General features: G+C 55.6%; 5 protein-coding genes across 17 annotated transcripts; 3 read left to right on the forward strand and 2 right to left on the reverse strand.

Annotated features, from left to right (window-relative positions):
- Positions 1–4,828: 4,828 nt before the first annotated feature.
- Positions 4,829–15,342, forward strand: MEPCE (methylphosphate capping enzyme). The gene is made up of 4 exons (XM_053266391.1): positions 4,829–6,739; positions 10,270–10,488; positions 12,169–12,295; positions 13,987–15,342. The coding sequence occupies exons 1-4, from the start codon at positions 5,198–5,200 to the stop codon at positions 14,037–14,039; spliced, it is 1,941 nt and encodes a 646-aa protein (XP_053122366.1). The 5' UTR covers positions 4,829–5,197; the 3' UTR covers positions 14,040–15,342.
- Positions 15,343–15,646: 304 nt separating this feature from the next.
- Positions 15,647–20,433, reverse strand: PPP1R35 (protein phosphatase 1 regulatory subunit 35). 2 transcript variants are annotated; one of them, XM_053266414.1, is made up of 5 exons: positions 20,022–20,433; positions 19,366–19,609; positions 18,727–19,054; positions 16,470–16,600; positions 15,647–15,957 (listed from the first exon to the last, which is right to left on the reverse strand). In XM_053266414.1, exons 2-5 carry the CDS (start codon positions 19,561–19,563, stop codon positions 15,787–15,789), a joined length of 828 nt encoding a protein of 275 aa, XP_053122389.1. In that variant the 5' UTR covers positions 19,564–19,609; positions 20,022–20,433; the 3' UTR covers positions 15,647–15,786. The 2 variants fall into 2 exon arrangements, with proteins under 2 accessions (XP_053122389.1, XP_053122388.1); XM_053266413.1 differs by having other exon boundaries at positions 15,647–15,960.
- A 51-nt stretch (positions 20,434–20,484) lies between these two features.
- EPHB4 (EPH receptor B4) lies at positions 20,485–78,591 on the forward strand. Of its 12 annotated transcripts, XM_053266385.1 has the most exons (20): positions 20,485–20,646; positions 22,154–22,224; positions 29,695–29,812; positions 32,097–32,334; positions 36,424–36,548; positions 52,025–52,095; positions 54,458–55,139; positions 59,396–59,551; positions 59,684–60,013; positions 61,669–61,793; positions 64,116–64,272; positions 65,235–65,337; positions 66,158–66,228; positions 66,451–66,564; positions 69,870–70,117; positions 71,715–71,930; positions 72,587–72,736; positions 73,781–73,974; positions 75,448–75,603; positions 76,020–78,591. In XM_053266385.1, exons 5-20 carry the CDS (start codon positions 36,497–36,499, stop codon positions 76,141–76,143), a joined length of 2,949 nt encoding a protein of 982 aa, XP_053122360.1. In that variant the 5' UTR covers positions 20,485–20,646; positions 22,154–22,224; positions 29,695–29,812; positions 32,097–32,334; positions 36,424–36,496; the 3' UTR covers positions 76,144–78,591. The 12 variants fall into 12 exon arrangements, with proteins under 12 accessions (XP_053122360.1, XP_053122354.1, XP_053122357.1 ...); XM_053266379.1 differs by lacking the exon at positions 36,424–36,548; XM_053266382.1 differs by lacking the exons at positions 22,154–22,224; positions 36,424–36,548 and adding an exon at positions 26,034–26,156.
- A 5,843-nt stretch (positions 78,592–84,434) lies between these two features.
- LOC128331638 (C-type natriuretic peptide 2-like) lies at positions 84,435–91,100 on the reverse strand. Its single transcript, XM_053265265.1, has 3 exons — positions 90,736–91,100; positions 89,701–89,996; positions 84,435–84,754 (listed from the first exon to the last, which is right to left on the reverse strand). The coding sequence occupies exons 1-2, from the start codon at positions 90,811–90,813 to the stop codon at positions 89,703–89,705; spliced, it is 372 nt and encodes a 123-aa protein (XP_053121240.1). The 5' UTR covers positions 90,814–91,100; the 3' UTR covers positions 84,435–84,754; positions 89,701–89,702.
- Positions 91,101–103,253: 12,153 nt separating this feature from the next.
- FXR2 (FMR1 autosomal homolog 2) lies at positions 103,254–132,556 on the forward strand. The gene is made up of 17 exons (XM_053262909.1): positions 103,254–103,653; positions 110,610–110,662; positions 120,504–120,597; positions 120,699–120,770; positions 122,623–122,771; positions 123,117–123,210; positions 124,202–124,318; positions 124,818–124,988; positions 125,436–125,514; positions 126,300–126,409; positions 127,410–127,496; positions 127,835–128,045; positions 128,229–128,429; positions 129,456–129,656; positions 130,667–130,762; positions 130,909–131,015; positions 131,445–132,556. The coding sequence occupies exons 1-17, from the start codon at positions 103,603–103,605 to the stop codon at positions 131,586–131,588; spliced, it is 2,037 nt and encodes a 678-aa protein (XP_053118884.1). The 5' UTR covers positions 103,254–103,602; the 3' UTR covers positions 131,589–132,556.
- The last annotated feature ends 4,090 nt before the right edge of the window (positions 132,557–136,646 follow it).

Here is a 136,646-nt window from a genome sequence, read left to right on the forward strand (position 1 = left end):
TCGCTGGAGGTACTGTGCTGGGGGTGGATAGGGCCAGTTACTCTCCCCCTGCTAAATAAAGAGAATCACCACGGTAAAAGGTGCCTCTTTGCCCAGTTAGCAGGGGTATTATTTTCTACTAGTAACTTTAAGCCCGTTATATTAACGGGCGCTAGTAGACCTCTATTGCGTCCCACATAGTCCCTGCTTTGCTCCCTGCCCGCATGGTCCCCGCTTTGCTCCCCTTTCGGCCGCTTTTCCCGGGCCAGAAACCATGGCTGGCCGGGGAAAAGCGGCCGCACCGCGTCCTTGCCCGCACCGCATCCTCTGGCCCTCCTCTGGGCGAGGCCGCGGCTTTGCCGCCGCCTCGCCCGCACCGCGTCCTCTGGCCCACTCTCCCTCCCTCCCTTTGCCCCACACTCTTGCCTCTCTTCCCCTCCCTCTCACCCCACTCTCTTGCCCTCCCTCCCCCTCCCACCCCTCTCTCTCCCCCTCCCCTCCCTGTCAGCCTCCTGCCCCAGTCCCTCCTGCCCTCCCCCACCCCTCTCCCTCTTGCCCTTCCCCCTCCCCCCTGCCCCACTCCCTCTTGCCCTTCCCCCTCCCCCACTCCCTCTTGCCTTCCCCCTCCCCCCTGCCCCACTCCCTCTTGCCTTTCCCCCTCCCCCGACCCACTCCCTCTTGCCCTTCCACCTCCCCCACTTGCCCCTCCCCCTCCCTCACTCTCTCTTGCCCCTCCCCCCTCCTCCTGCCCCACTCCTCTTAAGGCCGTTATATTAATTGGCTCGCTCTTTGGGGCTGGCTGTTCCCTTCTCTCTCCTGCCCCACTCTCCCTCCATCCCTTCTGCCCCACACTCTTGCCTCTCTTCCCCTCCCTCCCCCTCCCACCCCTCTCTCTCCCCCTCCCCTCCCTCTCAGCCTCCTGCCCCAGTCCCTCCTGCCCTCCTACTCCCTCTTGCCCTTCCCTTCCCCCTGCCCCACTCCCTCTTGCCCTTCCCCCTCCCCCTCTTGCCCTTCCCCTCCCCTGACCCACTCCCTCTTGCCCCACCCCTCCCCTACTCCCTCTTGCCCCTCCCCATTCCCTCTTGCCCCACCCCCACTCCCTCTTGCCCCTCCCCTCCCCCACTCTCTCTTGCCCCTCCCCCTCCCTCTTGCCCTTCCCCCTCTCCCCGGCCCCACTCCCTCTTGCCCTTTCCCCTCCCCCCTGCCCAGTAGAGTCGTGCGCTCCGGGCCCCACCACCGCCATTCCTCCTCCCGCCGCCGCCAGCCTCCGTGCCGCCACCAACCGCCCCGGCTGGGCCAGGGCCCCCGCCACCGCCGGCCTCCCCTTTCTGGGCTGGACTGGCTGCCACCGCCTGTAGCCTCCGCAGCCAGGCCCGCCGCCACCTCTGTCCCCCTGCCCCAGTCTCCGGCCGGGCCTCCCCGGCCTGGCCGGGCCCTTTGCTGCCGGCCTCCGCCGGCCTTCGCGGCCGGGCCGGGCCCTTTGCCGCCAGCCTCCGTGGCCGGGCCGGGCCCTTTGCCGCCAGCCTCCGCGCCGCTGCCGGCCTTCGCGGCCGGGCCAGGCCCTTCGCCGCCGGCCTCCGCGGCCGGGCCCTTCGTAGTCAACATGGCGGCCGGTGTCTGCATCCGAGTCTCTCTCGGCGTGTTCTGCGCATGCGCACCATGCATGCGCAGAACACCCGAAAAAGACATGGATGCAGATACCAAGCATTTTATTATATAGGATCATGCAAGGCTGGACTTGGAATGGAGCTTGCCAAGATGCCTGGAACCAGCTGTTAGAGGAGGGTTCTGCTCTTGAAAGATGAGGACATGATAAGAAAAAGAGGGCCTCTAGGCATGTGGAGAGTGTCTTTGCCTCAGCAACGCTTCCAACATTTAAAATCAGGACTCCTGTTTCTGGGGCAGAGGATTTATCACAGAATCATAGCAGTTTAATGCTGGAAGGAACCTTGGAGGATTTAGCTTCTGAAAAGACCTGAGGCTGAGCTCCGGAAGCCCATTTATTTATTTGTGTATGTAAAGTAGCCATTTATTTATTAGCCTACTTTCCAGTGGGCTTATGAGATCACCCAGCATTCCGTGTGTGTGTGTGTGTCCATCAATGTGTGTGTTTCCCTCCACCCCATCAACAATATGAACCAAATCGGGTACAATTGTAGAGACACCTCAACGGCATAGTTTGTGATAATGTCATCCACTCCAATGGTAAAGGTTTGAGGTACAAGTAGGCTAACTTGTGAATTGCCTATCCAATTTGAACCAAATTTGCTACTGTAGGGGACACACAGGGGTGCTTCAATGGTGTAGTTTGTGATGATGTCATCCACCCCGATTCAAGATGGTGGATGCATAAATGTTTACGCAACTTAGTCGGCTAAGTTGTGAACCACCTAACTGATTTGAACCAAATTTGCTACAGCTGTAGGGACACATAGGGACGGCTCAAGTGCGTAGTTTGTAATGATGTCATCTGCTCTGATTCAAGATGGTGGACACATGAACATTTGAGGTGCAAGTGGGAACCAATTTGGACCAAATTTGGTACAGTTGTAGGGACACCTGAAATGCATCATTTGTGATGATGTCATCTACCCCAATTCAACTTGGCGGATGCATGAATGTTTGAGGCACAAGTAGGCTAAGTTGTGAACTGCCAACTGATTTGGATCAAATTTAGTCTAGTTGTAGAGATAGTGAAAGGAAAGTAGACATAAGATTTGTTCTCAGGAGAACAATTTGTTTTTTAACCATGTCCTGCAGATATTGGTGGAAGGAAGGAGGCCCCTTTTTAGGGGAAGGCAATGGGGCAGAAGCTTCAGAACTTAGATATTGGAGGGACCACATCAAACCAAATACTCAACAGAAGATAGATTGGCATAGGATGCAGGAGAGAGAAGGGGAGCCTCAAATGAACACTCACCCCCTGGGCTTCTCCGAGGCTTAAGGGTTTGTATGGAAGGTATTTCACAGAGAGAGAACACTTTGCTCAGATCCATATATCCTCCTACTCAACAGGCTAGTTGATCACCTGAAGTGGGACAAAATTGTGGGTGTCTCTTGTCTATGTAACTTTATTGACAGTGCAGCAACATAAACATCTCTTGGTTGCATCTGGTCTTGTCTATGGTACAATAGATAATGGAGGGGGTGAAGTCAGGGACATGCTGCTGCCACCCTAGCTGAAGGGCACTAGTCTGCCTGATCTTAATTAACAGTGAGGTGAAATAACCAAAGAGGGTAGAAAGGATCAGGGATGCACATTCCTGCTCCTAGCCAAAGGAGCAGGTCTGGCAGCCTCCTGTTTGCGAGCAGTGCCATGGCAAACAGTTTGGAAAGTGCCCTGCACATGCTCAGGGTATCCAATACTCTCTGCCTAACTTATGCCATTATCAATTTGATGCGACTTTCAGTGCTATGAGGGATTCTTTGGTGGAGATGTCTCTTGAAAATGACTGAATGGGGCAGTGGGAGCTTCTTGGGAGAGCCTGAGCAGCCAGGGCGGCCTGCCTTTGAACAGACCAGAGATCATGAGGATTGCCATGACCTCCGCACTGAGCAGGAGGTTGGAGCAGGAGACCCCCAAGGCCCTTTCCAGGTCTAAAATTCTAGGCATTATCAGGACAAGGGAGCCCACTGCTTCTCAAGGAAGAGAGCCAGGCCTACCGGAGAGTTGACTCTCTCTTATGAACCTTAAGGCTGCATCTCTATGCATACTTACTAGGGAGTACGCCCTATTGAATTAACCAGTGCTTGCTTCAAAGTAAACAGGCACAGGCTTGTGCTGCATACACTATAAAGGCAGAGCCCGGAAGCCTGCAATATTTGATCTCTCGATCTCTCTCCCCCACAGGAGATAAAGGAGCTGATGCAGGGCAGAGGAGAGACGTTTCCTTTTACTCCAGGGGTTCCCAGCCTTGGGTGCCCTGCTGTCTTTGGAATACCACGCCCAAGCCTAGAGATGATGGGTGTTGTAGCCCAGCAGCAACACGTGTAGACCCTAGCTGTGAACCCCCTAGTTTATGCAGCTGATGCACCTGCGTGTTTGGTCTTCCAACGGTCGGGCGGAGAAAGTGTTTCTTCTGCGCATGCGGAAAGCTCTGAGGCAAAAGCACCTCGAAAACTACGACTCCCAACATGCTTTGCGCACAGCGGGCCTAGAAAGAGAAGTGAAGTCAGGTGATCCCTGACAACAGTCCATGTTGGGAACCTTTTAAAAAAATGTTGTTTACTTCTTTCTTTCTTTTTTGCATTTTCACTCAAGGCAGAATTTACTGATTCCCCAGCACTCAATTTATACGGCCTAAGGATAAATCGCTTTAGCCCTTTTCGAACCTGGCCTGTTTCTGCTCTGCAAGAATCCGGGAGGCTCGTTTAGGAGACTAGCTCAATGCCTGGAAAAAACAATGGCTAGCTTTTAGAAACATATTTTCCGACCGTGTCAGTTTGCGTTCTACGATGACTTCTTACTAGTTATTCCTGTCAAGAAAAATTGAGTCCACTTGATCGATTTTGCCGCTGTGAAGGACCAAGCAATAACACTGTCACCGGCGTCTGAGAAGGACTAACCTATAGCAACGAGGACCCTCACGCACCCTCCGGAGAAAATGAGTTCCGATCGCTGAGCTTTGATTGGTTATAGTCGTTCTAAGCCGTCTCATGAATTGGCTAAAATAGATGTCAGGAGGCGGGAAGAAGAAGGAGGCGGTGGCTTCTCAGGTTTCCTTTTGAGAAGTCTATGATTGGTTCTATATCCACGCAAGTGGCGGCAATACTGCATCCTGATTGGGCTCTGCCGAGAGGAGGAGGCCGGCCGTTCTCCGAACCCGCCCTCTCCATATATAAGCCCTCGTTGAAGGGGCACTTGCAATCGCGGGAAAGCAAGAGGCGCGAAGCGTTCTTCGTCCGGCTTCCCGGGGAGCTGCGCATGCGTCAGGAGCGTCGCTGCTTTCTTGAGGAATGGCTGGGCGCCTGCGTTCTGGAAACTTGTTTCGAGAGCGGCGCACTGCGGCTGCGCGCTGCGGAGCTGCTGGGCCTGCGCAGTACTGAGGAGCCGTACGGCGCACGCGTAGGAGGAGCCAAGTGAGAGGCGGGGGGAGGAGGAGGAGAGATCTCGTTCTTCCGTCGGTTCCTCGCGCTCGGTCTGAGGAGGAGCCGCTCGGAGCGGCTGGCAGGCGGGGAAGGAGGCCCAGCCCGGCCCCACCCCGGGCCCCGGCGGCCCATGCAAGGGATGCTGGAGATGGCCGCGGACCAGGAGGCCTTCCTCGTGCCGGCGCCGCCGCCCCCCAAGCCGCCGCCCAGGGGCGGAGCCGCGGCCGGCGGAGGGAACGCCCCCCGGGGGGGGCAGCAGCAGCTGCGCCAGGGGGACGCCGCGCCGGCGGGGGGCAGCCAGGGGGGCACGCCCCCCCTGGAGCCGCTGGGGCCCCCCCAGGCCAACCACGAGCGGGGCGGCAGCCGGCCCGCCAAGGAGCCGGAGGGGCAGCAGCCGCCAGAGGAGGGCGGCGGCCTGGCGGAGCTGCAGCGGCCTCGCAACGGATTCCAGCCCCAACAGAAGCCCCCCGGCGGGGGCGGGGGAAAGAGGCGCAGCAGCTGCAACGTCGGCGGGGGCTTCAAGCACCCGGCCTTCAAGCGGCGCCGCCGGGTCAACTCCGAGTGCGACCCGGTGCTGCCTTCCGAGTTCCTGCTGGGGGGCAACATCTTCGACCCCCTCAACCTCAACAGCCTCCTGGACGAAGAGGTCAACCAGGCCCTCAACGCTGAGACCCCCAAGTCGTCGCCGCTGCCGGCCAAGGGCCGCGACCCCGTGGAGATCCTCATCCCCAAGGACATCACTGACCCCTTGAGCCTCAACAACGCCCAGGAAGATCCTCCAGTGCTGGCGTCCCCCGTCAAGGCTGGGCGCAAGCGGCACCGCCACCGGGGCGCCCAGCGCGGGGCAGCTGGCGTGGAGGGGGGCGGCAAGGCTGCTCCTCCTCGCAAGGCGGGCCAGAAGACCTGCAACGGGGCCACCCCGCAGCCCTATGAACTCAACACTGCCATCAACTGCCGGGACGAGGTGGTGTCCCCGCTGCTGCCGGGGAGCGGGGAGCTGCATCAGAGCCAGCAAGCTTCGGGTTGCACCACCCCCTCTTGCACTTCAGTGGCTTCTTCGGCAGGGGGTGGGAGCCGCCACCACCGCAAGCGGCGCAGGACTTGTAGCAAATCAGAGGGGTTGGCGGCAGCAGCCGCCAGGCATCAAGGGGCCGCTGCGTTGAGTGAGCAGCCTTGTAGGAGCAGCCCGGAGAGGGGGCGGAGCATGCCCCGGTGCCGACACCCGCAGACGGCTTCTTCCCAGCAGCCCCGACGACAAGCACAGCACAAATTTCAGTACGGCAACTACTGCAAGTACTACGGCTACCGCAACCCCAACTGCGAGGACTCACGGCTGCGGGTCATGAAGCCGGAGTGGTTCGAGGGCAAAGAAGTGCTGGATGTTGGTTGCAACGTGGGGCACCTCACGTTGAGCGTGGCCAAGAAGTGGGGGCCCACCAGGATGGTCGGGGTGGACATTGATGGGGCTCTCATCCACTCAGCCCGTCAGAACATCCGGCACTACCTTTCCGAGGAGATCCAGCAGCAGCAGCATGACAGCGGAGGCACTAGTCTTGCCAAGAAGACCTTCCCCGCCTCCTTCATGGCCAGCCGGGGGCCCATCGCAGCACCACGGGTGCCCCAGGATGGGGTGGATGTGACGGTCTTCCCCAACAACGTGATCTTTATCAAGGTAAGGCAAGCAGAGAGCCGTTGGGAGGCGAGGGTTGCACCAGGCTGGCTACCTGGCCAGCTCCAACTTGAGAAGTGGAAACTGGCACTGTCCACTCCTGGATGCATCCATCTGCTGGCTTGGGTGGGAGTGGATTGCTTCCGGACAAAGGTCTACGTGAGAGCAGGAAGGGCTGGCATAAGAAACATCTACACTCACTAACTGGAAACTGGCCTGACACCAGCTGCGCAGTCAGAGCTCCTTTCCTGATCCCTGCTGAGGATTCTTTAGGCTCTTTGCAGGACTACAACTCCCAGCATCCCTCAGTTGCATAAAAAACGGGCTTTTAAAAAGCTGCAAGGGAAGCGCCTGGTGGTCAACATGTGTAGACATGCCCCAGTTGCAGGTGGTGGGGTGGGAAACATGGCAGGGCTTGGCTGGGAAAGAGCTTCCTGCCATGGCTGCCTCGGATTGGACAACCCTCAGGATTGGGGAGGAGCTTGCGAGGTGTGCAGCTCCAATGCTGCTTCTGATTGACCATCTTTGGCTGGGTGAGTGACATGATGTGTTATGATTGGCCTGCTTTCGGTGGGAGGAGGAGCTTGGCATGAATGACAGCCACTGCTTGCTTCTTCCTCCAAAGAGAGAGAGGTGGCTGCTGGGCAAGAGCAGTTCATGCACGTGGGGTTTCTAGGCGACTGCTGTGGGCCCAGACATCCAGGTGCGCCGGAGAATGTGGGAAAGGGCCATGCTGCAGAAAGGCTGGTTCAGGCCTGGACTTGGCCAGTTCTCTTTGGATTTAGGAGCCAGACAGGGGGCACGCCAAAAACTGCCAGACATGGTGATAGACACTGAAGGCCATACAGGCTGTTCTTTATTTCCTTTACATGTAACGTGGAACAGAAGCAGGGCTTCCTGAGACACACAAGTCATTGGGCTATCACAGAGGCTTCTGGAAGAACCTTCCCTGGCCTCATTGGTGTTTCCTTGATGGAACTCCCAACACACTTGGGGTCCTAGAACCTCTTTCCTGTACTTGCAACCTGCTTGTTAGGAAGAATTGGCCTTCTGTCTGGATTGGTTGCCTGCAAGTTGTGTTCTGAACATGCACTGTGGTTTAGGGCTCTAATTCTCCCCCTAGTTTGCTTGCTGGTTGGTTGGTTGGTTGGTTTCCAGTCACAGTCTCTGCTTGCTACAAGCAGCTCTGGTTACCCTGGCCTGGCTACTCTCTTTCCAGGGGCAAAGGTGAGCTGCTGCCGACTGTGCTGTTCTGGGAAGGTGTCCCTTGAAATGTGTTGTGTGGCTATTGGCTCAAGGAATTTCTTGAGGATTAGGGGCTTCGTTGACTATAGAGGATGGCTGTGAAGGAAACCTCTGCCCCAGGGAAGCAGCTTGCCGGGTGTGGCCAGGAGTGTGGCAGTCATCTCTTTGCTCCTTGCTCCTCTGGTGCTGTGGCGAGTGTTATAATGGAGGAGGGTTTGGTGTAGGCCATGTGTTCTGCATACCCTTGGCATTTCTGATCTTAACGCTGAGAAAGACCCATCTGTCTGAGACTTTGGAGGGCTGCTGCAGTCAAAGCATAGGGTGCTGGGCCCAGCATGCGACCCTGGCTAAGGCAAGCGTGAAGCACTGGCACTAGAAGGTGCTCTCCCAGCAGCCTTGGTGCTTGGGGGTGCCCCCAGGATGCTTCAAAGGAGATGTGGGGAGTATCTGCCCAGATTCAGAGCATATGCATCCTCTTCCTCGCAAGGGCAAGAGGTGCAGAAGGTGGCAGGGATGGTGCAGGTGCAGCCAAGGAGAGGCCTCCCTGAAGAAGAAGGGTGAGAAGGAAGCTGCTGGAGGTCTCATGAGTAGCTTGGCCGAATGGAGAAGCAGGAGTGGAAGGTCCAGAGCAGGGGGCATTGCGCAGAGCAGAGGGAAAGGGTTCCCAGGCATCACATGCGAGTTTCCTGAATCCGTCTGTGCTGCTTTGTGACCTGCCCTGAACCCCAGGGATGTGGTGGGCTACAGCCGAGACCAAGGACTCGTGGCATTCCTAGCACTGGAGCGGCCAGTGTCCCTGGCAGCAGTGCAGGCCACCTGGCTCTCCCCGGCCCAGCCAAGGTATCCTGGGCTCAGTGAGCCTTGGGCTCCATCAGATGTGTCGTCAAGGCCTCTCCACAGCCCACCAGAGGTCCTTGGACTTGGAAGTCTAGGGCTCCTGGGGAGGCAGAGTGCCTGAAACCCAAGCTTGCTGCTTTGCTTGTTTTGGAGACAGGCCGTGGAGGCTCATGTTGCCTTTTGCTTGGAGCGAGAAGCGTCGTCCGTCCATCTCGGCCCTTGGGCAGTCCTGCGGCTTGCAGCAGAGGGTGTGTGGGCTGGAATCAGGCAAAATGGGCTTGTGGGCTGGCAGGCGTGCGAGGCTTCTGCAGAGCTGGCCTCTCCCCTTGAGTGCCAAGCCGAGGCTTATGGCTTCCAGGGTGTGCTGAGGAACAACAGGCTCCTCCTTCAGTGCTTGTCAGCGTGGATCAGGGCCCCCACAGAGCTGTGAGTGCAGACAGGCTTCTCCTTCCACCTCCTCTTCGATTTCTCCGAGTCACGTGTAACAGAATGCGGGGAGTGGGCAGCTCAGGGGCTTGCAGTGGCTCGCTGTCCACTCTGGGGAAATGCTTTGGGTTCCTCTGTTCCAGCACCCCCGCCAGGTCTAGGTATGTGTGCAGGGAGGTGCTCAGCTCAGCTCCGTGGGATGGGGCTGCAGCTCTGCGTGCTGAAGGTGCCAGGCTCAATACCCTGGCTTTCCCGAGAGCTCCTCCTCTCAGCAAGCACTGATGTCAAGGCCCAGCCGTTTTCCTGCCCCACTTCCCATTCTGTAGATAGGAGGGTGGTCCACACACCTCCCCTTGCTTGGCAGACGTTGGCTCCTGCGAGTGTCCTGGGAAAGGCTGGCCCTGGGGCAGGGGCTGGCTTCCGGGTGGCCTAGTGGGGTTTTGGAAAGAGCAGAGTGGGCAGTCTCTCAGCTGCGGAGTAGGCACCGAGGTGAGGAGAGGGTCTCCCCCTCGCCCCGAGCGTGTGTGGTCCTCATTCCACTCGGATGTAAAGCCAGCCTTGTAGCTGACCACACTGGCCCTTCAGAGAGGCTGCCTCCCCCAGACCTTGAGGATGATTTCTTCCCAGCCGGCTCCCCTGCCTTGTGCCGTTGGCCTTGACTCTTGCTAGCACCGCGTGTGACCTTCCAAACCGTTGGAGCGGGGTGGCCAGGCGGCAACCCTCTTCTCTCAGCCTTGTAAGAGGGAGTCTGGGTTTCTGCGGTGCTCCGCGGGAGACTTGTGAGACTCGGGGTGGGGGAGGCGGGCTGTGCTTCACTCATTGAGCCATGAATGTCTGAGAGTCTGTGGTAGGTTTGCCCCACCTACAGTTGTGGGGATGGCACTGGGTTTCAGGAGGAAGAAGCGAGCCGGGCCCAGTGGCTTCTGGGGGCGCAGAAAGAGGCTGCATGCTGGGCCTGTCGCTTTCTGAGAGCAGAGTGCCTCTGCAGGCTGGCCTGATGGGCTCCCCTCCTCTTCTCCCTGCAGGGCAACTACGTGCTGGAGCGGGATGAGCTGCTGGATGCTCAGCAGCCCGAATACGACGTGATCCTCTGCCTCAGCCTCACCAAGTGGGTGCACCTCAACTGGGGCGATGAGGGGCTCCGGCGGATGTTCAAGCGCTTCTACCGGCACCTGCGGCCCGGCGGCATCCTGGTCCTCGAGCCCCAGGCCTGGTCGTCCTATGGGAAGAGGAAGAACCTGACGGTGAGGCAGCGGTGGGCCACCTTGCTGAAGCTAAGCAGGCGTTGGTGTGGTCGGCAGTGTTCCCTCTCAGGCGTGCACGCACTCACAAGTTTTTGATGTCCGCTCAGTCAGTTCTCGATCCCGCACCGGTTGAATCAGGGAGGCCCCACTCTGAATGCCCGTGTGCACACACTTCCGTGATACTGCCACCCAGAAGAAAACTCATCCCGCACAGAGATGAGAAAAATGAGAGGCCACTGGATGGGGGACCCACCTGTGCCACCTTTAGGGTGGGGCCATCACTCCGTGGGCAAGGGTCTGCAGCAGTCCTCTCTTGAAATAGCTGTTGCCCTCGGTAGCTGGGGAATGCTAGGGGTGTTACTCTCACAGTGCATTTCCAGATCTTTTAGAAGTAGAGGAGGGATTCTTTCCCAAAGAAGAATGCAAGCAAATGAAACGCACAAGTTGATCCTTTCCGAGAAAAACACCGTTGTAGTTTGCCATCTTGAGTCCCCTTTTGCAAACCTCTTGCTTGGCATTTAACTTCCAGTGGACTCTGCAGCAGACACGCTGACGTCTATAGAACTTTTCCTGTCAGTCCAAGTAACAGTTGTCAAGCTCGACTCATTCATCTGTAGACCAAGCAACATATACACACACACACAACTGGTTCTTAACAGCAGAGAGAGCATCTGCTTTGCCAGCAGAAGGTCCCAGATTTGTTCCCTGGCAGCATCTCCAGATAGGGCTGGGAAAGACTCTTTCTCTGGAGAAGCTGCTGCCCGTCAAGAGCAGACAATCCTGAGCTAGCATGGGCCAAGGGTCCGGCTCTGCATCGGGCAGCTTCCTGTGTTCCTTTCCCTGACTGGCTGCTGTGCCATCCGTGCCACCCTGCTGCAGTGTTGGGTGCCTGTTTTGAGGCTGTGAGTGAGGGAGAGGCAGTGAACCTCGCCCTCCTTGGAATCCCCCACCCCATTGCTCAGGGCAGCCCTGAGTCTGCCGCCTGGAAGGAGAAGTCCCGACCAGCCTGGGCTCAGCCTCTGCCCACCAGCACAGCGCAGGCCAAAGTGGCTTCTTGGCATGTTGGAGGGCCCTAGAGAGGGGAAGGGGCTCGCCAGGGCGGCTTGGTGCGCCCAGGACCCTCCTGAAGACCGGTTGCCACAAGCGGCAGGCTGGGCTAGCAGGATCCATTGCCCTGATGGGGCCTTGGGCTGGTGGTGGTTTTCTACCCCGTACTTGGCTTCATGCTGTATTGCTAAATTGGCCTTGGGGCTGGGGTTCTCCACCTTGTAGCCACCAGTGTCCCCAACCCCATGGCCTTTGGCCATTCACCTTTAGCCATTGTGGCTGGGGAGGATGGCACTTGTAGTTCCCCACTGTCTGGGGACCCCTGCCGTAGGGGGAAGGGGCTTGAGTCTGGCATTTCCACATCCTAATCCCCGAGGGGAGGGGCTGGTTGTGATTTGCAGGAAGGGGAGTGTGAAGGGCCTCATTCTGCATATGCGTGGGCTTCCCAGACCCTTCCAGGCCTAGAGGATGAGTCCTGGGCCTCTGGGTGCCTTCCACTTAAGCCCCAGAGGTTGTGGGGACATCCCCCCCCCACATCACACACACGTGTGTCACAACTGGTGTGTATTGAAGGTGAGGCTACCTTGCAGGGGACAGCTGGCGTTGGGTCTTATTATTTTCTCCTTCCCTCAGGAAACTATATGCAGAAATTACCACCGGATCAAGCTGAAACCAGACCAGTTTCCCTCGTATCTGACTTCGCCGGAAGTTGGCTTCTCCAGTTATGAATTGGTGGCTACGCCCAGGAACACATCAAAAGGTGAGTAGGGTGGGCAGGGCAGGGCTGGCCCCTCTGGCGTCCGAAACCTGTGCTGGTCTCCCCCCAAACCTGGTTTCAAAGAGCAGTCCAAACGTGCTCTGCTCTTTGCTGATTTTTGAGGGAGGCTCCAAATAGCTGGTGTGACTCCTTGCCATGAGCTTTTGAGACATTGGTAGCTGGAAAAACCAGCCCACTGCCAGCCCTCGCCCTTCTCAGGGTAGCTGGCTTCTCTCGCCACAGCAGCTCTTCATGTGGGAATTGACAGCAAAAGATGCCACCAACCATTTGTGCTTGGAATCCCTGGAATGTGTCTCTCCTTGGCACAGAGCTCCCCGTCAAGCACATCTTCCAGCCAGTGGCAGTTTCATCCCAACTGGCCTTCCAACTGTCAGACTCGCCTGCCCATCTGCCTGTGGAATCCCCACTACTCTTACTGCTGCCTCTGCTGCATTCAGTATATTGCATTAAAAAACCCCAGCACAGTATAACTTTATACCTCACCACTTGGGTCCCCAGATGTTGTGGGAGTACAAGTGAGAAGAGCCCTGCCTTGCCACAAATACAACTTCTCAGTGTCATTCTACCACAAACGCAACCCATTTTGCCACAGCTGGCAATCAAAAATACACAATAGTGGCAGAACTAACAGTATAGCAGGAGAGAGAAAATCCGAAGCCAGATTCCTGTCTAGGCCCTATCAACAACACCAGGAGCCTGTTGAGTTCGTAACGCTGCCTGTGGCCGCTAGCCCAAGCTGCAGAACGGCAGATTCAGTCAAGAGTAGTCCAGTCAAGACATAAGCGATGGAACCAAGAGCAGCCCATGCCGTGGGAGGCGGTGGGACAGAGTTCCCCACCCTCGAGTGACCTCTCCCTGAGGCCAAAACTGAGCCAAGATACAAGCCAGGGTCTGAGTTGCAGGGGTTGGGCAGGATGGGATCCAAATGGAGCCTGACCCTACACCTCACGGCGTTCTTCCCACCTTGAACCGCAGGGCAGCCGCTCAGTGAAAGAGATCTGCCCAAGGGATCCTCTGTTCAGTCCCTGGCAGCATCCCCAGGCAGGGCAGGGGGAGTCCTGTCTGAAACAACCCTGGAGGGCTGCTGCCAGTCAGGGAAGGCAGCACTTGAGCCAGCTGGACCAGCAGCCTGACATGGTGGAAGGTGGTGGCCGCCGCCTGGGGATTCAGTCCATCGGTGGAAACCCACTGGCTTCCAGTCAGAGGCGCTCTTGGGCAAGGGCAGTAGAGCCTCCTCCTCCTCCTCCTCCATGGGGGCACTGACCTGGGCAGCAGTGTATAATGCAGCCCATAATGCCAGTATAGCCATTATTCCAGGCCATTGGGGGTGGGGGGATGGTCCCCCCCCACACACACACAGCCTTGAAACACTTGGGCTGGAGGCCTTGAGGGCAGGAAGCTGGTGGCCAGGCCCAATCCTCCCTGCTGGCGACCATGGGCCCTTGGCCGCTGGCGCCACTGCCTTGCACCAGGCTTGCCTCTCGGTAGCTGCTGTGAGTGGAGAACGGGGTCCACTGCAGCTCACTCCAGCTGGCGGGCCGGATCACAGGTGAGGAGGAGGAGAGGAGGCCTCCCTCGGCTAGCGGTCCCTCTGTGCGGCTCCTCCTGCAGCCGGGCATCCTCCCTCTAACGTACGTGTGTCTCTCCCCCCCCCCCCCCGCCTTCCTGTGCAGGATTCCAGCGCCCCATCTATCTCTTCCACAAGGCCCAGCTCAGCGCGCACTGAGGACCTTCTGCTCTGGCTGAAGCACCAGCTGGGGGCCTCCCCGTCTCTCCTCTCTGATCCGCCACGGCCGCTTGCTGGGGCTGCTGTACCTCTCTCCGGATGGATGTTGGACACTTGGAGAGGGAAAGGAGCCTCTTTCCCACCCACCCCCGGACGGGCTGGAGCAAGCCAGAACTGGCCGCCTGGGGGGTTTCTGCCGCCCGGCCTTGACTCGCAACTGCCTTTGCTTGTCCTCAGCCAAAGGTGCCCAGAGACGGCAGTGGAGAGCAGCACGCCTGGAGCAGCTCTTGAGGACCTTGGAGAGACTGCTGGGGGGAGGGAGGGGGGAGCAGGGGGGTGGGGGGTCGGGTCCCTCTTGGTCAGTGGCAGCTGGTCTAAGGAGGTGGGCTTAAGGAAGGGGCAGCAGCCCAGAGCAAGAGCCAGCCCAAAAGAGCTCAGCTCCTTCTGCCTTGCAGGGTGGCTACATTCCCAGCAGACCCTGCCCCAAATCAGAAAAGGGGAAGGAAGTGTGGGCTGTAACAGGGGGAGGGGGGAGAAGACCCCATTCTAGGTGGGTGGCTAATGGGGGCGGCGGCAGAGAGAAGCCATTTTAGGAGGGCAGTTCTCCCTGGAGTCATACTGGCTGGCAACTTCCTGCCCCCCCCCTTCCTCATGCAAAGATGAGCACTCTGTCTTGTGGCTTCCCAATAAGATGTTTTGAGTAGGAGGGGCTGTTTCTGGCTCGTGGGGGTAAATGTAGCTGCCGAGTGCTTGGTGAGGCACATTTTGGGCTGGGGGGGGGAGGAGGAGGAAGAGGAAGCAGGGGGAGAGACCTGGGCCTTGCCCGTGGCCCAGCAGCTGAAGGGGGAGGCACCGCCCTTGCCTTTCCTGATCTTAGCAGCAGCCGCTGCCAGGGACTCTGGCTCCCGCCCCCCCCGCCAAAGGGCGTGTGCAGTCCTGACCCAGCAGAACAAATGCCCATCCGCCCCCCCCCCCCAAAAAAAAACTGGCCAGTTTTTCTGACCATCCCACTACTGGAACTTTAGCGTGGACATGCCTGTTGGGCGGGGGGGGGGGAGAGCCCGGGCCAGCCTCTGTCCCTAGGGAGGGCCACCTGCCCAGAGCAGGGCCTGCTCCTCTTCCACGATGGAGCAACACCCACTGCCAGCCCCCACCTGCCGCCTGTGCTCCTTGCTCCACCTCCGAGATGGCTGCAGAGAGGCGCCTGCTCCCCCACCCCCTGGGAGATCCTGTTTGGTCTGGAGTTTTATCTTTGAAAAGATGTTGATTCTCTCTATAAATAAAGGCCACAGATTATTACCAACTGCTGTCTCCGTATGCAGGAAAGGCCAGGCTGGCTAGCAGGTGGTAGATCCCAGAGCAAACTGTTTGGGCTGTGACCCTGAGCACAGCTTGCCCCACTTGATTTGGGGGTGTGTGTGTGGACATGTGGAATTAGCTGTTACCAGGCAGCCCCTTCTGCATTTCCGGGGTGTGTGAAGAAAAGTGACCCCCCCCCCGAACTGGGAGGCTACTCTTGCTCAAACACCCAACACACACTCACTGCCAGCATTCCTGTTAATCGTTTTGCCAGCGGGGAGAAGGAGCGAAAAGAAGCACCACCCAAATGCTTGCCTTGGTTACCTTTATAAAAACATCTCGGGAGAAGAGTCCCCTCCGAATAAATAGCCGCCCCTCCCCGCAAGGGCAGTGTGAGTCCCGTTTCCTCTGGGTGGAGTCCAAGAGCAGCCCAGGCCCGCCCGCCCCCTTAGCTATCCCACTGTTGCAGCTTCCGGTACATCAGGAAGGTGGCAGCTGGGTCCCGGGCCCGAGGCTGCAGCTTCAGTGGAGGCAGCCCTTCGACCTCGAGGAAGGGGGTCTCTGTGAACAGCTCCTGCGGGTCATAGAAGGCCAGGAGGTCTGGTCCTGCAGGGTCCGGCTGCTGCCAGAGAAGAGGGAAGAGCAGGGGGGTTACCAGGGAGGCCCCGGCTAGCTCCTGCCTCGCATTCCAGGGGGTTTTCCTTCTCCCTCCCCACACAAGTACTCCCTGTGAGTCAAACTGGGGAATTCCCAGCACCCACTAGAGAGGTGCACGGACCAGTTGGGAGGCTTTTTTTTACAGACATTCAAAGGTCCAGCAGTTTGGCCGGTTTGACAGTGGGCGGGGGGTGTGTGTGTTTTTTTACCTTTAAGGAGCGTTTCCTCCCCCACCGATCCACTAGTCCCGTGCACATCCCCAGCACCCACAGCCACATGTGAAAGCCCCTGCTGTGAGCAACACGTGGTGCCCTGCCTAGCTGCGCCACCACCCTAGGCCACGGGAATGTTGTTTCTAGCAGGAAGAGACCCCAGTGGCGGCCCCTGCCCGCTACTCCCAGACTGTGCACGGGAGAAGTAAGCATCGCCCTCTCCGCCAGGCTGGCGGGGGGTCCGTCCGTCCGTGCAGTTCACCTTCCTGGCTTCAGGACGGGACCGCACAAGCACGAGCTTCTCCTGCACGGCCGAGTTGAGCAGCTCATCTTCTGGCACCTCGAGGCTGACGAGCCCTTGGTAGAGTTGCTGGTCCCGAGGGATGTTCATACCTGTGAGGACCGAGAACTAGTTGGGGCCCCCTCAGAGGCAGCAGCCAGCTGAGGCCGGGGTCCCCGCCGGGTGCTTCTTGAGTGCAACTCCCAGGGAGGCTGGGGATCACGGGAGCCGGAGCCCAGCGACATCTGGGGACTCGGGGTTGGGACCCTTGCTCCATCTAGCCTAGCACAGCAGGCAGCAGCAGAGGTCTTGTTTCCCAGGCTGGCTACCTGAGCTCCTTGGACACATGGCCAAAGTTTCAGAGCGAGCCCAAGACAGAGGCAGGACCTGAACCCAGTACCTCCTAAGACGGGGGTGGGCAAACCTGGCCCTCTAGCTGTTGTTGACTACAACTCTGGGGATGATGGGAGCTGTAGTTCAACAACAACTGGAGTGCCAAGCAAGTTTGCCCACCCCTGTCCTAAGAGCCAACTCTAGCCACTGGACAACGCTGCTGCTTAGGTTGTTAAAAATATCCAAAGAGCTGCCTAAGCCACATGAAGCCTATTTAGTCCAACATCCAGTTTCCAGCAGCAGTCTGTCAGCAGCTTTGAGACAGCCTATCAGTAGCACAAGGAACAGCCTTCTCCTACTGCTGCTCTCCTCAACATCTGGTATATGGAGGTAGACTGCTTCTGAATCAGGATGTTCCATATAGCCATCCTGGCCAAGAATCATTGCTAGGCCTTCCATGCTCCACAAAACTGGCTTAGCCTCTTGTAAAGGGGGTGAGGAGAGCTGGCCTTGCAGAAGCAAGCATGAATGATCCTCTTCGCTAAGCATAGTCTGCCCTGGTTTGTTTTTGGGTGGATGACTACATGTGAATGCGGTCTACCGTGAGATAGTGTATTCCCCTTAAGGCAGGGGTGGGGAACCTTGGCACTCTAGCTGTTCTTGAACTACAACTCCCACCATCCCCAGCTAATTGTGACTGGGGATGATGGGAGTTGTAGTTCAACAACAGCTGGAGTGCCAAGGTTCCCCACCCCTGCCTTAAGGGATGGGGCTGTAGTTCAGTGGAAGAACATTTGCTTTGCAAGCAGGTCCCAAGTTCACACCGGCCTGAAACCTTGGAAAGTTGCTGCCAGTCAGTGTAGGCAGTACTGAGCTAGCTGGACCAAGGGCCTGACTCAGTATAAGGCAGCTTCCTGTTCCTATAGCTATCAAAGCTACTGGGCCCCCCGCCATGTCCCATGGCAACACATATAGGAGTTCTCAAGTTGGGATACCGTGGACAGCCAGGAAAACAAACCAATGGATCCTAGAACAAATCCATCCAGAATTTTCCCTTGAGGCACAAATGACCAGGCTCAAACTATCATACTTTGGACACATTATGTGAAAATCCAGCTGCCTTGAGAAGTCCATAATGCTGGGGAAAGCGGAAGGCAAGAGAAGAAGAGGACGGCCAGCAACAGCGTGGATGGACTCGATGGCGACAGCCATGAATGCACCACGGAGAGACCTTCAAGGCCAAGTGGGAGACAGATCAGCCTGGAGAGAATCTCTCCACGTGGTCGCTCAGAGTCAACACCGACTTGACGGCACTTAATAAATCAATCGGTCAGTCAAGCTCAGGTCCCTTGATGTTGTTGGAATTCAGCTCCCACTTCTCCTTCTATTGCAGAAGAAAGGGTTATTGAGACCTTTTTAACTGTTCCATTATTTTTAGAATTTGGAGGAGTAAAAGTTATTTAAGAGAACACCTTCTTCTTCCTGAACCCCACCACCTATGAGGATTATCAGGGAAGTCCAGTTGTGGTTGCCACCGGCTGGGTTGGTAGCAACTCAAAACCGAGCCTTTTCTAGGGTTGCCCTGGGACTTTGGAGCACGCTTCCTAAGAAAACAAGAGCCCCGCCTGCTCTGGACGTTTTAAAGAAAAATCTGAAAACGTACCTGTTTAATCAGGCTTTTAATTTATAGTTTTGAAGTTTAAATTTTAGAGTTGATTTAAATTGTTTTAATTGTGTTTTAGATGGTGAGCTGCCTAGAGCTCTGCATATGGGATGGTATAGAAGTGTGCTCAGTAGATAAAAGGAGTCATTCTTTCCCTAAACCCTCTCGTCTAGGAAGGAGTGATGGGCTGGAAGTGGTGGGGGGGGACACCTTCCCACCTACCCCACTCAGGCTCCAACTCACCCTCGCCCACACGGGCTTCCACCACGCAGCGGGCCACAAAAGAGCGTTGGACGAGGTCTTCTGCCGCTTGCCGGGCATTGAAGCCTTCCGCCCGCAAAGCTTGCACCTCTGCCCCCAAAGCTAGAGTGCTGTGGGGAACGGGGGCAGCCAGCGTGCTGGGGGGCTGTTGCCATGCATCTGCTGCAGCACCCCCAGTGGGCTCTCCCTTCGGGGGGCCAGTGAAGTGGGGAGGGCCGCCAGAGACGCCCGGGGCTTCCTTCGCTCGCTCAGGGCGCTCTCGGCTGCTCTCTTGGACGGTGTCAGACTTGGAGCCCAGCTTGAAGCGAACCTGGGAGGAGGCAAAGGGGCAGATTTTGAGGCAGGAAGAGGCAGTCCTTCAGGTTCTCACCCAAGTCTGCTTGAAAAAACCACCCCTTCGAACGGGGGCCTTTCCCCACTCGGCCCCAGAAGGGTAAGGGGCTGGTTGCAGGGTGAGAGGGAGGCAGGCACTCTGCAGCTCATATACTCTGGAGCAGAGTCTTGGCAGCTTGGTGCTCACCAGGGCTCAGACTAGTGGGTGGGGGACATGTTGGCAGCCACAGGCTGTGTCCCCAGCAAGAGAAGCACGGCTCCCCTCCTCAAACCGCAACGCACACCTACTTGTCTGCAAGGGATTTTCCCCTGCTGGGGCCGCCGAAGGATCCCTCCTCCTCCTCCTCCTCTTGCTGCTGCTGCACTGTCCCGTTCAGGGGTGAGCATCACTTGGGGGTCTGGGACCAGGCGCTGGGACTGTGGAAGCGGCATGGGGGCGGCAGCAGGGAGGCTGTCTCTCTCGTCGCCACAGGGGGTGGCAGCCATGATCCCTGGGCGGTGGGGGAAACTGGAGCAGCCCCCCCCCCCCGACCTGCAAAGAAGAAGGGTGCAGGTCAGGCAGCAATGCAGACTTCCCACCCTCACCACCAGAGAGCGCCATTTCTCAGACACAAGCCAGGCGTCTCTGCTCCCGATTCCAGCTCCAGCTGTTTTTGGACTACAGCTCCCATCACCCCCTGCCTTGTCCTAACTGAATCCCAAGCTGTCTTTGCTGCTGCCTCCACCCCCACTCCTTATTTTTTGGTCGAAAGGGGCGAAGGAAGAGGGAGAAAAGCTCCCAGCTAGAGGAACTCGTCCAGCACCTGCCTCGCCCGCGCTACACTGGGCAACTTCCTCTCCCAGGCCGGGCTCCAGGTCCCGTCCTCTCCGTCCGGGGACAGTTTCCAGCCCCTGCCCTCCCCTCCCCTCCCCTGTCTGCCTTGGCTCGGTCCCCCGCTCGGCACCTGGCGTCTCCGGCTCCTCCGCGTCTCCCTCCACTAAGCCCGCCGAGTCTTGAGTTGCTGCTGCTGCTGCTGGGGACTTGCAGGAGCGGGTTGGGACGGTTACAAGGAAGGGAACGCGCAGCCTCGTCTTCAATTCAAGATGGCACCGGTGTGAAAGTGCCCTATCTCCAACCATGGAACGCGGAAAAACGCTATAGAGCTACGCACCCTCGTACTCCTGACCAACATTTCCGGTTGACTGTGGCTTTCCAATCTAACTCAAATAATTAGGGAGTGGGTGGGCCTTCACCATAGAGGTGGGCGAGGTCTAGAGCGGCGCAGTGTGCGCCTCGTCTAGAGAACCGCTGCCAATAGCGGCTTTCCGATTTGTACCGGAAGTTTTGACTGTGTGCTCCGCTCGCTCTCTCTCTAGGTTTCCATTCCTAACTTGTTACGCTGGAGACGGCAAAAGGCTCTCCGACTTAGTCTCGTTTTAAAACCAAGATGGCGACCAATCTGGAAACGGCCTATAGTGATTGGAAAGCTAGGCGGGGAGAAGCCTCGTTTTAGGCCCAATATGGTGGCGTGAGAAGGAAAGCTGCGCCTGCGCGTTAGACTCTTTCTGAACTCAAGATGGTGGTCCAAAGTACGTTTTGTCGCAGGTTCGAAACTCGCCCCCCTCCTGAAGATTATGGTTAATAATATTGCTAATATTAATTAGTAGCTGTGTTTATTTGACTACCATCTATTTAATTCATCGGGAACTTCGATTTTGGAAATGCGATTATTAATAATTATAATATTGATGGTATTTTAAATTGGGGCAGCCAACCTGAGGCTTTCGAGCTGTTGTTGGACTACAACTCCTATCACCCAACAACAGCTAGAGAGCCTCAGGTTGGCCACATACATCTCTTCTTGCTCCACTCAGTAAAAGTTTACCAATTTGACTTCAGCCCTCATTCAAGAGATGGGAGTTGGAGAAATTTTAAAATGGGTGTTTTTAAATATTATTATTATTACTACTACAGGCATTTGAAGGCCTCACAATAAACGGCACACTTAAAACAGAGCGAAAGGCAATGCCAAAAAAGCCTGAGCCAGACCACTGCCTTTGACAGATGCAGCAGGACCCCACATTCTGGCTCTGTGCAACCCTGTGGGGCACCACATGCAGGCCCAGAGATGTAAAGGGGCCTGCGAAGGACTGTGTATCTGCTCTGAAGACACAGGCTGGACTCAGCACTGCTTGCATGTAGAAGGTTCCAAGTCCCCTCCCTGGCAGCATCTCCAAGATAGGGCTGAGGGAGACTCCCGCCTGCAACCTTGGAGAAGCCGCTGCCAGTCCGGGTAGACAATACTGAGCTAGATGGACCAAGGGTCTGACTTGGTAGACGGCAGCTGCCTATGTTCCTATGTTCAGGTAGGGTGGTGCAATGGAGAGGAGGGCAGGGCTCCTGCTGCTTTAACTGATGCACAGAAGAAGAAACTTCAGCAGGTGCAGCTTGTCTTGCAAGGGAAAGACCCAAAGACCTGAAAGCCCTGTAGAAAACCGACCACCAGTACTAAACTGGATATAGGAGAGTGAAATGTTAATTTGACAGGGACGTTTCCGTGGAGAATTGAACCTGCTGATGCTTTACACTTTATGTACTGGTGTGGCATTTTTATTTTATTTTTGCTTTTTAAAATTTTTATTGGTTTTTACAATATCTTAACAATCCTGTTACATCTAATTAAGTAAATATTGACTTCCCGCTAACCAATCTGCGCGATTCATTAACTATACAAGTCAACCATTGCTATAGTAATTCAAAACATATATCCTACACATTGCGAACTCGGTTTTACTCTATCCAACCTGCTATTATTACTAAATTTCAAACCCTGCTGAAAGGTCCATATTAGAAAAATAGTTCTTTAAGTATAGCAAGAATGGTTTCCGATCTTCTTAAAAACATTCCAAGTTTTCATCTCTTAACAGTACTGTAAGTTTTGCCATCTCAGCATATTCCAAAATTTTTATCAGCCAATCTTCTTTTGAGGGCATTTCCTTGTCCTTCCATTTCTGCGCATATACTATTCTGGCCGCTGTGGTTGCAGGTGTGGCATTGTTTTAATATACAATATTCATTATTTGCTTTGAAATATAGGGCAACGCTTCCCAGCCTCTTCCTTTACTTGGACCCTGGCATCGTCATCGAAAGCTTTTGCAGACCACCATGTAAGAAAGCTGTTTTGGACATTTTTAACAAAGCATATGGCTGATGGGAGTCGAACTTATATTTCAAGGGGTATTAAAAACACAGCTATTTCTAATAATTTCTTATGCTCACTCCCCAACATATTGTGCTCCTCACAATGCACTTATCTGCAGTAGGTCTACCAGTGGGGGAAAAGAACACTTACCTCATGATTCTATTATTTTTATTATTATCGGGTTGGGAGGTTTGGCTTTTTTAAAGCCAAACTTTGGGTTACGGCCCATTTGACCCACGAGTATACCCCTTAGGTTCTGGCAACCTAGCCCACCCCGCCCCTGACAAGCCACCTGCAGTACCCTCGCAGACTACAGGCTGGGAACCATTATATTGTGTGCTGAAGTGCGCTTACTACGCAGTTGAAATTAATAAGTTCTATAAGCTATGTATGTTAATGGGAGATAAAGGATGAGAGTTTTGGTGGGCCCAAAGATACATGTGGCAGATAGGACTGAACTGGTTAAGTTGGAGGACATTTCTTGGCACATCCTGAACCCCCCAACGGGGAGTGGGGAAGAAGCAGAGAGAGAAATAACTCTGGGCCAAGTATGTGTCCAACAGATGATAAGTTGAGGTGGGGGCTGTCACCTTGACATCTTTTCATAAAAACAACTTTTGGACTTGAAAACAAATTTGGGATACTGGGAGGGGGTGAAATGATGCCATTTTGGACCAATCAGCAGAGCACACCTATATGCTATTTGGATGACTTAGGCTATTAAAAAGGTCCTTATTCTTGTCCAAGGGTTAGGTTAGGGAAAGACCTCTTGCCTACAAAATGCTGCTTGAGTGAAGAAAGCATCCAACTCTCCAGCAAGGAAGGACTCTGACTTTTGCTCTGTGCTTGTGGGAGGCAGTGAGAAGTGGTGGGAAAGATGAGCTTCAAATAGTGAATTGGATAAGTTCATTGGTAGTTTAAGGCAGCTGAAGGGTGTTTGTGCAAATAGATGTTGGGACTCTAGATTCCTGTTTGTGGGTTGATTTGTGTACATCAAGCGGGTGGGGGGGAGGAAGATCCTGGTGTCAGACTTTTGTGTTTGAGCTCTTTCTGTGGACAAATACACAAAGCATACTGTCTGTGGTTTTACTTTCCCGTCTTAGGTGAAAGATCCCAAGTACCCAGGTCAGAGTCCCTGGGTTTGGAGTTACCAGGTCTCCTTAAGTCTCCTTCCCCCTTGTCATTAACTTGACAGTAAGGGGTGGGGGGGAGGGAGGTCCTGCCCCTTCCATAAGTAGGGTCCCCTTTAAGTCTCCTTCCATCCCTCCATCCATTACTGCCCAGACAAATTCAGCTGCCGCCCATGCTGAAGGCATCTTCAAGCTGCAGCCCTGGAAAGTCCCATCACCATCAGGAAGGAGACTTTCAAGAAACCATGGGGGTGGGGGTGGGGGGGCTGCTAGGTCAGGACTCAAGCTCTCTCGGTCATCTGGCCCCTAGACAGGAGCTTGCTGGTGGTCTCCCAGAGACCCCGGGGGTCAGCCCTCCTGCTCTCTGCAGCTGGCCGGAGAGTCCTGTCTCCGAGGCCCCCCGCCTGCCCTCACATGCACGGCTTGCTCTCTCAGCTGCTGCCAGAAATAGGGGAAGCCAGCTGGGTGACGGGGGCTCCGCACGCCGCTATAATTTCCGACAGTCAGCAAAATCTATTATTTTGTTGCTTTATGATATGTTTTCTCCGTCTCTGCTCAGGAAATTCCTCCAGTCGCTGCCAGGCATTCATCTGCCATGGGGTATTGTTTGGTCACCAACTGCAGCGGAAGGCATGAAGGGAGGCGAGAGGGCGAATCTGTTTGTTCAGTGGGGCTGGGGTGGCTCTTTGGATGGAGACGCAGCGCCCTCTGCGAGGAGGACTCAGCGGCTGCTGGTTATTCATGCAGCAAATGCCACCCCCCCACCCCACCCCCCACAAAGTGGCCTCCTCCTCGCAAGCGGCCTCACACCCAGTCAGACCCTTGGTCCATCTAGCTCAGGATTGCCTACTTTGACTGGCGGTGCCTACCACAAGACCAGCTCTTGCCTCCAAATATAATGAAATAATATGAATTCCTCCTTGATCTGTTTGGGTTACGAACTGAGGAAGCTGCCATATACTGAGTCAGACCCTTGGTCTATCTAGCTCCGTATTGTCAACCCAGACTGGCAGCGGCTTCTCCAAGGTTGCAAGCCGGAATCTCGCTCAGCCCTGTCTTGGAGATGCTGCCAGGGAGGGAACTGGGAACCTCCTAGATGCTCTTCCCAGAGTGGCTCCATCCCCTGAGGGGAATCTCTTCCAGTGCTGCTCACACTTCTAGTTCCCATTCATATGCAACCAGGGTGGACCCTGCTTAGCTCAGGGGACGAGTCCTGCTGGCTGCCACAAGACCAGCTCTCCTCTCCGTTCTGAAAGTTCTGCTGCATTCTGGAGTCTTCTCCCCCTCAGCCCCTGTTTGCTCCACCTCCCATGGGAAGAGTTCCTGCGTGATCACGTGGTCAGCTTTCTGCTCTCTCAGCCTTCATGTCACAGATGAGTATGTGTTATTGCCAGGACTTAATCTGTACCTGGGCTTTGCCCTGGAAGCTGATCTTGACATCAGGAGTGGAGCCTCCAAAAAAGCATTTTTTAAAAAGTCAGAGAGTGCAGTAGTTAGAGAGGTGGTAGCAAATGCAGTGTTTGAGCAGTCTTGTGGGGGTGGATAACATAGGGTTGCCATATCTGGGTGGCCTGATTTGCAAATTATGCAGCAACTAATTTGCATCTTATTTATTTATTTATTTATTTGGCAGATTTGTATACTTTCCCCTCCTCCTCCTGCCCTCCCATGTGATCGGATCCAGAGTAAAATCTGGGCAGCACATTTGAAATCCGTGCATATCCAGGTGGAATCTAGCAGCCGGGTGGAGTAGCCAAAATCTAGGGGCTACCCTAAGTTCCGGGGGACTCGGCAGCCCTAGGCTAACACACTTATTGATTTTTCCAGCCGCCTTTCTAGGCCAAGGGCACTGGTGCAGCCCATGGTATCAGGGAGCCTGAGTGAGGTGCCAAATGTGCCTTGCCCCCCAACCTTGTGGGGCCAGCCCCCTTTCGAAACAGACCCTTGCAGCCTTTGCAAGTGGGGGGCTGGGGGGGGGCTGGGAAGAGCCTCCTCTCCTTGTGCTGCTGGCAAGGGGTGCGGGGAGAGGCCCTCCAGGCTCCTTGCAGACGTTGCCAGGGTCAGATCCGGCGTCCCAAGGAGCTGCTCTGAGGCTGGCGGTGGGGGCATGACCTTGCCGCCCTGCTGGCGCCCCAGCCACCTGCCTCCTGACTGCCTCGCCTCACGAAAGAACCGCCCCGAAAGGCTAACCTGGATGGCCGTGGGAAATGCCTGTGCTCCTTCCAAGGGGCCGTGGGAATGCTGTGGGCAACTCCGAGCCTTCCTGCCGCCGCTTGGGAGGGCAGCCCTGCATTTCCATGACCCAGAGGACCCCTGGGAAGGGTGGGGCCTGTCGATGTACCGAGCTCATGGCCAGGCATGGCCTCCAAAGGCAGGGATGTGCTGGTGCTTGTGCGGCTCTCTGCCTTCCTCCCGCTGTGTCTGGTGGGCCCTGAGAAGAAGGAGAAGGGCCTTCCATAGTGGGAAGAGATAGACCCCCCCCCGGAGCCCCCCAAGGCTTTCCCTCGAAGCATGGCCTGTTTTTATGTCATCCAAGGGAGGGGTGCCCTTTGGCAGCCTGAGGCTTCTTCTCCCCTTCCCTCCAGTCTGGCACAGGAGGAGTGAGGCCAGTGGTCCCGCTCATCACTTCCTTCTCTCTGCACAGCTTGTGTTTTGTTCTGGGCGGCAGCATCAAGGCCGTGTGTGCGGACACATGCATTCCGAGTGGGGCCTTCCTGATTCAGCCTGAGCGGGATCTGAAATGAACTGAGTGGACATCCAAAAACCCGTGAGTGTGCACACGTGCGCATGCCTTGGAGGGAACAGAGAGTGAGACGTGCTCCTTCTGGCCCCTGCCAGACTCCACAGGGCCTCTCCAAAGAAGTGGGGCCCATTTGGCTGAGCCCAGGGAGGGATCTGCTGTCCAGGATTCAGTGCGGGGAACTCCTCTGTTTGGAGAAGTGCACCAAGTCTGGCGTGCTGTGGGGCTGGGAGGAGGGTTGTGTCTTTGGGGGTCTCCTCTAGGATTGGCAGTGATGACCATAGAAGGAAAGGAGGAGAGGAGAGCTGGTCTTGTGGCAGCCAGCAGGACTTGTCCCCTTAGCTAAGCAGGGTCCATCCTGGTTGCATATGAATGGGAGACCAGAAGTGTGAGCAGCACTGTCAGATCTTCCCCTCCGGGGATGGAGCCGCCACTCTGGGAAGAGCAGAAGGTTCCAGGTTCCCTTCCTAGCTTCTCCAAGATCAGGCTGAGAGAGATTCCTGCCTGCAGCCTTAGAGAAGCTGCTGCCAGCCTGGGAAGACAATACTGAGCTAGATGGACCAAGCGTCTGGCTCAGTATATGGCAGCTTCCTCTGTTCCTATTTCCTGACCGGAGTCCTCTCCCTCCTCCCTCTCTGGGCTTCCCAAGAGAAAGGAGAGAACAAAAGACTTTTCCGCTTAGGAAAAAATGTAGTGGTGCAGAGGGGGTTAAAGTGGGCTGAGGGTGGGGGGAGTCTGGAAGCCTGGGCCTTGCGGCAAGGGGAGTGTGGGTGGTTTTTTTTGGGGGGGGAGGCAGTGGGGAAGAGTGCAGGAAACCAATGGGGGGGAAGTTGGCGATGGCTGATCTCTCCAGGGGTCTCCCGGAGAGTTGTGTTGTGTGCAGAGGGAGAGGGGCCTCTCGTGCCCTCCAGAAAAGAGGGGCCAGGAGTCCGGGGTTCTGTGAGAGGGGAGTGGCGAGGAATGAAGGAGGATTCCTTGGGAGGGGAGCAGGCTGCAGCAATAAGCGTGGTGGGCGGGAGGGGGGGAGACAGGATTGCAGCGCCCCAAGAGGGGGATGTCAGATTTAGGAAGACACGTAGACAGGAGCGGGGAAGGGGGGAGCGCGGTCTGGCGTTGCTGGACCCCATTGTGCTGAAGAAGAGATGCCCCTCTTCACAAAGGCGGGAGTTGTGTGGCGGCGGGGGGGGAGGAGGGGAGGGCTTGGCTGGTTTGGCTTAGCAGCCCAGTAGGGCGCCCCCTTCCTCCTTTCTCCCCACCCCTACTTGCCAGCTCCTGGGGATTTTAACGATGGCTGCCCGTGGAGGAGAGATGAATGGAGATATTCAAAACACACCGAGAGATGGCCGGCAGATGAGGAACATCTGGGCTGGAGTGATGGAGGCATCTGGGGCCTGAGGATGGTGGCGGCGCGCCTCTCTCCCCCCCCCCCAGCCCCCCACTCCCATCTCTCTGGGCGGCGGCCTGACAGGAGGCCCGTCCACAGAGGCAGAAGCCCCCCAGCCCCCCGCCCCAAACTCCCCGGGCTGTTGGGACTGCTCAGTTCCCGTTGGTGCAAAGAGGCGCTTCCCTCATCCGGCCCCCTCCTCTTATATCTCAAACCCCCCACCCCACCCGCCCCCTGCCAGATACAGACTAGAAATTTATTGGGGTGTCGGGTGGGAGGGGAGCAAAGCCGCCGGCGTAATTCAAAACAGGTGGGTTTTTGCACTCGGAGCAGCCAGCCAGAGGCTGCCTTTCCTGGCCACCTCAGTCTGGAATCAATTTGTACCGGGAGCTGCTCCATTCCTCCCGTCAAAGGGGCCTGGAGCAAACAGGGGGGCTGCCGCCAACCCCCACCCCGCCCCGCCCCACGTAAGCCTAGTACCTGTTCTTTGCTACTGTGCTTTAGTGGCAGCAGAGAGCAAGGAAGCGCAGGAAGTGCCCCCAGACGCGGGGCTTGCAGTCGGGATTGGCCAGGCCAGGCCAAGCCGGGGGGGGGGGGGGCCTCAGGCGGGGCTCCTCCAAAGAGGGCCTGAGTGGCCAGGGAGGTGGCTGCAAGCGCCCCCCCCCCGCCAGGGGCTCCTGTGGTCTGTCCATTGGGCCACAGGAGGGCTAGCTAGCCAGCAAGCATGCAGGTGCTTCAGCCCTTGCTTGGCAGAGAGCTCCAAGGGCTGCGGATCCGTCTCGGGCCCAGCGGGATCCCTTCAGCCAGGGGATCTCCAACGTGGGCCCCCAGACATCATTATGAGCATCAGCCTCCTGTCGGGCCCACCGGATGCCTCTGGGGAGCAAGAGCAGCGGGCGCAAGCAGGAGCGGAGGGAAGGCCCTCTCTCTCGCTGCCACTGGGATTCGGAGAGGCATCGTGCCTCGGAGGCTGGAGGTGGCCCCCAGCCCCCAGACTAGTCGCCATGGATAGGCCCGTCCTCCGTGAATTTGTCTAAGCCCCTTTTAAAGCCAAGCAAGCTGGGGGCCATCACCACATCCCGTGGCAGAGAATTCCACAGATTAATTGTGCGCTGTGTGGGGAAAGTCCTTCCTCTTGTGGGTTCTAAATTTCCCGGCCTTCCGTTTCACGGGATGTTGTTGGCCAAAGGCCTTTGGGGCTGACGGGAGTTGTAGGTTAGCCGCATCTGGGGGTCCAAGTTTGAGAACCCCTAACTGAAGACAAGTGGGAGAAGAGAGAGGCTGGTGGGAGACTGGGGCCCTTGGCTTGCCTTGGTGGGCCGCAAGAGACACTCTGAACATGCTCAGAGGCACGGGTCTCCATCTTGCTCGGCGGGGCAGAGGAGGCCTTGCTTTGGACAGCCATTCTGCGGCTTGAACTCTGGCACGAGAGCAGCTGGAATGTGTGCATTTAAAAAAAAATTCTGGCCAGTCATAAGGGCCCTGGGAAGGAAACCCCAAATCGGATGCCCAGTGAACAGGCCATCCAGACCCATGAAAGGCCAAGTGCTCTGCAGCAGCCCGGCTCGCCCGCCCTCCAAGATCTCCCCCACCTCGTGGCATGTGACTCGTCCTTTCAGGCTAGCAGTGCGGCTTCTGTTTCCTGCCCGGCTCCTGACCTGCCGAGGGGTGAGGGGTGTGTGATTGCAGCTGGCCAGGCAGATAACCCAGCAAGGTCACCGGTTTTGTGGCCGCTGACCTTGCGTCATGGCTGGGATCCTTTTCCACTGGGAGGGAGGGAGGGAGGGGGCTGTTAGGTGAGGAGGGGCAAAGGGGCTGGTGGGTAATGAATCACCACGAAGGAAGGGAGGGGGCTTTGTCTGAGCCGAGGGGTTGGCGCCTTGAACCCCTTTCCAACACCGTGCAGGAGTAAGAGATGCAAAGGTGTCTCGGAGCACGTGCAGACTGCTGCTCAGTCCCTCACTGAGGAATTGCAACACCTCTGTCCTTGGAGGGGGGAATCTTTCATATCCGAGGGTCTGAGGAGGCTCAAGGCCCAGCGCCTCTCTTGTGAGACATTAGGCGCCGAAGGATCCCTTGGTCCACCAGCTGGTTAAGTTAACTGACTTTGGGTTTGAGTCTTGCTCCTGCTACAGACGCAGGGTGTGTCCTTGGGCTCCTCTCTCTCTGTCTCTCTTTCAGCCTCGGCTACCCCAACTGCAAAATGGCCCCTAATTTCTCAAAAGGGAGGGCCTGGTTTGACGCTGCACTCTCTCCATGCCCGGAGACCATCTGCTCTCACAGAAGAGTGGCTGAGAAGGTGAGGGCCAAGGAGGACCCTGGTTCCGATCTCGCCTCCGCTGCTTGGGTTCCAGCCCGTTCTCGCCTCCCCTTGCTTCCGTCTGCAAAATGGGGGTGACGATAGCCAAAATCCGTACCAGCTGCGGGGATGACCATGGTTGGACGTCTGAAGCCCGCTCCGAGGGCAAGAGGAATGCCAGCGGTTCTGCCTGAGCTTGTCAGGGTGAATCCATCGTGCTCCTCTCCTGCCCTTCCCTTCCCATCTTATTTCTCTGCTTAACATATTTATACCCTCCCCTTCCAGTATACTATTGCTTGGGGCGGGGCGGCTAGCAAAGTCAGTAAAACCAATGTGCTATGAAAACAATATAAGACGAACACAATAGAAGCGAAATAAAAGCAAATCTCAGTTCAAACCAAGGTTTAGAATTACAAGTTAAACGGTTAAAAACCCACCAGAGAGAGCTGTCTGGGTTCCTGCTTCCTGGGCCTAAAGCACCACGGCAAGACAGGCAGAAATTCAGTGGGTGGAGTTCTGCCCCGGATAAGTCGATTGGAGCACAAGTGTAGCAGAGGAGGCTGGCCCTGCAACTTTTGCATTCTTTGCAGAGGTGGAGCTGTGAATGAGGAGACCCCGTGAGCAGCCAGGACTCCTGGGTTCTCTGGAGCATCATTCCTTAACATGCCGCCTGCACACGCACGCACACACACCCCGGTGGGGCAGAGGAGGCCCAAGCCCAGCAAGGAGAAGAGGCCCCACTGGCCTGTGCTGCTGCTGCTGGCTATACTGCCTGGAATTACCCCCTCCCTCTTGCCCCAGCTCTCTCTCTCTCTCTCGCCCCTTCCTCCTCTCAGAACGATGGCCCCCAAAGGGGGGATTTCTCTTTCCCAGCAGTCATGTGGCGTGCCCCACTCTGCACAGGGGTCCAGTCCTCCTAGCTATGGCCAGCATCACCTATAGCCCAGGTCCATATTCAGATCGGGCACCCCTGGGGGCAGCCCTCCCCACACTAGACTGGACATCGGTCATCTCACACAGCCCCATAGGGACACAGCCCTTCCTCCCATTCCAGAGATGGCACACGTTACTGTAGATGTGAGACCCCTTGGGGATGAGACAGCTCTAGTCATCCAGGAGGGGTGGAACTGGTGGTTACTAAAGCCTCATTCAGACAGTATGCTGTACGGGTGCACAGTTGTCTGTAAACACTCGTACCTGTGTTTGTGTGAATGGCAGTGCCTGTGTTCATGTTAGAAGGGAACCTGTATACAGGCATGAGACCAATAGGAAGTCTACTGCTGTGCCTGTGTTCAGCATCGTGTGTGAATGACTGTACCTGTGTACACTGTACACTCGTCGTGCAAGTGCTGAACATAAGGTGCGGATGGGTTGCAAACTGGGCCGTGTTATTAAGTTACTCAATTTGGGATTGCAGTGGTTGGTTATATGTCGTTGGTTTTAGACGTGTGGGTTATACTGGGTATTATGTTGTCCTGACCTGGTGTGTTGTGTTGTGTTGTGTTGCAATGACTGGCCATTGAACGAAATAAAGCAACTCATCTGAAACCCCTTGGGAAACGGAGGTGCTGCTTAGGTTTTTCAGAACGGCGGGCGAGCGGGGGGGGGGGGGGCGTTCTTGTGGCTTAAGAGGCGGAGAAGCTCCGGAGCCCCTGCGGGACCCTGCCGAGGCAGCCGGCCAGGGGCTCTTCCTCTCCGGCTCGGCCCCCGCCCTGCCCCGCGTCCCGTCTGCCAGCACAGACACAGCCTTCCCTCGGCCTCGCTTTTCCGGCCTCATCTTCCCTGGCCTGATTGTGGCGGCTGAGGCCAGAGAGGAAAAGGGCAGGGAATTGTTTCACTCCGGATGGCTGGAGCCAGGCAGGAAACGGCACGGAACCCGCCTCGCTCAGGTCAGAGGCCCGATCCTGCGGCTGACGCTTCCCCGTCCCAGCCCAGCCAGGGGTCCTCCCTGGGCTGCTGCTGACCTGTAGAACTGGGCCCCTGGCAATTTGCTGCTGCTGCTTGTGTGCCTGGGATGTGGGGCCTGGCACAGCGTTCTTGCTTACGCTCCACCGGTGGGGCCCTCCTCTCTGCCCCCCTCTTCTGCCCCTGGGGAGGGGGGGGCGTTGCTGCTTGGCACTGGAAAGGCTTGGGCCCACACACCCCTCTGGATGATGGGACTCCATCACAACTCGGCCTCCCAGAGATAGAGTTGCCATATTCAGGCTTCCCCAAATCTGGGTGGCCTGATTTGCATATTAGGCAAATTATGCAGCAACTAATTTGCATTTCATTTATTTGACAGGTTTGCCTACTTTCCCCTCCTTCTCTGCCCTCCCATGTGACTGGATCCAGGCAGAGCATTTGAAATCCGTGTAAATCCAGGTGGAATTTAAGCAGCCGAGTGGAGGAGCCAAAATCCGGGGGGCTACCCTAAATTCTGCGGGGGCATGGCAACCCTGCCCAGAGAATAATGGCGTGCCTCGCACTTGATACAGCGAGAGCCCCTATGGAGGTGGAAGCAGCAGCAGAGAGCCAGCCAGGTGAGGCCAGGACAGAGGTCACGGGGCGGGGCGCTCTGGGCAATTCGTCCCTGGGGATGGGATGCAGGCATAGGGGCCAACTCATTCAGGGTCCCCAGGTGCTGCTGGACTGCAGCTCCCATGATGCTCAGCTCCAAAGGGCACTGGGGATGATGGCAGAGGAGAGCTGGTCTTGTGGTAGCAAACATGACTTGTCCCCTTAGCTAAGCAGGGTCTGCCCTGGTTGCATTTGGATGGGAGACCACGTGTGAGCACTGTAAGAGATTCCCCTCAGGGGATGGAGCCGCTCTGGGAAGAGCAAGAAGTTTCCAGGCTTCCTCCCTGCAGCATTTCCAAGATCGGGCTGAGAGACATTCCTGCCTGTAACTTTGGAGAAGCTGCTGCCAGTCTGGGAAGACAGTACTGAGCTAGATGGACCAAGAGTCTGACTCGGTATTTGGCAGCTTCCTATGTTCCTATGGGTTGTAGGCCAGCAACAGCCAGGGACCCAGTTCTGAGAATCCCAGCACAAGAACACACCCAAGAGGGTCCCTGTACCTGGTGGATCAGTTGGAAGGCACCTGTTTCCTTCCCAAAGGTGCAGGTGCCTGTCGGGAAGGGGGTTTGGAGAACCCAAGTTCAAGTTACCCCTCTGCCCTCAATCCATGGGGAGAGACAGGGCCTCAGCCCCAAGCTGCCAATAGAAATGAGTAGCCACAACCTCTCTCTCTTGTGGGGCTGTTGGGAGAGGCAGGAGGAAGCCCTACTCCACAGAGCACCTTGTTAGCCTGTGGGACTCACTGCTACAAGAAGTTTTGATGGGTTTTTAGAAAGGGCTAGGCAGCAGATCCATGGAGGATTCGTCATGATAGCGAAGTGCAACTTCCATGTTCAGAAGTGGTGTAACCGAGTACCAGATGCTGGAGGCAAAGCTCAAGGGAAGGCAACATTTTATTTACTACATTTCTACCCCATTCTTCCTCCAAGGAGCCCAGAGCAGTGTACCTGGTTATGTTTATTCTCACAACAGCCCTGTGAGGTAGGCTAGGCTGAGAGAGAAGTGACTGGCCCAGAATCACCAAGTGAGATTCATGGCTGACTGGGAATCAGCCCTGTCTCGGAGAAGCCAGGGAGCGAATTTGAAACCACCTGCGCCATCCCCTGAAGGGAATCTCTGCCAGTGCTGCTCACCCTTCTAGTCTCCCTTTCATATGCAACCAGGGCAGACCCTGCTGAGCTAAGGGGAGCAGTCAGGCTGGCTACCACCAGACCAGGCCTGCCTGTGGGTTTCCTTGACCAGGCCCAAGGAGGCCCATCCAGTCCAGCCTCCTGTTTCCCACAGTGGCCCACCAGATGCCTCTGAGGATCCCACAGGCAGCGGGTGAGACGAGGGGCAGGCCCTCTCTCTGGCAGGTGCATTGTCCAGCTGGTGGCTGCAGCAGCCTTGGAGTCGGCTAGTGGGCTGCCCTCCCGCTGGCCAACGAATGGGGTGCCAGGCAGAGCCAGAGGTCTGATTTCTGTGGACATGGAGCAACCTCATGGGGGGGGGAGATCAGGTAGTGTGAACCCACCCCCTCGGGGATTAACTGAACTGGGGGGTGGCCTTTGGCCTCATCCTAAGATCCAAACACAGATCTATTCTACACCCAGGCAAGGTGGGGAGGGGGGCATTTCTGGCTTGAGGCATTTGGTTTCTTTACCACATTGCCTTTGCAGACAAGTGCCTCTGGTGGATCAGGCCCCTAGATTGGTGGATGATGAATCATGCAGACATCTGGTGTGTGTGTTTTATTTTTTAAAGAATCGTAATGATGATGGATAACCATTAGGCCTGCTGTCTAACGAAGGAAGTCCTAGTTGATTGACCCAGAGTTGTGATTAACTCCAGGGTTTATCAAATGCGTTTCAATGGATCAATCAGTCAATTTCATCTACATACATTTGCATCTTTCTTCCGTGCCATCCCTCTGTGTGTATATGATGCATTACAGAGGGCAAGTCCCGGCTGACTTAAAAAAACACACAAAAAAACTTAGAAAAGGGGGCTGGGGAGGGGCTTCTCTGATTTTTATTGGTGCTTGAGCCGGCAGTCTTGATGGGTTCTGCATTCGAACACCCTTAACCTGCTATTTAAAAGGAAAAAGAAAGGTGGCAGGATTAACCCGGGATGCCGTTTTAGCCGATTAATCGATGGATCGAACCGATTAATTGATCGGAGCGTATCCAGTAATGTAATCGATCCCGCGTCTTCTGCATCTGCAAAGCGCTATGGCTATGAATAGCCGGGCCGGGACTGGCAGGAGTCGGCCCCCAAACGGGCTCTTCCAGGCCACTGAAGCTTCTGCTGCTGCGAGGCGTCTTCTGGACGCCACCGGATTCTTCGTCGTTCGCCCGCCAGAGCCTTGTGTCCTGTTCGCACGTGCGCCTTCTCCGTCCCGTGCCGCCCGCGTGTCCCGCCGCTGGGCCCCGCCCACCGAGGCTCCTCCCGGCAGCACGTGGGCTTCGGGCAAGGTTGGCGGCGGCCGTCGAGGTCGCACCGCTCCGCTTCTCCCGCCGGCGGTGACCCACATCGGCCACCTGGGAAAGTTTGGGGTGGGGCGCCCTTGCATTAAGGAGAGCAGTGTGTGTGTGGGGGGGGGGCTGCCTTCAACCCCCCCCCGGAAATAACACTTCCTTGGCCCCCCTATATTTGCATTGTGCTTTTAAACCTGCCCCCCCCCTTTGACCAGGAGGGAGTGAATCTGAAATGTCCCCCGTGGGGTGGGTGGGGGGGCGCGTGGGGGGGGGCTCTTCTCCAGTTTTGTTTTGTTTTGCATGGGGGGGAGCAGTTCTTCCTTTGCCTCGAGTTAGGGTTAGTTTCTGAGAAGGAGCATTTGCGAAAACGGGGCGGGGGGGCCGAGTCTTCTCATCGTAGAGTTGTGGGGGGGGGGGGTTGTTTCAAGTCTTTGGAAAGATTTGAGGGGCCAACTTTTACCTTCCGGGCCTCTTTCCAAGGGGCTGGTTCTGCTTCGACAAAGACTTTGCGCCCCCAGCTGCCCCACTTCTTCCTTTGTTTGGCACCCAGTCTCTTCCTCCTCCCCCCCCCGTCACCCTCCCAGCTTTCTCAAGGGGTCTTTGCAGCCTGAAGGCTTACATTGCGGGGGGGGGGATCCCTCCCACGGTTCTGCAGTGGAACTCGCGGAGTCTCCCCACCCCGGGGGCTTTTCAGATCAGAAGCTGCAAAGGGAACTTGGGGGGCGAGCGCTTCCTGAGAGGACTCTCTGCCCCACCACCTCTTTTTTGCCGGGGGGAGGCAGTTGGAGGAAATGCAGGTCACCCCTTTAAACTGTGGCAGCAGGAGCCGCTTCCCAGGTGCCACCTTATTGGGACTGGAGGAGTCCCTAAAAATCCCTAACCCGGATCCACTTCCCCGCCCCCCCCCCGCCCGCCCCGTCTCCTGGCGCTCACCCAACCACCCAGCAGAGACTTTGCTTCTCGTCCGTCCACATTGCTGCTGCTGCTGCTGCTGCTGGGGGTTTCTTTGTCCGGGCTTCTGCTTGGGACCGTCTACCATTCCGGACTTTCTCGTTTGGAAGAGAGCGGGGCTTGGGGAAACACTGGCCTCTTTGTCTCGTCCCGGGACGGACTGATCAGGGGGGCTCTCCGAAGCTGAGCCTCTCCCCCGCCCCACAAGCAAAGAAAAGTTGCGCAGGGACGGATCTCGCCCCCCACCCAGAAGGAATTTTTGGAATCCATCTCCCCCCTATATGTTGTGGGGTTTCAACTGCTCTCTTCTACCCCCCACCCCCAAGAAGTGACTTTTTCAGCACGGCTGGCTGAGACCCCCTTTGGAGCCTGTGCCACTGCAGGAGTTTGCTGAGCAGGATTTTCTTGAGTGGGGGGGGGCGTGTTTTAGCCACAGAAACTTCAGCAGGAGGGAGGCGGATAGTTTTCCAGATGAAATATTTTCCCGTGCGTTGTTTTTTTAATTTTCTGCATGAGGATTTTCTCCGGTTAACTTGACGGGGGGGGAGGAAACCCCCCATCAGATGAAGTTCTCTCTCTTTGGGATTAATTTTTCGTGATCCTGGATAGGCTTTTGGGATTAATCTGTATTTTTTTCCGGACTAGGAATATTTTTGTGGTTGTTGGCCAAGATTTGCTCGCCGACCCCACTCGGAAGAACTCTGGAGTTCCGGGCGCTATGGGGCTCTGGCTTCTCGGCTTCTGGCTTCCCCTAGCTCTGGCTGTGGAAGGTGAGACCCAAAGGGGAATATTTATCCTCCAGCGGGGCACACTGGCATGGCACACACACACACACACACACCCCGCCCAGCAAATCACATTCACACTGCAAAGGAAGGGCTTTCTGGACACAGAAGGAGGCGGCTGTGGGTCAGGACTCCTGGGTTCCTCAGAGGGGCATAACTGTCGAGGATGGTGCGAGCCTGGATTCCTGGGTTTGGTGGAAGGAAGGTGGGGACAGCTTGGCCCCCCCAGAAGAGGGCTGGGATTCTGCTCCCCCACAGAAGTTGGGGGGGTGAGAAATATAATGGGAGCGTGCAGGCGTAAACGGGAGGGCGGTGTGAGGGGGGGCTTTTCCTTCTCTGCAGTTTGCTTTCTGCCCCCAAGTTCCCTTTTCAGCTCAGTCTATTTTTAAAAAGCTGTTCAAAGTGTTTAAAGGCTCCGATTGATCCTCATAATGAAGCACTCCTAGGCAATCGATTTCCTTTTTCTGATATTAGCTGCCTTTGGCGGCCTCTCCCCCCCCCACTGCCCCCCCCTTGCGAAAAGGACAACGATCTGGATCTGCCCGTGGCTTTCATCTGCAAATGCCTCTCCTTCCCCACCTCTCCATGCCCCTCATCACTCTCTCTCGCTCCTCCCCCAGAAGTCTCCCCAAAGACTGCTCTGTGTGTCTGTGTGTGTGTGTGTGTGCGCTGTCCGGTTTGCTTCCCTTGTTCAAAAGTCTGTTCTCTGGTTCAGAATCCGAGTTTTCAGGGGAAACATGAATGATGTGCCCGAGGATGCTGGGGACTGGGACACCTGAGGCCCCCGGAAAGGGGAGTGGGGGGACGGAGCCCGGACTCCCTCCTGGGCTCCCTTTGAGAGTGAGGCCTGAGAGGTTGGGGTGGAGGGAGCGGGGGGGGGCCCTCTGGGGCTTGCTGCAGTGAGGAAACTTGTTCTCCGGGGAAAGGGAAGGGGGGCTAGTGGGTGAGAGCAGAGGGAGGGGCAAGCCCAGGCCTGATTGACCTGCTGGGATGGGGCCTGGTGGCTAGCAGGAGGGCACCCCGTTCTCTGCTCGCCAGGAAGGAGCCCCCCCCCCCTCGGCTCTTCCAGAGGACCCCGGCATCCAGCAGGCTCTTCCCTGCTCCGGGCTCTGGCGCCAAAGAGCCCCCCAGCCCTGGCACCCAGAGCAGCTTTGATCCTGTGGCTTTCCTCCTCTGGTGCCCCCCCCCCACACACACACACTTCATTTCTCTTTATATTCCCTCTTTCATTCATGCATCCCTGGCAGGAGCAGAAATCTCATTGAAAAGGGATTAAGGCAGGACCAGAGAAGTGGCCTGTTTTTCAGCCCCCTCGCTCTGGGCTCCACCATCCCCATGGCTGAGAAAAGCAAGGCAGCTGCAATGGCCCCGACTGGCACCCTCCTTTCTAAAGGGGATCACGCACACACTCCGCCCTGCCTGCTTCCCCCCCCCCCCCGCCAACCCCACTCTCTCTTCCAATAGCTCCGTCTCCTCTCCCCTGATCTCTTCCTCGGAGGTCAGGGTCTCTCCCAAGGCTGTGAAGGAGCAGTGGAGCATTAAACACATTAATTGAATTCCTCTATTGTGGCTTCTCCAACCAGCCCCACGTGGGTCATTCAGAAATGCCCCCCCACACCCACCCCCCACCCAGAATCATAAGATGAGCTTGCTGCTTGTCTCAGAAGGTGTGCTTGTGTTTTGCGGGGTGCGGGGAATCCTCGCTAAAGGCTTCCATTTCTCCTGGAAGAATTTCCCTGGTGACTCTTTCCATATCCTCACCTTCCTCCCACAGGCCCAGAATCCATGGGCGTCCTCTTCCACCTTGTCTTATCCTCACATCAACCCTGTGAGGTAGGTTAGGTTGAGGGAGAGTGGCTGGCCCAAAGTCACCCAGGGAGTTTCAGGGCTGAGAGGGAACTTAGGAACCTAGGAAGCTGCCATATACTAAGTCAGACCCTTGGTCCATCCAGCTCAGTATTGTCTTCACAGACTGGCAGCAGCTTCTCCAAGGTTGCAGGCAGGAATCTCTCCCAGCCCTATCTTGGAGATGCTGCCAGGGTGGAAACTGGGAACCTTCTGGTTCTTCCCAGAGCGACCCCATCCGAAGGGGAATATCTCTCATTGCTCATATCTAGTCTCCCATTCAAATGCAAACCAGGGTGGGCCTTGCTTAGCAAAGAAGACCATTCATGCTTGCTACCACAAGACCAGCTCCTCCACCTTTAACTCAGCTTGCCCCAGTCCTAGTCTGACATTTTCTAACCGCTGCAACACATTATGTCCTTAATCCTAAGGGCTCTGCCCCATGGTAACCACAGTTATTCTTGCTTGATTGTTGTGGATGAAAGCTTTGGCAGGGGTTCTTGAATCTGGATCCCCAGATGTTGCTGGACTACAACTCCCATCATCACCAGCCACAATAGCCAAGGCATTGTTCCTGGTGATGATGGGAGTTGTAGTCCTACATATACCTGATATGTATATTCTGCTTTTCAACAGAAGTTCCCAAAGTGGTTTATAAGGATATAAATAAGCAACCAAATAAATAAAAAGGCTCCCTGTCCTCAGAGGGCTCACAATCTAAAAAAGAAAGAGAAGACAGACACCAGCAACAGCCACTGGAGGAGTGCTGCTGTGCTGGGGATGGATAGGGCCAGTTGCTCTCCCCCTGCTAAAGAGAATCACCACTTTAGAAAGGTGCCTTTTTACTCAGTTAACAGGGGAAAACATCTGGGGATCCAGTTTTGAAAAGCTCCTGGATTAGCACCTTCCCAGTACCTTTTCCTTTTTGGCTGCCAGATGGGCCAGAAAGTGGAATCCCTGTTTTCACTCTCTCCTCCTCTTCCTCCCACCACTGTGGAAATGCAACCCCCCTTCCCCAGTCTACCCAATTAGCCCCCCCTTCCATTTTTGTGTCCCATGTGGGTTCCAATTCATGGTCTTTCGAGCCTGAATTCTTGGGCTGAGTTAAGCAGTGTTGTGGGCTGGAGCAGAGGATTCTGGGAGCCAGGCCTGACCTCTGCTCGGATGCAGGCTGCGGCCCATCCTGCCCTCTGCACGTGTTCGAGTCACGTTGCCACCACTTGTGTGTTTCTGAGTTCCAGGGAGCAGAGTTCGTTCCGTGGTTGTTGTACCTTTAGCAAAGAACCCGGAGTCCCATCTCGTGTGCCCCCCAATCGGAGGTCTTAGATCTGCAAGAGAGACCCACCGTCCTGGCTCTCTGCCCCCCAGCCTCCTTCCCTCCCCTAAGATCCCCTGAAGCTGCCCTAGACGAGTCATGGCTGCCCCGCCTCACTCAGGGCTGTTCGCTCCAACTATCAACCGCCCTCCAAGGTCATCGGGTCACTCTCTGGACAGGCCAGACAGTGAACCTGTGGCCTTCTGCGTGCTCAGCAGGGCGCTGGCCTCTGGTCTCAGCATTAGAATACCCGGAGGTGGATTTGAACCCAAACCCACAGGCACAAGCTGAGGGGCTCCCAGAATGCTTTGCTCCAGGCTTGCCGAACCGTACTCTGGACCTGCATAGCCCAGGAATGGCTCCCGAAAGACCCTGAACTGGAACCTAGACAGACACGAGAAGAGAAGCGGGGCGGATGGGGTGTCTTGTGTGCTTTACATCTGTCCCGTGGGGAGAGAATACAGAGGCAGCTCCGGGTTTCCGACCTAGACGGAGGCCAGGAGGGGCCCAGTGGGCGAGGGCGCGCACCCGCCCGTCCTCCTCGGATCGGAGTCCGAACACCCACCGTTCCGGAGGCAGCCTCGCGGCCGGCTGAGCTCCCAGGAGGCCCTGGGAATCGTGAGAGCCGCTGGAGATCCCGAGAGTGGGATTGGCTGGCACGCCCCTCACCGCAGGGAGACAGAGGAGGCTTTTAATCTCCCCGCCTGGCTGGGCCATCAAAGGAGAGGCTCCAGCTTCCCTCCTTCGGATCTGCCGAGGCCCATAATCCCTCTGCTCCTTGGGGAGGCCGCTGCTCCACTATCAAAGGCGGGATTGCACCCGCTGCCAACACACCTGCAGGGCACCCCGCCTCCCCCCAGAGCAGGCTGACTTGCAGGCCGAGCGGGACGGGGTGCGGGCTGCGGAGCTGAGCCCGGGGCCTCCTGTAAGGAGACGCCGCAAAAGCAGGAAGCCCCTTAGCAGCGGAGGGCAGGGTGGGTCCTTCCCACAGGGGCCAGCCTGCTTCCTCCGGGAAGCCCGTAAGTAGGGCCCAAAGGCAACCCTCCTGTCCGTCCCCCAGCAGACTGCCTCTGTACATGGAGGCTCCCTTTCTCTGTCATGGCCATTGATAGAAATCTTCTCTGTACATTTGTCTGATCCCCTTTTGAACCAAGGAAGCTGCTGCCTGTTGAGTCAGACCTTTGGTCCATCCAGCTCATAACTGTCTGCACTGACTGGCAGCAGCTCTCCAGTATCTCGGGCAGGGCCTTTCCCAGCACTGCCAGAGATTGAACTTGGGGCGTTCTGTGTGCAAAGCAAAGGGCTCTACCACCGAGTGTGGCTCCCCCCCTTTAAAAAACCCCTTGGCCCCTGTTTTCACATAACCTCTGAGCAGTTTGGCAAGAGATCCAGTGGCGTTGGGGGTCGGGGTGGGCTGCCCCTTGCCGAAGGACTCCAGTGTCTGAAGGGCTGTCACACGGAAGAGTGCGGGGACTTGTTCTCATCTGCCCCAGATGACTCACTAATGGCTTACGGTGCGGGAGGGTAGATTTTGGCTGGCCACTAGGAGAAGCTTCTTAATATGAAGAACTATTCAACGGTAGAATTGTGGTTAGAGGGTTGGACTACGGCCGAGGAGACCCAAGTCCAAATCCCCGCTCAACCATGAGACTCGGTTAATGACTCTGGGCCGGCCACTTATCCCTCGGCCTCACCTCCCTCGCAGGGCTGTTGTGAGGACAGGCATAAGTGTGTACACCGCTCTGGGCTCCTTGGAGGATATAGTAAATAAATATTGAGGGTGGGCAGGCTCTCTCTCTCTCTCTCTCTCTCTCTCTCTGGAGGTCTCCAAGCATTGGCTGAACAGCCCTCTCTTGGGGACGCTGTAACTCCGGGTGTCCAGTATCGAGCAGGGGGTTGGGCTGGATGGCCTCCCGTGACCCCTCCCACCCTTGCCATGCTGTGAGATCAGCCAATGCCACAAGTCAGTTCTGTGCGGTGTGAGGAGGGCGCGCCTTTCCACTGCCCTGGAGCTTCTGCCCACTGCACCCCCCCCCCGGGGCTTGTCCAAGGAGGGCAGCGTGGCTGGGATTGAATGCTGGCAAGCGGGCACTGTCCTCCTCCCACAGACCCTGGGCACCCACACATGTCGCTAAGGAGCTCCCTGGGGTGGGGACGGGGACTTCCAGCTGCTCCTGTCTGAACAAAGCTCATGGTCTTGTGGGAGCAAGCACAAATGGTCCCCTTAGCTAAGCAAGGTCTGCCTTGGCTTGTGTTTGGATGGGAGACCGCATGGGAGTGCTGGCAGCTATTCCCCTGCGGGGATGATGGGCCCATAACTCGGGGCAGAGCGTCTGCTTGGCATGCGGCAGTTCCCAGGTTCCCTCCTTGGCAACGTCTCCAGGTAGGGCTGGGAAAGACTCCTGCCTGGAACCCGGGAGAAGCCGCTGCCAGTCTGTGCAGGCAATCCTGAGCGAGAGGGAGCCCGGGCTTGACTCGGCAGAAGGCGGCTTCCGGTGTCCTCTCCTGCCACTTCTCCTCCCAAATGTGCATGATTTTATCAGCCTCTCCCACCATCGTGTCGCCCCCCACCCCCCGCCCAGGGGGGAAAACGAAGAAGCCCAAAACGAGTTAGCCTTTCCTCGGCGGGAAGGTGCCCGGGCCATTGGGCTCCCGTTTTCCAATGGCTGGCCCTCCCTTTAGGCGCATCACACGGCCAGGCCTGTGAGGCCGGGGAGAGGAGAAGCCAGAATGGACGCAGCAGCCCCACGTGGCGCCCAGGGCCCGGTGCCAGCAGGCCGTGTGCTGCCTCTGGCTCCCCGAGGCTGGGGCAAGCCGCAGGGTGGTCGCGTCTGCTGGCTAGGCAGGCCACCTTCCCTGGAGTCAATGGCTAATTGCTGTGGTGGGGAAATGCTCAGTTGCCATAAAGAGGGCCAGGCTGGAGGGGGGGCTGGTCCTGCTCACGCAGCGGTCTGCTGGGTGTTTGCATGAAGGCAGGGGTCTGCAGATGTTGCTGGACTACAACTCCCATCATCCCCAGCCACAAAGGCCATGGTGGCTGTGGGTGATGGGAGTTGTAGTCCCATAACATCTGGGGAGCCAAGGTTGAGGACCTTAAGGTGATGGAGAGGAGAGGAGAGCTGGCCTTGTGGGAGCAAGCACGACTGGTCCCCTTAGCTAAGCAGGGTCCGCCCTGGTTGCATCTGAATGGGAGACTTGATGTGTGAGCCCTGTAAGACAGGGCTTCTTAAGCTTAGGCCCCAGATGTTGATGGACTACAACTGCCATCATCCCCAGCCATGTGGCTAGGGATGATGGGCGTTGTAGTCCATCAACATCTGTGGGGCCAAGTTTAAGAAGCCCTGCTGTCAGAGATTCCCCTCAGGGGATGGAGCTGCTCTGGGAAGAGCATCTAGGTTCCAAGTTCCCTCCCTGGCCGCATCTCCAAGACAGGGCCGAGACAGGCTCCTGCCTGCAACCTTGGAGAAGCTGCTGCCAGTCTGGGTAGACAATACTGAGCTAGATAGACCAAGAGTCTGACTCAGTGTGTGGCAGCTGCCTATGTTCCTACGATGGGCAGCCTTGGTTGTTTATCTCCTGGCATGCGGCGATATGCTGCTTTGGGACGTGGAGGTTCCATTTTGCGGGCGTAGCTAATAGTCCTTCATGGGCCTGGCTTCCAAGCGTGTGTGCAGCCCTTTTTAAAGACGCTGTCTTAGCTGCTGGGCGCTACGGCAGTCCGTGAGTGGCAGCCAGGAGCTCCTCCTGGCTGGGCTCTGCCTGCCTCCATCCCCTCTCGTGGGGTGGGGTCGGAACTCTGCTGTTTGGAGAGGAAGCCATCAGCTCTGAGCTGTGCGCCCGTTAAAAGCCCACAAGCCTCTGCTGGGGCCTGTTTCTCTCTCTCAAAAGCACCCCGCCCTTTCTTGGGGAACACAGCCCCCCTAGGATGCTCCAGCTGGAAGGGACCTGGGGGCTTTTGAAGCCCTTTAACCCGTCACATCTCCTCCCGAAGTGGGGTGGGTGGGTTGTGCGTTCACATATCAGCCAGGTTTACCCCCAAGTCCCTGCAGGCTCTCGGGGAGCAGTTCACACCCAACTGGGGTTTTTCACAGTGCTGCCCGATTTATATCTGGGGTAAAAGAAAACCCCACCCTTGGTGTCGGTTGCTGGGGCTTGCTTTGAGCTGGCAGTGAAGCCTCCCTGTGAACCCACACTCAAGCCTGCTGTGGGCCTGGTAGTCGAGCCCCTGCTCATCCCTGTCCAGCGCAGGGGAGCCCACATGCCTGCCCGCCCCACCTGCTCACCCTCAGGGCAGGCCCCTCAGCTCCAGGGCGTGGAGGGCTCAGAGCCGCTCTCTGGGCTGAGAGCCCTGCAGGGTGGGCCACCCTCTTATCCGGCTCCCGCAGCAGATTGCCGGCTGCATCCGGGACAGAGGCGGGCTTGGCTCTAGGGACTTGCTGGCTCGTGGCCCAGCGGTGGGAGAGGGCCATCCTTGGCCCCCAGCGGCCGCTGGGGTTCTGGCAACAGGCGCTGGGCTCAGTTTGTTTGTTTTCTTACGAGTAGGCCGTGCAAAACCGAGGTCAACCCACCCTCACCTAAGCCCCTGCGCTACGCCACTTCTTGCAAAATGGCTGTCAGCTGTGTCTGCTCAGTGGAGCCTCCATCTTCTGAGGCAGTCTCCCTGGGGAGTACCAGTTGCTGTGGTTGAGGGAGGCAGCCCACCCGGGCGGAGGGCCGCTGTCTCCCTGCAGGCATCCGGCCGGCTGAAGTGGAGACAGGTGCTGGGCATGAGGGACCTTTGGCCGCATCCGGCCCAGGCCTGCCCTGCTGGTCTCCAGCCACAATACGTGTGTTGACTTTGAGGGTGCCACAGCAGTCGAAGTTGATGTGGAGTCCTGGGTCCCAGCGTGCCGGCTGGTGCTTCTTCGGCACCTCCAAGAGAGGCGTGTGTGTGTGTGTGTGTGTGTGTGTGTTGAGGGGCGGGGGGGGCGCATGCTGGGTCCCTGCCTAGGCCTGAGGATCAGCCGGTACATGCCGCCTTCCAAGGGGGCTATTAAGAGAGCGTTTATTGGCCCCGCCGACACCTGGCCCCTCTCTGCCCATGGGGGCAGGACGTGGCTGCCTGTAATTAAGCAATAAGCAGCCTATTAACGAGCGTACTGGGAGCCGTGCCCTGGATCTCATTAATCAGGCCTCTGCAAGGTACAGGGTGCGGTCCCTTTTTCCGAGCAGGGGGAGGGGGCTGGAACTCACTCGTGACTCCTCTGGAAGGCGTCCTGCTGGGGTGTTGCGGGGGACGGCCGCGCCAGATGGGAACAGCCGGCCGGAATCCTGCCCCCCCTCCCCAGCAGGGAACCCAAGGGTCTCTAGCTCCCAGCACCCCCCAGTCTAGCAAAAGCAGGAACCCCCCCCCCCGTCCCAGGGAAGGAACCCAGGCATCCTGGCACCCCCCCACTCCCGGCTCTTCTGCCGTCAAATCCTCACGCGTCCATCTGGAATGGATTTAGACAGGAATGAGTGTGAGCTGATGGCCGGGAGCGAGAGACCTTGGTGCGTTTGACGGGGGGGGGGGGAGAAACTGAAATAGACTCCGGCAGCTGGAAGGCGGGGGCCTGGATTGGGGGTGGGACGCGGGGCTGGCTGGGTCCTGTGTCCCCGATAAGCTCCCCAAGGGGCAGGCACACAAAGACGGACACATGTACAAAGACGGCGAATGTTTATATTTATATACCGCTTTTCGGCAAAAGTTCGCAAAGTGCTTCACATAGATACCAGCCGACCCGCACAGAGCATCTGTGCGCTCTTTGGGTCTGACTGTTCCCCCCTCCCTCCTGCCCCACCCTTTGCCCCCCCCCACTGCTCTTCCTCCTTCCAGGCGGGGAACAGGGAAGTCTCCCTCCCGCCCCCTTTCCCGCCACCGCCTCCCCTGACCCGGGACAGCCTGGCCGCTGCGAGGACCATCCTCCTGGGTGCGCCTCAGCCTATCAGGCGCCTCCACCGCCCAGCCAGTCAGCTGGGTGGCAGGACGCACATTCTAAAGGCGCACCCAGGAGGATTGAATATATAGAAGATAAATAGATACATGAAATATATGTATTTATTTTTACATTTTATATCCCGCTTTTTCCTCCAAGGAACTCATGGTTATGCTTATCCTCACAACAACCCTGTGAGGTAGGTTAGGCTGAGAGAGACATGACTGGCCCAGAGTCACCCAGTGAGTTTCATGGTTGAATGGGGATTTGAACTCGGGTCTTCCCGGCCCTAGTCCAACACACTAACCACTACGCTCTGCTGGCTCCCTGTCCCCAAAGGGCTCACCATCTAAAAAAGAAACAGAAGATAGTCACCAGCAACAGCCCACTGGAGGGGTGCTGTGCTGGGAGATGGACAGGGCCAGTTGCTCTCCCCAGTTGCTCTCTCCCTATCACCACTTTTCAAAAGGTGCCTGTTTGCTCATTTAGCAGGGGCAAGAAAAAGGAGTGTGATGCTGCGGCAGCCTAAAGGGTCACAGATTTCTTGTGGCATATGCATGAAGGAAGTGGGCTGTGAAAAGACAGACCCAAAGACCACCACCTTCACACAAGACAAAAACTAACCCATGGAACTCCCTGCTACAAGATGTGCTGGCCACTGGCTTAGATGGCTTTCAAAGGGGACTAGACAAATCTGTGCAGGAGGAGGTCTGTCGATGGCTGCTAGATGGAGCCAGCGGATCCCTTCACACCAAGTGCTGCGGACTTACAATAGAGGAGGGCTGTGGCCTTCCAGCCCCACCTGTGGGCTTCCAGTGGGGGCCTCTGTGGGGTGCAGGATGCTGGCCTAGGGGCTGATCCCACAGGGCTCTTCTGTGGTTCTCTGACAGGAAAAACCCAATTCCCAGTGGGTGGGTCTATCCACCGCTTAGCCGTGCTTGCTCAGTGGAACCCCCTGTTCAGAGGCAGCCTACCTGGATGCCAGTCGCTGCTGGGCACCAGCCGGAGAGGGCTGTTGGCCTTTGTGGCTGCGGACTCCGTAGCGCAGGGCTGGCCAGCTCTTGCTGGACTACAGCTCCCATCACCTCCACCACAGTTGATTGTGGCGGGAGATGATGGGAGTTGTGGTCCAACACCAGCTAGAGAGCCTCTGGTTGGCGGAGCCCCGTTGGAACAGGGTGCTGGGCGAGATGGGACCTTTGGGCCCGATCCAGCAGGGCTCTTGGGGTCAGGCGTGTCCCCTCTGGGTGCGTGTTTCCAGGCCCTTGCGAGGCCCAGCTCAGCCCTGCAACTCCCCTGGCAGGAGAGGCGCTCCAGATCCCACACTTCCCCTAATGATTTTCCCCGCCTGGCTCCTGCCCCATCAGCGCTCGCACACACACACACACACACACACACACCCCGCGGGCGGCGCAGCCAACAACTCGGTGTCGCCCTGTAATTAGCCCGCGTTCCCAGTCGGCACACCCCCTCCCCCAGGTGGTGCCAACATCCACTTATCCTCCTGATGGGAAGCCAGAACAGGCGGTTGGGTTTTTAATTTCCGCTTCTCTGCTGGCTGCTCCGCAGGTCTGCAGCAGTCAGAGCAGGTGACGCTGGCGGCCAGGATGGGGGCGGGGGGGAGAGCAAGGAGGGGGCCCCCTTCTGCTTCTGAAGCAGAGACCCCTCCCGCAGGGTTGGGAGACCCATTGCAAAGTGCCCGGGGTGTGTGGGGGGGGGGAAGCGGCCAGGCTGGAGAGCGAGAGCAGCTGGGCGCTTGCCATCTGTCTGGGCTGGAGGGGCGGGCGTGGGGCACGGACTGGATGGTGGAAATAAAAGTCAGGACCTGGGGGGTTCTGGTGGAGACCCAACGGCTCCCACCGAGAGCGCATGTGGGGCAGAGCATGGGGCTAGCTTACAGCGCCGCCGTCTCCTCTGATTTTCACATTTGATTTTGCAAAGTGGCTCCCTAGTGCCTCCCCTCGACAACCGTCCTGCAAGGAAGGCCTTTCCGGCTTCCACCCCCCACCCCCACTGGGGGGGCCTGAGGCTGGGAGAGGGAAAGTGGATTGCCCACGGCCACCCCAGGAGTCCGTGACAGGAGTGAGACTCCAAGCCAAGGAGTCTGGGAGGAGGCAGGGCAGCTTGGGAAGAAAGCATCCCCGGGGAAAGAGCGGGGCGGCTTCAGGGCTGCGCCCCATTCGTGGTGGTGGTGGCGGCGGCGACGGCAGCCACATCGCTGGCCTCGGTTAGAAACAGGCGGCCAGACCTGCAGGCCGACCTGGCAGGGTTCTGGGGTGACCCCTGTGTTCGAATCTAGTACCTGTGGGAGGCAATGGCCGCTCCCCTGTGCCCCACGACAGGGCCGGCTCTGCAAGGAACCCAGGAGTCCTGGCTCCCAGCATCCTCTGCTCCAGCCCACGAGACCTGCCTGGAGCGAAGGGGATGCACGTGTGTGTGTGTGTCTCAGACAAGAGCCCTTTTGGTCCTCAGGTGGCCTTGGCAGCCAAAGCATGCAGTTCAGACGTGTCGTGTGTCCCCCCCCCCCCCCCCGCTGGCCACCGTGCACCAGAAGGGGGAGCACACGGGTTGGAATTGCGGGGGGGGGGCACGTTGTGGGGGGGAAGGGTGGGAACAGCCCAGAGCTGGGCTGTGCAGGGCCGGCCAGGCAGGAGGGGGCCCCAGATGTGGACGGAGGGATATCGGTTAAATGGTGGGAGTTGGTTTCCTGGCCCGGGTGGCGGCTGCTTTGGGAAATGACGCGTGTCCGGCTTTTTATAAATATTTTGCCACCGGCAGCCCACCTTTGGCCCTTCTCTTCCCAGAGCCCCACACAGTGGAGTGTAGCCCCTGCCCGCTGGTGTGTTTTGAAAACACTGAGCAAGATGGATGGATGGATGGGAGGGTGTCGGTCTGGGCTTCTTGCCACTGGGCTGGGGAGAGACTGCTTCTGAAGCTGCGCCCTCTCGGGAACCTGAAGGGTTGCCTCCTCCTTGTGCTGTGAGGATTTGGCAGAGGGCTGTGATGGTTTGTGCCATAGTGGCTGTCTTCTCAACAACCACCCTGCGAGGCAGGCCTCTCTTGCTCCTCTGCCTTCCTTCCTTCCTCTTTCCCCACTTTTAAACGATCGTTCTGTTCCCTGCAGAGTGATTTGAAAGGGGGTGTTGGGCAGGGGGAGGCTGGGACAAGGTCTCTGCCTGCTGAGAAGAGCAGGGAGTCCTGGCTCCCAGCAAATCCCCCTTTCCATCCAGCAGAACCAGGAGTGTCCTGCTGCTGCTGCTGCTGCTGCTGCTGCTTCTAACCAGCTCCCCCTGGGCAGGTGAACTGGTTTATTTCAATCATGCAGATTTAAGTTGCCAAGAATTTAAACCGTCGATTTCAGGCACATTTCCAGCTTCCTAACACAGATGGTTCCCTGGAACAAGCATGCACCCGAGCGAGTTGCTGTCGCATCGGAAACAGCTCTGTTTGCCACCCAAGAGGGTCCCCCTTCTCCCACCCGCCCGGGAGCCTGGGATCCGGAACTCTGGCCATGCCGCCCAGCCTCACAGCTGTGGCTCTTGTGCTTCGGGGTTGGTGCCTGCTTAGGAGCGCCACTGCGGGGCCTTCTGGACTTCTGCCAGCCTCGTGCTCTCTGCACATGCTCAAGGGTGCTCCTCCCCAAGGGCGCTTCCATGGACTGAGGGCTGCCATCCTGTGCATGCGCTCCTGTGAGTAGGTGCCTTTGCATCAGACTGGACAGTACTTGCCAAAACTTTCCGGAAGCGAGGGCTGGTTGTTTCTGAGCAGGACAGAGCTTCTCCATGGCTTGGAAAGTAAATATTCACGCGGTTGGGCCGACAGAGCTTCGATCTGTATAATTTCCCAAACAAGTACTACTTATAATACTATATTTGTATTACTAGCCTTCAAAAGCCTCTTTTTTGCCGCAGTTTGTTCTCGTATGTAGAAAAGCAGGCATTAGCGGGATGTGTCTGAAAGGGACAAAACAAAGACCAAAAGAACCCAGATTTATACCATTACAAGTGTATTTATTTATTTATTGAATTTGTTCACCTCCCCAAACTTACATCTCTGGGCAAGTTATTTATGACAATATAAAACAAGTTAAAACGCAGAGAATAAAAACCTTAAAACAATTTAAAACCCCAGTCAAATTAAAAAGCTTGGGTGAAGAGATAAGTCTTTAAGTACTTTTTAAAAGTTGTCATAGACAGGGTGGCTCTTCCAAGAACAGCCCTGCTGGATCAGGCCCATCTAGTCCAGCATCCTGCTTCACACAGTGGCCCATCAGATGCCGCTGGGGAGCCCACAGGCAGGAGTTGAGGGCGTGCCCTCTCTCTCTCTCTCTCTCTCTCTCTCTCTCTCTCTCTCTGCAACTGGTACTCAGAGGCATCCTGCCTTGGAGGCTAGAGCTGGCCTGTGGCCCTCCGACTAGTAGCCATTGACCGACCTCTCCTCCGTGAATTTGCCTAAGCCCCTTTTAGAGCCATCCAAGTTGGTGGCCATCGCCACATCCCATGGCAAGGAATTCCAGAGATTAATGATTTCAACAGTGCATTCCAAAGTTTTGGGGCAGCAACCACGAAGGCCCGTCCCTGTGTGGCCACCAGACGAGCCAGTGGCAACTGCAGGCGAACCTCTCCGGATGATCTCAACGGGCGGTAGGGCTCATGGGGAAGAAGACAAATCTATATTAACATGAATATTTAAAAAACATTGATAACCCAATAAGCCAACAACATCTGGGAATCCCTGTTAGAGGGAACACTACTTCCTATGTCCAGATAAGAATTCTTAAATAAAAGAACAAAATATCGATCAACAGTTCTTAAATCCCAAGAAGGACTCTCAGGTTGCTTAACCCTGTAGAGTAGCACTCTCAGCTAATCAGGGTATGCACGAACCGTTGGATGTCGAACCGGTTCACAAGGAACTGGGCCAGTTTGGGGGTTCAATGCGAGCCGGCTCGACATCGAAGGGGAAGCAGCGAGAAAGTGTGTTTAAAGTGCTTTCTGGTTCCTCGCCACATTCTGCTCCCAGTATGGCCGGATCGCTCTTTTAACAAGCTGCCTGCATGGTGGTAGAGTAGTTCTGGCCTCCACACGTGCAGAGGACACACAAATGGCCTCCGCGTATTCACGGAGGCTGGAACCGCACCGCTGCTGCATAGGTGGCTTGTTTAAAGAGCAATCTGGCCGGCAATTTGGCTGTACTGGATGGAGGCGGGGAACCAGTAAGAACCTTCAAACAATCTTTCTCACCACTGCCCCACCCCTTTACTTGTAATGGGGAATCCTCACCAGATTCCCCTTTACATGTTTTGCTGCCTGAACCGCTGAACCAGTTTGATTGAACAGACCGGCCGGTCGGTTCGACAAAACCAGTTCGGCGGAACATGGTTCGATTCGAATTCAAACTGAACTGCATTTTTGGGTTCGTGCACGCCCCACCAACTAACTGCAGCACCAGCCTCCTTCTGAAATTTAAATACAAATAATAATAGTATGGTCCATTTTCATTGGTTCAAACTCCTGACTCCAGTTTGTAAGGACTGCTTCTGTGAGTACTCACATCAGTTAAAAGGAAAATACAGAAGTGTAGCATCATTAATAATAAAACAATTTTTTTAATGGCCACAAATTTAGGCACCAAATTCCATGTGCGTATATATAGCTATTCAGCTAATAGTAATAGCAATAGTACTTACATTTATATACCGCTCTCTAGCCGGAGCTCTCTAAGCGGTTTACAATGATTTTAGCATATTGCCCCCCCCCAACATTCTGGGTACTCAGTTGGGGGCACAGTTGGGAGGGGGTGGAGGGTCCAGTTTGTTCTCGTATGTGGAAAAGCAGGCATTGGCTGGATGTGTCTGAAAAGGAGCCAAGGATTCAGGGGGAAGAGACGGTGGATATCCGTGTGTTTGACAGTCAGCTAATGTTTTAAACCGGATTATTTTTAAGGGGCGCTTGATGAATATTCTTCCCTCTCTGGTCAAAGTGCAAGACGATAGGCCCCTGCCCCAGGGGGCTTCCAGTGTAGGATTCAACACATGGGAGGCAGCGTTGAAGAAGGGATGGGAACTGAGCAACAGGGGGAAGGACTGTTTAACAATCCCAGATTTAAAAACTAAATGGCAGGCTTTTAGGGACCGTGTCCCTGAGCTGCACCCCCGCAGTGCTCTCAGCCCCAAACCCCAAGATGGCTGGCCCGTGGTGGTTTCCTCCGTTGCCAGCCTGGACTGGGCAGCAGAGTGATCGCTGCTTTGCTTTTGCGCTCTGTGCTGAGCCTTGTGGGCCCTTGACACAAACGAGAGGCCAGTCACAGCAACCTGACCATCCTTCGCTCTTCTCTCTGCCTTTCAGAAAGTCTGATGAACACCAAGCTCGAGACGGCCGATCTGAAGTGGACAACGTACCCGCTGGTGGGCGGCCAGGTGAGGGAGGCGAAGGGCCATCCGGATGGGGCACGCTGGGCAGCGGGCAGGAGAACCAGTAGAGGAAGGGAGGAGAGCCAGTCCTGTGCTAGCTGGCATGCATTGTCCCATTTGCTAAGCAGGGTCTGGCCTGGTTTACATCTGGATGGGAGACTACATGAGAGCCCTGTAAGATCTGGGAAGAGCATCTAGGTCCCAAGTTCCCTCCCTGGCAGCATCTCCAGATAGGGCTGAGAAAGACTCCTGCCTTCAACCTTGGAGAAGCCGCTGCCAGTCTGTGTAATACTGAGCTGGATAGACCAATGGTCTGACTCAGTATATGTCAGCTTCTTATGTTCATAAGGCATCTTGGATTATATTCTTTAGGGAGGAGATCTGGTCTTGTGCTAGCAGGCATGAATTGTCCCCATAGCTAAGCAGGCCCACCCTGGTTGGCATTTGAATGGGAGACTACGTGTGTGAGCACTGTCAGAGATTCCCCCTTAGGGGATGGTGCAGCTCTGGGAAGAACACCTGCCTGCTTGCATGCAGAAGTTCCAAGTTTCTTCCCTGGCAGCATCTCCAGAAAGGGCTGAGAGAGACTCCTCCCTGCCACCTTGGAGAAGCCGCTGCCAGTCTGTGTGGACAATACTGAGCTAGATGGACCAAGGGTCTGGCTCGCTATACGGCAGCTTCCTATGTTGCTGTGAGTCTGCACAAAAACGGAACCCCAAGCCATCCTGACTCACCACCAGGGGAAGACAAGCGGAGGAATTGAGGCCAACGTTTCTGATCCCTTTGGGTGGCGAAGACAGACAAGTGCAAACCAGAAGCGTTTGCTGGAACGTTGGAAGAAACTCTTTAGGAAGAGAAGGCGGGGACACAGCTCAAGCTTCGCCTCAGTCTTCTCTTGGAGGGCTGGGGACAGTGGCGGGGGGGGGGAGATGTGCCTTCCCCAATCGCAATCGTTTTTTGCACTGGGTTTGTGAAAAACGCAACTTGTTTGTTTGGTGTATTTCTCTGCTGCCCGAAACTTGCTTCTCTGGTTGGTTTACAATAAGTACAATATAATAAATACTGGATTATAATACCACAGTCACCTTAAGTGGCGCAGCAGGGAAATGCTTGACTCACAAGCAGAAGGTTGCCGGTTTGAATCCGTGCTGGCACTATTTCGGGCAGCAGCGATATAGGAAGGTGCTGAAAGGCATCCTCTCATGCTGTGCGGGAGGAGGCCACGGCGAACCCCTCCTGTATTCTGCCCAAGACAACCACAGGGCTCTGAGGTTGCCAGGAGTCGACACCGACTCGACGGCACAGTTTACCTTTAAACAGTAAGACCATTTTAAAATCAAATTAAAAGCTTGGGTGACTGAGTGTGTTTTAAGCAAGAACCGCCAGCGATGGGGAACCTCTTGCTCCGACAGGGAGTGCATCCCGAAGCCTTGGGAAACGGTCAGGGAAGAAGAGTTTCCCCCACCGTGGGGAGCAGTAGCAGCCTTGCCACTTGGGGGTCTGGGCGGAGGGCCTCCACTTTCGTAGCAGGTGTAGGAAGAAGTTCTTTGTTCAGGCTGGAAATTCTAGCAGGAGAGTAAAGCCAGGGCCCAGCACCACTTCCGCCCTCCAGCAGTTTTTGGACTACAGCTCCTATCATCCTCAGCTGCTGTGGTCAGTAGTCAGGGGCTATGGGAGTTGTAGGCCAGCATCCGCAGGCGGGCCGGAGTTGTGCAGCCCTGGGTGAAACCGGATGGCAGGGTGCAAGTGAGGTCTCCTCCTGTGAGCAGGCATCCTTTAGGGTCTCCATCAGCAGGCAGAGCCCAGGAGGGCCACGTTGTGGCATGGGGGGATGAATCTGTTACTGGCTAAGTAGAGCCTCCATGTCCAGAGACAGCCTACCTCTCAATTCCAGATGTGAGGGGCAAAGAGGAGGGAAAGGGCTTCTGCCTTCCTGTCCTGCTTGTGGGCTTCGCAGCGGGCTGCTTGGGGGGCTCCTGTGGGAAGAAGCAGGATGTTGGACTAGCTGGGCTCTATTGGGTCAGATCCAGCAGGCAGGCTCTTCTTGCATGCTTAGCCGGGGCGGTGAAGTGGAGCCTCCAGGTTCAGAGGCAGTATATCCCTGGGTCTCAGTTCTCAAGGGGCAGCAGCAGGGCAGCTTCTCGCCTTCGCTCCCGGCCTGTGGGCTTCCCAGAGGCAAGTGCCGTGGCAGGGAAGCAGATGCTGGCCGAGACTGACCTTTGGGGCTGACCCAGCCCTTTGTGCGCTCCCGTGGTCCCCTCTGCTCCTGCTCTGCTGGCCTCCGGGTGGGGTGGAGAGGCGGGGCTGAGCTCCAGAGCACCCTGCCCTTGGTGATGAAAAGATGTTTCCCCTTCTTTGCCGGTGGCAGTGGGAAGAGCTGAGCGGGCTGGACGAGGAGCAGAACAGCGTCCGGACGTTCGAGGTGTGCGGCGTCCGCAACCCCAACCAGAATAACTGGCTGCGGACCACCTTCGTCCCGCGCTCGGGCGCCACCCACGTCTACGCCGAGCTGCGCTTCACGGTGGTGGAGTGCTTCTCCATCCCGCACGTCACCCGCTCCTGCAAGGAGACCTTCAACGTCTTCTTCTACGAGGCCGAGGCCGACGTGGCCTCCGACACCTTCCCGCCCTGGATGGAGAACCCGTACGTCAAGGTGGACACGGTGGCGGCCGAGCACCTCACCCGGAAGCGGGCAGGGATGGAGGCCTCCGGGAAGGTCAACGTGAAGACCCTCCGGATCGGGCCCCTCTCCAAGGCCGGCTTCTACCTGGCCTTCCAGGACCAGGGGGCCTGCATGGCCCTGCTCTCGGTCCGCCTCTTCTTCAAGAAGTGCCCCTCCGTCACCGTCAACTTCACGGCCTTCCAGGAGACGGTGCCCCGAGAGCTGGTCATGCCGGTGGCCGGGCAGTGCGTGCCCAACGCCGTCCAGCTCAGCTCCCGGCCGCTCAGCATGTACTGCCGGGAGGACGGCCAGTGGGCCGAGCAGACCATCACCGACTGCACCTGTGCCCCGGGCTACGAGCCCTCCGAGGAGAACACCAAGTGCAGAGGTGAGGGGGCCGCCGGGGGAGGGCGGAGAGCTCTGGGGCAAGGGGTCCCGTGCGGGGGACGTTGGGCTCCTGGATCTCTCTGTGTGTGTTTCCCCCCCATGGGTGTCCCGTGGATGAATTCAAGGTTTTGAGGGGCCTGGGGGGGGCGGGGGACAAAGGTACTTGGGATTTGTGCCCTAGGACGCTGCTGGGTCAGAGCAAGAGCCCGCCTTGTCCAGCTTCTGTCACCCAGAATTGCCTCTGAGGAGGACAAAGCAAGGAAGGAGCCCACCCCCCCACCCCCGCAGCAACCCATCTTCAGAGGTAGACTGTCTCTGAACATGGAGGTTTCATTTAGCCGTCATGATTCATAAGGCAGGTTCCCACAGTCCTACTTAGGGCAGGGCAGGCATCCTACCGAGTTTGGCAGGTGTGTGGGCTCTTCTGTCTCTGTGGTTGTGTGCGAGTTGATAAAGCCAGGGAGGAGGCGGAGGAAGTGACCGACTGTGGGGCGGCCGCTGGAGGGCTCTTCCTCCTTCAACAGGTGGGTTCAGCTGCTGGGTAGGACGGAGCCCTCCCGCGGGAGCCGGGCACACAGTCACTTCCCCTGCCCCCTAGCTTGCTTTTTTCCTGGCACACGGTCACAAGATGGGAGGGGCGCAGCCCCCGAACTGACTGATCGTGTGAACCAGCCAAGCGGCGCCCCCTCCCTGGATGTACCGAATGCCCGGCCCAGGTGACCTCAGCCCAGGGCTCTCCTCCTCCCTCCCTTCTTGGGGCAGCAGGTCGGTTTCCGGCTGGCCGAAAGAGGACTCGTTTTGCCTTCCCTGGGTCCCCCTCCGTTCTGACATTAAGGCTGCGGGAGGAAACGCCTCCCTGTCCACGTCCTCCACGTTACGCCAAATGCCCTAAGCCTCTCTGGTGTGTGCCCCACCCTTAGCTGCTCCCCCCGCCCCGCCCGCCCGCCACTAAACCAAAGGACCCAAATGCTTTCCTCATGGGGGAGGTGCTGCCCCGCCCTCGATCCTTTTGGCCATCCTCTTCAGCGTCCCCTCTCACAGGGACCCCCAGGTGTTGTGGACTACAACTCCCAGAATCCCCTGCCAAGGGCCACTGCAGCTGGGGATGCTGGGAGTTGTAGTCACCCATATCTGGGAATCCCTCTTAGAGGGCGCACGGGTCCTCTTCGGTGCTTTCCCCAGCCCTGCGATCTCCTTTGGGAGACGGCGTGAGCAGACCTGCCCCCCCCCCACTCCAAAGGCTGCCCGTCTCTTTGGCGGAGGGCTCCCCAGGCCTGGTCTTGGGGCACAGGAGGAGGCATTCACCTTGCTGGTGGTGGGTGCCTGGGTGGGAGGCCCACAGATGCCACCTTTGGGGATGGGGCCGGAGTTCCCTGGGAGGGCGTCTGCTTTGCAGTCCTGGGTTCGATCCCTGGCAGCATCTCCAAGCAGGGCTGAGAGAGACTCCGAGAGGCCGCTGCCGGTCAGAGTAGGAAATGCTCCGCTAGAGGGCCCGAGGGTCTGACTCAGTGTAAGGCACGCCACAGGCTCCTCCTGTGAGCTCCTGTGTGGGGCCAGCGTTGGGTGTGCCTCACTGGGAAGCTGCCAAGGACCCCGTGCTGTGCCCAGAGCCTTTTTGAGGTGTGGGGTGACGCCGTGATTGTCTTGGGTCCCTCATCGGCAGGAGGGGGCTGATGAAGGGCATTTGCTAAAGACCCCTTGGAACCTGGCCCTTTGTGTTTAGGGGGTGGGGAGGTGGGAGACTTCCTGGGGGGAATTCCAAGTTCCTGCGGTGGGGGGGGCAGAGGAGGATGGCGCTAGGATTCGGGGCAGGGGTCTCAAGCTTCTGGTGGTGCAGTTGGGTAGTGGGACAGAGTCTGGAAGGAGGAGGTCTGGCTTCGTTTCGTTTTTGCAGGGGATGGGGATGTGATGGAAGCCAGCACTGCCGCGGGTCTGAAGCGAGGACTCCTGGCTTCCCGGGTCTGGTAGGCGCCAGGTGGGGGGGGGGCGGGGGGAGACGTGTGTTGGGAAGCCAGGAGAGTCCCAGACGCTGCAGTGATGCTCAGAGCCCAGCAGCGGAGAGGCCGAAAGGGCTTCTCTCCAACATCCGACCTCCCCCCAGGCTGTGGAATTGGGCGGCCTGCTGGCTGACAAAGTGGCCTGTCTCCCAGGAAGCTCTCCCCCCTCCGGCCCCTCTCTCCTCCCCCCCCCCCACTGCAGCTGCACCCCCCCTCCCTCTGGCCTTGTCTCTTCTCTGGACCGGCAGCCGCTGGGAAGGAAGGGCTTTGAACTCCGGAGGGCTGAGATTCCAAGGAATGCCAAATATTTGGGGGTCAAGGGTAGGCAGGGCGGCAGTTGGGGGGGGGGGAGAACGAAGACACAAGACTGCTCCAGACAAAGCCAGTGGGATGAGGACTTGGGGGGTGCACTGAAAGTCATTGGGGTGGGGGGTGGGTGTCTTGACAGTGGCTTCTGTTTAACCCTTTGTTTATATGGCGTTGTGAAAAGCGTTCTAGCCGGTTTTCAAAGGGGATTAGACAGATTCGGGGGGGGGGGGGCAGGCTGGCTCCCAACAGAAACTAGCCTTGGTCGCTGTATATTTCCATCGAGATCAGAGGGGGCATGCCCCACGGACCCCAGGTGCTGCTAGGGCCCACCAAGGGAAGAGGGCGGTCCCCCTCTTTCTTCTTCCCCCCACTTGCAGGCTTGCCAGAGGGCCTTGGTGGTTGGCTGCTGTGGGGAGCCGGATGCTGGACTGGGTGGGTCCTTGGCCTGACCCAGCAGGGCTGCCCCCAGCTGGTTAAACGCCCACAACAGCCTGTTCTCTGCATTGGCGTGAGCAAAGGCAAGCAAGGCCAATGCCCCTGTAGTGGGGGCTACAGGAGTTGGGGTGGGGTGGGGTGTCTCCCACTTGTCCGTGTGATTTTTTTCAATTGTAAGCCCTGCGGGGCAGGGTCCTGGCCTCTTGTGCTTGGTAGAGCACTGCGCACATCAATGGTGCTCTACAAATAAATCAGTGGTGCTCTACAAATCAATGCATCATAATGTCTGTGTGCTGACAGAGGCACCTCCCTGGTTCTCCCCTGACACACGCTCACAGGCAGGGAGGCGCCGTGGGGTGAGCTTCCGGAGGGCGGCTCCCTCCTGCTTTAGGAGAGGGTCACCATCTCCGGTGGACAGAAGCTGAGCTGAGCGGGGCCTGTTCTGGTGCTGTCCGCATGAACAAACCGCTCAGGAATGGGGCAGGGGTCGCGTTGCCGTGCCCCCGGAATTCCCGGTTTTGCCAAGATTTTAAGCATCTCACCAGGATCGCTTAGCCCAGCCAGATTTGCCCGGACTTCACATCTCGTTCTTTAAAAAAAAGCTAAGCTCCAGTCCTTGTAGAAGCGGAGTTCTGGAACAATGGTGCAGTCAGTCACGCTTCTGCTCAGAAATTATGTTCCAGCCAGTTTACATAATATGCAAATTAGGCACCCAGATCTGGAAAGCCAGAAGAGGGCAGCCCTAGGCAGGGGCCAGTGGGGGGGGGGCGTGATTCCCTTGAAAGACAAGCCCCTCCTCTCGTCCCTTCCTTCCTTCCGCCCCAGAGAGGAAGACTCCTCCCTGTCTCTGTGGGTCTCAATGCCAGGCTATGGGCCGGGGCGAGGGGCAAACCCTTCCGGGGGCTGGTTGTGGCCCGTTCACCAGCTCTTGCTGGGGTTATCCGGACTTCTTGTGAGTCGGGGTGAGTGAGTGTACAAGCATGCCTTGCAAAAGTCAACCCAGGGCTTGGACCTCTGCATTTTAGAGGGCTCCAGTCCCTGGCTTGGCTTTCAGAATGAATGCATGTGGGACATGTGAGAGGCTGAGCGCCCGTCTGGTGGTAGTGAGCACAAATGGGCCCCGTTGCTAAGCAGGGTTTGCCCTGGTTTGCATTCGGATGGGTGACATGGGAGCGCTGTCAGGTATTCCCCTTAGGGGAGAGATGGGGCCGTAGCTCCGAGGCAGATTGGCATGCAGAAGGCCCCAGGCTGGGTCCCTGGCAGCGTCTCCAGGGAGGGCCGGGAAAGGCCCCTCTGAAGCCCTGGAGAGCGGCTGCCGGTCAGTGTGGACAGTCCTGAGCCGGACGGGCCAAGGCTTGATGCGGCCTGCGGCAGCTTCCTTCCCGCGATCCCTCTGCAGTTGCATGGAGACAGGACATGCGCTGAACTTGGCGGGGGAAGAGGGCTGCTGGGACGCTTCGGCCGGGGTGGGCCCGCCAAGGTCTCCTGACGCCCTCCCGCTCTCTCCCGCCCGCAGCCTGTGCCTCTGGGATGTTCAAGGCCTCCCGGGGCGAGGGCTCCTGCCAGCCGTGCCCTTCCTACAGCAATTCGCATTCCGCGGGCTCCAGCGAGTGCAGCTGCCGCCTCGGATTCTACCGGACCGAGAAGGATCTCTCGACGAAGCCCTGCACCAGTGAGTGGGGGGGGGGGCTTCAGAGCCAGGGTCCTTCTCCGGGGGTCCGGGGTGTTGCCGAGGGCCAGGCCTAACCCTCGCCACTCTCTCTCTCTCTCTCTCTCTCTCTCTCTCTCTCTCTCCTGGGTGCAGCCACGCCCTCGGCACCCCGCAGCATCGTCGCCAAGATCAACGGCTCGGTGGTCGTGCTGGAGTGGAGCGAACCGTTGGAAAACGGCGGTCGAGACGACGTGGCCTACCACATCCTCTGCTTCGAGTGCCTGGAGAGGCAGTCCTGCCGGCCCTGCGCCCGCCTGGTGTACGCCCCCCGGGCCAGGGGGCTGGTGGACCGCACGGTCACCGCGGAGGGGCTCCAGCCCTACGTCACGTACACCTTTGAGATCCAGGCCGTCAACGGGGTCTCCTTTAAGAGCCACAATCCGCCTCAGTCGGAATCCATCAATATCACCACCAGTAAAGACGGTGAGCAGGGCTTGGGGTTGAACCTTTAGGGCAGCCCCTGTGTCAGATCCTAAAAGGTCCCACACCCTGTTCCCGGCAGCAGCCCAGCTCCAGGCAGCTCGCAAGCAAGGCCTGGAGTGCCCTGGTAGAGTGCCCTTGGACATGGAGGCTCCACTGAGCTGCCATGGCCACTGTCCATGGATAGGCCTCTCTTCCCCTGGGGTTCGGCGTGATCCCCTTTTCAAGCTGTCTGGGCCAGAGGTCATCGCCCACCTCTTGCAGCAGCCAATTCCATACGAGCAGTGACTGGCCGAGGAGGGGAAAGCAGCCTGCTGAGCACTTCGTGGCTTAGTCGATACCACAGAGCCAAAGGAGGCAGTGACTCGGGTGCGAGTGTGGCTGCCGGGGGAACAGTTCAGGGCCTGCGAAAGGGCTCAGTCCTCGGAGCCTGGCTTTTGATGCCAGGACTCAGTTTTGAAAATGAAGGCGAGAGCACCTCGGCGCAGGTGCAGAGTGCCTTTGCACGGGGTGACTGCAGTTTGCTCACCCCAAGGATTGGTGGCTGCGCCCATTGTCAAGCCCAAGGACTGGCGCTCTTCATTTTAGAAGTGGGTCCCAAGACGTCAGAAACATCAGCCTTAAGAAGGGGGTGGCAAGGGGGAGAGACACAAGGCAAGCAGTTTTATTTACTTGTTGAAAGCCCTTCTGGTACCACCCGTCCGAGCTGTTCAGAAAGTTCTAAATTGGGGGCCCCCAACCTGGAGTCCCCAGATGCTAGATGGACCTATGGTCTGACTCAGTATATGGCAGCTTCCTGTGTTGCTGGACTGCAACTCCCATCATCCCCAGCCACTGGGCCAAGGGGATGATGGGAGTTGTAGTCCAACAACATCCGGGGACTCAAGGATGGGAGCCCCTTTTGGGAATCAGAACCTGCTGCAGCCGCCAGATGGCCCGGGGTGGCTGGATCGCAATTGTCAGTATTTATAACCTGCCATTTCACTCCTCATAAAAAGGTACGAGACATTTAAAACCAAAATTGTATTTCTAGTGGTCTAGAAAATGCCGTTCTTCTAGTGGTGGTCTTGGAGCAACTGCTTTTATTCTGAAGGCAGGGATGCTGAAACTTGGGTGTCTCCAGCGGCTGCTGGACTTCAACTCCCAAACTCCCTAGCCACAGAGGCCAAAGGCGGCTTGCTCACAAAGGCCACTGTGGCTGAAATGATGGGAATTGTAGAAGAAACCATTAGAAGAAACAGAAGAGAGAGAGAGAGCGCGTACCTGGCCCCAGTGATCCACACCGCTAAGTTAGACTACTGCAATTCCTTGTCATGGGGCCACCTTTGAAGGCTGTTTGGAAACAGCACTTAGTTCCGAAAACCGCTGCAAGGCCAGGGTGGCCAGCCTGAGGCTCTCCAGCGGGGGGGGCTCCAACTCCCACCATCCTCAGCCGCAGTTTACCATGCTGCTGCCAATCAGAGTAGACAGTGCTGAACTAGAGGGACCGGTGCCTGACTCTGCGTAAGACAGCTTCCTCTCTCTATCTGTAACCTCGGAGCACGGAAGCCCCTCTTGGGGGGATCTCGGTGTATCTTTTTGATACATGGCAAGGGGTTGACCGCCTCCTCCTTGGCCAACGGAGCAGGGCTCACGCGGGCCTGTTCTTCTCCCTCCAGTCCCTCAGCCGGTTTCTGAGATCCAGCAGACTTCCGTCAGCCTCAACGGGGTGACCTTGTCTTGGCCTCCCATCCAGCCGCCGACGGGGAGCATCTTGGATTATGAAGTCAAGTACTATGAGAAGGTGAGTGGGAACGGCTGGAGGAAGCCCCCTGGTTGCCCATTAACTCCTCCCTTTGCACATCCCTAATCAGGCTGATTAAAAAGCAGATTTAGTTGCCAGGAGGAGGGCTGTTGCCCTGATCAAGAAATCTGAAGAACTGTATGAACAGAAGGGAAAACCCGGCTGGAGCAGGCCCACCCTGGCCAGCATCTCGCCCAACACAGCAGCCAGCCAAGTGCATTGAGGGAAGCCCCCAAGCGGGGGGAAGAAGGGAACTGCCCCCTCCCATTGGCATTCCCTAGCACCTGATATTCATTCCCCCCGCCCAGTCCTGATGGGATTACGGTCATCCTTCACTAACCGCAGTTTCCCCAATCACGGTTTTGAGTATATGCAACTGGGAAATTGTGACAGCTCTCACCAACCGCAATGCGAGTATCCGCAGTCTGGTGAGAGTTTTTTGTAATTTTTGGCAATTTTGAGGAGTTTGGGGGTGATTTCAGGGGGTTTGGGGTGATTTCTGGGGATTTGGAGTGATTTTCAGGGGTTTGAGGTGATTTGGGGCAGTTTGGGGGTGATTTCTGGGGTTCCCCCCTCACTCCTCTTGCTGACCAATAGTGATTTAAAGGGATTTTGGGTGATTATTTGTCATTTTTTCTGTATTTTTTTTTGTCTTTTCGCGACCACGATTCCCCTAACCCCCTGTATCCAATGCTTTTGAATTGCTCACCAACCGTGAGGTTTTCCCGGAACGGAACCTCGCGGTTGGCAAGGGATGACTGTATACAGCTCTCTAGGCTCGTGGCTTTTGACAGCCCTCTCCTCCTTGAACTTGTCAAATACAAGTTTGCTTGTGTCAAGAAGGACTTCCTTTTGTCTGTCCTGAATCTCCCAGCATTTCGAGGGAGGGAGAAAAACTCTCTCTCTCTCTCTCTCTCTCTCTCTCCACTTTATCCACACCATGCACAATTTCATTCACTTGTTGCTGTGCCAGCCAATTTATCTCTTAATCTACATAAACCTGCATATGAGATAAACGGTCATTCTGAAGAAGAAGAAAAGACAGCTTTGCTTTTCTCTTGAGATGGGGCGCAGATGTAGCAGAGAGGCACCTTCTTTGCAGCAGAATTGTGCCTTCTCTCTCTTACACACACCTCTTCTCGGGTGGCGTTTGCTGCTTGCCGTTTGTTTAAGTGTTTATATTACAAACAATTTGCAGACATTTAAATCTGCCAACCGGTTAAATCAGGGGCACCATTTTAAATGATCAAAATGCTTTGAAATGGATTCATTTCATTGCCAATTTATCCACTAAATATGGCCTTCGAGAGGAAAAGAGGGGCGTTCTGTGGACGCCCCCAAAACGCCTTTTTGAACACCTGAAGCTGCTTTGCTTCAGCCTCTGGGTCTCTCTGGCCCGGCATTATCTGCTCTGACGGTGGCAGCTGCCCAATCACAGCTGGACTTTCCCCTCCACCTGCCACCCAAGACTGACCTGGAGAGGCCAGAGGTGGCATGCAAGCCGCTCTGAGGGCACCTGGCCAAGTGCCCTCCATGGGCCCGCTCCTGTGTGAGTCGGGCTTGGTGGCTGCAGCACTCTGTCGGAGGCATCAGTGAGACCTGGGCGAGCGTCCGTGGTGGGCCCTCCCAGTGCGGTGGGGACGGGTTGCTGCCTGCAGTCCTCAGACCAGAGCCCCTCCTCTGCCCCTGAGCTGTGGCTGCTCCCAGCTGACTCCTGGGACAGAGGGAGTCTTGGTTTTCCTTTCTGTTGAAGAACAAGGTTACCCTGCAGGCCCTTTTCACCCCCTTGGGCGCCCCACTTAGTGAGGGTGAACATGAAACTGGGCCCGGTGGAAGGAATTCTTCTGGATCAGTTCATCCTGACTCAGAGGGCTGGGCTGGGCTGGGCAGGGGCAGCTCCAGGAAGTTTGGGGCAGTGGTGTCTAGGGAGCTGACGCTCGCAGGCCAGCTCTGGTCTTCTCACACGGGGGTGATTTCCAAACCATCCCTGGCCCATGGCGCGGGGCTGCTGTTCACCAGAGCACGGCACAAAGAGGGGCGCGCCCTCTGGGGCTTTTAAAAGCCACGGCCGCTGGGATATCTGGCTTGTCCTTGGAACTCCTTGGAAGTTTGAAAGGGGGTTTTCGTACCTTTGGACGGAGCTGGGCAGCTGCTGTTGAGGGAACGTCCACAGTAGCTCTGCCGGGCATGCCCAGAAGATCTCCCCAGATCAGGGTGCATGTGCGTAGATTTAGGAGGGGGGATATGGAAACCATCAGTTGGGAGTTGGGTGGCCAGGAGAACTAGGAGCAGGTTCTGACTCCGGCCCCTCTCCTCCTGCAGGGTATCGGGGGGCCCATGTTTCTGAAGACGTCTGAGAACCGGGTGACCCTGACTGGGCTGCGTCGGGGGGCGATATACGGCGTCCAAGTCCGTGCCCGCTCCGAGGCCGGCTATGGTAGTTTCGGGCCCGAGAGGGCCTTCCAGACGCAGGGAGCCGGTGAGTAAGAGGCCCTTGGTGTGGGGGGATGATGCCCCAGGTCTTGCCCGCCCGCCCGCTGCTGCAGGGCACTGCACAGACTGCTGGAGGGATGCGTTCCGTGCCCACAGAGCCGTGGCTGAGACGTTCCCACTCAGTGCCTTTCCCGCCCTTGCTCTTTGTGAATCTTAGCGGGCCTCCAACATTTCGCATCACCGTTTGTGGGCAGCAGGAGCTCCAGACAACCTGGGGGGCAAAACAAAGAACCAGTAAACGGAAGGAGAGTTTAGCCATGGAAGTGTAACATAATTTCCGTCCCATTAAGTGAGACAGAAAGAAAGGTGCGAACTCACGGCTGTTCTGGCTCTCTCTGAATAGTCTACATCTCCCAGGTTAAGATCTAGGAGGGGGGAATTGTCCTGCCCTCCAAATTTCCCAATGATTTCACTGATTTCATTGGAAAAAATGATCTCCCGCCTACCTACCAGGTGTCTACTTGACTGTCTAGTCCAGTGGTTCCCAAACTGGGAGCCTCCAGATGTTGCTGAACTACAGCTCTCATCAGCCCCAGCTACAGTTTAGTGTGGCCGGGGATGATGGGAGTTGTAGTTCATCAGCCTCTGGAGGCTCCCGGTGGTAGTCCAAGCTCAGGGATATCCTGGGAACTTAAAGAAAGAGACTACGTTAAATAGAACCGCCCCGGCGTGATCAGCTGGAACTTTTGTTATACAGTGAGTAGAGAAGAAGCAGAGAAATTGTTCTCTTCAAGGGGAAGCAATGCATGGAACGACTTCCTCAAAAGGAGAAGGATGCGGGGGGGTGGGAGGAGGAGAAGGGGTCTCCCCACTCCCTCCAATGTTTTCCTCCTCTGACTGTTTTGTCATCCATACTGACCTTTCAGTCTCAGCCCAAATCTGGCCCTATCCCTTCCCATAATTCCTTGCTCTTTCCTAACCAATGCATCCCATCTCTGCCCCCTACAGATTCAGGAAGCAGTACAGAGAAGTTGGCACTCATTGTGGGCACAGCAGCCTTGGGGGCGCTCCTGGTCTTAGCAGTGGTCATTGTAGCAATTGTCTGCCTCCGGTAAGGTGCAGCATCCTCAAACGGAGAGAGTGGGAGGGGCCAGTGTGGTGGAGGAGGGGCCAAGCAGGCAGCAGTGAGCCCAGGGACAGATGGAGGAGGGGCTAGAGGAGCCAGCATAGCATAGTGGTTGGACTAGGGCTGGGAAGACCCGAGTTCGAATCCCCTTTCAACCATGAAACTCAGTGGGTGACTCTGGGCCAGTCATGTATCTGTCAGCCTAACCTACCTCACAGGGTTGTTGTGAGGATAAAAATAAGCATGTACGCCGCTCTGAGCTCCTCGGAGGAAGAGCGGGATATAAATGTAATAAATAAACAAACAGTGGGAGGGGCTGAGATGGCAGGAAGGAGGTCCCCAGTAGGGCAGGTGAACTGCCAGCCAAGCCAGAACAAGGATGGCCATTATGAGGCTCTCCAGTTGATGGTGGACTACAATTCCCATCATCCCAACTGCTATTGTGCGGTAGTCCACCAACAGCTGGAGACCCTCAGGTTGGCCACCCCATACCTAGATCAAGACAGAGGAGGGTGTAAAAACATGTGCGGTTTCCGAGAGGAGAGTGAAATGAGGCTAAAATGGCAGTGGGAGGAGCCAGTTGCTTGTGGGCGTGGCCTCGAGGGAGGTGGGATTACCCACTAGAATGTAGGAGTGGCTAAGAAGATTGGGGTGGAGTCAGGGGAGAGGTGAAGAGTGACCGATACATCCTGTTGGAATGTGGGCGTGGCTACAGGGTGCTGTGGGAGGAGCTTAAAGAGACAGCGGGAGGAGCTTAAAGCAAGCACATAGGCACTGAGGTGGTTCCCCCCCTTTCCTTTGGCAGGCGTCAGGGTTCCTCCCGGTCACGTGAGCCGGAATATTCGGACAAACCTGGGCAGTACCTGATTGGGCACGGTGAGTAGGTGGAGGTGGAGTCAGTGGTGATGTCAGTGGAAGGCGCTTTGGGGGTTGTGGGCGGAGTCTTGGGGGTTAAGCGGGATGGAAGGGTGACGTGTTCTTTGATTTAAAAGGGGGTCTCTCCGGGTTGGGAGGATTTAGGAGGGGCGGATTGGCCTGAGCCCCGCCTTCCCGAGAGAGGTCTCTCTGCAACGTCTCCTCCTCTACGCTCCTCCGCAGGCACCAAAGTCTACATCGACCCTTTCACCTACGAGGACCCTAATGAGGCTGTGCGCGAATTTGCCAAAGAAATCGATGTCTCCTACGTCAAAATTGAAGAGGTCATCGGTGCCGGTGAGGGTGCGGTCCACACCATGTGCCAGGGCCCTTTAGGTGAAGGCCCAACCCATCCCTCTCTCCAGCCACGTTCCTTCTGGAGAGCTGCGCCCCCAGGCAGGCCGGGAAGGGTCCAGGTCCCCATTCCTTGTGAGGGCATCAGAAGAACTTAGTTGGAGCAGAACCAAGGTCCAGCCAGGCCAGTGTCCTCTTTCCCAGCATGGCCAGCCAGGCACCTTCGGAAACCCCGCAAGGCAAGAGCCTTCTCCCACTGTTGTGCCTCAAGGATGGGTGTTGTGCAAAGGCAGACTGCCCCTGAACATGGAGGTTCCATTTCACCATTATAACTAATGGCCATTGATTGACAACGACTCCTCCCTCTGCCTTCTCCTCCTCCTCCTCCTCTGTGAATTTGGTTAATCCCCTTTAAAGCCAATTAAGCCAGTGGCCAGCATAGGAAGCTGCCATATACTGAGTCAGACCATAGGCCCATCTCGTTCAGTTTTGTCTACCCAGACTGGCAGCGGCTTCTCCAAGGTTGCAGGCAGGAATCTCTCTCAGCCCTATCTTGGAGGGAATATTGGGCTCCAAGGGAGGGAACTTGGAACTTTCTGCTCTTCCCAGAGTGGCTCCATCTCCTAAGGGGAATCTCTTCCAGTGCTCACATTTCTAGTCTCCCTTTCATATGCAACCAGGGCAGACCCTGCTTAGCTAAGGGGACAAGTCATGCTTGCTATCAGAAGACCACCTCTTTTCCAGCATCACCTCTTGTGGCAGTAGGTTCCAAAAATCTGTGTTCTGTGAAGAACCCCACTCTTTGATGTGCCTGGATTTATGTCCATCAGTTTCATTGGGTGATGCTGAGTTCTAGTTGTTATGAACAATAGGGAAAAGGTTGCTCTCTATCCAATTTCTCCATGCATCGGGCATCATTTTGTAAGTCTCAGTCATGTCTCACCTTAGTCACCTTCTTTTTAAATGAAAACCCCTCAAACACAGTCGCCTTTCCTCACAGGGAGGCTCTCCAGCCCCTGATCATTTTGACTAGAACTTACACAAATGCAACAGACAACACCATATATGTGTGGATCTGTGTCTTGCATCAGCAGCTTACATAAAAAATCCAAGTTTCTCTTTGGCTTCCAAGTTTGCTTCCCACTCATTTGGCTTTCATTCACAGGAAGAGTCAAAAGATTTGACTGTGTTTAAGAAACAACTAAAAACACATCTTTTTAAAGAGGCTTTTTAATGTTTCGCCTCTTGTGTATATCTGGTAGGTTCTTTTTAGTTTTGATAATTCTTAGTTTTTAGCTTTAAGATTTTAATTTGGAATTTTAAAAGCTAATTTTGATTGTGGTTTTAGCTTGGATTTTTAACTTGTTTAATTTGGTTAATTTTATTAGTCTGATTTTATATTGTAACTGTTTTATAAATGTTGTGAGCTGCCCCAAGCAGTAATGTATTGGAGGGGCATAAATGTTTTTAATAACAACAACAACAGCAGATAATAATAATATTGATAATAAAATTCAGCCATCCCAGGTCCTTGGGAAGGACTCGATGTAAAACTGATATTGCAATCCCAAGGGATAGATGAGTTGGCAAAAAACAACTGGAGAAAATAACTAAATACAAGGATCTTCAGATTGAAATTGAGCGGCTCTGGAAAAAGAAAACAATAGTGGTGCCAATAGTTGTGGGTGCCCTTGGTGCAGTACCAAAAGAACTTGAACACCATCTTGACACCTTGGGCATCGATAAAATTACAACACATCAGCTACAGAAGGTCACACTATTCGGGACAGCATGAATACTACAACTCTGTCTTTAATTTTTCTTTAGTTATCCTAGACCCTTGGAAAGGGCCCGATAAGTAAAGTACCAAATCCAGTCAATAACATCTGGTAGACTGTGTGTAAATAGATAATAACAACAACATTGATAATAAAATTCAGCCATCCCAGGTCCTTGGGAAGGACTTGATGTCTGGATAAAACAAACCAGTCAATAACACCTCTCTGACTGTGTGAACAAGAAATAATAATAAGAGACCATAGAGTTCTCTTTTGACATAGAGGTCTATTTTTCCTCTATTCACAGGAATAGAGTCAAAAGAGAATAGAGTCAACTGCCCAGAGAAGCAAGTTTTGGAGAGTATAGAAATATTTTAAATAAAATAAATAAAAGTAGACCGCTCCGTAGCAAGCACTGGGGATGTGTGCCTGTTTCTGTACTGTCCACCCTGGAGTGTGTTCTGTGCTTTCCCCCCTGATGGCCTGTGGGAGCCTCCTCCTCTGCTGTGCCTCTCCCCCATAATGCCTTGCAGGCCATGTCAGGCCACCCTCCATGGGGAGGGGATCTGGGGCTGAGGGGTGGCGAAGAATCCGCGCCCTTCCTAAGCACCTCCTCTCCCATCCCCGCTCTGGCACCTGTGGACACAGCCAGGCTGCAAACACGGACCAGCTGCAAGCTGGCTTGACTCCCCCGATTCCTCTGAGGCGACTGTGGTGTGGGGGAAGGTGCTGGGAATTCTGTCAGTGCGTCTCCTCCTTGCTGACAGAGCAAAACTCCCTTGGGAATTCTGAAGGAGCCCGTGGTCCTGACTCGTGTCCCGTCTCGCTTCAAGAGGAGGCTGCCTTTTTATACCGAGTCAGACCTTGGTCCCTCTGGCTCACCATTCTCTACTCTGACTCTCAGCTGCTCTCCCGTGTTTCAGGCAGAGAAGGGTCTTGCCTCTCCCCAGCTGGAGATTGAGGCTGAGACCTTCGGCGTGCCAAGCAGATGCTCTGTCCCTGAGCTACGGTCCTTTCCCTCCACTTCTCCACTCCCCAACTGAGGGGAGACGTGACTGAGGTCTATAAAATTATGCATGGTATGGGGAGAGAGAAAGATTTCTCCCTCTCTCACAACACTAGGAGCAGGGCTCACCCCATGAAGCTGATGGCCAGGAGATTCAGGACCGACAAAAGGAAGTACTTTTTCACACAGCGCATAATCAGTCTGTGGGATTCTCTGCCCCCGGATGTGGTGATGGCCACTAGCTTGGATGGCTTTAAAGGGGGATTGGACAAATTCATGGAGGAGGACAGGGCTATCCATGGCTACTAGTCTAATGGCTATAGGCCACCTCCAGCCTCAGAAGCGAGATGCCTCTGGATCCCAGTTGCAGGGGAGCAACGGCAGGAGAGAGGGCATTCTGTTCTTATGTTCTCCTGTTCTTAAGAACCCCACAGAGCAGTGTTAATCAGAACCAGCCCAGATTGTCCATTTCCTTCTGATTTCCGTCCATTTCCCCCCTCTTGCTTGGCTTCTGTCTCCGGCAGGGGAGTTTGGGGAGGTCTGCCGTGGCCTTCTAAAAGTGCCTGGGAAGAAGGAGATCTACGTGGCCATCAAGACGCTGAAAGGGGGCTATACGGAGAAGCAGCGTCGTGAGTTCCTGAGCGAGGCCAGCATCATGGGGCAGTTCGAGCATCCCAACATAATCCGCCTGGACGGCGTCATCACCAACAGCGTCCCCGTCATGATCATCACGGAGTTCATGGAGAACGGGGCCCTCGACTCCTTCCTCCGGGTAGGGCCATGAGGCGGTGCTCCGACCTGCTTCTGCTTGGCAATAGGCCACGGAGGGCAGGAGCAGCTGACTGTGGGGCTGCAACCTCATTTAAATGATGCATCGATTCAGTTAGTTGCCTAAAACGGTGTCCCTGATTAATCAGGCAGCATATTCATTGCTGATCTCCTAGCAAAAATGTGTAACTTGTCCCTAAGGTCAGGCTCTATACCAGAGGACTGGAAAGTAGCCAAGTAACTCCGATTTTCAACAAGGGATCTGGGAAATTACAGGCTTAACTTCGGTGCCGGGTGAGTTGATGAAGAGTTTTCTCAAGGATAAAATTGTAAAGCACATAGAAGAACGGGCCTTGCTGAAGGAAAACCAGCCTGGCTTCTGCAAGGGCCAGTCTTGCCTCACGAACTTTTTGGAGTTCTCTGAGAGGGTCTGTGGACGAAGGTGACAGATAAATGGACAGTTTTCATTATAGAGGGAAGTAAGCAATGGGGTCCCCCGGGGATAGCACTGTGACATACTGGTCACTGTATCTTAAGAGGGACATTGTAGAACTGGAAAAGGACAGGTCTATCAATGGCTACTAGTTCCATGGCTATAGGCCACCTTCAGCCTCAGAGGCAGGATGCCTCTATATACTCGTTGCAGGGGAGCAATAGCAAAAGAGAGGGCATGCTCTCAGCTCTGGCCTGTGGGCTTCTCAGAGGCATCTGGTGGGCCACTGTGTGAAATAGGAAGTGGGACTGGATGGGCCTCCTTGGGCCTGATCCAGAAGGGCTTAGTTCTTATGTACCTTTATAAGACAGAGCTTAATTGATTTTAAGGAAAACACAATTTGAAAAGAGGCACACCCAAATGGGCTAGAATGAAAAATTGGATGCTTTTGAGATAAAAGTGGCACTCTGTGCTATAAGAGATGCTGCTTGAACCAACCGTTGTGTTTCTGGCTCTCCATCAACCCCTGTTTAGGCTGAAGATGAGTCTGCAGAGGGTTTGGCACATCCTGGGCGGCTGTTTTCATGTGCTCCGGCTTCCTGTTTGCCCCTGGATCCTACACGAGCTCCTTGCCCTTGCCTTGCGAGCTCTCATGGCCCCTCTGTCGATCTCTCAGCTCTTCTGTCCGGTGGCCTTGGCTGTTCCAGCTCCACCCTCCCCTTCGCCGCCGGAATGCCTCCAGCTCCAGCCCGTGACTCCTTTCCTCCTTCTCCCTCGCTGCCCCTTACGCTTGGAACCGCCTCCCAGAACACCTCCCCCTTGGTGCCCCCCCCCACTGACTTCCCTCACTTCCTCCTCGCGTGACTCAGTGAATCCCATAGTCTTCCTCTGTCTCCCCCCACTGCATCTGCGTCTCCTTCACTGCTCTTTCTTGCTCCCGCCGTGCCAGCATTCTAGACTGTAACCCTTTGGGGGCAGAGGCCTGTCTTCTCCTGTGTTGTAAGGCACCCTGTAATAATCAGAAGACGAATACTCTGTGCCTGGTGCCAGTGAATCCTGATGCTAACGGTTTTGAGCCGTGACTGTCAGCTGTTGGGTGAACTTTGGGCCGCTGGGCGTCCCCTCTGCGCCCTGCTCAGCGGCCTTCTCTCTCCCTTCTCCCTTGCAGCTGAATGACGGCCAGTTCACGCCCATCCAGCTAGTGGGGATGCTCCGGGGCATTGCCTCAGGCATGCGCTACCTCTCCGACATGAGCTACGTGCACCGGGATCTGGCAGCCCGGAACATCCTGGTGAACAGCAACCTGGTTTGCAAAGTGTCTGACTTTGGACTGTCCCGCTTCCTGGAGGAGAATTCGTCAGACCCCACCTACACCAGCTCCCTGGTATGCAGAGTCCCTGCTCCCTCTCCTTCCAAACACCAGCGCCCACTTCTCTCCCTCTGTCCTCCAGCAGACCTTGGATCTCCTGGCTTGTCAACAGCTTGGACCAACAGCCAGCCCGTGTACTCCAGAACTAGGCTTCCACTTGGCCCAGAGTGGTGGGGCCTGGGAGGAGAGGGGCTCTGGGAGCCAAGGCTGGGGGAGAGGGGGCTGGGTCCAAAGCCACAGCTCAGGCCTTTGTGGAGGGGGTGGAGGGGTGGGCGGGCGGGCCCGGAGCCCTGAACTAGGTAGGCAAGAGGAGCACCTGGGTGTTGGGGCCCCCTTGATGGAGGAAGAGGAGGGCATGATGAGTTTGGGGCGGGAGCTCCCGGTTATGGGTCCTTCCGTGTGGGACTACACTACAGCTCTCCTCAGTGGCCTTCAGCCGTGGTTGCTGGGGATGATGGGAGTTGTAGTCTGAGCACCCCAGTGGAGAGCTCTGCGGCTATTCCCCCTGGGAATGGAGCCAGGCCTCCTCTGGAATGGGAGCGGGGCCTGGCGTTTGGGGGGCAGGTGGCATTTGGGCTGATGATGATTATTTGTTATTTACTCGGTGTCTATACCGCCCTTCCAAAAACGGCTCAGGGTGGTTTACACAGGCTCTCCCCATCTCTGTTCAGGGCGGGAAGATCCCGATCCGGTGGACAGCCCCCGAAGCCATTGCCTTCCGCAAGTTCACCTCCGCCAGCGACGTGTGGAGCTACGGCATTGTGATGTGGGAGGTGATGTCGTTTGGGGAGAGGCCCTACTGGGACATGTCGAACCAGGATGTGAGTGTGCCCGTCCTCCGCCGGGCCTCTGGAGAGCGTTGCCCTCAGCCGGGGGCCCAGACTGTGCTGGCCGGGCCTGGCCTCTCTGCCAGGGGTCCCTTCTTGGCCCCCGTGAGCCGTTCCCCTTCACGTCTCTCTGGGCAGCCTGCTGCTCACTGGCCGTGTCCCCCTGTGCTGCACAGCCCTAGAGGGCCAAAACTCCCAGGGCCTCTTCTCGCTCCGCCCCTCCACGAAACTGCTGTAAAAACCCAAAGACGGAATGCAGCAGCAAAATGTTGCGTTTAAAATGTCAATACATTTTAATAAATAAACACTAACATCTAAGCACTGAGACAGCAGCAGACTAAATCCAGAAATTTCTGTCTAAAAGGTCAGCAGTAGGATAAGGCATCAGTAGAACTGAACTGAAGCTAAATTAAAAGATCGGGGCAAATTAAGCCGGTTTTTTTAACCAGGCACGTACGTTCTTGGCATCGGGCATTGGGCTCTAGTGAGGGCATTCGGGGGCAGGGGGCCACCACTGGGGAGGCTGGGTTGCTGCTCGCCACCCTGGGGCAGAGAGCTGGTCTTGTGGGAGCGAATGTGCATGGTCCCCTTTGCTAAGCAGGGTCTGCCATGGTTTGCATTTTTATGGGAGACTACATGTGTGAGCAACACTGTAAGAGATTCCCCTCAGGGGATAATTGGGCCACAGCTTAGTGGCAGCGCTTCTGCGTGCTTGCAAGCCTGGCAGCATCTCCAGGAAGGCCTGCGAGAGATTCCTGCCTGGAACCGTGGAGAGCTGCTGCCAGTCAGTGTAGACAATCCTGAGCTAGATGGAACAAGGGTCTGACTCCGTATAAGGCAGCTTCCAGTGTTCCTAATACCGGATATGAAGGTTCTCTGAAAAGCATAGGGCCTAGGTGGCGGCCGTCCTCCCTGGCCCCGGATCCAGATTCTGAGCCGGCCGTGCCCCTGACAGGAAGGGTCCCCTCCCTCTCTGCTGAAGCAGCCGTGTTCTGGAGCCTCCCCTCTGAGTGGTGGCCTCCTCGCTTTCCTCCCCAGGTGATCAATGCCATTGAGCAGGACTACCGGCTCCCGCCCCCTACGGACTGCCCCACGTCGCTGCACCAGCTGATGCTGGACTGCTGGCAGAAAGACCGCAACGCCCGGCCCCGCTTTGCCCAGATCGTCAGCTCTTTGGACAAGCTGATCCGGAACCCGGCCAGCCTCAAGATTGTCTCGCGGGGGAATGGAGGGTGAGTACTGGGCAGTCCGGCCCCCGGTCGGAGGCCAAGGCTTGGAGAAGCGGTTGGCCCAGGCTCCCTGGATGCCGCTGCAGGCGTTGCTGCTCTGGGCGTGTGTGTGCAGAGTCCCAACAGGGCAGCAGGAACAAGAGAGAGGAGGAGGCATTGCGCGGCCGGACCCCCCATTCCTCAGACCTTCCACTGCCTCCTGCAAGCAGGGTGGACTCTGCCATTCTCCTGGAGAGTCTGGCTGTGTGTCGGGAGCAATTCCTTGGGGGGTCTCTTCCCCACCTGCAGCCGTGGAGAACATCACCCAGTCAGCTGGGCTAGGCGACAGGGACACCCCCAACTGCAGGATGGACCTGTCTCTGGTGAGACTTTTTCTGCGCAGCCAGCCCTGGGGAGGGAGGAGGGAGTTGCCTCTCTCCCCTGGCAGTGGCTGGGGATCGTCAGAGACACACCAGGCACACTCCTCGCTGTGTGTGGTGCAGGGGGGTCCCTTTAGCCCCACCAGCACTCCTGGTTGCTTCTGTGGGGAATTGCTGCTCTGCATGAACAAAAGTGAGGGTGTCCCTGCTCTCCCCCCCGCCCCCCCGCAGGCCATGCTCGGCCTTCCCGGTGATTGCCATCCGCCCTGGTTGCATGGAACTGGGAGAGGTGAACAATCCAGGGGCAGGGGGCGTGGAGGTAAATCAGAGGGGGCGGGGGGGGCAGGAAGCCTCCTCTTCAGACTGGAAGCCTCCCTGGCCAACGTCTGACTTGGTGGAGGGGCGAAGAAGAGGGATGCCCCTCCCATGGGGTGGGAGGCGTGAGATCATGCCTGGCAGCCTCCCAGGACAGAGGCCTCGAGGTAAACATCCCTCTGAGATCATCCACTCTGGGAGGTCTCCCCTGCAGCGGGATCAGCCAGAGAGGAGCTTGGGGTGCTCCCGTCGGAGGCGAGAAGCCCTGGATTCCCTCCGCTGAGCCTGCCTGAGCCCGCCCGGCTTCTAGGGAAACCTGGAATCCTGCCTCCGCAGAACTGCTCCAGCCGATGAGGGCCCGTTTCTCTCCCACAGAGCCCAGGAGCAGTCCTGGCTAGCCCCGAACCCACCCGCCCCCTTCTCTAGGGGTCCTGGTTCCCAGCCCTGCCCCGGGCAAGACATCCGCCTGCCAGCACCCGTCCCCTGCCCAGAGGGCCCAGGAGTGGCTATGCTTGTGTCTCTGCTGGCAACCTCTTGGCTGCTCCCCCCCCCGCCACTTCTTCAGGACTCCTGGCTGCCCCACAGATTCCTCCGCAAGAGGACTCATCCTGGCCCTAAGCTCCACTGGCTGAAGGCGCTCAGTCCTGAGAGTGCACTCGAGGCCCAACATGCTTGTCCTGGAGAACCCAGGCGTCCTGGTGGCCCCCCACCTCCACCCCATGACCCTGGACTCTGGCTTCCTCACCCTCCCAGCGACACTTGGCTACCCCCCTCTCTCTCTCTCTCTCTCCCCCCCCCCCAGGCCGTCTCACCCGCTCCTGGACCAGCGTCTCCCCCATTACTCCTCCTTTGGGTCTGTGGGTGACTGGCTCGGTGCCATCAAAATGGGCCGCTACGAAGAGAATTTCGCCGGTGCTGGGTTCACCTCCTTTGAGCTGGTCAGCCAGCTCTCGGCCGAGTGAGTGAGCGAGGGAGGGAGGGAGGGAGCCTGTGGGGAGGAAGGCGCTTGTGGGGACCGGGGCAGGGAGGGGAGGAAATCTCCCTTTGTGGCCAGCCTGAGGCTCGCCAGCTCTTGGACTACAACTCCCATCCTCCCCAGCCATGGTGGGAGGTGTAGTCCAGCAGCAGGGCCTCCAGCCGGCCACTCTTGCTCGACTCCTGTCTTGGGAGGGCTCCTACCTTCTGCTTGGTAGGCGGAAGACCCCCACCCCTACCCCTTCCCATCCCTCTGTTCAGACGGACCTTGGGTGGCAGAGCGGGGCATGACCCGGCAGAGCTGCTGCCAGTCAGAGCAGGCCAGAATGTGGCGGGGGGACCAAGGGCCTGACTCGGGCAGTGTCATGGCTCCTTATCTCTCTTTACTTCCCTCCCCAGGGACTTGCTGCGAATCGGGGTGACTTTGGCCGGACACCAAAAGAAGATTTTGTCAAGCATCCAAAACATGCACATCCAGAGCAAAGCCAGCCCCTCTGTGGGGGCCAAAGGCGGACATTACTGACCAAAGCAGTGAGAGCTCAGCAGTGACTCAAGGATTCTTTGTTTACCTCAAGGGGCCAAGGAAACAGGCCTCGAGGCGTGAAGATGGGGCCTCTTCGTTTGGGACATGAGCGGCCTCCTGCCCTCTCTGGCTCTTTCCCTTTTTTCCTGTTTTGGAACTGGACATTCATCAGGAAATAGACACGCTCCCCCCTCCCTCCCACAACTATTCATATCCTCTTTCTTTCAAAGGGCTGCCCAAATTCCTAACTCTTGAGCAGGCACAGCAAAGATGGCGGGTTTTTGTCCCCCCCCAGTGAGGTTATAAAATGGCCGCTTCTCGACTGGGGATTGGCTCTTGCTGCTCTTCAGGCCTCTTTTCCATATAGCGGCCTTCAGCACTGACAAAGATGGCGGCCGAATCGCCTGTGTCTTCCATCTCTGGCCGTGTCTTTTGGAGCTCATCTTGTGGTTGCCGATACTTCCAAGGCCTTGGTGCCTTCGCCTGCCTTTCCTTCTGATCCTCAGAATAGCGGAAGTTCCAAAGATGCCCTCCTGTTTGTTGGGTTCCCCGGCTGGAGCGATGTCACAAAATGGTGGCCCTTCTGTTGTCTTCAGGAATGGAGCTCCGTTTGTTGGCGAGACCAAGATGGCTACCTTGGGGGTGGCCTCCTGAGAGGGCAGAAGTGTGTGTGTGTGCAGAGGTGGGAAGGGGAATGAAACGCCTTCGCTGTTTCCAGGGGCTGCGCCTGGTTTTCAAGATGTCTGCCACTGGGCGGACACTCCGTTGTGTGGCAAACGAATGGAGGTGCTTGGTTTGCTGTGCCACTTGGCCATGTTGGTGAACTTCTGCCTCAATACCGCCGAGCCCTCTTTGGAGAATGTGTGTGGGGTAGTCGCCAAAGGCCTTCTAAATCTGCCTGCCTTCCTTATGGGGTGATGGCAGGGTTTCCAACCACTACCTGCTGGATTCTGGAAGTGGGCGATCTACTTGAAAGCAAACGGACTCCCCCTTCACCATGATGATGGGGTTTCCGTGCATTGAGGGGTGCAGCCCCTCGCTTTCCAAAGCGGCTGAAACTGCCACACCATGATACATAGCAGTCTTGTCTGCTATGCCCTGCATGCCCTATCCATGCAGGGTTGGAGGAAAAGAGCAGCCGTGAGTGCCGTGAGGAGCAGGAGGGACCATGGGACTTCTGCCCGAACCTGACTGAACTGTGAAGCTTTGTGGAAATGCTTGCCACCAAGACAGAATGAAGTGTTGTGAGGATATAATGCGACAATCAGAAAATTCTGCACTGTCTGATGATGTCATTGTGATGATGTCATAGGCGAAAGGAGTTCAGCTTTGGAGTCGGGGTGTGTGGGGTATCTCAAGTTGCCTTCAGTGGTCTTGGCCACGCATGGTCAGGAACGACTTGGGGAATGCCAAGGAAGTCCTGGGCCCTGGGCTGTGATGTCATCCAGGTGCGACAGCAAAGCGCAGCCGTCCTCTCTGGTGTTTGCTGGGTTGTCCTCTCAGTGTGATTCTGCTGTGCTGGGAAAGCGGGAAGCTGCTGTGGGCAATTGAAAGGAGAGGGCTGGTTGCATTCTTGATGACATCTTAACAACGTGCCTCTGGACCAAGTGTTGGTCCTGACAGATGATGTCATAGGAACAGTCCTGTGATGTAACCCAGCGCTACTTCCTTTGTATCGTTTCTTGAACCTTCATATTGAAGGTGATGATGTTGCTTTTTATTAAAAAAAAAAAAAAGTATAATGAACCAAATTAAGGGACAGGTTGTTGTGGGGCAGGCAGTGGGGTTTGAGAGGGATTGTGGTGCTACAATAACAACCTCCCTCTCTCTTCCTAGCCCCTTCCTTTCCGAACAGAGGTAGGAAGGGCCATGGGGCCTTCACCACCCCCACCCCCAAGTTCCAGATTAAGCTAAGACATTCAGATGCCAGATCCCACAGAGGGTGGGATTCTAATTCCAGTTTCCTCCTGGGATCCAAAGTGTGTTTGTTTCTCCAAAAGAAGAGTGGTTGTCAGATCTAAGAGCTAGATAGATTCTGTCTAGGACGAAAGAGGTTTCTCTACTTGGTGCCTCAAGAATCTCTCTGCCCAGATCTTGTGGTTCCTTTTTCTGCTCTATAAGGGTGTAAGAGGCTCTGCTTCCTCAAATCCAAGATAGAGAGGAAGGTGGCTGATTATAGGCTCTTTAGTTCTGGTCGGAATCTGCGGCCTGCCCCCTGCCCCTGGTACCTTGTCCTTCTGCTTCTCTAGATGCCTCCTGGATGTCTAGCAGTGGGAGTTGCAGAATGGGGCGGGAGGGTGCGTGCGTCGGATTTTGAGGTGGTAGTGTTTCTAGGAACAGAGGACTTGTGAAATCCTATCCCCTTATAGGAAAAAAATTCACTAATTTAAAAAAGGGTTTTTTTAATTATCCTTCTGGTTGTTTAATAAAGATGGTTGCTCTTTTTAAAAAATATATGATTGGGATATTTGCTGAGAATGTTGGGTGATCCGTGTTTGGAAGAAGGGGGTTTAAAGGGGGTGGGTCACCGGAGCTCTGTGCAGAGGGGAATCCCAGGAGCTGGCAGGCAGAAGTCTTGCATTCTCGGCGGCAGAGAACCCAGTGTGCTGGCGATCGTGCTGGAAAGCTCTCCGCCACAAGCAGGCTAAACGGCACCTGGTGCAGTCCAGCCCTTAGCCAAAAGCAACCTGCCAGTCCCCTTGCATCCCCCCGCCACCTCCCCACCGGCCTCTGGAGTCCTGGTCCAGTGCAGGGAAGGCTCAGGGGATTCCAGTGAGCCCACCAGCCTCCAAGGCCAACGTTTCTTAGGGTCTGGCCCAGGACATGGCGGTGGGGTGGGGTGGGGTGGGCTCCCCTGCAGATCTCTAAAGTTCAGTGATAGGTGGCTGTGGGCAAAAGCCACCCGCCTGGTCACCCCACCGCTCCCTGTATTAGCAGGGAGCAACACTCCTGAGCTCAGGAGCAGAGAATCTCGACTTCCGTTTGCCTGGAATGCACCCGTGCTGCTGCTGCTGCTGCCGCCGCCTCCCCAGGCTGGGAGGAGGTTTTCCTTGAGTGCTCCTCCACAACCCCAAGGTCTCTTCCCTGGTTAGTCTCTGACCTCTCAGACCCATCAGTGGCGCTGAGAGTCTTTTCCCCGCTGACCCTGCTTCCGAGTGGTCTGCAGCTGCCACGGCAGGGCCGCATCCTTTCCACAGAGTGTGTCTCCTGGGCGCTTTCCAGACTAGACCCTGCAACGGGGTCTTGGCGGATCTCGGCAGGGGGCTTCCACACTTCCTGCGTCGTGACACCGCAGTCCCTACGTGGGCAGCAGGGGGCCGTTCACATTTCCGATGCTTTGTTGTGAATTTCATCGCTGCGATATAGAGCAAGGACATCGTACTGTATATCCGGTGTGAAAATGTTGCTGTTTTTCCGGGTTGTTAGTTGCTGCGAGACGGCTCCCCCTGCTCTTTACGTTTTGAATGCGACTTGCCCAAACGGAGGCATTTTGCTGCTGCTGAGCAGCTGGTCTGGAAAGCACCCAGGAACAGCTGCACCCCTCTGGTTCCCTCTCCGTTCCACCAGTTCTAGGCTGCGCCCCCTGCATCTGTGTTCTCGTTTTTTGCCACCAAGAATTTCAGTTCCCCCATCATGGCCCGAAGGCTTCTAGCATTAACACATAAACATCTCTGTGGCCCAGATGTTATGCTGCATGTGCACAAGTGTCTATACACCCATAAATGCATGCATGACTGTCCCTGCATTTGTTTTAAACGCCAACGCCGGGTACAGGTCAGAAATGGACCACGCCTTGCATGCATCCAACTCATAGAGTGTGAATAACTCTCCCTGCGTATTCTAGCGTGTGAAGAACACGACTACGTCTGTGTATGTGCACTGGACACAGATTGTGCCGGCGTTGAACGTCATGTGTGAATAGGGCTTTTGGTGTGCCCGCCCTCCAAACGTTGCTGGCGTGAGCCTTCTCGCCTGCAGCCTTTTGGTCCCTTGCACTGGCTGACTTGTGCCCCTCTGTGCTCCTTTCCAAATTCCACCCCGTCTTTGGGGTCATCTGGAACATTTGCACTCTCACCTCTTGGGGATGGCGTTTCCTGAGTCGGGTGCCGCCCAGATCCTTCCAGCTTTCTCCCAGAGGTCAATTTAAAAGCTGCGCTGCAACATTTGTGATGTTCGGCACCAGCAGTCTGGCTCCCTTTCAGCCCAAGGGAAAGAGGGAGCCCACTACTCTTATACAGGCTTGGCTTGTCCCAAAATGTCCCCCAGTGTCTGGACATCCAAACTCTTCCTCCTCCTGACACCACCACCTCATTCACAGATGAAACCCCTCCCTCAGTAGCAGTCTACCTCTGAATGCCAGTTGCTAGGGGGCAGCAGCCGGAGAGAGCTATTGCCCTCCTGCTTGGCTGGCGGCCTTCCCAAGGGGCCCTATCCAGCCCCAGCACAGCATCCCTCCAGACGGTGGCTGTTGCTGGTGTCTTTCATTTTAGCTTGTGAGCTCTTTGGGGACAGGGAGCCATTTTATTATATCTATGAACACTGCTTTGGGGGTCTTTTGTCAGAAAGTGGTATATCACTATTTGGCGTGTTCATTACAGGGCATCTGGCTGTCCACTGTGGGGAGCGGGATGGTGAACGAGACCTTTGGTTGGATCCTGCAGGGTGCTTTTTGTGTCATTAAAAAGAGATACTAGCCATTAGCACAGGTAGCTTCAAAAGGAAGTTAGACACATTCATGGAGGAGGCGGAGAGGTCAGTCAGAGGTGTTTGGTGGTGATAACTCAGTGGAACCTCCATGTTCTTAAGCAGTCTAGCTCTGAATAGCAGTGCTGGAAACAAACAACTGAGAAGGCTGTTGCCTTTATGTGCTGCCTATGAGATTCTTGCTGGCTGCTGTCAGGAACCAGACCAGGGGTGGGGTGGGGCTAGATGGACCCCCCCTTGGCCTGATCCAGCAGCCAGGGCCTTCTTTGGTTCTTTGCCATGATGGCTAAGAATCAAGCCTCCATGTGCAGCAGCAGTGTGCCTCTGAAGAGCAGTTTCTGAGGACATGGAGTGCAAGGGGCCTCTTGTGTCTTGCTGGTGAGCTTCCAGCCGGCCAGGGTTGAAAACAAGGCACTCACGGAGCGCATCTCCTCTTGCAGGATTGGGAGCAGAACCTCCCTGTGCAGTGGCAGTCTACCTCAGAGTACCCGCTGCAAAGGACAAGTGGCGGTTGGGGGCCATGGCCTTCCTGTCTGCTCGAGGACTTCCTGGAGACACCTGCCAGATGCCCCTCCTGCTGCCGCCGCCTCCTGCAGGAGGTGGGGGGGGCGTTCTTTCTGACACCCCTTTTGGCAACAGTCATTGAAGCTGCTGTTGGGAGGAAATGCAGGCATCGGGACCCAGGACTGGGATGGGGAGAGGAAGGGAAGGGAGGGTCCTCCCTGCCCAAGGCAGCAGGAAGCAGGGGAGGAAACCGCCCAGCCCATGATAAAGAGGAATCCTTTCCAGGGAGGGAAGCAAGGGGTCAGATTCCTTGTCCAGACACAATGGGGAAGAGTGCCGGGGTTAATGGCCCATTGATTTGAGGGCCCAGCCCACCAGCTGCTCTTGCCCGTCCCCCCTCCGAGGAGCAGCCGGGGGTTCTTCTGGTTCCTGGCATCTTCTGCAGGCAGCAGTGGGGCTTATGCCAGGGGCTCTGAGCCTTGCCCCCCCCACCCCCCCCCCGTGCCCCGGGCTGCAGCTCCTGCCCTCCCAGAGGTGGAATCTCAACCTTTCCGGAGGTGGAATCGGCTTTCCAGGGCACAGCTTGGCCTCACCACAGTCTTGTGGCTCAGGCTCATCCTCCTGGAAATGCATCCCTCCAGCCAGCCAAGAACTGGGGTCAGCACTGCACAATGCTCTACACAGGCACCGCTTATCTGTGGAGGGTGGGGCGTGATTCCCTCCCTCTCCAATGCAGACACCCCCACACCTTTTTTATTTCCCCAAGAGAGAGCACAAAACATGGCACCTTCTCATAAATGGGGCAGGATGGAGCCATGAGCCATGATGGCTATGTGGAGCCTCCATTTTCCGGGGCAGTCTACCTCTGGATGCCAGTTGCTGGGAAGCAACAGCAGGAGAGGGCTGTGGCCTTCACACACTGCTGCTAGTGGGCTTCCTGGAGGCCTCTGAGGGGTCCCTGTGGGAAACAGGATGCCGGACCAGATGAACCCTAACTTGTGTTAGTCGTGAAAATTTAGCAATGGAACCTCTGTGTACAGAGGCAGTCTACCTCAGATGCTGAGGACAAACGGGGGTGAGGTGGGGGAAATTGCCTCCACGGCTGCTGGAGGGCTTCTGCAGACAACGGCCAGGCTGTTGCTGGAAGTGAGTATGAGTTTGGGCTGAACCAGCAGAGCTGTCCTTCCTTTTGGTGACATCGCTGCATTATTGTGGGGGTCCTTTAAGGGAGGCCGGAACCGACAAAAGGGGGGCATCCTGGCAGAGCCCAGCTGCTTCAGTGCTGCCCAAACCCAGTACAGATGCAGGCAAATAAAGGTGTCTTTCTGGAATCACGTTCTCTTGCCTTTTTCCAGACAGGAATGTTTTCACCTGCCGCGTGGTGGGCCGGGAGGCAGCCCTTCCAAGACGGGCTTGTGTGATGAAGCTGTGAGCGGGTGAGCAAGCGGGGAACTGAACGGAGCACATGTTTAGCGGTGTTTTCTCCCGGGGGGGGAAAGGCTCTGTGGAGTGGGAGGGCTGGCTCAACAAGAGAAAGACTGCCGCAGCCTGCACGCCCCGCTGGGAAGGGGCACCGGGGTGCCGCCGTGGGGCCAGTCCCAGCGCAGTGATTCTGTGGCCCCTGCACAGAGAGGCTCGGAGGGATTCCAAAGACCTTCAGGACATTGGACGACTGTATTGACCCAAATCCAAGATTCGGCCCCGCCCCACCCCCACCCCAAATCAGGGCTTCCTTTTCAATTCAGAGTCGGCTTCCTTTGGGGTCAATGAGCGTATCAGCTGCGTTTCCCCTTTATTTTTGTAGGGGCTCGCCTTAAATCCATAGTTTGGTGTTGGGTGAAATACGCCATCTTGAATGCCGGTGTGCAGCTCAGGAACGTTTGGACAAGCGCCTCTTGAGGACGTGCAAAGCTTTTCCTCTCAAGCAGCGGGTGTGTCTGCCCACACCAGGCACCTTCGGCGGCCCTGGGCTGCAATTAGGAACAGCCGTGTACTGAGCCAGACCCTGGGCCCACCTCGCCCAGTCTTGTCTACCCAGACTGGCAGCGGCGGCTTCTCCCAGGTGGCAGGCAGGAGTCTCTCTCCCAGCCCTCTCTTGGAGATGCCAGTCCTCCATCCTAATTTCACGGCATCCACTGATGGGGGTTGGAGCCGGCAGTAACTACACAGGGAAGGATCCTTACTGTAAGTCGGCAGGCGGCAATTGCAAGGAAGGTTATTACCATGCTAGCAGGGATTATTTGGAGAGGGGCGGGAAAGGAATCGGCTGGCATCAGACCAACTGGTATACCTTTGCACAATAACAAGGACAGTTCTGGGCGTGCCCATCTCGAAAAGGATTTTGTATTGCTGCAAAAGGTGAAAACGGGGCATTTACTTCTTTAACATACATGTATCCCCTTGTCTTTTAAAAATATAATTTTCCCAAGATGGAAATGTCATTTCCCCCAAGATTAGTAACCAAAAGGATCATGGAGCTGCAGCACTCTCCTTATGATGAAAGGCCAAGGAAGGGGAGGGGGGAGGGAATCCAGAATTCATGTATGGAACTCACTGCCACAAGATTTGGTGACTGTCACTGAGGAGGAGAGGTCTAGCAGCAGATATGACTAGTGAGGGCTATGTGGAACCTCCATGTTCAAAAGCAGTCTATCTCAGAATGCTAGCTGCTGCAGAGCATCAGTATGTGCTGCTTATGGGCTTCCCGTGGACATTTGGCTGGCCATTTACTGTGGGAAGCCGGATGCTGAACTGGCTGCAGCAGGGCTTGAACTTTGGTCTGATGCAGGATGGCCTGTTCTTCAGTTCACATGTGTGTGTGCGGGCGGGGGAGATGGGCTGGGGTTACTCATCTGTGAGGAGAATGCACTCTGTGCATGCACAGAGGTGTCCTGTTAACGTTTTATGGTCAAGGTCACTCTAAGCCCAGCCACTGAACATTAAAGTACACCAAAGATACTCCACACAAAGAGCACAACAATGTCTACCTTGTTATCCCGACCCTGTGCGAAAATGACTGCAATCTCCCACTAATCAACTTGGGGGTCAGGCTAAAGAAGGGGTGAGGACACACTGACAGCAGAGAGGCTTGCAATGCTGTATTCTGTTTTTCATCTATTGGGGTGCAGATGTTGTCAGACATCACAAGCATTCGTCCCCCAGATGGCACCGCGGGCCAAAATGTGTGGGCCGGGCTGAGGGACGTCCCATGGTCTTATGCATAAACTGCAGAGCCTGGAGAGTGACGATGAGCAGGACCAGCCCGGAGGGCCTTGCTTGTTCCAAGCGAGAAACAGAGGCAGATCACCCAGAAGCGCCGGCGGGTGGTTTTGCAAGCACACGAGTGCTTTTGTCACGGCGGGGTCATTCGGCCCCCGTTGGGGCTTCGTCATAGACACAAAACCTGCAAGAAATAGAAGGATGGAGGTGGAGGATTCACCCTCGAACCCAAACATGTATCCATGGAAGCAGAAGTCCTGGGGCAGCCTTCCATGGGGCGAGGGCAGGTGGCTGACTCAGGGGGCAGATGACAGGGTGGCGCGAGGCACTTTGGGACTGACCTGATCTGTGTGAGCTTTGCCAGGAGCCCCTCTCCCCACACGCCTTGCCAGGCTTGAAAGCAGCAGGAGAGGAGAGGAGAGGAGAGGCTTCTGGCCACCAGCGATACGGCTCCGATCCGAAGCATGATCGCTTCTCTGGACGAGGGCCGGTGTGCATGAAGGAGAACAGTTTGGGCAAGAGAAGTCTGCAAGCGGAGAAGAGTGGGGCTCCCAATCAAGAGATGTAGGTTAGAAACCAGAACTGGTTTTTTCATGCATAGAAGAAGAGAACACTCTTCCCTGCAAAGAACCAGGGCTCTATGGCCTTTAATTCTTTTGATTGAAAAGTTAAACCAGGCCAGGGGTTCCAACCTTGGGTCCTCAGATTTGTTGGACTACGACGCCCATCACCCCCTGCCAGCTGTTGTTGGACTAAAACTCCCATCATCCCTGCCACAGTGGTCAAAGGATGATGGGAGTTGTGGTCCAAGAGCAGCTGGGGACCCCAGTTTGAGAACCTGTGCATTAGACTAAGAAGTACCCCCGATGCGCCAGGCAACGTGAACAGTTTAAATGTTAATCATTTTTAATATAAGAAATTGTCAGCACGACAGAGGTCTGTTCCGACATTGGAAGAGGCATTCCTGCTTCACTCCCAAAGGAAGGAAAGCCTCTCCTAGAACAGCAGCCTCTGTGGCATATAGGTGCACTGTTTGAAGAACATGACAAGCATCTCTCTGCCCCCCACCCCCCCACCAGAAAACTCTTCCTTTCGTCATATGCAGACTTCACCCATTCAGGCTCACAGGATGAATCAATGGGAGTGTCATAAACTAGGTTGATGCCCTCGGAAGGTCTTCCACGGGCTTTGGGATGTGCAGCTTCTCGGGTCTGCCAAGGCCTTGTGGGCCCATCAGAAAAAAATCCCACTTCCTCTGGGGTAGCAAAGGGCCTTTCCCGGTGCGCTCCCTGACGAAATAAGAGCCTCCCCATCTCTGACAATTCTTACACAATCTTTAAAGACACATCTGTTCACACAGGCTTTTAATCGTTTTAACATTCTTTTAAAATATTGTTTTAAATTTTTAAATTGTAACGTTTTAACTTTTTGCTGTCATTTATTTTAACCAGTGTTTAAATGTTTGTTGTAATGTATTTGTTTTAACTCATCTTTTAAATTTTCTGTTATTTTTTTGTTGTAATCCACCCAGAGACGTAAGTTTTGGGTGGTATAAAAATAGGTTAAATCAAATAAATAACAACAACAACACTCTCACCTCAGCTTCCTAGAAATTCCCAATCTGAAAACTGATTCCTCTTCAGTCAAGACAAACAGATACAAAGATACTCCCCCTTAGCTCCTTTCGAACTCCATTCTCCTAACTGGTGTCTCATTTCTAAAAAGAGAGGGAATTGGGCAGGGAATATGCCCAGGACCTGAGCCTTCCTAAATCCACTCTGCACATGCTCAGGGGTGCTTTGTTCCCTCTACAAATGTGCCAGTGCTGAGCCCTGTATTCTGGAACAATTCTGGGATTCAACCAATGAGCCTGGCTGCCTAAGGTTCAGCCCAGCCCTAAGGTGCAAGCTTGGGGCTTTCAATCAGTAGGTCCCCAAATATTCAGCCCAATGCAAGGCTTTGTTCACTGTTACCGCAGGGATCTCTACATGTTTTTAAGGTCCAGCCTACAATTCCTCTTTCTTGGGCTACTCTGCGCCCTGGAGTTTCCATCTCAAAACCTCACAGCCCTCACCTTTTCCTGTGTCTAACCCCGCTGTCTGCCCGCCCCATGCCCCTCAGAATAAAATGATGCTTGTTTGGGGAAAGGATATGAGTCCACTAAAGATGTGTCTGCCACCTGCTGGCCCACATGATTCACTTTCCCAGAGTGCCAGCTGGGTGCACGTGGGAGAGACACAGCAGACAAAAGGAAGCCCTTCACACAATGCGGAATTAACACTTGTGGAACTCGCTGCCACAGGATGTTGTGATGACCACTTTAAAGATGGGTGACTTTAAAATAAGATTAGACAAATTAATGGAAGAGAAGGGGGCAAGGTCGATCAGTGGTGATTAGTCTTGATAGCTGGATGGAACTTCCATGCACAGAGGTAGTATGCCCCAGAATTTCATATGCGGGATCTGAAGAGAGGAAGTGGTCTTCTTGCCTAGCCTGTGGTTGGCTACTGTGGGAGGAGTAGGATGCTGGACGAGATGGGCTCTTAGGGGCGGCTCCAGCAGGCACTGCTATTTTGATGCTAGCTAGTCTGAACGCCCATGCTCAGAGGAAGTATGTATGTACCAATAGCAGAGCTGGGACATGGCGTTTGTGTGCCCAGGTCAGCGTCTGAACACTGTGTGCCCCCCAATGAAAGTATTCAGTATACAGTTTTACCTCTCCAGACCAGTTGCTGGCCTCCGCCCAGGATTCTTTGCTCAGCTTGTCACCAACGTGTGACAAAGCTGACGTTGGGCAGAAAATCTCAGACGGAGGTGGAAGCTGGTGTGGGAACCGGAGGTTGGCAAGTTCAGGTGATATTATGCCCACCGGACACATGCATTCCCCAGGCACCTCCAGTCCCCAGCTGACTTCCTTGCAGGCGGGCAGGTGACCCAGCCTTGTATGTAGCAGGGGTCCTGCAATCCCACCCCCTCCCATAAGTTGTTTCTTTATTTATGTATTTAACATATTTTTATACCCCCCAATACTTACGTCTCTGGGCAGTTTACAACAAGATAAAATCAAAAGTTTGTTTTTAACGTTAGTTAAAAACAAAAACAAGAAATTTAAAAACAAGAAATTTAAAACACAACAATTTAAAATGTTTAAAACAATATTCTAAAAACAACATTAAAACAATCAAAACAATATCAGTTAAAAGCCTGAGTGAACAGATGCGTCTTGAAAGACTTTTAAAAAGCTGTCAGAGATGGGGGGGCTCTTATTTCACTAGGGGGGCTCTTATTTCACCTTGGGGCAGCAGTGGAGAAGGCCCGTCCCCGAGTAGCCTCCAGACGAGCCGGTGGCAACTGGAGACAGACCTCTCCTGATGATCTCAAACGGGCGGTGGGGTCCATGACGAAGAAGACGCTCTCTTAAATACCCAGGGCCCAAGCTGTTGTTCAGGGCTTTATAGGTTATGACCAACGGCTTGTATTTTGCCCGGGAACATATTGGCGGCCAGTGTAGCTCCTTCAATACAGGAGTAATATGATTTCTTCTAGACGACCCAGAGACCAGCCTGGCTGCTGCATTCTAGACCAACTATAGTTTCCGGACTACGTACAAGGGCAGCCCCACATCCAGTCTGGAGGTTACCAGCAAATGTACCACTGTTTTGTGGTACATAAACAACATCTTTCTATGACTTTCTTGAGAAGCAGTGGGATGGCGTGTGCACTTCAAGCAGGAGGGTGAGTGAATTATTGTTGAGAGGCGGCTGGCGGTGGGGGGGGGGCTCATTTCACACTAGCCCATGACCGGCCGCCTGATGTAATGGTCAGGCAACCCCTCCCTCCCCCACGCCAGAAATGGCCAGATATCGCTGCTGTCCTGACCACTGAAAGCCTCTGGGCCTTCACTTGAATGCCTGCAACTTAAAGCATCCCCAAAACAGATGCCTCCCAGCAAGGAATGTCCTGATATTAAAAATATGTCTATGAAGCATCACATGTTCCTAGTGAAAATGGTCACTCGTGGCGCCCCTCTGCGTGGTGCTGCACCTTGGACGGCTGCCTCCCGGGATGACCCCTTTCCTTGTGCTGGCTCCGACCGAGCGCCTGTTACTTAGAGGTGAGGCCACCCCAAAATAAGGTACACGCTTCTGCCTACTGCAGGGCCTCTCCAGGTGGGCATCCACTGGGAAATAAAAATCCATAAAACTCCCTCCCCTCCACACACGCACACCCCAGTCAAAGACCACTGTTTATAGTTGCCCCCCCCCCCAGCACTCTATAGCATGGCAGAGGAAGGCCTCGAGGGAGGGGGAAGGAGGGGGAAAGGAGGAGAGCTGGTCTGGTGGCAGCAAGCCTGAACTGCCCCCTTAGCTAAGCAGGGTCTGCCCTGGTTGCATATGAAAGGGAGACTAGAAGGGTGAGCAGCACTGGCAGAGATTCCCCTCAGCAGGAGATGGAGCCACCACTCTGGGAAGAGCTTCTAGGTTCCAAGTTCCCTCCCTGGCAGCATCCCCAAGAGAGGGCTGAGAAAGACTCCTGCCTGCACCCTTGGAGAAGCAGCTGCTGCCAGTCTGGGAAGACAACAGTGAGCTAGATGGACCAAGGTCTGACTCAGTAAGTGGCAGCTTCCTCTGTTCCTGTGTCCCCCTCCTGAATCTCCCCACCCCACAGGGAGGCCTAAACTGGCTTATAAGCACTGCATTTTGCTGCAGAACCTCCACCTGTACATCTAAATGCCAGCTTCTGGAGATGGGGGGGGCGGGAGTGGGGTTGCCTTCAAGCCCTGCTTGTGGGCTTCCCAGATGCATCCATCCCGTTAGCCACTGTGAGGAACAGGATGCTGAACCCAATGCAACCCAGCAGGTTTCTTTGGACATCCTTATGCCCCATGGATGTCTGGAGCAGGCTCAGCACTGCCCACTTTGAGCATCATTTTCAAGCAGAGAAACTGGAATGCTCCTGGAAAGACCTGGGCTGGCTTCTCTCTCTCCACATGCTCAGAGGTACTCTTTGGCTTGGCTTGCTGAGTAGGCAGAGAGTCGGAAGCCTTTGCTCGGGCACACGTCTCAGGCCTGCCGCCTCCCCCTGGTCTCCCCCCCCGCCCATGATCCCCTCTGCAGCATCTGCACTTACCACTAGCACCCAAGGCCACTGAAGGTCCCGATTCTGTCGAGCTTGATCCCAAAGCAGCCTTGCTGGGCCATTTTCTTGTTCCGCCCCCGAAATGTCTTCTGGGTGTTCACGAAGTCATTGAGGAAGCGGGCCCAGGCACGTTTCTGGGAGGGTGTTGGGGGGCTGGAGAGGTCCCAGAGGGGGCGCTGCCCAGCACTTAGGAACTGGGACCAGGAGTCCTGGGGGAGGAGAGGGTGGCCCCCTTTGGTGCTGGAGAGCAGAGCAGCCAGGTCTTCTCCCAGGATCTCCAGCCAGGCCTGCAGTGGGGAGAAATGTGGGGAGAGCAAGTCCCTCAGTACCACTGGCAAAGAGGCACCCTGTGGTGGCTGGCAGCACCCACCCACCCCAGACACCTACCCTCCCACCTGGCCTTGTGGCAGCCGGCATGACTTGTCCCCTGAGCTAAGCAGGGTCTGCCCTGGTTACAAATGAATGGGAGACTAGAAGTGTGAGCAGCACTGCCAGATCTTCCCCTCAGGGGACGGAGCCGCTCTGGGAAGAGCAGAAGGTTCCGAGTTCCCTCCCTGGCAGCATCTCCAAGATCGGGCTGAGAGGGGAGACTCCTGCCTGCAACCTGGGAGAAGCTGCTGCTGCCAGTCTGGGAAGACAACACTGAGCTAGATGGACCAAGGGTCTGACTCAGCATATGGCCGCTTCCTCTGTTCCTCCACTCCAGGGTCATCTCCCACTAGACTCCCCCTCTCCAAAAAGAGGCCCCACCACGGAAGGGTTGTGAAAGAAGGCCAGGTGTCTGCCTTGGGCTTCGGCCTTAGGCTTAGGGGGCAGGATGCCTGGGGTCTTCAGGCACATGGGGGTCAGGCAGCCTGCATCTCCCAGGATACGGGGAGGGAGCTCGGTGGAAGGGGCGGCCAGGACAGCTGGGTCCTGGAGGAGGAAGTGAGGTCTAGTGGTGACCAGGAAGGCAGGCGGGTGGCAGTGTGAGTGTGAGTGTGTCCTGTGAGCAGAGCAGCGGAGGCTCCGAGGTCCTCCACTTACCTGGGGCGAGCGGACCGGCGTCTGGAAGGCCAGAGGCAGGAGGGCCAGGAAGAGGAAGGGGGACGCGCTGAGCTTCATCCTTCTCCGAAAAGGGCCTTCTCTTGGGGGCCGGAGCGGGTGGGCTGCCGCAACCCTTGGGGTGTCCAGGGGGCTGGTTGGGTCGCTTCTGGCCGCCCCTCGCGGCTGGCCCGGACTCTTATAGGGGTGCTGAGCCAGCCTCCCGCACCCATCTCCCTGGGCAACAGGGGCCACCCCCCCGCTGGCAGAGCCCGAGAGCCCGGGGGGCTGTCCTGGGGGGGGGCTTTTGTCCCCCACTGAAAGGCCCGCCGCGTTGCCTGGGGGACGGGTTACGGGAAGGGGGGCAGGCAGAAAGGGCAGCGGGGAGGGCTGGCTGGCGGGCAGCTGGGTGGGGGGGAAGGAAGGAAGGAAGGGAAAGAGAAAAAGAAGCGGGTGAGGTGGGTGAGAGGAAAGCGCACAGGTAGGACAAGTCTGGCTAGCTCAGTCGGCAGAGCATGAGAATCTGCATCTCAGGGTCACGGGCTCAAGCCCCAGCGTGGGCGAGAGTGTCTGAGAGGCAGCATGGTGCACTGGTTAGAGTGCTGGTGGTGGGCTAGGACTGGGGAGACCCGAGTTCAAGTCCCCGCTCAGCCAGGAAACTCACGGAGTGGCCCCCTGGGCCAGTGGCTTCTCTCCCAGCCTAACCCGCCTCACAAGGTGGTAGGTGTGTACCACTTTGGGCTCTTGGGAGGAAGAGTGGGGTATTCCTTAGGAGATGGATGCACAGATATAAAGAGGAAAGGCCTCTGTGTGTGTGGGGTGGGGTGGGGTGGGGGGATTCACCATTCCCCTCCCTTCCCCCCCTCTTTTCAGAGACACTCCCCCCCCCCCGCCCTCAGCACAATGACCTCTTACCCCCGGCAGGCCCAGCCTCTCCCTGCCCCCTTGCTCCCCACTCCCCCACAGGCCCCCTTTCCTACATCCATCACAAGGCGGGGAAAGCTGGCATTGCCAAGGAAACCTGCCCACCCCACGCACGACCCCCCCCCCGTGCACCCCAGTGAGAAAAGGGCTGATTCTTTGCACTCTCCAGGGAGGTTTCCCCAGAGACGGTCAGAAGGCAGCCAGGCCCTGCCAGCCGCCTCCGCCTCCTCCAAGGGTGCCGAGGAAGGCAAGGGGGCTTCAGGGCGGTGGGAGTGGAGCTGGGGGTCTTGCCCCTCTAGGGGGCACCATGCCCATGGGGCACAGTCCTGGAAGGGGGGCGCGTTCCAGCCCTGGCATTTTGCTGCCTGGACCAGTGCATACCCGGCCGGGGAGGATCACGGCTGGCATACCAGTCGCATCTAGGGAGCCCCTCCTCTACCCCCCACCCCTCGTCAGAAGCCCCCCAAATGCTTGTGCATTGCCTTTGAGGCAAGCCCCCGGTGCTGGTAGTTGAACACCACCCGGGACCCACGTCTGGGAACCCGCCCTGGCCTGGAGCGTGGACTCGGGCTTTTCCCAAGAGCCTTTTTCCTGGTGGCGGGTCAGACTGCCGGGTCCATCCAGCGAGTGCAAGGCCCTGCTTCCCAGCATGCCAACAGAAGGAGCCTTGAAGGCACAAGCCCTTCCCTGCCGGCCACCCCCCAGCAACTGTGATTCCAGGGTAGACTGCCCCTGAAACTGAAGGCTCCACTGAGCCCTGTCTGAGGCACCTACCCCCTGCAATCTTTGGAGGAGGGGGAGTTGACAGCTGGCAGCCTTCACTTGGGCAGAGGGGTTCCCTGATAGCAATAGCACTTACAGTTATATACCGCTCTATAGCCGGAGCTCTCTAAGCGGTTTACAATGATTTTAGCATATTGCCCCCAACATTCTGGGTACTCATTTTACCGACCTCGGAAGGATGGAAGGCTGAGTCAACCTTGAGCCCCTGGTCAGCATCGAACTTGTAACCTTCTGGTTACAGGGCGGCAGTTTTACCACTGCGCCACCAGGCCCTGATGGTGTTGGACTACAACTCCCATCGTCCCCATTGGCTGTGGTGGCAGGGGATGATGGGAGCTGCAGTCTGCATCATCTGGGGACCCAAGGGGTCTCCTCAAAGGGGGGAGTGTAAAAGCGTGCGTGCCTCCAGGCCTGGGAGAATGGCGTCCCTCCCACCACCACCACCACCCCGGCCTCTGTGCCTGCTAATTAATGGCCCCAGAGCCTCTCAGATTAGGCAGCCCTCCCTGGGAGCTAATTAAAGGCGGGGGAGGGGGGCTTCATGCTCGTCAAGGCTCCCTGCGGGCCGGGCCTCTAAGTGCCCCTTTGTCCACCCCTGACATGCAGCAGTGGGGCGGGGAGCGCCTGCCCCCCAAAACAAGCGGCCTCTTTTCAGCGCCGGGGATTAGCTGAGCAAAGACATTCCCGCCGGAGGGAGTTGAGCACCCCGGAAACCAGCATCAGGCCGGGGTCCGGACACACACAGGCCTGAGGAGAGGCACAGCCCCCACCTAGGGTTGCCTCCTTCTCCTCTGGCCGCCAGACACCTGCCCCTATAGCAGTGGCACTTCCAGGCAGAAATTCAGCAGGTGCAGCCCCGCCTCACCTACCCTGCCATCGTAGCAATGCACTTGCACGGTTCGTGATTCGCACTCAGTTTGTGCAGACGTTCTAGCTGGGCTGAGCTGGGCTTCCTTGTCAGGAAAAGCCACAGCAGGTATAGCTTCTTTGTTTAGAAAAGAAGGTGACTCCGAGAGGACATGAAGCCAGCGGTTTTTGAAATGGTGTCTAACATAGGAACCTAGGAAGCTGCCATATACGGAGTCAGACCCTGGGTCCATCTAGCTTGGTATTGTCTACACAGACTGGCAGCAGCTTCTCCAAAGTTGCAGGCAGGCGTCTCTCTCAGCCCTATCCTGGAGATGCTGCCAGGGAGGGAACGTGGAACCTTCTGCTCTTCCCAGAGTGGTGGCTCCATCCCCTGCTGAGGGGCATCTCTTAGGGTGCTCACACTTCTAGTCTCCCATTCCTAGGCAAGCAGGCCGGACCCTACTTAGCACAGGGGAGAAGTCAGGCTGGCTACCACCAGACCAGCGCTCCTCCGACCCCCTGCTTCCCACAGTGGCCCACCAGATGCCCCTGAGAAGCCCACAGGCAAGAGATGGGGGGCACACCCCCTCTCCTGCTCTTGCTCCCCTGCAAGTGGGATGGAGAGGCATCTCGCCTCTGAGGCTGGAGGTGGCCAATAGCCCCCAGACCAGTAGCCAGTGGTAGATCCGTTGTCCTCCAAGCCATCCAGGCTTTGTGACCACAGAGAAGACCGAGCCAGGGATCCTGGGAGTTTGGACCTGGATTTCTGAGCGAGGGCCTGATGGAGCCGGGGGGGGGGGCAGGGGCAGGGGGGGGCTGCTGGTCTCCTGGAGCCCTTTGAATCCCGAGCTCTTTGCCAAGGAGCAGCTCAGACCACGGCAAGGCTGCGTCGTGTGACGCGGCATCCCCAGAAGTGCCTCTCGGGGACACAGCTCTGGGCCTGCCTGGCGACTAAAAATAACTCCCGCAGCCCTGCGTGCTCCCCCCTTTGGTTCTTGGCAAGGGGGGCGGCGGCAGTGAATGGGGACCTTGCGGGGGGGGGCGCAGCGGCCAGGCCCATTCCTGACACAGCCCCGGGGGTTCCCCTGCCAACCGTGGCATTCAGGCCTCAGTGGGTTGACGTCAGGGGCGCATTCTGCCTCCATGGGAGTCTGGGGGTGAAAGGCATAAGAAGCATCTGTTGGGCAGTGGGGCCTTCCAACCCGCCTCCTGTGCTCCGAATGCCTCCGCCGTGGGCTCTGGGAGGGGATGTGCAATGCACAGCCTGCCAGTCAACGGGTCCCCAAAGTTCGGCTGCTTCCTGCAGAGCCTGGAGCAGGTGCCACAGAACCCCTGGACGCCACCCACAGAGGGCTGCCATCTTTGGCAGCCAGCCTGCCTGCCTGCCGCCAATGAAGGGCAACGCATTGCAAGTGGTGTGTGTGTCCCTCCCAGGACCGGCAAGGTCAGAGAATCTCCTGGGCCACAGTGCAGCTGCCGGGGGCTCCTCTGGGACGGGGCCACCACTGAGCTCCCCTCGTTTGGGGTCTGCTTGGGACCGGGGCAGGAACAGCATGAGTTTGTCACAGGCAGTTTGGATTCACCTTCCTTCATGCAGTCATAAGAACATCAGAACAGCCCAGCTGGATCAGGCCCAAGGAGGCCCATCTAGTCCAGCATCCTGTTTCCCACAGTGGCCCACCAGATGCCCCTGAGAAGCCCACAGGCAGGCGTTGAGGGCAAGCCCTCCCTCCGGCTGTGACTCCCCTGCAACTGGTACTCAGAGGCATCCTGTCTCTGAGGCTGGAGGCTGCCTATAGCCCTCCGACTAGTAGCCGATGATAGACCTCTCCTCCATGAAGTGATCCAAACCCTTCTTTTTAAAGCCACCCAAACTAGTAGCCAACACCACATCTTGTGGCAGATAATTCCACATGTTGGTTATGCGTTGTGTGAAAAGGTTGGTTGGACCTAAATTTCTTGGCAATTTCATGGGATGACCCTGCCTGGTTCTAGTGTTGGTCCTTGCAGGAGGAAGCCCTGACGCTGAAAACAGGCCAACCAGTCCTGGCCCTGGGGAGATCGGAGCTCTGGCTGAAGCTTGTTGCAGTGGTCTCTTTGGGGCCCTGGGTGCCTGCCGTGGGGGGCCAGGGTCTGTGCAGGGCAGTGCAGGGCAGAGCAATGCTGTTGATGAGGCGGAGGGAGGGAGGGACAAATGTGTCTTTGGATTTCCCCCTCCTCGGCATGACAGACACTTGGCCTGTGGATAAAGCACAGTGGCCTTCAGTAAAGGTTGCTTGAAAACCAGGAATCTCGAGGTGGGGGGAGGGCATTGCTTGGAGGAGGCCACATTCGTGGTCCCCCCCCCGCCCACCGCCCCCACCATGCCCTCTCCTGGCCCTGTGCCCCGTTACCTAAAACGCCTCCTGATTGATGGCTGCCGTTTAGGGGAAGCCCATAAAGAGTTTTTACAGTAAGAGGGGACAAAAGGATGCCAACCGTCAGCCAAGGAGAAGGTCAGGGGGAGGCGCTGGCACTCACATGCCCGCCGGCGTGACTCTCTGCCAGCCTGCCTTTGGAGGGTGGTGGCACAGCAGGACGCCCGCTGGGGGTGGATGGGTGGGTATCGGCCTCAGCTGGAGAGCCCCGTGAGGATGCTGGTGAGAGAAGCAGCCCCAGACAGACCACCTCGGAGCCCAGCTCCCCGGCCCTGACATCCCCTCCTCCTTCCTCCCAGGGGACCCAGCACAGGCCCATCTGCTCCAGAAGCCCTCACTTCCCTCCCGCCGGAGCCCAGAAATCCTGCCTTCTCATTCCCACCCACCCGCTACCACTACAGCTCATTCCCATCTCAGAGGCTGGGACGGGGGCATCGGATTGCAGGCACGCATTGGACTGCAGGTTGTAAGCCCCTTGGGCAGAGACACCCACCCACCTAAAGTGACATGCACAAAGGTGGAGCAGCGGTGAGGGGGTGTGTGTGTGTGATGCACTCCCCCATGATGATCTGGCACCTTCCCCCTACCCTTGCCTGATGGATCCACCAGGGATCCCAAGGACATTGTAGAACTGGAAAAGGTGCAGAAGAGGGCAACCCAGATGACCAGGGGCCTAGAGCACCTTCCTTATGAGGCAAGGCTACAACACTTGGGGCCTTTTAGTCTGGAAAAAAGGCGACTGTGGGGAGACTTGATCGAGGTCTATCAAATCATGCATGGTGTGGAGAAAGTGGACAGAGATAAATTCTTCTCCCTCTCCCGTAACACTAGAACCAGAGGGGGTCATATTTATATATATAGCAAATAAATAATAAAATAATTAATTAATAAATTTAGGACCAGCAAACGGAAGTACTTTTTCACACAACGCATCATCAACTTGTGGAATTCTCTGCCACAAGATGTGGTGACAGCCAACAACCTGGATGGCTTGAAGAGGGGTTTGGATCACTTCATGGAGGAGAGGTCTATCATCGGCTACTAGTCGGAGGGCTATAGGCAGCCTCCAGCCTCAGAGGCAGGATGCCTCTGAGTACCAGTTGCAGGGGAGTAACAGCAGGAGAGGGGGCATGCCCTCAACTCCTGCCTGTAGGCTTCCAGCTGCATCTGGTGGGCCACTGTGTGAAGCAGGATGCTGGACTAGATGGGCCTCCTTGGGCCTGATCCAGCAGGGCTGTTCTTATCACCTCTCTCTGGCGATGGAGGGCCCCTTCCTGCATGAGACAGGGGGAAGGGTCGTCTCCTCGTTCCCCGTACTCAACACCATGCCCTGGTTGCCACATAAGCAGCAACTGTTGGGCAGCAACGTGGCCTTTAAACCCGCGGCTTCTGCTGTGAATGCCTCTGCCTTGGGCTCTGGGAGGCGACGTGCGATACAGAAGATTCAGGGCGAGGGGGACCTCTTGCATGGGGGTCAAGGGGTTTCGGAAGTCCTGCTCGACTTTGAGCGTGCACCACAGAGCCTTGTACGTGACGGAGGATTCTAAGGGTGTATTCTGTTCTGTGGTGCATTGACAGGCCGTGCAGGACGCTGGGCAGGGCTGCAACCTAAAACACAGCACACCCCTGCAGTGTTCCCTCTGACAGGGATTCCCAGATGTTGTTGACTACAACTCCCAGAATCCCCAAGCCAAAGACTACTGCAGCTGAGGATGCTGGGAGCTGTAGTCAACAACATCTGGGAACCCCTGTTATTATTTTTAGTGGGTACGGATTGAAAGGGAAGATCAGCAGCAATGCAGGCTGGCTTCCAGGGAAGCTTGTCTGCCATCAGAACATAGGAAGCGCCCATATACTGAGTCAGACCCTTGGTCCATCTAGCTCAGTATTGTCTTCCCAGACTGGCAGCAGCTTCTCCCAGGCGGCAGGCAGGAGTCTCTCTCAGCCCTCTCTTGGAGATGCTGCCAGGGAGGGAACTTGGGATCTTCTGCTCTTCCCAGAGCTGCTCCCTCCCCAAGAGGAATATCTTAGTGCTCACACTTCTATTCTCCCATTCAGATGCAACCAGGGTGGACCCTGTTTAGCTAGGGGGACAAATCATGCGTGCTACCACAAGACCAGCTCTCCTCTCCTCTGTCATGATCTCCTTCCTGAGCAACCCCTGAGAAAACTTAGGGTTCGCTGGAACACAATTGCAAAACTGTGTAGGATTGTCCCAAATGGATGGGATACAGATCAGATCCTCCAGACCAGGCTTGATTCGACAGAGAGGCTGCTGTGTGAAGGCAAGGGCACTAGATGGAGCTCCAGTCTTGTCTTTGGCAAGGAGATCCGCTCATGGTCCCAGGGATTCTGGGAGGTATGGATTCAGGATGCCTGTGGGGACACAAAGAGCGCCAGAAGGATGTACAGAATGTCTCGCCCTGCCACTGAAAAGCCCCAGCTAACCACCGAGTGCTTTTCAGTCAGACATGTAGTTTGTCTTAAGTCCTGGCACATTTCTTTTTAGAAATTCAGGAGAGTGACCAGAGGTGGGAGGAAGCTGATTGATTGATCGACTGATTGATCGATCATCTTTTTATACCACCTTTTTTAAAAATACCAGGGCACGTTACAATTTAACCAAACAAGAACTAAAAGCCCCAAATCATGTAAAAGCAACTAAAATGACCATAAACAAAACTCTATAACATCATTAACTAAAAGCCTGACAAAACAGGTGTGTTCTCAATGCTCTGTAGGCTGCAGAAACTTAGGACAAGCATGAGAGTGAAGAGGAAAGGCAGATTCAATGTTTAGTAAGAGAGAGTTAGCTGGTGGAGAGAACTGGACCACATCTAGACCACCAACCTGAAACCAGTTTCAAAACAGTATAAGTGCCATGGCTTCAAAGGAACTTTGGGAATGCGAGCTTTGTGAGGTCTGTCGATGGCTGTAGGCCAGCATCTCTCCAGCTTTTCAGCAGCAAGTCCCCTCTAACTTATGCAAAAACGAAGAAGTACCTCCGTTTTGTATTTGTAGTAATTTGTATTTGGGTTTTGTATTTGTAGTAATGGGTGTCATATGTTGGAAGAAGGGCTGTGTGACTATGGGGCCATCGTGGTGCTATGATCGATGTCCAGTCTAGTGTGGGGAGGAGGGAGGGTTGCAACCTTTGGGACCAGGCAGCACAACTCAAGTACGGACCTGGCTAGAGGTGATGCTGGCCAAAGCTAGGAGGAGAGCTGAACACAACACGCTGAATTATTGCATGGAAAGATAAAAGGGGCAAAACAGAGAGATGGGGAGGAATGGAGAAGGGCGGCTGAGACTAATCGTAGGCAGTAACCAAAATGAAAGGCGAGCGAGCAAGGTTCTCTTCACACTCCTCCCTTCTCGTTGTCCAGAGGAGAGCTGCTCGGGTGGCAGCCAGCACGACTTGCCCCCTTAGCTAAGCAGGGTCAGCCCTGGTTGCATTTGAATGGGAAACCACATGTGAGCACCATCAGATCTTCCCCTCAGGGGATGGATCTGCCGCTCTGGGAAGAGCATCTAGGTGCCCAGTTCCCTCCCTGGCGGCATCTCCAAGATTGGGCCGAGAAAGATTCCTAGCCGCCACCTTAGAGAAGCCGCTGCCAGTCTGGGAAGACAATACCGAGCTAGATAGACCGATAGGTCTGTCTCAGTATGTAGCAGCTTCCTATGTCCTGTATGCCTGCCTGTACCTCACATACCACAGCAGTACACATAGCACACATGACTGCTCTAGTCTAGGCCCCTCTCCAGGCTCAGGGGAAGGATGCCTCGGAATCCCAGTTGCAGGGGAGCCACAGCAGGAGAGAAGGCAAGCCCCCCCCTCTTGCCAGTGGGCTCTCTAGAAGAGGCATCTCTGGTGGGCCACTGTGTGAAACAGGAGGCTGGACTGGATGGGCTTCCTTGGGGGACTTGATCCAGCAGGGCTCTTCTTATATGTTATCAGAGGCTCTGGGCGCAAGGGCCTCATGGCTGCACGAAGTAAATCCTAACGTTGCTGCAGACACAGTGACATTCTACGACGTTTGTGTTGTGCCCACACTATGCCGTGGGTGCAGGGGAGTAACTATAATTGAGTGGATGTGTTCAAAGAACCCACCCCCAACCCGGATCTCCACCTCTCCCTCCTTTATTCATTATCTCCAAGGGGCCACCAGGGAGAGGGGCACAGACCCCTCTCCCCTAGCGACACCCCTGCATGGGAGTCGTCATCACACAGTCATTTTATCAAGTTGCCCTGAGCGACCTGCACAACCGTTACCCGCACAGCAAGCAAGCCATCCGCCTGCTGTGGAGCTGGAAGGATGCAGTCGGGGGGGGTCCCTCCAGCCCAGCCAATCTGACCCCCTTCTCTTGGCGTGGCCTTATGGGGCAGCCAGAGGTTCCTTTCACAAACCTGCCCCATTGGAACAGGCAGCTTTACGGGATGACTAGTATCTGTCTAAAAGATCTCATGAAGGTACTTAATAGGTAATTTCAGAAAGCTGTTATAAAAGACAAGGAGCAGTACTACAATGACATCTGTAAAGACCTTGAGAATGTAAATAGACATGGAAAGACAAGGAAAGTTTTTCAAAAGATCTCTGAATTCAGAAGGAGGTTCCAACCTCGAATTCGTATGTTAAGGGAGGCCAAAAGACAGATAGTAACTGATTCAGAGAAGAGCAAACAGAGATGGAAGGAGTATACTGAAAATCTGTACAGCAGGGACGTCAACATCCTAAAATACTCTAGAAGATATTCCCTACTTGCAAGAACCTCTAGTATGGGAAGATGAAGTTAGATCAGCACTCAAGTCATTACCAAGTCGGAAGGCTACAGGAATGGATGGAATAGCTACAGAAATATGGCAGGCAACAGAAGAAGAATCAGTCAAGGCTCTAACCAAACTATGCCAGCAAATTTGGAGAACAACACAATGGCCGACAGATTGGAAGAGGTCAGTGTAGATACCCATACCAAAGAAAGGAGACTTAACTGACTGCGCAAACCATCGGACAATATCCTTAATTTCCCATGCTAGCAAAATAATGCTCAGGATCATCCAACGCAGATTAGAGCCCTATGTGGAAAGGGAAATGCTGGATGTTCAAGCTGGTTTCAGAAAAGGCCGAGGAATAAGAGACATCATTACTGATGCACGCTGAGATAACTGAGGAGAGTCAAAGAATACCAAAAAGAAGTCAATTTGTGCTTTATTGACTACAGGAAAGCCTTAGATTGTGTCCACCATGTCAAGTTGTGGGATATCCTTAGGAAAATGGGTGTCCCAGAACATCTCATTGTTCTCATGAGAAAACTATACATAGGACAGGAAGCCACAGTCCAGATGGAACATGGTGAAACAGACTGGTTCCAGATCGGCAAAGGAGTAAGGCAAGGATGTATACTTTCTCCTTATTTATTCAACTTATATGCTGAACATATACTGAGAGAAGCTGGATTGAAGAAGATGAGCATGGTTTTAAAGTTGGAGGAAGAAACACCAATAACCTGCACTACACTGATGAGACCACTCTGATAGCTGAGAATGTGGATGATCTGCAAGCTCTAGTAATGTAAATCAAGGAGCACAGGGGGAAATGGGACAACGACTAAATATCAAGAAGACTAAACTAATGACAATGGGTACAGCAACCAGCCTCAGAATTGATAATGAAGACACTGAAGTGGTGGATAGCTTCTGCCTTTTAGGATCAACCATCAGCAGTAAAGGATCCAGCAGTCAAAAAATATGCCGCAGACTAGCACTTGGTAGGGTTGCAATGAAGGCCTTGGAAAGGATATTTAGATGCCGTGACATGTCTATACCTACAAAGATTAGAATTGCTCGGACAATGGTTTTTCCGTTACACTCTATGGATGCAAAAGCTGGACGTTGAAGAAGCAAGACAGAAAATGTATCGACCCTTTTTGAACTTTGGTGCTGGAGAAGACTTTTGAGGAGACCATGGACAGCCAGAATAACAAACAAATAGATCATAGTACAAATCAATCCAGAATTTTCACTCGAGGAACAAATGACCAGGCTCAAACTATCATACTTCAGACACATGATGAGAAGATCCAGCTCCCTTGAGGAGTCCATAATGCTGGGGAAAGTGGAAGGCAAGAGGAGAAGAGGATGACCAGCAGCAAGGTGGATGGACTCGATGAGACAGCAATTAATGCACCACGGAGAGACCTTCAAGGCCAAGTGGGAGACAGATCAGCCTGGAGAGAATCTAAATATGTGGTTGCTAAGAGTCAACATCGACTTGACGGCACTTCACCAATCAATCAATCAGTCAGTCAATCAATCAATGTATCTGGCTACCATTGCTCCTCCTTTGGTGGTTAATTCGTTAATTGAATGTAAAGAAGCCTTATATAAATGAAGAGTAGTAAATGGTTAAGTGATGAATGCTATTCATTTTTTTCTTTCAATTTTTTATTTGACCTTTTTGCAGCATTTAGAGGGCCCCCTTTTAAGTCCAAGTCGCCTAGACGTTCCAAAACACACTTTTCCTGCTCCAAGAAAGAAACACGTTGACATAAAATAAACTGGGTTATGTTTGGAGACAAGAAAGGTAATCATGATAATAATCAGTATTGATAAAGTCACCAAAATGCCCCTCACACCCAAAATGGCCGTAGGCTGGGCTCGAACCTACGGCTCTGAGGAGCGGCCGGGAGAGGGGGAGGGAGGGCGGGGGGCGGGCCGTAGCCACCGGCCTTGGAGGGCTGGCATTGAAGGATAGCCATTGAAGCCCAGGGTGGGATGGCGGGGAGGCGGGCTATCCACTGCAATTGGCCCGCTGGGAATGTGGGCGGGGCCAAGGTGTACGGGTTTCCCAGTCCTCCTGGTCCCCGAGGGGGGGGAACGAGAGTTTCTTTTTCCTCGTATAACTCACTGCCTTATCGATCGGCACAAAAAGTTAGCCAATCAAGAGAGGCAGGCGGGCTCCGGCAAGGGAGACCCCGAGACCCGACCCTTGAGAGGGGGAAAGGGAAGCGTCCTCGAGCTAGATGAAGCAGACGGGCGAGGAGGAGGAGGAGGAGGGCGGCTCCTTTATGTCGGCGGAAGAGCCGACAAAGAGGCCTCGGGATTGGCTGCAGGGAGCAAGGGCAGCCTCAGGATTGGCCCGATGAAGCGGGGGCACTCTGGAGTCCCTTTCTGGGGTTGGTTCCACGGCGAAAAGAAAAGCAACCGCGCCTGCGCCGCGAAGGGAAGGCCGCTGCGATTGGCAGTCTGCGGAAGCCCGTACATGCCATTGGCTGCCGCTCGGGGAGAGGGCGGGCTAGGAGAGGCGTAAGAAGGAACCAGAGAACGAAGTTGGTTGCGGGGCGGGGGAGAGAGGTGGGGGCGTCCCTGGCGCGATCCCGGCCCGCCGATTGGCCGGGGAACGGGCGCAGGTGGAGGGGTGGGGGGTGAGAGCCTCGCCGGCGATTGGCGCGCTGGGGCGGCCGGTGGGCGTGGCCCGGCGCGCGGGGAAGCGGCCTCCTCCCTGCGCAGGCGCAGCGCGCGCGCTCGTGCACGCACGGGGGAGGGGGGCGCGCTCTGTGAGGGGAGCCTCTCTCGCCCTCTCGCTCTCTGGGCGCCGGCCGCGGGTGGGGGAAGGGGAAGGGAGCCGCCGCCGCTGTTGCTGCAGCCGCCGCTGCCGGTGGAGAAGCGAGCGCACGCGCGCATAGGCCAGAGCGGAGTGGGCCGGGCCGCGCCAGGCCGCGGCTGGGGCTGGTCACGGTGGCGGAGCCGGAGGAGGAGGCCGCGCCCCGCCCCGCCCCCATCCCCCCACCGGCGGCGGCGGCGGCACAACCGCGAAGTGGTGGTGGCGGCGGCGGCGCTTCCTCCTGCTCTTCCCTGGCGGCCGCCGCCGCCGCCTCCTCCTCCTCCTCGGCGGGGCCGATGGAAGGCTTGCCCGTGGAAGTGCGGGGCTCCAACGGGGCCTTCTACAAGGTGAGGCGGGAAGGAGGGAGGGTTGCCATGGGGACCGGGCGGGGCGGGGCCGAGGAGGGGTTGCCGTGGAGACCAGGCCGGGGGGGCGCTCTGGGTGGTGGGGGTCGTAGGCCTTGGCTGGAAATGGAGGGGCGCAGTCGGAGAGCGGAGGGAGGCGAGGGCGCTTCCTCCTCCGGATCCGAGGCTGGCCTGGCGCCTTGGCGGTGGGATGGGATGGGTGGTGGGATAGGAGTGATATTGGGGCCTGGTGGGGGTTTGGCTGGGCTACGCTCCCCCTCCTGGGCTTGCCCGAGAGGCGGTCTGTGATCGAGTGGGCTGAAGGTGGGCAAGTAGTAGGTCCTGCGAAGGGGAGTAATCCCCAGAGGAATGGTTGGGAGACCCCCTCCCCAGAGGTGCTCACCCCCCACAGAGAAGGCTCTGGTTGCATTTCTGAGCCATAGGGTGGGGCTGCAGCCTTTGGGTCTGGAACTGAGACAGGAGGTGAGAGAGGAGGCGGCTGGAGGCTTCCAGAAAGTAGAGATCTGCCAAAAGGCTAAGTTAGGGCTTTTTACTGGGAACTCTGGTGGGGAGGAGGAAGAGGGTGTGGGAAGAGCATTGGGCCTTAAACATACAGCAGAGGGTGTAGCGGGGAGGAGGCTTTTTCCTGGGTGCAGAGAGGAGGCTTTGGGGGATCATTGATGAGTAGCTTTGGTTGGGAATTGGGAGGGGGTGGGTTGGGGATGCAGTGATGGGAGTGCGGGGGGGGGGGGAGTTGCATAGCTGCTCTGGGGAGAAGAGTGAGGCTCAGCAGGGCAGTACAGTGACTTGTCCCTGGGGGGTGGCTTGACACTGGGGCCCCCCTTCCCAGAGCCTGATTGTATTAGCCAGGTGATCAAGATCACAAGTCTGTAAGAAACTCCTTCTTTGGATAGTTGGGCACTTTTCTTTCACACAAGCACCACTGCACTCTTTATCTCTAGCCTTTCTTTCCCTACAACTCCTTCCTCAAGCAACCAAGTTCCTTGGGCTGAAGTATTCCCTGCCCCCCTCCTCCCATTCCAAAACCTTCCTGGTAAGGTGTTCCCCCTAAAGTGAAGTACCTAAAAATGCCACCAGCTCCATTAGTCAGCAGCCCTCCGGCAGAGAGATATTTATGACTAAGTGCAGTCAAGTATAGTGTTCCTTTTATTGTGTACGGAAATAAGGATGCAAAGCCTGGTAACCGTATCTATTTGCTCCTTGATTGGCACAGACACATGTTGCTTCTAGCTGGTGGCTCTTTCTCCTGAGTGCTGCTTCCGTGCAGGTGGAGTGTGTGAGACGCGGGAGGTGGTACTCTTCTGCTTCACCTGCTACTGGAGGCTCCCCTCAGAAGTCTCCTCCTGCAGTGTGAAGGCAGAAACTCTGCCTTGTAAGGAGAGGCTGTGTTAGGACTTTAAGGAACAGATGGTGGAGATGCAGAGCACCAACTCCCCACGGGCAGCACCATGCCCCCCTGGTGGAGCATCAGCTTTGCATATCTAAGGTGCTGGGTGCAGTCTCCAAGTTAAAGGGCCTTGGGTAGGACAGCTAGGAATGAACTCTGTCTTGGAAGGTGCTGCCAATCGAGGTGGGTTACCTTGGGTGAGACAGGCCCATGGTTTGACTCTACAAGACACCATCATGTGTTTGTGTTCAAAGGCATGTGGAATGAATAGCATAACCTTCTCTGTCAGTAGAACTAGAATTGTCCTTGTCTTGGCATAAAATGGTGAAACTGGCAAGTAAGTGTGAGGTACAAATCTGCGTTCCTGATCCAGTGCTTGCCAACAAATTGTCCACTAGACTTCCACAAGGCTGCCAGTGAGTCATAAGAAGCTACCTTATACTGAGTCAGACCATTTGTCCATTTAGCTCAGTATTGTCTTCTCTGACTGGTAGCAACTCTCCAAGGTTTCAGGCTGGAGTTTCCCCCAGCCTTATCTGGAGATGCCAGAGATTGAACCTAGGGCTTTCTGCATGCAAAGTAGATGGCTGTTCCGCCGAATTGCAGCCCCATCCGAGTTCTCTATCAAGCTGAGATTCTGGGCTATTTCCCAATTTTGAATCCAGTGGACTTTGCAGTTTCCTACCTTTGGACATGCACAATTTCTGCTGAACAGTTTCCCCTTCAGTGGACTAAACACAATTCTTAGTTGTGGCAGACCTTTTTGTTTCTGAGTAACTTTTATTGTCCCTTTCAACACATGGCTGAGAACCAAGTTGAATAATTGAGCCTTTTCAAGCTCCACTTGACAAGGTAGCTCCATCAAAAGTGACTCCTCCCTCCCTTGCTTTTATATAGTGGAAAGAGGAGGTTAGCCCCTTTCTAGAAATGCAAGGGTTCATTGTGTCACTGACAGTTGTCTGTCATTGGCCAAAATGCGCTTCTGTGTCAAGTTTCATGGTTTGTGGGGGGGGGGGGGGGTGTTTGGAGATCAAGGGAAAGTAGGGCAGGAAGCAGCCTAAAATACCTGGACTATGTAAGATGTTGAGTTCTGTGTCGCGGTGTGGTGTTGGTGCTATCAGTTGTGTTGTGGAGTAGCAGAGTGAATGGTGTTTGCTGTGTTTCAATAGAATCTGGTCTCCGTTCCACAGTGAGAAGCAAATGCTCATTGGGTGAGCTCTGGGGAATTTGGTAGCGCAGTCTAGACCATGGAGCTGGGGGTGGGAGGGCAGGGTATTGTCTTAACAGCTAATTTTAGACACCCCACCTCAGAATGGAGTCACACACTAGCCAGTGTCCAGCATGAATATGGCCACAAATCAAAAGTATAGCAGTCTTTGAGGGCTAATTCTTGGCTCCCAGAGTGGAGTGAGTTATTTTCAGTCTGTTTGCCCTCTGCTGTGGCATCTCCATAGATTCCTTATCAAGTAATTTATTTTTAAACTCGTAACCCACCCTATCATGTAACATTTTTACTAACAGAAAAACGCCCATCACGTTACATGTCCTCAAAAGACTTCCAATCTGAGTATTTGGGGGTTTCTTAGATGTCAGTCTTGTACTCAGAAATCAGGTTTAAGGACTCTCGTGTTGGCAACATGCTTCCACGTGTGTTGTTTAATTAATTAATTTCTTATTTATTGATTTAGTTCTCATATTTTTATGCGCCTGATAAGTACATCTCTAGGTGGTAATTTGGAGGCTGGGCATGGGCGAGAATGTACAGCCAGTATGAGTTTGGTGCTGCATCTCTTGTGGAGGCTTCTCAACTCTCTGTCCTCTCCTGGCTCTGCTTGTTTGCACACTCCCTCCATTCATCTGCACTGAGTGCAGCTGCTTAAGTGTCTGCTGTTGTTGATGTATCTGCCCCAGAGGACTTGCAATAAAATAGACTGAGCAGAAAGTAGGCACAACAGTCGCCCTCAGGAAGGTGTTTCCATGTGTCTGTGTGAAAGGTGAGGGCCTTGTGAATTGAAATTTATCAGCACTTACCTTGGACAGTGGCATCCTCTTTTCTTTGCCTCCCACCCCCCCCCCCCCGCCCAAACCCCAGCAACATTGGACAGTAGTTGCATCTTGGGAAGGGAGGATGCTGATTTGCAGCTTGACGAATCTAGTTTGGTTTCCTCAAGTCAATTTCCTTCCTTCTGAGTCCTACAACTGCTTCTTCAGAGCTTTATGCTGTTCCTTGACTACTGTCATACTATCTCCACTGTGCTAGCTACTACGTCAACTTTTGTGTGTGTTTCTAAACTTTTCTAGGGACTTCCTTGGAAGACTTTTTTTTTTTTTAAAGAGAGGCCAGGGGTTTTTAAAGGAACAGTGTAGGCCTGCCAGTTTCAGGGCTTCCAGCCACAATTTCTGCAAGTGCTACTGGTCCTTCCTTGAATGCCAGGGAATAGCTCTGATGATGGGTTTTTCTTAATTGGTTCTGTGTCTGCTCCCAAGTGAGTAAATTAGTGGAGGTAGCATTTTGCCTGATGTGTGAGACTGAGATTCTTGGACTGGTCTTCCTTAGAGGGGTTTGCATCCCTGGTGGTTAGAATGTCTGTCATAACTGGCTATATGCATGGTCATGCCCCTTTCCCACTGGAGGCATTGTCCATCCCAGTATGTAATGGTCACTGTAACTACTGCTAGTGCTTGATCTGAAACACTCCTAATGTTGGCCCACCAGGTACTTAAAATGGGAAGTTGGTACCTAGGAATATTTTACCCTGTGTAGAGTTGGCAGCTGGAAGATGGAATATTTTCCTTGCCTGGGAGGGAAGGAGGGCTGGGTGAGAGAGTGACTGACTGACTGCACATTATCTAGAAGCATTAACACAAAAGGCTTCTAGTAAAGGTAAAGTGTGCTGTCAAGTTGGTGTCGGCTCCTGGTGACCACAGAGCCCTGTGGTTGTTTCTGGTAGAATACATAGGAACATAGGAAGCTGCCATATACTGGGTCAGACCACTGGTCCATCTAGCTCAGTATTGTCTTAACAGACTGGCAGCAGCTTCTCCAAGCTTGCAGGCAGGTATCTCTCTCTCAGTCTTATCTTGGAGAAGCCAGGGAGGGAACTTGGACCCTTCTGATCTTCCCAGAGCGGCTCCATCCCCATCCAAGGGGAATCTCTTCCAGTGCTGCTCACACTTCTAGCCTCCCCTTCATATGCAACCAGGGTGGACCCTGCTTAGCTAAGGAGACAAGTCAGGCTGGCTATCACAAGACCAGCTCTCCTCTCCATACAGTTAGGCAAGTCTTAATGGAGAATGTGTGTTGGTTGTGGGGATTTGCAAGTGAATTGGTGGTGAGGAGGAGGCCTCACTTAAAGGAGGGTTTCCTTGAAACCCTAACCTGGTGTCGCAAGCACAGCAAAGATCACACACAGCAGATTAATTTTAGCCCTGGCGGAGTAAGCCAGAGGGCAGGTAGGCCAGCCTTGAGGTGAGGAATGTGGGAGATATTAATGTTCCTATCCTGGCCTCATGGAATGAAGGGAGCTGATCTTGCCTATGCTGAATGAATGATAAATGAGATGCTCTCTGCTAGCCTGGAGATGGATATAGCCGCAGGCACGGCAGGGCTTTAAAGGGGACTCTTGGAACCCAGTGGGCTGTGACAGAGGGCCGTTTGTGAAGATTCCAGAATCATTGATCGCAATCTTATTACGCAGTTGTGGGGCCTTGTTGGATGGTTCCCCTTTACCTTGTAGCCACCCTCCAAGTAGCCAAAATATTCTTAACTCTGTGCATAAATCCATTTGGAGTGTGGAATAGGCTGCAGAATCCAGTTTCTTTTGAGGTGCAGCCAGTCGAGCATGAGAGCTGGGGAGCCTACTGGGGTGCTTTGCCTGAGTTCTGGAGGGAATATCCAGGCCTGCTCAGGAGAACCCTGCTTCTTGGGAAGTGAGAGGGTGAGTGATCTCAGGCAAGCTCTTCAAGGAAGACCTCTACTAAGGCTTGGGCAAGAGTCCCCATTTCCTTGTTGAGAGTATTGTCCCTGGCAGGTGTCAAACTCTGCCACAGGCAGAAGGGAAATGTTGGGAGGGTTGGTGGGCTTACCAACTCCGTCCTCTCCCTTGCTGGGAAGGCAGAATGGTGGCATTGCTTCCTGTGTAGCTAACCCAGCTTATTGCCTGCTGCTTGCAAGGGGAGGGGGTCTGGGACAGGCTGCTTGTAGTTGGGCAGCTGGCTCAGAAGACATCTGTCCTCAGGGGAGCACCTGTTCTTCCTGTCACCCTTTGGACATGCAGGACATTCCGCCCTGCCCACATCACGCTCCAAACTTGGAACATGTTCCTGTCTCCCTCCTCCCTGGGTAACCCTGCAGCTGCCCCTTCTTTCCCTGGCAGTGCCAGTGGCTGAAGCCCATCTGCTAGGGGTGAGAGAGAAGAGCCACGTGCCTAGCAGGATGGACATGTGGCAAGGACTGGGCTTTCTACAGAGAGGTGGTTCATCGGAATATTTTATTTGATCAGCAGCAACATCCTCTGCCTCCTTGAGGCAGAAAGCAGTGATTAATCCAGGCAATTCTCCTGTGGAAAATATCATTGAATTCCCTACATATTCACCAAAATGTTTCACTTATTATATGTTTTTAGTAGTTGGCCTGCTTTGTTCTCTTCTGAGCAACTCCTGAAAGTTTTCACTTGAGTCCATGTAACACCAGCTGCATTTGTCCCAAGTGTCTTGCCCTGCTGGCACCAAGCGGCAAATGGATAAAAAGGGGAATCTGTTGGGGTAGCCGAGCATGTGCTTTGCACGCAGGAGATCCCAGGTTTGCTCTCCAGTGAAAAAAGGGATCAGGTAGCGTGTGATGGAAAGGCTTCTCTTTGCTCAAGGCTTTGGAGAACTCTGCCAGTCGGAGTGGAGACGATTGGGCTGGATGAGCCAGTGGCTGGACTGGGTGTGAAGGACCTGGCCACGTGGGCACAAAAGGGGTGGACGCCGGTGGGGCAGGGGGAATCCAGCCCCCAAAGCCGCCCTCTGGCACCATGGAGACACACACTGCTTTAACTCAGGAGAAGAATTGCGGATGGGGAGGCTGGGGCTGGCTTGGCTGAAGGCCAGCGATGTAGTTCCGGGCCTTCAGCAGCCCCTGCTTGGGAGTTCACCTGGGACCACACGTAAGCCGCTTCCTGCTTTGAGGAGGAAGAGCAGGCTACAAGCTGCCCTGAGAACTTCTTGTTGGCCAGTCTGGTAGGGGATAAACCTTGCAGTTAGTAAATCGGTCACAAGACATACGCACTTGCGTGCGTGAGCGAGAGGCACTTGTGACTTCCTCCCCTTGGTACACCTCTGTTTAGGACTTTAGGACCAGTCAAGTATCCCTTGTTTTGCATGGCGTCTCGCTTGCAGAGTGCCCCTCTGCATTGTGCACCAGGGGTCTCGGGTCCAGTTACCATAATCTGGTGGTGCGGCCTCTGAGTTGCTCCTTTTGGTTTCACTTGCCTGTCTGCACCTTGCACTAGCCTTTGGGAGATTGCAGTGTTAACGTAGTGTCTCTTGTCTGTTCCTTCCCCTGCAGGGTTTTGTTAAAGATGTTCATGAAGATTCGGTCACGATATCCTTCGAGAACAAGTGAGTGCCCACTGTGACAGTCTCTGCCCTGTCCTTTGGGAGGGCTTGTGGAGAGCTGTGTCTGACGTGGTTGAGTAGAGAGGCTTGGGTACCACCTTGCTACGCTGCTCTTGGGCCATCTAATAGGAGTGGCTTTTTCTGTGCTCTTAAAATGATTCATTCGTATGCTGAGTTGCTGTGGCAGCTGTAAGAGCAGACCCTCCATATACTGGCTCAGGCTCTCCTTTAACCGTGAAACCCCAGAGCAGTTGCTTGACTGCTGGGTGCCAAGAAACCTGATCCTGGAAGACTTACTCACTCAGTCTTGTGCCTACAATCTGAAGCTGGCTCTTAGGAATTCAGAATATTTTTCTAGATCTGCCCTGGAGAACGTCAGAGTAGTTCTTGGCCCACAGGTCCCTTGCTCTGACCCACTGAATGCTGGCCATTCCCAACCCCCTGATTCACTTACAGGAAGTGGATGAAAGGATAGAAACTAGAGCCAGGATTCGAGGCTCTGTCCCTGCCTTTGGGAGGGTCTGCTTTGTAGCAATTGCTTTCACGTGTCCTTTCCCTTCTTGGGAGATAATGGGCTGCCTACCTGTTGGGCCCTCGGGCTGTAGGTAAATTCCCCCATTCCTGCCTCCTGCCCATCTTCTGCAACCCCCATTCTGCATCACTAGCTGCTGGGTTGGGCTTTGATTTTTGTGAAGATGGTGCCAATAAAAGCCAGCCATTTAAGGCTATAGGCAGGGGTAAAGAAATGTTGGCTCACTTCATCAGCCAGACAAAATATTTTACTCCTCAAGCTGATGTTGGTACATTGTTTAGCGGGACCATTTTTTCACTCATCAGGCATCATTTTCCACTCGCCTTATACTAGTGGATTTCTGCAGCCCTAGCTATAGGCCACCTCCAGCCTCAGAAGCAAGATGTCTCTCAATACCATTTGCAGGGGAGCAACTACGTGATAGAGGGCATACCCTCAGCTCTTGCCTGTGGGCTTCTCAGAGGAATCTGGTGGGCCACTGTGCAAAACAGGATGCTAGGCTAGATGGGCCTTAGACCTGATCCAGCAGGGCTGTTCTAAGGCATATCTGCTTGCCTGTTGGATTGCTCTGCATTGACTTTCTGTGAGCTTCCCACCATTAATTCTTTTGGGAATGCTAACAAACATAATTTGGAATGATCTGTACCCACAGAAAAAATGTTTCCTTTTTTTCCACAGTGTAGGAGGTCATCCTGTAGAATGGGTCGTGGACCCAACATGCTCCAATAGCACTAATTCTAATCAAAGATGACTTGCTTCTGGTGATCAGGAGGCACCAAAACCCCAGTTCCAGTCTTGCTGTCTTGCTCCAAGCTGCAGAGCTGCAAAAGAGCTTTGTTCTCTCACCGTTAGGCTTTCTTTCTTTCTCTATCCCCTTTCTTAGCTTTAAGGTAGCAAGGGAGTCATTCATGCACTTTTCTAAAGAAATCACAGATGCTTTTTTACTTAATTAATTTGGCTGATAGGATATTTGTCCTTTTGGTTTTTTCACCTTTTCCTTTTGTATTCTCCCGATGGAGTGCTCCCACACAGGAGACATGTTAGCAGGTTCCTTCTCTGAGGGACCTCACTTAGAGGGCACTGTCTCCACAAGTGACAGCTGTTGGGGTGCCAATGGCCCCATTTGGTTTCTTTCACTCAGGAGTTCAACTGGGGCACGAGCAGTCCCAGAGAAAGGCATACCAAAAAGCCTCCAAGAAAGCAAAGCATCAATAGGAGTGCCTTTCCAAAGTGCTGAAAAATAAATCCAAGCCACTTGTCTTAGTGAGTAGCTGTTGGTTCAGGCAGTGTGCGAGCATTCCCATCTGCTTGCCGCCTCCTCCCAAGGAGGACCTGATAGGATAGAAGATGGGACAGGGAGAGGAGTTCCCCCTCCATGGCTTGGCGCCACTTCTAATGTCTCCCCCCACCTGCCACACCCTGCACCAGAGGAGGAACTGGCCTTGCCACGCTTTCCTCCCAATCCTCAGCCAGCCAGTCCTTGGACTGTGATGCACAGCAATCTAGTGAGCCACTCTGTGAAGCAGGATGCTGGATTAGATGGGCCTTGGGCCTGATCCAGCAGGGCTTTTCTTATGTTCTTAATAAGGTGGCTGGTCTTTCGGTGCCTAATAATAATAATCTTTATTTGTTAGCTTTCCCATAACAAATTGTCCTCAGGCTACTCCCTGGGAGGAGCCACATGAGGTTCCCCTGGTGTGCCTCAAAGGATTCCTTGCCTGAGAACTTTTCTCGCTGATTTAAAGAAATGGTAGCATGAGGATGCCAGTCTCACCACGCACCCCATCAACCGTTATCTTTTCCAGATGACCCCCCTTCTCAGCCCAGTTATAATAGAGGTCCCTCCCACTTGCTCTCCTCCAGATTCCAGCTCCAGCAGGAACGCTATCCCAACTGCTGAGAGAGGCCGCTTGATTCCTTGCCCACCTGCCCTCAGACACAAGACGAAGGCTATTCCTCTCCTGCCCTCGGAAGAGTCTTGGCCAGCTCCCAAGTGGCTAGCTCCTGTGCTCCCTCCGCCACACAAAGACCCCATACCAGTCCCAATAGGACCAGTTTGCTGACCGGCAGCACCCTTGCCCACCCCCCGCCAATTGTACTCTCCAACGCTGTTGTTCCCTTGTCTGATCCCAATCAGTCTGATCCGGGGAATCCAGGGGTTGCACATATTTCAGACAAGGAAGAAGGGGAATTGTATGACAAGGAGACTATGCAGAAGGCTCCCATTTCTACTTGCCTTTTTGCCACATCGGATTTTGAGGTCTCCTTGCTAAAGCTAAAAGGGCCTTTAATGATGCCAGTGTTCGCTCTAAGGCGTGCACATGTGCTCACACTCACACAGTTTTTGATGTCTGCTCCGTTAATTTTAGATCCCGCTCAGGTTGAATCAGGAAGGCCCCACTCTGCACACTGCCTTGATACTGCTGCCCAGAACAAAATTAATTCTGCACACAGATTAAAATAAATTAGAAAGAATACTGGATGTTGCCCCTCAAGTCCCAACTTGTAATGTCCACTTTAGACCAAAACATTTCGCCCTCCTGTTTTGAGGCTTTGGCTACGGTCCCCTTCCCTCCTTTATTTCATAATGTTATGCTGGCTGAATGAAATGTTCTGCTTTCGTCCAAACCGGTGGGATCCTGCCCTAAGAAACTGTGCATTCTACCACAGGACATTATGTCATAGATGTCTCTTCCTCTTGTTGATGCGCTAGTGGCCCAGCTACTTTTGGGTGCAGTTATGATTAAGGATTGAGTTGAGCAATTAAAAATTCCAGAGGATAAGAAGTGTGACTTCCTACATTGCAAGGGCCATGAAGCTGTTATTAGAGCTACTAGCTCATTTTCTCAGGGCCTCCATTCTCGGCGAAGGATCTACTCCAGTACTTACCCTTGGAAAATACTAGACGTAAACAAGGTATTAATAGGTTGGCCAAAGCTGCAGCCCTCATGGCAGATTCTAGTTTAGACTGTATTCAACATGCACCCAGAGCCATGGTCTCTGGGGTAATGGTCCGCAGGTGCCTCTGGCTCAAGCACTCATATGTGGATTCCAAGTCCAAGCTTAACTTGGCTTGACCCCCTTTAAGGGAGCTAAGATTTTTGGGGACTCTCTGGATCCGATCCTGTTTGAGACCCAAGAAAAAAGCTATGCGATCAGGACGCAAGGATTTTCACAAACAGTTAAGTCTAATCAGTCTTCCTTTTGTCCCCCTGAAGGCTTCTCCAAATTCAAGGACAACTGCAATCCCAACTACAAGCCTGCATGGTGCAACTAGTGGCAACCATGGAATAAGGGCCCAGCCACACCCCAGAACTCTTGCCAGTTCTCCTCCCCAACTCCCCTGTGAGCAATTACACATTTACCTGTAGAAGGCAGACTTTTTCACTTCTCTCTCACCTGGCCCAATTCCATTCACGATTGTTGGGTTCTTTCCATTGTGTATCACGGCAGCTCTCTAGAGTAGCCACCCCGACCACTTCATAGTCTCTCCCATATCTAAGAGTCCAGCCAAACATCTTCAGATGAGTCAGGCCATTCGTCGCCTTTGTCAGATCCAGGCCATAGAATCTGTTCCCTTGTTTGATGTATGTTGAGGCATTATTTCTCGACCCCCAAAAGGATGATTCAGCACTAGACTGAAAGCGTCTAAATCTCTTCATTCAGAAGAGAAAGTTTCACATGGAATTGCTCCGTACTGTCAAGGAGGCTGTCAGGCTCAGCAATTTCCTAGCCTCCATAGATCTCTGAGGCCTAACTTCATGTCCCCATTCTCCTGGCCCATCAGAGATTCCTCAGATTTTTCTACAATCGGCAACACTTCCAATGCAGAGCGCTACCCTTTGGCCTATCCTCGGTACTTTGAGTCTTCACCAAAATCATGGTGGCACTCATCATGCACTTGAGAATGCTCGCACTGTTATTTAGACGATCTCCTGATCTGCTCACCTGCCTTAAACAAGTGAGGGCAGATGTGAACCTGACTCATTGCTGCCTACACTTCCAAGGTTTCCTAGTCAGCCACAAGAAGTGCCACCTCCTCCCTTTGCATTCTCTCCTACATCTGGAAGCAGTCTGCAACACAACTCTCTCCCCCTTGAGAGGAGGGAGAAGTTCGCTCTCCTGCTCTCTCCGCTCGTGAAAAAATGGTCAGTGGACCTTATGTTATCTCTTATCACAAATACTGGGCTCCATGATTACTTGCCTAGAGTGCACACCATGGACCAAGAGGCACACTCACCCTGCCAGTGGATTCTGTTGTCATTTCAGGACCACCTTATGACTTGTATGCATAGGGCAATTGCCCTCCCACTGCAGGTCCACCACTCCTTCCTTTGGTGGCTATCCCCAGCCTTGACCAAGGGTCTTCCCCCTTTTGGATCCAATTTGGATCACCATCACCACCTATGCTAGCCTCTCTGGGTGGGAGGTACTCTGCAGCAGTCAGTATGTCCAGGGCAAATGGAGCCCCGGTGAGACTCACCACAATATCAGCTGGCTGGAGCTCCATGTGATCCACTTAGCCGTACACAACTGTCAAATTCTCATATTGAGAGCCAGCGTGGTGTAGTGGTTAGAGTGCTGGACTAGGACCGGGGAGACCAGAGTTCAAATCCCCATTCAGCCATGAGACTTGCTGGGTGACTCTGGGCCAGTCACTTCTCTCTCAGCCTAACCTACTTCACAGGGTTGTTGTGAGAAAGAAACCTAAGTATGTAGTACACCTCTCTGGGCTCCTTGGAGGAAGAGCGGGATATAAAATGTAAAAAAATAAATAAAATAATAAATTTGAACAGACAATATCACAGTGAATTCCCATGTCGATCACCAGGGAAGTGATCTCTGGTGGCAGAATCCTACCGCCACCTTTCCTGTTGAACAGAGTTTCACCTGGCCTCAGTCACTACAGAACATCTTAGCAGGGCCTCTGTCAAGTTGACTGGCTCAGCCAGCAGTCCATAGATCTAGTGGAATGGACTCTGCACCTGGAGGTCAGTAGTCCTCTGTCTAGGCCAGCCTCGGGTGGATCTCTTTGCCTCTCCTACCAACCACCTCCTAATGAGGTTCCACACTCACATGGCAGAGGCAACGGATGCCCTCACTGCTCCCTGGGCCCCAGGGCTCCTCTGTGCTTTCTCACCAATTGTCCTAATCGGCAAGGTTATATGAAAGATGCTGTTCAGGCGGGTGGAACTTATCATGATAGCTCCCCCTAGGTTCTAAGACTTGACAGCACTCTCAAGCTGGCCTTCCTGGCATCTCTGCCTCCACCCGGACCTTCTCTCTCAGGGTTCGGTGTTGCATCCAGACCCAGAGTGGCTCCAACTTTGCACCTGGAGAGTTGAGCACTCTTTGTTATCCAACAGGGGCTATTCCCATGCAGTACAGAATACCATCCTGGCCTCCCGACGCCCCTCTACCAGTTGAATCTGTCAGATTACCAGTGTTCTCATGCTGGGCTCGTAGGATAAGGAGAGGAGAGCTGGTCTTGTGGTAGCAAGCATGACTTGTCCCCATAGCTAAGCAGGGTCTGCCCTGGTTGCATATGAATGGGAGACTTGATGTGTGAGCACTGGAAGATATTCCCCTCAGGGGATGAAGCCGCTCTGGGAAGAGCAGAAGGTTCCAAGTTCCCTCCCTGGCAGCATCTCCAAGATAGGGCTGAGAGAGATTCCTGCCTGCAACCTTGGAGAAGCCGCTGTCAGTCTGTGAAGACAATACTGAGCTAGATAGACCAATGGTCTGACTCAGTATATGGCAGTTCCCTATGTTCCTATGATATACATTAATCCCGTCTAGCATACCTGACATCCTAGCCTTCCTTCAAGCTGACCTGGAACAAGGCCTATGCCCCAATACTCTGCATTGCCAGACCTCTACCATTGCATCGGTTCTCAAGATCTCGGCTCCCAGATCTATGGCCCTATGCCAGCACAACTGTTGCAGGAGCCTGTAACATCTCTCATACCCGATACATAGGTTCCCGTCTTGGAATCTCAACAAGATATTCAATGCACTAACTCGCTCTCTTTCTGAACCACTGCTCTCTATGTCGCTGAAGTTGCTATCCTACAAAGTCCTCTTTCTTGTGGCTCTCACTTCTGTGCGTAGGGTATCCAGATTGGTTAGGAAGGACCTCTGCTTATTCCAACCGGACTCACTGGTCAACCCTACCTTCCTGCCCAAGATCAGTTCTACTCTTCATCAAGCTCAGGACATCATTTTACAACCCTTTTGTCCTTGTCCCTCCCACCGTAAGGCAAAAACCTGGCAATACCCTCAGTGTCCATAGGACCCTTTGCATTTACATTAGGTACACTGCAGAATTCCATTCTTCTGGCTTGCTTTTTGCTTCCTTTCACCCATCTTCCCTTGGTTCTAAGGTATCTAAAGTAACACTCTCTTGCTAGATTAGGGTATGTATTGTCATGTCCCTGGTGCTCCAGTGCCACAGTGCATTCCTTCTCACTCTACCCACAGTGCCTCTACGTCTGTGGCCCTTTCAGCCTATGCTGCCCTACAAGAAATAGGTAGGACAGCGACCCTTCATCCAACACTACAAAATTGCTTCCTTCCAATTTGCTCAGGCAGTCTTCAGCCGCCCTGTCCTCGCTCAAGTGGTTTAGTACATCCACTCGCACCCACCTAAATGCCACTTGGGTATGTCCCATTCTACAGGATGACCTCCACGCTGTGGGAAAAGGAACATTGGTCTTACCATGAAGAGTTCTTTTTCACAGTGTATGGAGATCATCCAACCCACCTGCAGGGGGGTCATTATTGTAGTCATCTCCTACCACTCTCGGTTGATTCCTCTATCATCTCCTAACTGCCTCTTTCTTCTCTGGATCTCCTAAACGCAACAGTCCTGGAACTGGGGTTTTGGCCTGAGCACCGGAAGCAAGCCTCATCTTTGAACAGAATTAGTCCTGTCTGTTGGAGCATGTTGGGTCCACAATCCATTCTACAGGATGAGCTCTATACACTTGTGAAAAAGAACCCTTCATGGGCAGACCAGTGTTCCTTTCCGGTTCATCTTTGTTGAGAAGATTGTTCTGTTCCTCCTTCAAAGGTTTAGTCTGCTCTCCCTCACTCACTTGGGGGATGGGGAGGAGTGGCCTGCATGGTTGCACTCCACTAATCTTGAGCCCCCAACCACCGCCCCCGTCTTTGTAAAAACAACACGTATCCCACTAGGCATGTTGTGGGGAGGCTGTGCCTCAGTCCCCTATTCCAGCTCTAACTGTGCCTCTTGGATGCTTCACTCACAGGAAATACCTTGGCACCTATGAATAGCAGGATGGATTTTTTCCATTTGCTTATCTAAAGGTGTGCGGGGAGTGAAAGTGACTCAGGTTCCTGCATTGACAGCCGGCCAGAACTGGGGAGGGGAGAGTTGCAGACTTCTTGCGCAGCTCAAGCATCAGCAGCAATGTGGCCCTCTGCCACGGCAGTCAGGCCATGGCTCTGTGGTCTGAGGGGCCAAGGCCGTCTTTTGGCCCCCTCTTCCTCCCTCCCTCCAGTGGGCAGGTACTGGCTCTGCCAGAGTGCACCCCGGCCAGCAGCCAGAGGCGGTGGCTCTGTTGATCGGCCAGCAGCTGTGACTGGCCTCCTGCCTGCCTGCCTGCCTGCCCGGGATAGCATGGGGGGGTATGTCAAGGTTGGCTAATTCCACTGCAGTTAATGAGGCTGCTTTGCAGCACCATGGCCAGTTCCCAGGGCCTGGCTGGGAATGTGCCACTCCTGCAAGAGCTCAGCCAGATGGAGCCGGGCAGGTTATAAACGCCTCTGGCGTCCTCCAGAGCCATTGTGTGTACTTGTGTCGGTGTCCTTCTTCTGTGCCATTTTGGCAGCTCTTCAGGTAGTGTTTACTGACGGCATGGGAGCCGTCAGTGCCCCCCCCCGGCAGTCCCTCCGGTTTTTCAAAGGGTGTGCAACCTTGGGCTTGGGGTTTTTTTGGTTGGGGATTTAAACCACTGAGCCTGTTTAAGCAACTTAGTAGTTAACATTTTTATCCCACCCTTCATGGAACTTGGGGTAGTATACACAGTCTGCGTTGTCACCCCCTGCCCCCAGTTTTATCCTTGCAAGAGCCCCGTGGGCCTGGGGGGGATGAGGCTGTGAGATAGTGACTCCCTGGGTCACTGTGGTCCTAAGCTGACACTAAGCACACTTCTCATTCCAAATCATGCGTTTCCTCTGGTTACATGATTGGGGGCTGAGAACTGGCACAGACTCTGGACTCTTCAGAGGTCCCCCAAGCTGCTAACCTATGCCAAATTTAGGGAGAAAATGAGGATTGGAGTTCAGGATCTATCCAGAGGTGGCCAGTAGCTTTCCTCTCTGAAAGGGGAAAACCTGAGCCTGCTTCAGCTTTCCATCTCTCATTGACAATGGTCATTTAAAATCAATGCCGGGTGCCTGCTTTTAAAACTGGATCCCTCTCAGAACGGGTGGGTTTTGGTTTTAAGCCATTTTGGTTCTGCTGTGTAACTATAAAGTCAAATGCTGTAGTATGAAAGCATTAGTTGGCCTTTCCTTCTGACAGTGGCCTTGCTACATACTTTTCATCGCTTGGAGCCAGTTTTGAATGTTTCAGACCCAGACTTCTATAGGGGTGTGTGTGTGGTGGGGATTAAAGCTCTTGGTTGATGTAAATTTGTATGGCACAACCACGTATCTGAAATTCTGGGTGGTCTGTGTAGTTGTAGCTGGCTAAGCATGTCGCTAGTAGCACGTAGGGAGGCCATTTGGGCTGCAGCTGCACAATGCTGAGTCATAGGAACATAGGAAACTGCCATATACTGAGTCAGACCATTGGTCCATCTCACTCAGTATTGTCTACACACAGAGTGGCAGCAACCAGCTTCTCCAAGGTTGCCGGCAGGAATCCCTCTCAGCCCTGGGAGGGAACTTGGAACCTAGATGCTCTTCCCAGAGCGGCTCCATCCCCAGAGGGGAATAGCTTACAGTGCTGCTCACACTTCTAGTCTCCCATTCATATGCAACCAGGGCAGACCCTGCTTAGCTAAGGGGGCAAGTCATGCTTGCTCCCACCAGACCAGCTCTCCTCCTGGAGAGGAGAACATCTTGCTAGTAGCCGAGGAGCATGTGCATGTGAAGCCGCTGTTCCCAGTTTGGCAGGTGGGCAGCACTGGCTCATGCTTGGTGTGAGCAGGTTTACCGCTCCTGCCACTTGTGTCCAGGCAGAATTTGACTCTTGGTGTCTCTCCCTGCCCTTGTTAAGCTGGGCCCTCTCTTTATGCATTGCTGGTCTCGCTGTTCATGGAATAACTCCCTCCTTCTTCTCAGCTGGCAGCCCGAAAGGCAAATCCCCTTTGGTGATGTGCGGCTGCCCCCACCCACAGACTACAGCAAGGAGATTTCAGAAGGGGATGAGGTGGAGGTGAGTGGCGTGGGGCTGACGGGGGGGCTTGCCGCCGCCTCACGGGGTGGGTGTGTGCGTGCTAAAAGCTGGTGGGTTAACTGGCACTCCTGTCTCCCCAGGTGTATTCCCGAGCCAATGAGCACGAGCCGTGTGGCTGGTGGCTGGCCAGAGTCCGCATGATGAAAGGCGACGTAAGTCTTGAGGCTCCGTCCCCCGCCCAGAATCCTTCCTGGCCCACACTCCAGGAGCCTTGTGCATGCTCTCTCTGCTCTGTTAATGGGCAGAGTGCTTGTAGTGCAGGGGTGTCGCCTGTGGTCTAGCGACTTGCTTCATCAGCACCAGGCAAGGACCCCTGCCCCCACCCCACCCCCGTGCAGCAGTACCTCACAGGCCAGCCTATGGAATTCAGACAGGGAAGGCTGCAAGCCAGGAGGAGGACTGGTGATCTGGACTAAGAGAACTGCAAAGCAAATAGTTCCAGATAGCTCGAGGAAGTGAGCCAAGCCACTAGCTTCAAGGGAGGGTGACAGCTTCTAGAGTCATCTGTTTTAAGGGCCAGTCTTGCCTCACTAACCTTCTGGAGTTCTCTGAGAGTGTCAACAGGCATCTGGATAAAGGTGATCCGGTTGACACAGTATACCTGGACTTCTAAAAGGCTTTTGATAAAGTTCCCCACCAAAGGCTCTTGAGTATACTTAGCAGTCGGTTCATGTGTGGATTGCTAACTGGTTGGAGGGCAGGAAACGGAGGGTAGGAATAAATGGATAGTTCTCTAAACGGAGGGAAGTCCGAAGTGGGGTCCCCCAGGGATCGGTACTGGGACCAGTTCTCTTTCACTTATTCATAAATTATCTAGAAGTTGATCAGGGGCCTAATTATCTAGAAGATGATCAGGGGCCTAGAGCACCTTCCCTACAAGCCAAAGCTACAACACCTGGGGCTTTTTAGTTTGGAAAAAAGACAACTGCATGGAGACATGATAGAGGTCTATAAAACTGTGCATGGTGTGGAGAAAGGGAAAACTTTCTTCCTCTCTCACAGCACTAGAACCAGAGGTCATCCCGTGAAACTGATTGGCAAGAAATGTAGGACTGACAAAAGGAAGTACCTTTTTCACAAAACACTTAATTAACCTCTGGAATTCCCTGCCCCAAGATGTGGTGACAGCCACCTGTTTAGATGGCTTTAAGAAGAACTTAGACAAATTCATGGAGGGCAGGTCTGTCAGTGGCTACTAGTCTGGTGGCTATAGGCCACCTCCAGCCTCAGAGGCAAGATGACTCTCAATACCAGTTGCAGGAGAGCAACATCAGGAGAGAGGGCAGGCCCCTTTCACCCCTTGCCTGTGGGCTTCCCAAAGCCATGTGGTGGGTCACTGTGTGCAACAGGAGGCTGGACTAGAGAGGCTTCTTTGGCCTATCTTAGGGTCATAAGCAGCATTATCTGTATTGGGGATTCCTGGCTGTTATTGATTACAACTCCCATACTGGCCATTGCAGCTGGGGATTATGGGAGTTGTAGTCAACAACAGCTGGGAATCCCTGTTACAAGTCATAAGCCTGTTACCTGCTTTGGCCTGGCCTTCCAGGGTTTTAAAAACTGTTTTAATAATGGTTCTGTGTTTTTAGTTTTAGATTTTAATAGTTAATTGATTTTAGCTTTGTTTTAATGTAAACCACCCTGAGCCATTTTGGAAGGGAGGCATAGAAATCAAATCAAATAAATAAATAAATAAGCCACTCTGACTTGTGGGGAGGGGGAGAAGGTTTCCACTGACCCCAAGCAGTGGTGATTGGTCCCTTAATGTGAGTGGAACTCACTCCATGTCCTCCAAAATAAGGCCTTACTGGGGCTGAAATGCATGCTGTCCAGCCTTTCAGGGAGGGAGGCAATCTGCAAACGGACTCTGTATCCCCGTGTTTCCCTCTCCTCCCCTTCTGGTTTTTCTTTTGCCGATGAAGTAGGAAGGGCTTGCTCACTTTGCTCTTGCAGCTCAGCGGGGCCAGCCATCGTGACGCTCCCCCACCTTGCCTTGTCTTGCAGTTCTATGTCATAGAGTACGCTGCTTGTGACGCCATCTACAATGAAATCGTCACACTGGAGCGGCTGCGGCCCGTCAACCCCAGCAAAGTGGCGAACAAGTGCAGCTTCTTCAAATTCACCATCGCAGTCCCAGAGGACCTCAAGGAAGCGTGAGCATTTGCAGGCCTTGCACTCGTGGCTTGGGGGTGGGAAGGGGCATGTGCTTTTCCTCTTGGAACCAGACAGCCCCCGTCTGCATGAACTCTGTTTTGCTTGCACCCCTCTACTGCATTTGGGGAAGGGGCCTATTCAGGAGTTTCTTGGCAGAGTCCGAAGGGAAAGGAGTCGAGGCACGGGGGCCTCTGGGACTGGTGACGCAGGGGAAGGGAAGGTCATGGGCTTGGGGGCATACGCAGAGTGCCTGGCCAGTGGCAACTCCTCCCTAAGCTGGCTTCTGCTGCTGGTGTTCAGGCTTTCTAAAAGGGCTGATGTTTCCCTCTGTTTCTGCTCCATAGCTGCTCGAATGAAAATGTACATAAAGAATTCAAGAAGGCGGTGGGCGCAAACTGCATCTTCCTCAGTTCTACTAGCAACGAACTCATCATCCTTGTAAGAGTCTGTCTGTGTCTCCTTCTCTCCCTCCCTCCCCCCCCTTTTTCTGGGGAGAGGGTCTGCACGTCTGTCCGGGCCATCCCAGCTTCACTGTTAGGACTGGGCAGACTGGGCAGGCAAGTTCTGCCATGGCGCTGATAAGCGTTGTAACTTGTGTGTCTCAACCATGGCTCTTCACTCCCCTCTAGTGGCGAGACTGTAAATGGCAATGAAATGCACTGCTTGGATGCTTAACACAACCCGTATTCTCTCTGCATGCCAGGAATTTTTTGATGTCCACTCAGTTAATTTTAGATCCCACTCAGGTTGAATCAGGAAGGCCCCATTCTGAATGCTTGTGCGCGCACACTGCCTTGATGCTGCCGCCCAGAACAAAATGCGTGCTGTGCACAGATGAAAAGAAACAGAAGTGCTACTGAACACAACTTGTGGAAATCTCCCAAATGGCTCTTAAGCCATTTTTCACTCAGTGCATGTTGGTTCTTTCAGGGTTTCTCATGTTGATATCTAGACTTGTGAAAAATTGCTTGTTTGAAACAAAGAATATAAGAAATGTCTTCCTGACGGTATTGTCCATTTAAGAGGCACTGTCCCCAGGATTTTAACCAAGGCGCTGGCATTGAATGTTTTCAGTGTTAATTTGGATTTAAATGTGCCATCTGTTAAAAGCAGGCAACTGATAAAGCACACTTTTAATCTGACCACTGGAGTGCTTGTGCTGGGTAGTTCTCTTGGCCAAACCAGAGCTTGCTGTGGGGACAGGCGGTCTTGCTGTCCTTTCTCCTCCCTGGGCAACCAGGGAGCCTGGGGCTTGTTCATGGCCAGTTGGCTCTCTTTTATATCTTGACTGTAAGATGGCTTCCAGCAACCCGAAAGGCAGGGGGAAATGACTGTTTCCTGCCAGGTGTAGAACTACCGTATGTGCTGCTTTGGCTGGCTGGCCGGCCTGCCAGTAGGAGGCATTTGACCAGTATCTGTCCTTCCACAGTCCACAAATGAATCTACCGTCAAGCGGGCCTCTCTGCTGGGTGACATGCACCTGCGCAGCATCCGCACCAAGCTGATGCTGATGTCCCGGAACGAAGAGGCCAACAAGCACTTGGAGGTATGAGAGGAGAAGCCAGTCCGCGAATGCTGCACGTGTGGGAAAGGCCCTTCCGCCATGCTTTAGGGGCCTACAGGGCACTGGAAGAAGCAGCGCAAGGACCTTGGAGTCTCGCTCACTAGTGCCCTTTTGACCCCCAAAGGGGAAGGGCTTCCTTTTCCTCTGGACCACGACTCTGGGATAAGCAGGGTTCTTTGTCTTCTGCCTGATTTAACGCTCTGCAGAGCTCAGAAGCTTGCATGGCCTTTCATCAACCTATGTTGATCCAGTGAGATCAGCTCCATCCCCAACATCCTTGTTTAAGGGAGCCCCACAATGGAGCTTCCTAGCTCCCCTCCACGGGTGCTTTTGCTTTCAGGTATTGGCTAGTCGAGCTGAGGGTTGCATGGGGTAAGCAGCAGGTGGAGGCCAGCAGCCGTTTGGCAAAGTGAAGACGCTGGTCTGGTCTCTGGAGGCTGCTGGCTGTTCCCCATAATAGTGCGCCTGCTTCTTCCCTCAGACAAGCAAGCAGCTGGCCTCGGCGTTCCAGGAGGAGTTCACGGTGCGTGAAGACCTCATGGGCCTGGCTATCGGCACCCACGGGGCCAACATCCAGCAGGCCCGCAAAGTGCTGGGGGTTACTGCCATTGAGTTGGACGAGGAGACCTGCACTTTCCGTATTTATGGGGAGGTAAGGAGTGGGGAGCAGCCTCCTTGGATTGGGGGGTGATGGGTAGAGAAGTTTGGGTATCGCAGACCCAGGACACCAGGGTTCTTGGTGGGACCTGGGCTCTGACGATGGGTGTGGTTGCTGCTTTTTTTGTGCCATGCTAGCCAGTGCTTGAAATACACCTTACAAAAATTAAATCTAACTTTTTGAAATGGAGAGTGGCAGAAGACACTTGGAGTGCTAATTATAGCTGGAGAATTAGCTAAAGTGAAAAGGGAGTGGGCAGAGGGGTGTGAATGCCTGGACGGGGAGGGAGGGAGAGGCCCACGGTGGCCAACTTCTGGTGCGGTGCAGAGCAGAGCAATTCCCAAACATTGGTTGGCACCTGAACAGCTTTGTCCTGGAACCTCAAGAGCTGGCGTTGCTGACTGACACTGTTTGACCTGCCTGACTTCTGCTCTTCCACAGACCCCAGAAGCCTGCAAGCAGGCCAGGAGCTTCCTGGAGTTCTCCGAAGACTCCGTTCAAGTCCCTCGGAACTTGGTTGGTGAGTGAGGCTGTTCCCCAGCCTGTGCTGGAGCCCCCTCCCACTGGCTGGAAGTGGTTGGCCCCTTTGGAGGAAGTGCTGGCTTCTTTGTGGGAAGGCGAGGGATCAATACCCCAGAGAAGGCCTGGGGGCCTCCTGCCTGAACCTGCTGAAGCTCTTGGGGACAGAGTGGTCTGCGGGCACTGCTAGAACCATGCTTGTAGTGGCTGGCGAGCAAAGACCTGGCTGCCTGCTTGGAGGTATGGAATTCACTGCCCCTGTCTCTTGGGCTGCCCTGCCTTTCCTGCAGCCTCCCAGCCAGCCTCTAGGGACCCTTTGCTTGGCCCTTTCTTTTCCAGCCAGCAGGGCACGGCCCCTCTGCTCCCTCCGTTCTGGGTTCTTGGTTTCCCCCAATCAAGCTGACTGGTTGCTTTCCATGAAGAAATGACAGTGCAGCAGACCTTTGACCTTGCTGGCTGAGGGAGATTATTCCCTGAGTGTTCCATGGTCTGTCGGGTGCTTTGGTTTAGTATTTCCAGACTTCTTGTTTTGTATTACAATGTGCACTACAGTTGGCTCTTCAGGAATAAAGCAGAAAAGGGGGATGGATTAACATACCTTGATGGGTCAATGCTGTGATCAGCAGCATTGGGTTTCTGACAGCTTCCCTCTAGAATGTGCGTAGCCTTTCCATGACATCAGAGAAGCTCAGCCAGCAGTGAGGAGGAGGCTGCCTAGAGAACAGATGAGTCTTGTGCTTGCGTTATCTTCCCGCACCTTGACTGTCTGCCTTCCTCTTGCTACAGGGAAGGTGATTGGCAAGAATGGCAAAGTCATCCAGGAGATTGTGGACAAATCTGGCGTGGTCCGGGTGCGGGTGGAAGGTGATAACGACAAGAAGAACCCCAGGGAAGAGGTAAACGGGGCTGGGAGGGAAGGCTCTGGCGGCTTCTGGCTTCTCTGTGTCTTGCCACCAGTTTCAAGCCCGTGCCTTCATGTCTCCCCCTCTCAAAGCGCTTCATGGGAACACCGTGTCCCAAATCCTTAGCCTGCCTGTGTTTCCTTACCTACAAATACGACGAACATTTATATACTGCTTTTCAACAAAAGTTCCCAAAGCGGTTTGCATAGATATAGATAAAATGGCTCCCTGTCCCCAAAAGGCTCACAATCTTAAAAAACAAAACAAAAACCTAAGACAGACCCCAGCAACAGCCACTGGAGGGATGCTGTGCTGGGGGTGGATAGGGCCATTTGCTCTCCCCCTGCTTAATGAAGAGAATCACCACTTTGAAAAGGTGCCTCTTTGCTCAGTTAGCAGGGGACTTACTCTCCCTTCAGCCCTTGCTGACTGGCACAAGTGCATTATGTGTGGGTCCCCGGTTGAAGCAGTTGGGCAAGATACAGAGTTCAGAGAGGTTCTTGTTTCAAGTGCAGCATCAGGGGCTGTGCCAACAATTTTAAATCCCAAACCGTTAGTATCCTCCCCTTCCTCACAGTTGCCCAGAGCAGGGAACGCGATCTCACAGCCACCCTGAGTGGCAGGCTAGGCTAAGAGGTGGCCCACTGGCCCAGTTCAGAGCAGAGTCTGGTGGGAATGCTCTCAGCTGGGTTGTCAGAATGCACAGAGCCTCTCTGGCCTCTGCACCGATCCTGCTTGCACACGCCTGCCTGCCTGCGTGCTCTCTCTTTCTGTCTGGCTGTGCCTGGTTGAATTTGCTTTCGGATTGCTTTGCTTCTGGAGCACCGGAGTGTAGCTGGCCAGCTGGGATGCTTCACAGTTCTGCAGTGGAAACGGGAGTTGCTGTGAAGCCCACAGCCCCAGCCACCCCTCCTCCGTGTCTGGGAGAAAAGGCGCCTGCTCTGCCCTTCCCTTGCCAACATGTCATCGTGGTCACCTCCTCCTCTCCCCGCAGGGGATGGTGCCTTTCATCTTCGTGGGGACGCGGGAGAACATCAGCAATGCTCAGGCACTGCTGGAGTACCATCTCTCCTACCTTCAGGTAAGGCCTGGGGTCCTTCCCGTTGCCCTGCGGCTGGAGCCCGCCAGGAGCCAGGCCCTGAGTGCTGGGAGGCAAAAGCAGCTTCTCCCTGGCAGGGCTGTGGGGCTGGAGTGGCCCCACCTCCTGGCCCTCCAGGAGGGGAGCTCACTGCAGCACTCCTTGGCACGCTGCCCCTCCCCTGCTTTGAGAAAGGCCCAGGGGTGGTTTTGCTGCTCTGCTGCAGATCCTCCTAGCGCTAGAGGACTGGCGGGAGGGCTCCTGTCCAGGCCGTGGCTTGCCCTCTACAGCTTGGGGGGCTCTGCTCTCTCCTCCTCCTCCCCCCCCCCGTTTCCTGCCAGGAGGTGGAGCAGCTGCGCATGGAGCGGCTGCTGATCGACGAGCAGCTGCGCCAGATCGGGCTGGGCTTCCGCCCCCTCTCCAGCCGGTCTGACAAGGAGCGGGGCGGCTACACCACTGACGAGAGCGTCTCCTCCCTGCACGGCACGCGGACCTACGGGGGCAGCTACGGCGGGCGAGGCCGTGGGCGCAGGGGACCCAACTCTGGCTATGGTGAGTCCGGCGAGGGCTGTCCAGTGGAACCCCCTGCCTCAAGGCCTAGTAGGCCCTTCCGTCTGCCGCCAGCCCTCAAGGGAGGCCTGCCGAGTGGCTGGCGGAAGCCGTTTCTCCAAGGAGGGCCAGCCCCAGAGGCCTTGCCGCGCCGGCAACTCTTCCTTGCTCGCTTTGTCTCGCTAGCTACCAACTCTGACGTGTCGAATGCCTCCGAGACAGAATCCGAAAAGAGAGATGACTTTGAGTGCCCGCAGCCCAGTGACCGCGACCCGCGCCCGGAGGACAGCCGCAGGCGGTCAGGGGTGGGCCGTGGGCGGGGCCCGGCTCCAGTGTCTCGTGGCGGTGGCGGCAGCAGCAAGTACAGCAACTCCTCCATCAGTTCAGGTATGAAGGGGCTGGCTGCTCTGCTGGAGCCCTGCTGGCCTCACAGAGGCCTGTTGCCAGGATGGGCATGCGCTGAGCAGCTGTCCCAAGCAGCCTTCCCAGCCGCGTGGGGCAAGAGGGCCCCGGCTGAGCCGCTGATGACTGGGGGGTGAGTGCCCGGACCAGGCTCCAGAGGCCCTCTGTGGTGGCTACAGCAGCACCTTGGCTTCTCTCCGGTTGTACTTGCTTGGCCAAAGGTACAGGAGCTACAGGGAATCCTTGTGGGCTCTGCCTGCCCTTCCCTTCCCCCTTTTGAAACACACCAAAATAGCCCTTGCTGAAACGTGGACAGACGCGGGTAGAGTCTGTGGCTCAGGGGGCCCGGATGTGGCTCACAGGTGTCCCTAATTCCTTGTCACATCCAGTTCTTGCCACAGCATCCCTCCCCCGCCCCAGCATAGGGACGGAGGAAGCTGCCTTCTACAGAGTCAGACCCTTGGTCCATCCAGCTCAGTGTTGTCTACCCAGGCTGGCAGCACCTTCTCCAGGAGTCTCTCTCTCAGCCCTATCTGGAGATACTGCCAGGGAGGGAACTTGGAACCTTCTGCATGCAAGCAGACAGGAGCAGCCCCATCCCCTGCCGGGAATGTCTTGCAGTGCTCTCGCATGTAATCTCCCATTCAGATGCAAACCAGGGCAGATCCTGCTTAGCAAAGGGGACCGTTCGTGCTTCCTACCACCAGACCAGTTCTCTTCCCTCCCTCCCTCCCTCTGGCTCTGCAGGTAACACCTTCTGCAGCCCTCTAGAGATGGCTGCCAGCCCCCATGCACACACACACACACACCCCGCCACTCTCAGCCCACGGATCTGTGGTTTGGCTCCTCCCTGGAAGGTCTAGTTGGGAGCAGGAAGGTCAGCCCCGCACGGTTTCCCAGGCCTGCTGGGCAAAGGAGAGCCCGGAGCCTGCATCCTCCTGCCTGCCTCTCCTGCTCCTTCAGCTGCTGAGCCTCCCAGCGTGGCGTGACGCTTGGCTTCTCCCTGTGCAGTGTTGAAAGACCCGGATAGCAACCCCTACAGTCTTCTGGACAACACCGAAACAGACCAGACCGCTGACACGGATGCCAGTGAGTCCCAGCCAGTCAGCAACCGCCGGCGCCGGTCCCGCCGCCGCCGCACAGACGAGGACGCCACCATGATGGACGGGGCCCTGGAGTCGGACAGCACGTCTGTGAATGAGAATGGTGTCGGTGCGTGGGGGGAGGCGGCGGCGGCGGCGGCGGCGGCAGGGGGGGGCCTTCGCAGCCGGAGGCTTCCTTGGCAGGGGAGAGGTCTAGCAAGGCCGGAGCAGGGAGGGGGCCTGGATCGACCTGCTGGGCTCTTCTGGTGGAGGCTGGTGGGCCAGGTGGGCTGGGCTGAAGCCAGCCCCTGACCCGTGATCCTGGTGGCCCTCGCCTGGGCTGTGAGGCAGTTGGCTTCTCCTCCTCTGGCGTTAGTGGCTGGCACAGAGAGCCATTCAGTGTGACGCGCACTTCCTTCTAGAGCTCTCCGTGGCTGGGACTGAGGCACCCAGAGCTCTGGGAGTGGCAGAGGGCCTGATCCCATTGGCCAGGGTCTCCCCGTGAGTTTTACAGCTGAGCAAGGGCTTGAACCTGGGTGTCTCCAGGACTCAAGCCGCTACACCACACTTGGCTACCCAGGAGAGAGATCATCCTTGGGGGGGGGGGCGCTCCATGGGCACTGGTGCATCAGTGTGGGCAAAGGCTCAGAATTGCCACAAAAAGGGGTTGTGACTGGAGCTGCTGCTGTCGTCATGCCTTTGTACAAATCTGTGGCGTGGTGGGGAAAGCTGTGGAGATCCGGGCTCAGAAAGGACAGTGCAGAGCTGGGGATGGTGCCAAAAGGGGAGAAGCGGAGGGTGGGGGGAGCGGGGGGGACCTCCTAGTCTAGAGAAATGGTGACGGGTGGGGGAGAGGCTTACGGAATGGTGTGTTGTGATCTCCCAACACTAGGGCTTGGGGTAACCCCATGAAACTGGGCAGTCAGCAGAATTGAGAGAGAGAGAGAAGTCTGTGTTGCAATGCAGGATTAATTTGTAGAACTTGCTGCCACGAAATGTGGTGTGGGCCACTGGCTAAGGCGGCTTTCGAGGGGGCTCGGAGAAGCCTGGGGAAAAGGAGCTGAGCAGCTGCAACTCGCTTTGGTCAAGGGAGTGTGGCCTTTCCGTCTCCCCTGAGCATTTTCTGCCTCTCTTGACCAGAGGAAGAATCTAAGCCTCAGAGACGCAATCGCAGTAGGCGTCGGCGTAACCGTGGCAACCGTGTGGACGGCTCCATCAGTCGGGACCGCCAGCCAGGTATTGTCTGATGTTTGGCCTGTCCTGCCTTGGACAAAGGCGTCGCATTTGAGCATTTGGGGGTGGCCTCCCTTTCGGGGGAAGCGGGCCCTTTGGGGAAAGCCCCTCTCTGACCTTGCCTGTCCTCTCCCTCCTTCCCCCACCAGTCACCGTAGCAGACTACATTTCCCGGGCAGAGTCTCAAAGCCGCCAGCGCCCCCCGCACAAAGAGAGCCGGGAGAAATCCGCTGAGGGCAACACACCGAAGCAGAAGGTGAGCTGGAGTGGGAAAGGGGGGCTGGAGCAGCTGCTGCCGCCGCCGCCGCCGCCACACAGCGGGAGGGTTGTGTGGAGTCGTCCCCCGGGCTCAGCCGGCTCCCCTCGCTGGGTGGGTGACTCCTTGCTGCAAGGTATTCCCCTGGGGGGGCGGGGCCCTCGCTCAGCGGGAGAGCCTCTGCGTGTTTGCATGCCGAAGGTCCAGCCTCAGTCCCTGCAGCCTCTCCAGGGATGAGATGGGCCGGGAGAGGTGCTAGCCGTCCGCGAACTGGACCCTGTATGAGGCAGCTTTCTCAGTTCCTGATTTCCTGAAGGGAGGAGGGAGGGCAGCAGAGAAACAGGAGGGCAGGGCGGGAGGGACCTGTGGGGCTGGTCCAGCTGCAGCATTGCCTCCGCCCCCCGGAACTGACGGCTTCCTCTCTTCCAGGGCGAGCCAAACAGCAAGGTGGTCAATGGCCCTTCGGAGAATGGGGAGCATGCTGCTGCCGCCGCCACCGCTGCTGCTGCCGCTGCCGCCACCACCACAGGGGGCGAGGAGGTGGCTGCCACCTTGGTGAATGGGGTGTCCTAAGCGCCCTCCAGTCGCAGGCAGCCGATCCTTCCTCTCAACGAACCGAACCGATCCCTACTTTTCACCTGCTTGCAACATCTTAAGAGAAACGAAATAAACACCGCACCGATCTCTTGTTTAAGAACAAAACCATTCTTTAAAACAAAACCCACCCAATCCCCAGGTAATTCTCTAATACTTGTTAAAAGCTTGCCAAAGATGGGGAAACTCTTTTGACCACGGCTCTTACCACATCCTGGTGAAGCTTCAGTGAGGGCAGCTGGCCAGCGCAGTCCATCCCTTTTCCTTTTTCCCTGCCCTCTCGTGAGCGGCAAGACGGGGGCTTCTGATGCTACCTGAGCTCGTCCCCCTCTTCCGGCAGGCGTGAAGCGTGGGGAGGAAAACTGTGACTTCACACGCATCTGTTCTTGGTGACTTAAACGTTTTTTTGTGTTTGAAACAAATGAGAGGAAAATAAATAACCGGCTATTCAAACTAGAGAGAGGAGAGGGGGAGAGAAACCTGTGCCTTCTGAGGATGCACACACACACTCAAAAAATAGTGCAGAATGCTCTTAGGTTTTCCTTTATTCTTCGACTAGTTAAAAATCGAAGGCAAGGATTCAGTTGTGTCAAAGAGAGAGAGGAGAGCTGGCCCCCCAAGTGCAGAGGGTTCTGTGGCTGTTCAGATTAACCCCCTCTCCCCTGGGGTGGGCAAGGCACCATCAGGAAAGGAGCAGGCATGGAACATGGATTCTGGGCCATCTCAGAGTTCTCTCCCCCCCCCCCATTAAACACTGTGGAAGACAAGAGAGTGAGTCGACAGGCTTAGGACCATCTGACGTGGCTGCCTCCAGTTTGTGTGTTTGTGCGTTGGGGGAAGGGGGATTTGATCTGATCTGTGATGGTTGAGACTATTTATTTTTCACTGTACAGTATTTAAAAGAGAATAAAAACCCAACTCTTGAAAAAAAAAAGAACCACCCACCACCACCAGGCTGCTTTCTGTCCCGCCTGCCATGTTTTCTCTCTGCCAGGTGTGTGGCTACGGCAACAGAAGCCCCTCAGGCGGCCACACAGCCCTTCAATCAAAGGCGGAAACGTCCTGTGTGCACTTGTGTACAGCGCCTGGGCGCGCCAGCTGGAGAGGGGAAGGGGTGGGGGCGGGAGTGCTGGTGGGGAGGTGGGCTGGGAGCCCCCTTGGCGGCTCAGCGTGTGCATGGTCCAGACGCTGGCTGCCGCTTCAGAACGACCGTTTCTACATCTGCCAGGGTTCTGGGGAGACCAGCATGCTCAAGTTGGGGGGCTAGAGGCCACCGCCAGCCTCTGAATCCCCGTGGAGGCAGGAGAGAGAGGGCCTGCCCTCAGCTGGCTTCCCAGAGGCATTGGGTGGGCCACTGCGAGAAGCGGGATGCTGGGCTAGGTCGGCTTCCTTGGGCCTGATTGCCGCTGGCAGTTGGAAGCCTGCCCGCCCCACTTGAAACCGCTACTGGAGCTCATCAGGAGAGACGGGGGGCGGGGGTGTGCGCTAGATGGGCAGCTACTGAGGAGCAGAGGTCCAGTGGGCTGCCAGACCTCTTAAGCATCCTCTGGGTTCTCGGTGGGGAACAAGAATGTGCCCATACAAGCGTCTCCAGCTGGGGTCCCTCCCCAGATCAAGGCCCTTGTGGCTGGGGGTGATGGGTGTTGTGGTCCAACAGCAGGGAGAAGCCCTGCTCTGGGGTGCTGCTTGTGAGCCCCACCAGGCTCCCGGGGGGGGGGGGGGTCTGGCTTGCCCGCTTCCCCATGCTGCAGCCTGGGGCCTGTGCTCTCCTCCCTTGGCTGCACAGAGCCGGGGCTTGAAGGGGCTGGCCTGGCTGGGCTGCCCAGCGTCTCCTGCAGAGAGACCTTTACAGAGCTCTGAGGGCAGCGGGATCCTGTCCCCGTGAGCCCACATCCTCCCGTTACGAAGCGGGAGGAGTCGTGCCGCTGCAACGGAACAGACCTCTCACCTGTGGGGGGGGGGGGGCGGCCTGGCGCCGGCTGCTGCCTTCAGAGGGTCGAGGAGGAGAGAGCCCGTTCTGGCTGCTCTGGGCCATGGTTCGTCACAGGCCCATTTCCTCCTGGAGGGCAGGGCGAGGCTCGCTGTGGTGTAGGGGCAGGTGGGAGGGGAGTGCTGGCGCGGGCCCTCTCCCCTTTAGGGCTGTCAGTTGCCGTGTGCCCCAAGTGTAGTCAAGAGCCCCCGTGTGAGCGGCCTCTCTCCGCTACCTGCCTGCCGCCTTGGGTGGGGAGGAGAGCTTGGCCTTTTTGTGCTCCGGTCTGGGATCTGGGGCCCCGTTTCCTCGTGTGCAGATCATGGCACTGAGGCTTAAGTCCAGCGAGGCCCCGGGCGGGAGTGAAGAGTCCCACCTCTGGCCTGTATGTAGGTGAGCTCCTTGCCCGAGGCAGGCTGGCTGCGGAGGAGGGAAGTGCTTTGCCTTTCAAAGGTTTGCAGAGCTCCTCTTGTCTGGATTCCCATCGGCCCTGCAAGGCAGCGCCATCCCCATAGGGTGGGTGGAGAGCTGGCCTGGTGGGAGCAAGCATGAATCGTGCCCTTGGCTAAGCAGGGTCCACCCTGGTTGCATCTGAATGGGGCACCCCATGTGTGAGCACTGCGAGATGTTCCCCTCGGGATAATGGGGCCGCTCTGGGAAGAGCAGGAGGTTCCCAGTCCCCTCCCTGGCAGCAGCATCTCCAAGATCGGGCTGGGAGGGACTCCTGCCTGCAACCTGGGAGAAGTCGCTGCCAGTCTGGGTAGACAATCCTGAGTGGAGAGGTGGTCCCTTGGCTAAAGCCACGGAGAGGGCAGGGGTTTTTGCGTGTGGGCTGCAGCTCCAAGGCCACTGGCTGGGGATGATGGGCACTGTAGCCCAACAGCAGCTGGGGGCCCTCGGTTGGGACCCCCTGACCTAGCCCGTTCATGGCAGAGCTGAGATTTGTCACCACGGGGTCAAGCAAGGGACAGGGATGCCTTCAGTACTGGCAGCCTCATCGTTGTGTGCAGACAGGCATTCAAGCCAAGGGTTGTGTTTTGGATTTTAACAAGACTGTTGATGTGAACTGGGGACTCCCACTCTGAGTTGCAGCTTCTTCTCCTAGTTGCTGGGCTGCATTAAAGGTGGCGGGGGGGGGGGCAGACTCCAGCCACTGCCCTGCCCGGCCTTTCCCCTCTTGGTCCCCTTCTGAGCAGGGCCTGGGCTGGTGTGTGTGTGTGTGTGGGGTGGGGGTGCTGGCTTCTGTGTGTGCTGAGTATTCATCCCCTGGAGGGGGGTTGGGAGAGCTGCTTGCCAAGGTGGTCTTCTCCCTGCTCTTGGCTGGAAACAGCCCTGGGCTCCAGGGGCGGGCATTGATTGCCCAGTGAGCCCCATAAGTGAGTGGGGATTGGAAGCCAAGTCTCCCCTGCTCCCGATCCCACCCCCTGGCCATTACCATGCCTCTGGGTGATGGGAAGGCACTCTACATATCCTCAGGGGCCACCCTGTTTCAGGTCCTGCAGCCAAGCCATACCTCTCACTAAATGCTGGGTGCCAGGTTTACTGCAGGCCCCCCCCCCCATATATTTATTGGGCAGCTACTAACAACTGCTGCACCTCTTGCATTTCTGCCTGCTCTGCAGCTCTATGTGTAAGCTTGTAGAGGAGCAGGTGCCTTTGAGTGCACAAGGCCGGCCATTGGGTGGGGCCTGTAGCCAATTTGGGGAGAGGGGGCCTTTCGCCAGAAGAAGGCTGAGCTGGCCTGGTGCCTCCCGCCCCGCTCCTGGCAGGTGCTGCGGGGGTCTTTCTCGCCCGCCTGGAATGGGCCGAGTCACCTTCCTCGAGGCCATCCCTGCTCCGTGCTCTGCTTCGGTCTCCTCCGAGGAGGGCCTCCCAGATTAAGAGAGGCGATTAGTCTCCATTTACAAGGCGATTTCTCCCCGATAGCTCCGGCTAGCCTCGCCTGCGGGGGGACCAGCAAACGTGAGACGCCAGCCCCTGCGAGAGCGAGCCCAGGCGGGCCTGCAGGGCCTCCGTGTGCCGGCCGCGACTTGCTTGACACACACACAGACCGACAAGAGCAGCAGCCCCAGTCCCAGCTGGGTGCCCCACTGCACCCCGCAGACAAGCCTTGCGTTGTCCGGCCGGGGCTTCCCTGGACGGCGGCCCTCTCCAAGGTGCGCGCTCAGCCAGCAGCCAGAGCCGATGCATGCCTCTCTCGGGGCTCGGGCAAAGTGCTTTGAGATGGGATGGCACTGGGGAGTTCACACCCCAGAATAGGCCTTCCAGCCTGAGCCCAAATCATACACCCCCAGGAGCAGAAGAGCCAGCCTGGGGGAGAAGTGCGTTCGCGTTTTGCGCCAGGACAGGAGAGACCCGAGTTCAGTGGCAGAGCTCTTGCTTTGCATGCAGAAGGTCCAAGGTTCCATCTCTGGCAGCATCTCCAGGTAGGGCTGGGAGAGAGGCCTACCTGAAACCTGGGAGAGCCGCTGCCAGTCAGAGCAGACAAGACTGACCTCGGTGGACAAATGGTCCGACTCCGTTGAAGGCAGCTTCTTATGTTCCTGAACTTATCAGAGGACTCCGGGCCAGTCCCTTCTTGATCAGCCTAACCTACCTCACAGGGTGGTTGTGAGGATAAACATGGCCACATATGTTGTCTGGGCTCCTTGGAGGAAGGAAGAACGGGATGTCAACATCCACAAAAAAGTGCCTTGCAACAAGACACTCCAGCCCAAGGTACTACTGTCAACAAGAATAAGGGGCTGGTCCCTCAGGGACTCCCTGCCCCAAAGGGGCTCATCGTCTCCCGAAAACAAAACACAAGGGAGGGAGAGACGGCAGCTGGGCTGGATCAGGCCAAGGGAGCCGCTTCTGTGGCCGGTGCCCCCTTTTGCCCAATTAGCGCTTGCCGGGCTCTTGGGCTGGGCCAGACCCAGTGCGAGGAAGTCTCTTCTGGCTGGATGGGGACGGAGGGGCGGAGAGCTGAAAGAGGGGAAAGGGAGCCCTTGGGCACGTGCAGAGAGCTGTTCCTCCATCTCCTTGGCTGGATGCGTGGAGGATACGCCTACCTGTAGCGAAGCGCCAGA

This window comes from Hemicordylus capensis, chromosome 6 (assembly GCF_027244095.1).
Source record: "Hemicordylus capensis ecotype Gifberg chromosome 6, rHemCap1.1.pri, whole genome shotgun sequence".
In the NCBI taxonomy this organism is placed as follows: domain Eukaryota; kingdom Metazoa; phylum Chordata; class Lepidosauria; order Squamata; family Cordylidae; genus Hemicordylus; species Hemicordylus capensis.

Excerpts from the sequence above, each read along its gene's own strand:
- LOC128331638 (XM_053265265.1), bottom strand. The coding sequence starts at position 90,813 with ATGAAGCTCAGCGCGTCCCCCTTCCTCTTCCTGGCCCTCCTGCCTCTG. Across the intron at positions 89,997-90,735 it reads CGCCGGTCCGCTCGCCCCAG|GCCTGGCTGGAGATCCTGGG; the intron begins GTAAGTGGAGGA and ends TCCCCACTGCAG.
- PPP1R35 (XM_053266413.1), bottom strand. The coding sequence starts at position 19,563 with ATGGCTGCCACCCCCTGTGGCGACGAGAGAGACAGCCTCCCTGCTGCC. Across the intron at positions 19,055-19,365 it reads GGAAAATCCCTTGCAGACAA|GTTCGCTTCAAGCTGGGCTC; the intron begins GTAGGTGTGCGT and ends GCCTCCTCCCAG. Across the intron at positions 15,961-16,469 it reads CCCGTCCTGAAGCCAGGAAG|CAGCCGGACCCTGCAGGACC; the intron begins GTGAACTGCACG and ends CTTCTCTGGCAG.
- FXR2 (XM_053262909.1), top strand. The coding sequence starts at position 103,603 with ATGGAAGGCTTGCCCGTGGAAGTGCGGGGCTCCAACGGGGCCTTCTAC. Across the intron at positions 122,772-123,116 it reads CCAGAGGACCTCAAGGAAGC|CTGCTCGAATGAAAATGTAC; the intron begins GTGAGCATTTGC and ends TCTGCTCCATAG. Across the intron at positions 128,046-128,228 it reads GGGACCCAACTCTGGCTATG|CTACCAACTCTGACGTGTCG; the intron begins GTGAGTCCGGCG and ends TTGTCTCGCTAG.
- EPHB4 (XM_053266378.1), top strand. Across the intron at positions 55,140-59,395 it reads GGAGAACACCAAGTGCAGAG|CCTGTGCCTCTGGGATGTTC; the intron begins GTGAGGGGGCCG and ends TCCCGCCCGCAG. Across the intron at positions 65,338-66,157 it reads GTAGCAATTGTCTGCCTCCG|GCGTCAGGGTTCCTCCCGGT; the intron begins GTAAGGTGCAGC and ends TTCCTTTGGCAG.
- MEPCE (XM_053266391.1), top strand. The coding sequence starts at position 5,198 with ATGCAAGGGATGCTGGAGATGGCCGCGGACCAGGAGGCCTTCCTCGTG. Across the intron at positions 10,489-12,168 it reads GGAAGAGGAAGAACCTGACG|GAAACTATATGCAGAAATTA; the intron begins GTGAGGCAGCGG and ends TCCTTCCCTCAG. Across the intron at positions 12,296-13,986 it reads GCCCAGGAACACATCAAAAG|GATTCCAGCGCCCCATCTAT; the intron begins GTGAGTAGGGTG and ends CTTCCTGTGCAG.